Source organism: Rhinolophus sinicus, linkage group LG09 (genome assembly GCF_036562045.2).
Source record: "Rhinolophus sinicus isolate RSC01 linkage group LG09, ASM3656204v1, whole genome shotgun sequence".
Classification (NCBI taxonomy): Eukaryota; Metazoa; Chordata; class Mammalia; order Chiroptera; family Rhinolophidae; genus Rhinolophus; species Rhinolophus sinicus.
In genome coordinates, this window is record NC_133758.1 from 53,605,888 (window position 1) to 53,750,066 (window position 144,179).

The 144,179-nt window shown below is 42.1% G+C and overlaps 2 protein-coding genes and 1 non-coding gene across 5 annotated transcripts; 2 read left to right on the plus strand and 1 right to left on the minus strand.

Annotated features, from left to right (window-relative positions):
• The first annotated feature begins 19,355 nt into the window (after nucleotides 1–19,355).
• On the plus strand, nucleotides 19,356–80,384 carry IMPA2 (inositol monophosphatase 2). Of its 2 annotated transcripts, XM_019711363.2 has the most exons (8): nucleotides 19,356–19,670; nucleotides 37,852–37,985; nucleotides 45,176–45,280; nucleotides 47,573–47,618; nucleotides 49,638–49,746; nucleotides 77,500–77,608; nucleotides 78,331–78,482; nucleotides 79,829–80,384. In XM_019711363.2, exons 1-8 carry the CDS (start codon nucleotides 19,575–19,577, stop codon nucleotides 79,942–79,944), a joined length of 867 nt encoding a protein of 288 aa, XP_019566922.1. In that variant the 5' UTR covers nucleotides 19,356–19,574; the 3' UTR covers nucleotides 79,945–80,384. The 2 variants fall into 2 exon arrangements, with proteins under 2 accessions (XP_019566922.1, XP_019566923.1); XM_019711364.2 differs by lacking the exon at nucleotides 45,176–45,280 and having other exon boundaries at nucleotides 19,382–19,670.
• Nucleotides 80,385–85,510: 5,126 nt separating this feature from the next.
• Nucleotides 85,511–85,963, minus strand: LOC141567035 (18S ribosomal RNA). The gene has a single exon (XR_012489435.1). It is a non-coding gene; the product is annotated as an 18S ribosomal RNA (ribosomal RNA).
• A 35,228-nt stretch (nucleotides 85,964–121,191) lies between these two features.
• Nucleotides 121,192–138,411, plus strand: CIDEA (cell death inducing DFFA like effector a). Of its 2 annotated transcripts, none has more exons than XM_019711337.2 (5): nucleotides 121,192–121,326; nucleotides 128,621–128,765; nucleotides 129,570–129,716; nucleotides 135,606–135,787; nucleotides 137,962–138,411. In XM_019711337.2, exons 1-5 carry the CDS (start codon nucleotides 121,289–121,291, stop codon nucleotides 138,107–138,109), a joined length of 660 nt encoding a protein of 219 aa, XP_019566896.1. In that variant the 5' UTR covers nucleotides 121,192–121,288; the 3' UTR covers nucleotides 138,110–138,411. The 2 variants fall into 2 exon arrangements, with proteins under 2 accessions (XP_019566896.1, XP_019566897.1); XM_019711338.2 differs by lacking the exon at nucleotides 121,192–121,326 and adding an exon at nucleotides 127,083–127,103.
• The last annotated feature ends 5,768 nt before the right edge of the window (nucleotides 138,412–144,179 follow it).

A 144,179-nucleotide genomic window follows, 5' to 3' on the forward strand; every position in this document is an offset into this window, starting at 1 on the left:
CACCCATTTTGAGTTAATTTTGCTACACGGTAACAGATAGCAGTCTAGTTTCATTCTTTTGCACATGGTTGTCCAATTCTCCCAGCACCATTTATTGAAGGGGCTGTCTTTTCTCCATTGTATGTTTTTGACTTCTTTGTCAAAAATTATCTGTCCATATTTATGTGGGTTTATTTCTGGGTTCTCAATTCTATTCCACTGGTCTGTGTGTCTGTTTTTCTGCCAATACCATACTGTTTTGATTATTGTTGCTCTGTAATACAAGCTAAAGTCACATAGTGTGATACCTCCAGCATTGTTCTGTTTTCTTAGGATTGCTTTGGCTATTTGTGATCTTTTGTGGTTCCATACAAATCTCATGATTTTTTGTTTGATTTCTTTAAAAAATGCAATTGTGGGGGCAGCCAGATGGTTCAGTTGGTTATAGCACGAGCTCTGAACAACAGGGTTGCCAGTTCAATACCTGCATGGGATGGTGGGGTGCGCCCCCTGCAACTGAAGATTGAAAATGGCAACTGGACTTGGAGGTGAGCTGCACTCTTCACAACTAGATTGAAGGACAACGACTTGGAGCTGATGCACCCTCGAGAAACACTATCCCCCAATATTCCAAAAAAAGAAAAATTTAAAATTAAAAATAAATAAAAAATGCCATTGGGATTTTGATGCAGATTGCATTAAATTTATATATTGCTTTGGGTAATATGGCCATTTTAACTATGTTGATTCTTCCAATCCATGAGCATGAATGTCTTTTCATTTCTTTGTGTCTTCAATTCCTTTTAAAAATGTCTTATAGTTTTCAGTATATAAGTCTTTCACATCCTTGGTTAATATTATTCCTAGGTATTTTATTCCTTTTGTTGCAGCTGCAAAAGGAACTGTTTTGTTTTGTTTTTATTATTTTATTTCTTTTTCTGAGATTTCGTTGTTAGTATATAGGAATGCACTGGACTTTTGTATGTTGATTTTGTAGCTGGCAACTTTATTGCATTCATTTATTGTTTCGATAGCTTTTTGGTGGAGTCTTCAGGGTTTTCTATATATAGCATCATGTCATCTGCAAAAAGTGACAATTTAACTTCTTCAATCCCAATTTGGATACCTTTTATTTCTTTCTCTTGCCTGATTGCTCTGGTGAGGGCTTCCAACACTGTGTTGAAAAGCAGAGGTGATAAGGGACAGCCCTGTAGTGTTCCTGAATGTGTAGAGCAAAGGGTTTCAGTTTTTCACCGTTAATTATGAGATTAGCTGAGGGTTTGTCATATATGGCCTTTATTATGTGAAGGTATTTTCCTTCATTACCTATTTTATTTTAGTATATGTGCTGCCGAAGCAAGCACCTTCATTACCTATTTTACTAAGTGTTTTATTCATAAATGTGTGTTGTACCTTGTCAAACACTTTTTCTGCATCAATTGATATAATCATATGATTTTTGTCCTTTATTTTGTTTATATGATGTATCACATTGATCAATTTGTGTATGTTGAACCATCCTTTGTACCCCTGGGATGAACCCCACTTGGTCGTGATGAATAATCGTTCTAATGTATTGTTGCATTCCGTTTGCTAGAATTTTGTTTAGGATTTTTTGCACCTGTATTCATCAAAGATATTGGTCTGTAGTTTTCTTTTTTTGTGTTATCCTTACCAGGTTTTGGTATTAGAGTAATGTTGGCCTCATAAAATGAATTAAGGAGTAGTGTATCTTCTTCAATTTTTTGGAAGAGTTTGAATAGAACAGGTATTAGATCCTGTTTGAATGTTTGGTAGCATTCACTAGTGAAGCCATCTAGTCCTGGCTTTTTGCTTTGGGGAAGGTTTTGGATGACTGATTCAATTTCCTTACTGTTAATTGGTCTGCTCAGAGTTTCCAATTCTTCTTGATTCAGCCTAGGAAGGCTATATGTTTCTAAGAACTTTTCCATTTCTTCTAGGTTATAGAATTTGATAACATGTAATCTTTCGTAGTATTCTTGAATGATCCTTTGCATTTCTGTGGCTGCTGGGGTAACTTCCCCTCTTTCATTCCTGATTTTGTTTGTTTGTGTCTTTTCTCTTTTTATCTTAGTGAGTCTAGCCAAGGGTTTGTCAATTTTATTAATCTTTTCAAAAAACCAGCTCTTTGTTGCATTGATATTTTTCTATTGGCTTTTTGTTCTCTGTTTCATTTAGTTCTGATCAGCTTTTTATTATTTCCTTCTTTCTGGTGACTTTGGGTTTCATTTGTTCTTCTTTTTCTAGTTCTTTAAGGTGTAATGTGAGGATATTTATCTGGGATTTTTCTTGTTTCTTGAGATAGGCCTGTAATGATATGAATTTCCCTTTTAGAATTGCTTTCGCTGCACCCATAAAAAATTGGTAGGCGGTATTCTCATTCTCATTTGTTTCTATGTATCTTTTGATCTCTCCTCTTATTTCTTCTTTGACCCAGTCGTTCTTTATAAGTATGTGGTTTAATTTCCACATATTTGTGGTTTTTCCTGCTTTCTTTTGGCAGTTGATATCCAATTTCAAAACCTTGTGATCAGAAAATATGCTTGGTGTGATTTCTATCTTCTTAAATTTGCTGAGGCTAGTTTTATGTCCCAATATATGGTCTGTCCTTGAGAATGTTCCAGGTACACTAGAAAAGAATGTATAGTCTGATGTTTTAGGATGAAGTGCTCTATAAATGTCAATTATGTCCATTTCATCTAATGTGTCATTTAGGGCTGCTATTTCTTTATTTATTTTCTATCCATAGCTGTCAATGATGTATTTAGGTCCCCTGGTAGAATTGTGTTTTGGTCAATTTCTCCCTTTAATTCTGTTAGTAGTTGCTTGGTATGTTTCGGTGCTCCCAGCATAAATATTGATGACTGTATGTCTTCTTGTTGTATAGTCCCCTTTACCATTATGAAATGTCCATCTTCGTCTCTTGTTACCTTTTTTATCCTGAAGTCTGCTTCATCTGATATCATCGTGTCTACACCTGCTTTTCTCTGGATACCATTTGCTTGAAGTGTCAATTTCCACCCAGTCACCGTGAGTCTATATTTGTCCTTTTAGCTGAGATGTGTCTCTTGGAGGCAGCATATGGTTGGGTTGAGTTTTTTTTATCCAGTCTACTACTCTGTGCCTTTTTATTGGTAAGTTCAGTCCATTTATGTTTAGGGTGATTATTGATATGTGAGGATTCCTGTCATTCTATCTTCAGTTTTCTGGTAAGATTGTGTCTCCTTTGTTTCTTTGCCTTTTTCTTGTTGTCTATTATTTCTGTGTGGTGGTATTCTATGATGTTTCCCTTTGTTTCTTCTTTTATTACATTAGTATTTTAGTTCTTGATTTTTTTGTGTGTGTGGTTACCATTAAGCTTATGTAAAAGAAAGTTTCATATTTAGAGTATTCTATTTTCTTCAGCATGCTTACTTTCTCCATCCTTTACGCTGGTTCAGACCTTTACTTTCCTCCTGTTTATTTTTTTGTTGTCATAAATTATCCCTATTTATGCTGGTTGAATAGCCTCCTTCAGTATTTCTTGTAGTGCAGGTAGTGTGCTAGAAAATTCCCTCAGCTTCTGTAGGTCTGGAAAGGTCCTTATTCCTCCTTTATAGCTAAAGCTTTTTAAAGTATGCAATATGGTGATTTGATATACGTATACATTGTGAAAGGATTTCTCCCTCCCTCACTGAGTTAATTAACACATTCGTCACCTCACAGTTACCTTTTGGGTGCTTTGTTTTGTTTTGGTGAGAACATTTAAGTTCTACTCTCTTAGAACCTCAGAAATTATTCATCTTATATCTGAAAGTTTGTACCCTTTCACCAAACTCTCCCTATTTCTCCCACTCCCACAGTGCCTGGCAACCAGTTTTCTACTCTTTGTTTCTGAGTTTGACTCTTTTTTTTAACATTCCACAAATAAGTGGTACTATGATGTGTTGTCTGGTTTATTTCATTTAACTTAATGCCCTCCAGATTCATCTATGTTGTCCGAAATGACAAGATTTCCTGCTTTTTTCAGGCTGAGATATATATATTCATATATTATAGTATAATATATGAATATGTATATGACTCATATTTTCTTTATCTATTCATCAATCGACAGAAACTTTGCTTGTTTCCATACCTTTGCCATTGTGAATAATGCTGCATTGTTTTTTTAAATTTCTCTCTTGAATTATTTTTTATTTATTTTAAGCAAATTAGTTTCACTCTCTTTTTGGCAGCATCTTTTATAAATCTTTTAATTTTACAAATTAGTTGAGAATGAATGTTTCCAATCACCTGTTCACGCTTGCATAATTTTTTTGCACAGTGGGGAGAGAGGGTACTGCTTTTAGATATGTTTAAAGCAATTGTGGCACAAACTGAAATGGTCCAGCAGAGCCAAGCATAAGGAGATAAACTCCTTGACCCAGTTGGACTTTATGCCTAAGATTTCTGATAATCCTTCTGGGGGAATTTTAGAATCCTTTCAGGATACTTTCTATGTGCTCACATTGCAAAATAAGGAATGTGTTCTCTTCGGCCCTGCTTAAATCTGGAGTCTACTACAAACATTTATGCCCTTCCCTAGGGTAGCTGGAGAGTGGCCATACTGGCAGCCTGTGGAATTAGTGGGGGTTGGTGCTCTGCAGTTGCAGAGACTAGAGGCTCCAGGTTTGCTCTAACAATGCCCTTCCTGTGGGGCGTGCTGTACCTAGATAGTCATGCTCTGGCTTAACCTTAACAATATTGCCTCAGAATTCAGCTCCTTGTTTGTTCTCTTGAGATTTAGGGAGCAGTGGATAGTACCCATTTTCTCTCTTTGCACTATTTCCAGAAGTCTTTACCTTTAATCATAAAACTATTTGGAATCCTGGGGAAATACGCTCTCATCTTAAGTAAAACAGTTTTACAGGACGCCAAGTTATTAAAACTGTATATTGATGTGAAATTGAAAAGTTAGAACTTGAGCAATTTGAGGGTTGAAATATGTCATTTGTTAGAAATATTAGAAAATATTGCAAATAGCCAAGCAAAGGGCAAATTGCATTCTAGAATGCAGATGACATGAGAACAGTACTCATGATATAAACATGAAGTAGGATGGATTTTGTAGAATATAACTTTGTTAAAATTTTGATAGAGCTGTCTATATGGGAGTAAAAAGGACACCTCTATATACTTAGTCTTCTGTCTCAGATTTCAGTGATGCCCCTACCCCAACTGCCACCATCACCCCCAAGAGAAATATGCTTGGGAGGCAGACTGGTATGAGTCAATGCATTGTTCAGTATCTTCAAGTATGGTTTTTGCACAGAGCAAAGATTATTCAGAGCTGACTTTGGTCCTAAAATTTAATATTTAATTATTTAGTTTTTAATTCATATTCTGTTTAGCAAATTTTAACAATCATTATTAAATGTGATTTTTATTATTATTATTTGAAAATTTTGTTAATTAAGTGCATTTAATCATATTAGACTACACTTATATTTAATATATAAACGTTCACAGATAATTTCTTACCATGAAGATATTGGTAGTATGAGTTTGGTTTCTTTAACATTTCTTTACTTAATTCTACATCCTGCTATGGATGAAAATTGCTCATCCACCTAGGGAGCAATACTCAACACAATTCAACAAAGGTTTCTTCTCCAGGCCTTTGAACTTAATGAAATTCTGGATCATTTTATATTCTTCCTATTGCTGGGACCACAGCTCTTGACTGATGTGATGATGATAGCTGATTGTATTCTGCATTTCTCCCCTGGTTTTTGTCTGACTCTGCAAACCAATTTACAAGGACATTCTATTGACAATCTTTTGCTATACCTACCCACCAGTTAGCCACCTTGATTCTCTTGTACCCTACATAATGTTTTCTCCTGTCCAGTCACATTTCCAACTCAATCCAGGACCCTCGATCCTGCCTTCATTGTGCACTGCTACCAACTAAAATAACTAATAATATCCAACTCTACATCTCATTCTCTCTTTTTATTTCCCTAACCACCAAGATCCAATAAGCAATGAAGAAATATCTATTCAATAAAGTGAACGAATGAATGAAAAACAAATGATATACACGAGGATAAATCCACACCAAAATATGAAATTTATGTTTGTTTTGTTTTCCGCCTTAAATTGTGTCCCTCTCTTGGCAGAAGAGACTCATAATATTTCCTTTTTATGACACAGACAAGTAGAACACACACATCTCATTTAAACCCCATATTCATCCTTCAAGGTGAAAAATATGCTAGCTTAATAGTGGTGGCTGCCTTAGAAATGGAAATGCTTAGTAAGATTCTATATTTGCTGGCTTTCTTCTGTCAGCTATGTAGTCTTAAAAGGTATATGATGTACACGGTCTGACAATTAAGTTTGCGAACTTGTTGTAATGATGTTACTAACCTTTTTTTGATATCAGAGGGATTATTCGTTGTGAATTTGTACCACCTGGACAAACAGTTAACCAAGTTTACTATTTGGAAGTGCTGAAAAGGCTGCATGAAAAAGTTAGACAACCTGAACTTTTCGCCAACAATTCATGACGCTTGCATCACAACAATGCACCAGCTCACATGGCACTGTCTGTGAGGGAGTTTTTAGCCAGTAAACAACACCCTCCCTACTCACCTGATCTGGCCCCCAATGGCTTCATTCTTTACCCAAAGATAAAGGAAATATTGAAAGGAAGACATTTTGATGACATTCAGGACATCAAGGGTAATCTGATGACAGCTCTGATGGCCCTTCCATCAAAAGAGTTCCAAAATTGCTTTGAAGGATGGACTAGGCACTAGTGTCTGTGCATAGCTTCCCAAGGGGAATACTTCGAAGGTAACCATAGTGATATTCAGCAATGGGGTATACAGCACTTTTTCTAGGATGAGTTTGTGAATGCAATTGTCTGAACTTGTATGCATTTGTTTGCTCTCCTTCTTTCTTTCTCTTCCTGAGTGTGTGTATATAAATGAACGGCATGTGCACACACACACACACACTCCTATACTAAAAAAGTATTTTCTATTTTTTTTCAATTATAGTTGACATACAATATTATACTAGTTTCAGGTGTACAACACAGTGATCAGACATTGACATAACTTACAAAGTGATCACTCCCAAAAATCTAGTACCCATCTGACACCATACATAGTAATTACAATATTAGTGACTATATTCCTTATGCTATACTTTACATCCCCTGACTATTTTGTAACTACGCATTTGTACTCCTTAATCCAGGGGTGTCCAGACTGCGGCCCGCGGGCCAACTGCGACCCAAAATCCATTGTTAATTGACCCGCAGCAAATTCCAAAAATATATTGAGTTTACTTAAATAAACCAGGTGAGGCAATACGTACTTCACCTCGAGTGAGTGGCTTGGCTGTTTGTGTATTTTACCGCATAAGCCCTTGGTAAAAAACATTGAAAAAAGTTTGGACACCCCTGCCTTAATCCCTTCGCCTTCTTCACCCATCTCCCCAATCCCTGTTCCATCTGGTAACCCTCAAAATGTTGTCTGTATCTATGAGTTTGTTTTTAGTTTATTTGTTGATTAATTTTGTTCTTTAGATTCCACATATAAGTGAAATCATATGGCATTTGTCTTTCTCTGTCTGACTTACTCCACTCAACACAATACCCTCTAGGTCCATCCATATTGTTGTAGATGGCAAGATTTCATTCTTTTTTGTGGCTTAGTAATATTCCATTGTGTATATATACCACCTTTTCTTTATCCACTGATCCTTTGATGGACACCCAAGTTGCCTCCATATCTTGGCTATTGTAAATAATGCTGCAGTGAACATATGGATGCTCACATCCACTAGAAGTAGTGTTTGGGGTTTCTTTGGATAAATATCCAGAAGTAGGATTACTGGGTCCTTCTTTGTCTATTGTTACAGCCTTTGTTTTAAAGTCTGTTTTGTCTGATATAAATATTGCTACCACAGCTTTTGTTTGTTTGTTTCCATTTTCATGAAATATTTTTTCCCATCCTTTTACTTTCAGTCTGTGTGTGTCTTTCGATCCAAAGTGAGTCTCTTGTAGACAGCATATGTATGGGTCTTGTTTTCTTATCCATTTAGCCATGCTCTCTTTTGATTGGAGCATTTAATCCATTTACATTGAAAGTAATTGTTGATATATATATATATTTATTTATTTATTTATTTATTTATTTATTTATATATAGTTATTGCCATTTTGTTATTCATTTTTTAATTGAAGTTTATTGGTATGACAATTGTTAGTAAAATTACATAGATTTCAGATGTACAATTCTGTAACATCATCTGTATATCACATTATATGTTCACCACGCAGAGTCAGTTCTCTTTCCATAACCATATATTGGATCCTCTTTACCCTCATCTACCACCATTATCCCCTCACCCCCCACCTTACCCTCTGGTGACCACTAAACTATTGTCTGTGTCTATGAGTTTTTGTTTCTTCATTTGTTTGTCTTGTTTTCAGTTTTATATACCACATATCAGTGAAATCATATGGTTCTTGACCTTTTCTGTCTGACTTATTTTGCTCTGCATAATAATCTCAAGATCCATCTATGTTGTCGCAAATGGTACTATTTTATCTTTTCTTATGGCAGAATAGTACATTTTGGGTGATTATGGATATATGAGGATTTCCTATCATTCTATCTCTGGTTTTCAGGTAGGATGGTGTCTCCATTGTTTCTTTGCCTTTTTGTTGCTGTCTATTATTTCAGTGTGATGGTATTCTATGATTTCCCCTGTATTTCTTCATTTTTAATGTTATATATTTCAGTTCTGGAATTTTTTTTAGTGGTTACCACTAAGTTTATGTAAAAGAAAGTTTCATATTTAGAGTATTCCATTTTCTTTAGTATGCTTACTTTCTCCATTCCCTTGTGCCAGTTCAGACCATTACTCTCTTCCCTTTTGTTTTTGTTGTCACAAATTATCCCTATTTATGCTGTGAGTTGATTTCTGTGCTGCACTAGCAAGTTGTCTTTTTCCTCTTTTTTTAAGGGCTTTTTTTCCCTCCTTTACCCTGTATGTTTAAGTGTGTAGTGTTCTTTGGTGTAGGGATTGTCATTTCCTGCTTCTGTCTGTTCTTAATACTACTCATGGTTTTGTATCCTTTTGGTTTTTTGTTTCAGGTCGAATAGTCTCCTTCAGTATTTGTTGTAGTGCAGGTCATCTGTTAGAAAATTTTCTCAGCTTCTGTAAGTCTGGAAAGGTCTTTATTCCTCCTTCATATCTAAAGGATATCTTTGCTGGATATGTTATTCTTGGCTCATAATTTCTCTCTTTTAATAGTTTGAATATTGATTCTACTCCCTCCTGGCTTGTAGAGTTTCTGCTGAAAAACTGGATGACAATCTAATGGGCTTTCCTTTGTAGGTTACCATCTTCTTTTCCCTGGCCTTTGAGGATTCTTTCTTTGTGGTTAATTTTTGACAGCTTCAATAGACTGTGCCTTGCAGAAGGCCTGTTGGGATTGAGGTCATTAGGTGTTCTGTTTGCTTCTTGGATTCGACGATCCAGTTCTTTCCACAAGTTTGGGAAGTTCTCGTGGACTATTTGTTTGAATATACTCTCTGTTCCCTTCTCTCTTTCTTCTCCTTCTGGTATGCCCATTATTCTTATATTGCTCTTTCTGATGGAGGCAGAAACTTCTTGTAGATTTCTTTTAAGTCTCAAGTCTCTTTCTGCTTCCACCTGTGTCATTTCCATGTTTCTATCTTCAATGTCACTGATTCTTTCTTCCATCTGGTCAACTCTATTACCTAAGCTGGCTATTTCATTCTTCATTTCTTTTATTTTGTTCTTAATCCCCAGAAATTCTATTTTGTTCTGTTTTAAAATTTCAATCTCTTTGGTAAAATGTTCATTTTGTTCTTCGATTGTGTTTCTGAGTTCATTAAACTGCCTGTCTATGTTTTCTTGCATCTCACTGCATTTTTTAAGAACTGCAATCTTGAATTCTCTGTCATTTATGTCACATATTTCCATGTCTTTAAGTTCATTTTCTGGAGACTTTTCATTTTCTTTCTGAGCTGTCTTGTTACCTTGGTTATTCATGGCAATTAATGAATTATTATTTCTCTTCCTAGGCATCTACAGGAGTGGGTTCTGCAACAGGTTGATAGAAAGAGGTCTTTCTTTTGTTTTCCAGTAGGTGTTGGTAGAATGTTTTACTCTCTCTCTGACTGCAGTCTTTTATTCTTTCTCACGCTGTAGTGTTATATTTTCTCTGTACTGTTCTGGCTTTTCACATAATGAGGAGATTCCATGGAAGGTGAACTTCTCCTCTGTGAACAGGTCACTGCCTCTGTGGGGAGATGTGGAGAGCTTCCGAAGTTCCAAAGCTCTTCCTGCACCAGTTTCAAAGCCTGTGTGTTTCAGCAGCTCTGTGTACTCCTGCAGGGATCTGCCCAGATAGGTGGGGACAGAGGCAGGGTAGGTTGTGAGAGGTGGCCCAGAGCAATGGTAGCAACCACCAATGCACCCAGTTCTGTACCCAAGGCTCCCTTCCTTTCAGCCAAACTAGTTGGGCTGTGAGTCTGTGGTTGCGGTCCGCAGTTCTCAGGACTGCAAATATTCTGTTCTTTTGATCTGACACTGAAAGTGTTCTACTGCTAGCTCTGGGAGAGTGGGTTGGGGCAAGCTCTGGGAGGGTGGGAGGGGTCGGCTAGGCTCCGCACCTAGGCCTTCCATCCTCTGCTTGACAGTGAGGGCTTAAATCACTGTTTTCCCTCTTCTTCACTCAGTCTTTTCTCTGAGGTGTCTTCCATGAGTGTTGGGTTCAGCCGTGTTATAAGCTGATCCATCAGGTGCGACTGTGGGCCATAAGGGGAGCACTAGCAGTCAGAATTCTTCCCTTTCCCGCAACTGCAGTAGGTCTGAATGCAGGGAACTCGGATCTCTGAGCTCCAGTCTACTCCTGCACCTGCGGGGCTTGCATCTCCACACTTTCTTCTTCCCTCCTCCCCCACAGGCCCAATTTGCCCACCTTTAGATGATTTCGATTGCTTGCCTCTTAGTCTTGTCTGTCTGCTGAGCAGAGAGTCCTTTGTGGAATTACAGTTGTTCAATTTGTTGTAAATTCCAGGGGAGATTTCAAGAGGCTCACCTCACGCTGCCATTTTTATGACCCATATTTTTACATTTTTCCTTCTCTTTCTCCTTCTCATTTTCCTTCTCCTTCTCCACCTCCTTCTTCTCCTTCCCCTCCTCTTCTTCTTCTTCCACTTCCTCCTCCTCCTCCTCCTCCTCCTCCCCTTTCTTCTTCTTCTTCTTCTTCTTCTTCTTCTTCTTCTTCTTCTTCTTCTTCTTCTTCTTCTTCTTCAAGAAGTCCTTTTAATATTACTTGTAATACTGGTTTGTGATGATGAACTCTTTTAGCTTTTTCTTGTCTGGGAAGCTCTTTATCTGTCTTTCAATTCTAAATTATAGCCTTGCTGGTAGAGTAATCTTGGTGGTAGGTCCTTGCTTTTCATCATTTTGAATATTTCATGCCAATCCCTTCTGGCCTGCAAAGTTTGTTGAGAAATTAGCTGACAATTTTATGGGAGCTCCCTTGTAGGTAATGAACTGCTTTTCTCTTGCTGCTTTTAAGATTCTCTCTTGTATTTAACCTTTGGCATTTTAATTATGATGTGCCTTGGTGTGGGCCTCTTTGGGTTCATGTTGTTTGGGACTCTCTGAGCTTCCTCGGCTTGTATGTCTATTTCCTTCACCAGCGTAGGGTAGTTTTCAATCATTATTTCTTCAAATATGTTTTCAATACCTTGCTCTCTCTCTCTCTTCTCCTTCTGGTACAAATGTTGGTATACTTGATGTTGTCCAAGAGGCCCCTTAAACTCTCCTTAATGGTTTGTATTCTTTTTCTGTTTTGCTGTTCTGATTTGGTGTTTCTGCTATCTTATCTTTTATATCGCTGATTCAGTCCTCTGTTTCATCTAATCTACTGTTGATTCCCTGTAATGTATTCTTCATTTCCATTATTGTATTCTTTATTTTTGACTGGCTCTTTTTTATGTTTTCTATCTCCATTTTAGTGTTTCCTATTTCTTTGTTGAAGTTCTCCCTGAGATCACTGAGCATCCTTATAACCAGTATTTCGAACTCTGTATCTGGTAGATTGCTTGTCTCTATTTTGTTTAGCTCTTTTTCTGGAGCTTTGTTCTGTTCTTTTATTTGGGACATATTTCTCTGTCTCCTCATTTTGGCTGCCTCCCTGTGTTTGCTTCTATGTGTTAGGTAGGTCTGCTAAGTCTCCCAATCTTAGTAGGGTGTACTTATGTAGTAGGTGTGCTGTGGGGCTCAGTGGCACAGTCTCCCTGGTCATTTGAACTGGATGCTCCAGGTGTGTCCCTTGTGTGGGTTGTATATCCCTCCAGTTGTAGTTGAATCTTGGTTGTTGTTTGCCCATCAATGTGAGGGATTGATCCTCAGACTGATTTGTTGTGAGGACTGGCTGTGACTACAGTGGAGAGGCTGTTGTGCAGTCACTCACCATAAGGAGCAGGATTTGCTATTGCTGAGCTCTAGTTCCTGCTCAGGTGCCCTTGGGTGTGTCATCCTTGGAAACAGCCCGGTGATATTCCCACTCAGTCTGAAGCTGATCACTAGGTGTGCCAGCCCTGGGACAACCTGAGAGGGGCCCTGACACTGGCCAAGTTCAGCCACAGCCTATGCCCTGCCCAGGGCCACCTGATGTGAGCTACAAAGCAATCCACACAAGACCTCCAACCATGTTGGACTTGGAGGTGCCTAGAGAGGCAAGCCATGAAGCAATGCCAGCTGCCTTTAGTGCCAGTTTAGGGCTGCTCAGCAAGAGGTATGAGACATGCTGAAGCCAGATGCTGCTTTTTTGGATTTTGTAAACCTTTGAGAGATTTTAGGAAAGTCCGCAGCATGAGCCAAGACAGGCTTTTTGTATTGAAAAGCCACTGGAAGAGGCTTGGGTGTGCCGGAAATTTGGGTGGGGTAGGGTCTCAGGGAGTATTTTCTATTTTTAAGTTCAGATCAGCTTTTTTAAAGTTTAATATAAAACGTTGCCTTAAGGAAAGTATGACTAAATTTGATAATTGCCAGGAATTTCATTTAAATAAATTTAATCTGCCTTCAAAAGACATGTGAATTTTTTAAAGCACTTTGTACAATACAGCTGGTTTAGAAAGCCTACTTGTTGTTTGTTTAACTCTAAGAACTGGAGCTAGATGCAAACTATTACTACAGAGGGAGTATGGATATGTGAAACTATGGAGAAGGATATATGAAAAATGCAGACCTGTTGGGTGAAGAAAGAGGTCTGGCAGGACTGAGCATGTTCATGCATTTCCCCCTTTCTACGGTTACCAAAACAACCTATGAAAACAATCTGAAAAAAAAGTGTGTAACGAAGACATAAAGCTTTGAGATGAATTTCCTTGGCTCACTGTTGGTCATTATCCCATTCACTTCAAAATGTCAAGTGTTTTGAAAATTGAATCAAATATAGCAGAGTCTCATTGTGTTCTCCTCTCAAATATTATTAATAAATTTGTAGCATTTTTCTACCAACATAGAAACTTTCTCCAGGGTACTGTAACAATGCCTTTTTAGGTTAAAAACAAAAAAACAAACAAAAAAAGAACTTTGCAAATGGAGTGTAAGCTTTCAATAAAAAAGCAGAGAAACATTTCCTTGAAAACTATCCAGTTTTAAAACACACGTAGGCAGAAGAATTGTTAGTATGTTCCCATCTCCATTCATTTGCAACCCCAAAAACCTTCTCCATTAAAGTAGTGAGATGTGAGGGTGAATTACCTTAATGGGGCAGAGCCATCTGTCACATGAAAAACTCAAAATAAAGCATTGCTGCTTTGGTTAATGCTGACAAAGAAAGTACACATTTTGAAAAAGATATGATGAGGCAGAGCACGTGTCCCTCTTGGCCTCTTGCCCTGGTAGATGGCCGGGCGGCATGGGGGTGCAAGGTGGGGTAGGGGATGGGCAGAGAGGGAAAGCAGTGAAGGAAGAATTAAAGCCTAAGGCAAGGCACCCTGCCCCTCTTGCAGAAGGGCGGAGCTGGGAGCAGTGGGAGAAGATGATTTTTCCTGGAAAACTTTAGGAAGCCTGGTCCCTGTGGGACCTGGGAAGCATGCATGATCCTGGTTTCCTTTCACAGACACCAGCTTGGGGGAGGGTGCGCCAGCAAAGTAGAAAATGTCCAAAATGAGAGGACCAAGGTGGGAGATCCCATGGAGAACCTCTCAAAGCCACAGTGCAGCTGTAAGGGCTTGTTGGTGAATGGATGCCACCTGGGAGTTGAGGGAAGAAAGCTAGCATGCAGCTCAGTCTAGATATGGACAAGAATGGGCTAAGGCTACTCAGGAGAGGCAGCAGGGCTGGCCTGCAGGGGCCGGGATCCAACAGGGCTCAACTCAGCATCTGCCAGTCCAAGGAACAATGTTGCCTCCCAAGGTCCAGCCCCCTTTGTATGGACCCACCTAGAAAAAGGGGGGCAGATCAAAGCTGAACTGATTGAATTTTAAACTTCAAACGTCTGAAAAATCATTAACATGCCTGAGTTGTCCTGGAAGGAAGTGAAACAGGGCCTTTTTGGGACCCCCACAAAAGAGGCCTTGCCTCTGCCTGCCTGGAGCTTAACAATTGATGAAACCCCCTCCCTGCAGTTTGAGCTTGGAATGTCCCCTGTCCCAGTTCCTGAGTTTGGAATATCCCCTGTCCCAGTTCCCTGCTTTAGATAATTAAGCTGAAACTTATGTCCCTGTTCTTACTGATCACAATCTTTCTGGCCTAGCATTCTTTCGAGGTTACTGTCATCACTGCACCTGGGTTGATGAGCACATTGGAAAGCCACATCTCTGGAGGGAAGGCTCCATGCAGACCCCGGGAACCATCACATAGCCTCTGGAGGAATGCCCAGATTTCCCCTTAAATATCCCAGGCTGGTCTGAGAATGTTAAGGCAGTTTTTGGAGGTGGTAACCTGCTACCTTCTCAGACCACCAGTGCTCTGATAATAAACGCTTATTCTATGACCCAACTCCTATGTCGGTCTATTGGCTGAGTGGCGCAGGCAACACAAGCCCTGGACTCGTTTGGCCTCCGGTTTCAGAAGTAGATTCAGTTTTCTGCTATCAGGCAGGAGGGGAAGCTAGAAAGAGAATTCAGTAATGGGGCAATAAAGTGTTATAATACATGTTGTACTTCTGAGTCTCTAGATTATGAAATAGCACCTGCTCTGTATCATTAATTTCATAAACATCATCATGAAGAATTTCAGAATTGAAAATATTGGAAAATATTTTAAATAAATATTTTAGGAAACCTGGGCCCCTTCTCAGTTGGACCTATTTATTATAAATTTTTTTAAAAGTTCACTTTGCAGGTCTTATAGGTTAGAGTTTAGCAGAATGAAGGTGGTACCAATTATTGAAGTTCAGTTTCATTGTCTCCAGAACCCACGACTGTGGGATCCGCAGGCATAGAATCATGGTAGGGGTGAGTAGAGGGCATAGCAAAGAAGAATAAGAGTCCCAAAAAAGCTGTGCAATGTTCTGAAAGCCAGCACACCCTGTGAATTCTCAGGTAGTATCCGGTGTAAGTCACACTCAGCAGGGAGGATAATGACCACCACATTAACCCTTTCCTCAACGGAAAATAATGACTTGGGAGGTTTTTCCAGAGTAGGAAAAAGCATCTCCAGTTTTACAATGGACATAAATGAGAAGGAGAAATAACCATGCAGAGAATGTTTGTTTGTTTGTTTGTTTGTTTGTTTGTTTGTTTGTTTCAGATTCTGCAAGACCAGAATTTTTTACAAAGACTCCCAGAATTGTTCTTTGTTATGGGGCTGTGCAGTGTTGGGTGATATTTAAATACAGAGCACTTGTTGATAATCACCTGACTTAATTTAGTGAGAATTTGTGGTGCTGGCTAACACTACTGCATAAGTGACCCTAAAGTTGTGGGTGGAAGGATTTCCTCTGTTGTTTCCTCTTAGAGAGCTATGCTCCCTACTGCCTTCTACAAGGCCTCTTGGCTGAGAAGAGCTCCTGATAACCCTAAGTGTGGTGATGCATGAAGCAAACCTCTTTGACTCCCAACTGTGTCAGTTAGCGCTGCCATGACAAAGTACTATAGATGGGTATTTTCTCACAATTCTGAAGGCTAGCAGTCCGGAATCAAGGTGTCCTCAGGTTTGGTGTCTCCTGCAGCCCCTCTCCTTGTCTTGCAGATGATCTTCTCCCTCTTTCTGTGTCTGTGTCCAATTCCGTCTTCTCATAACGATACCAGTCATATAGGATTAGGGCTAACCCACATGACCTCATTTTAACTTAATTACCTCTTTAAGGCCTTATCTCCAAATAGGGGCACATTCTAAGGTACTGGAGTTAGGATTCAACATATTAATGTTGGGGAGACAATTTAGTCTATGACACCAATGAAGTTAAGAATGGCCAAATATTTTCATCCTGGGCCCATTTTAGGGATTTAGATGAAATGGAAAATAAAACAAAACAAAACAAACAAACCACACACACTCATAAAATGTCTAAATCAGCACATCTTGGCCCTGGAGAATAAGATCAGATTTGAAAGCAACTGGGTAGCTAGAGAAGTAGGTAAGAGAAAAGAAAAACTTCATTTGATGTCTTGTTTATTTAGATATTCCTTTCTTCCAGAAAGGACACAAGGGGAGGGGACTCCCAGATTACCAAGGACATAAAGGGCAAGATGCAGGAGACAAAGTCTGTCCTTAGTGCCCTCTCACCCTTTCACTGCCACCTGCTGGCCTCTACCCCCTGTGAAGGCACCTTGCATACCTCTTCCTGATGACCAGAGTGTCCACCAAGGCTGCACCCTTGGAGTGGGTGTGTCAAGGGGCAGTTAGGAAAGTCTTTCAAGGCACAGAATGGTACTCTAGGGGCTTTCCAACGTTAATGTAGTTCCCTACATTAAAGAGGCAATGTGCTGACTGGCATACAGGACCTAATAGTGAAAAACTATTTTATGTTGCCACGGAGAATTGACATTGAAGCATTAGAAACGTGTATAATCCATGAGAAAAAGCTGGTTTCAGTATTCAGTGATTAAATATCAAATTCAGATATTTATTAAGCACCTGTTATGTGTCAGGTACCATGCTGATCACTGGAGGCTACATTGGTGAGCAAGCTTTTAGTAATATCAGCAAACACAAGTGCCAAGCACATGTATCAACCCATATAACACCAAAGATTTTTTTTTACAGTCGAGGAAACTGAAACAAAGAGATTATTTGTAACTTGCTCAAATCCACACAGCAAGGAAGAATTGAAGCCAGTATTTTATTATATTATTATTATTATTATTATTATTATTAGGGAATATTGGAGAACAGTGTGTTTCTCCAGGGCCCATCAGCTCGTTGTCCTTCAATCTAGTTGTGGAGGGCGCAGCTCACTGGCCCATGTGGAACTTGGACCAGCAACTTTGGTGTTATGAACATGGTGCTCTAACCACTGAGCAAACCAGCTGCTCAGAAGCCAATATTGTAATTTAGGAAAATCTGGTTGGCTCCAAACTTCATACTGGTAAAAACCACATGATTCTCATTTAAGATATTTGGAAGTTAAGTAAGGAAGTTACGAAGTCTTTCTCTCTAGATGTTTAGATAGACTGAGATCCATAATAAGAGTTCATGTAAAGCTATAACTGAGCTCCCAGATTGGTCCAGATAGGAAGTAGAGAGGAGAGGTGTTCAGAAAGGGGAGCTGAGAAGAGGCCAAAGAGAAATTTCATCACTTCCTAATTTTGCTTGGTGACTTCTGATGGAAAGCTGCCATGAAAATCAACAACTAAATGCATTTAATTTTAAACTGCAGCTTTCAGTGCACAGTCTTAAGTATTTTTAGAAGTCCAGCTCCCTATTTTGAAAATCATGACAAACATGAACAAAAAAGATGGAGTAGAGCATGCCCTTAGCTGCCCCAAACTGACCAGTAGTGGGAACTGGGGCAATTCTAGGTCTACTTTTCTGAGCTATGGGCAGGGAATGGGCAAGGATAGATAGAGACTAAAGCCCTACCCAGATCTGGCTTCCTAATTCCTCCTTGTTCTTTGTAATTTTTATTTGTCTCTTATACCATACAGCTAGAGTTTCTCTACATTGAGTGTTGTGAAACTTTATTCAACATAAAGGGCTCAAAGACAAAAGCTAAAAACATTTAATCCCATCATTAGGTTAATTGTGTGAAAAAAAAGTCCCATCAAAGTTCTTGTACAAACTCCCATTGTTCTCCCAGGCTCTGAGAGATAGCACTCCAGAATAATTTCATGTGGGTCAGCATCTTTTATAAAGGGGTAGTACGCAGAGCAGCTTATGAAATTAACTCCTGGAAACCACGGGAGTCTCTCTCTTGGGAAATGCCTTGTATTTATTTATGTTTAGGGGGTGCCAGTGCTCAGCAGCGTTAAAGGATTTAAGGTCATTCCTCATTACAGAGAGAGGCTAGTCACAGTTAAGGCTCCACAATGGAGTTTTGAGTTCAGACAGTTGTAAAATCCAGTGACTGTCATCATAGTGTTTGATTTTTAGCTGGGGTCAAAGCTTCTTGTTTGCATCCAAACATTAGGGAACACAGGCGCTTTGTGCTCTGCCGCCAGGACGAGCGCCTGCGGCCAACCAAGCAGGCTGAGAACACCGAGCGTCCAGTGGCCTGCTCAAAGGACGACCCGTTACGAGTTAAAGAAAATTCCTTTAGGACCTGGCCGCCCCTAAACCACCAGACTGGGCGAGAGGGTCGGAAGCTCCCCCAACTGGAGCTTCATCACATCACTGGAGCTCCCATCACATCAGTGGGGAGCAAAGTCGTGGCCTTGGCCGCGCACGCCCACACCAGTAGCAGGCTGCCCCGGGACCCGGGTCCCGCCAGGTTCAAGGGCTTCCGTCCCACGCCCACCATACACACCACCCTCCCTTCTCTCGCCACGCCTGCTGCGGGCTGCGTTCCACTGGCTGGGCAGAGCACTGGGTGGGTAGGGGTCCGTGAGGGATTGCGGGGCGTGGCTTGACCGAGCGCGCGGTGGAGGGCGGGGCTTGACGGGGAGGGGCGGGGCCGGGAGGAGCAGAGGCTTGGAGGGGCGGGGCTCGGATGCAGAGTGACGCAGGACTCGGCGGGGAGGAGTGGGGATAAGGGCGGAGCTCGGGGTGTGAAGCGCTGAGCAAGGATGAGGGCCGGTAGGGGCGGGGCTGGGGCAGGGAGCCGGAAGCCCAGCGGGGTCGAACTCTACGTGGGGAAAGACTAGGGTTGGTGCTGGGAAGTGCGGGACGAGGCACAGCGCAGGACAGGCAGCGGAGAGGGTGGGGCTCAGCGGGGAGGGGCGGGGCTCTGGGCGGGGCTTGGGGCGAGCGGCGCGGCTTCCCCTGCCGCGGCCCGCTCCCTGCCCTTCCCGCGGGCACAGCTGTGGGGCAGGCTGAGGCCGTGGCTCGAGTGGCGGGAGTAAGAGGAGGGAGTGCGGAGCCTGATTTCAGGGCAGTGGAAACTAGTAGAGGAACTGCGTGGAGGACTGGAGGTGGCGGGGCCCCGCGAGGCCGCGATGAAGCCAAGTCGCGAGGACGAGGCGGCGCCCGCCGGGGGCCCCTGGGAGGAGTGCTTTGAAGTGGCGGTGCAGCTCGCACTGCGGGCGGGACAGGTGAGCGCTGCGGCCCTGCTCTCGCGTTCCGGCAGGGTCCGTGTTAGCGCAGCCCCGCCGGGCCGGGCGGGCACTCTGTCCGCGTCACACCCACTTGGGACCTATGAAAGTCCGAGCAGAAGTCAAGTCGGACCAAAGGGGCTCCTCTGGGCTCGGGATAGCAGGGCCCAGGACCGCGTGCAGCCGCGGGGCTGGCGGGCTGGGATCCTGCCGGGGTGGGGGTCCTCGAGTGCGGAGCCGGACCCGCGTTCCCCGGCCTTCTGCGGTGGCCGTCTGGTGACCGCGGACCCAGGCGTGATACAGTGAAAGAAGTCTTTGTGTTCGTTTACTGCACAGACCTTCCCTTTACCTTCTCCACCCCAGGAGCCGGAGAGGTGAACACCTCGTTCTCCCGTGGCGGTGGCAGCCACCCAGGAAACATGCCGAACATAGCCCCTCTCCTTTGGTATTTGAATGGCTAACTGTAGGGGATTTGACCTTTGCCTGGGAGAGAGCAGGTTAGAATAAATATATTGACTATGCAAATTAGTCCAGGGCTTTAAAATTTACTCCCTGGCCTGAATGCCACAGCTGTTTGTTTTTGAAGACCTTTGAATTGACCCAGTGGCCGGGACCTGGGTGTAGTTGCCCCTAGGTTTAGACCCCAACTGCTTGGAGACCTGGAAGGATTGCTGTTTATCTTTCCTCAAGCATCCTGAATGCAAACTTACTCTGCCCACAACCTTCAAGTGGTTCCACTGAGTGATTGCAGGAACTTAACACTGACCCGCAGGATGAATATCAAGCAGCTAAGCTTAAAACCTGTGACTAGAGTTTGAAAATGCAGCTCCTCTCTTCTCACTTTCATTTTTGTTTTGTTCCCCACATTTTCCTCAGTACTTTCAGCAGCGCCTGACACATAGTAGGGATGCAGTCCATATTGTGGGATGAGTGAGTGGGTATTGGTTCTCCCAGGACTGTCAGGGCAGGGTTAGATCTAGTGGGAAGATAGTTTACTCCTGCTTTGCTTGTTAAAGTCTATGATTGTGTTCTGGTGATCTGGAGAATGAAGATGGACAGAAGGAATTGTGAGATTGATTTTATATCCAAATAGCATTTTCTTTTTCAGGCGTAGCAGTCTCTTTTCAATCCTAAATTTGAAGTGAGTGGTCATGCACAGCGTGAATAGTGCTTTACCTTGGGATGAAACCTCTAATCCCCTCTAAAAGTTAACCTTCAAGACTGAGTTGACACATTTAGTATTGGAGGGTTCTCCCTCTGTGGTTTTAAAGACCAAAGACTCAGCCTGTAAGGAATGCATGACTTACAGGAGTGTTGTGGAAGTGTACTTTGGCTCCATCATCTTTCTGTCCTGTAGGGAAAGGAGACCCCAAACCTTATGAACTAGAATGCTGGAGCTTGCAGCTTGCAGGGAGAACATGCTTCCTGGAAAGCACATCCAGTGTGTGCAGGAGGGGAGGGAAGCGTTTGCTCTCCTGCCCCTCCCTTCCTTCCTCCCTCCTAGCCCCCTCACTTCCTTTCCAGAGTGACTTATCACCAGGATATTTAGTAATTTAGGTTCTACCATAAAACTTTTCTTCCATGAGGCTTTGAAGAGAAGCTATTTTAGGATTCGGACACTACGACTATGTAAATCCTGGAGAGTTGTTACGGGTTTCTGTGGTTTTTCAAATTTAAATCCTTGAAGATACAGAGGGTTTTAAAAACCTTTTAACAGATGCGTATATAGAGCTTGCAATATGGCAGGCACAATTTGAGTTTTATGCATTTTAACTTATTTAGGAGATAATGTGTTTGCAACTTGCCAACAACAAAAAAGCTTTTTTTAAGGGTGGGGGAAGGGTGAAATAAAGATTTTGCCATTAAGAGTCTGATCAGGGAGCCTAGGACTCCGGGCTCCCTCTTGGGCATTATTCTGATGCTTCCTGCCTGCCGGGTAGTGAGGGGGAGCTTGGCCTGAATGGTCTGTGGCTGGGACAAATAGAAGCCATACAAGGTCATTGCAACCTGTGTAAAGGGACAAATTGTCTTAATAATGTTCTCACAGTAATAGGGTGCTGATTGGAGGAAATCTGGCCTTTCGCCAGACAGCACAGAGTAGGATGAAAAGGTAGTTAGTCGTGATCCTTTTCTGAGTACTCTTTAGCTAAGGCAGTGTTTGGCACAGTTACCATGGCCTTGTGGCCCAGCATGCCCACCCCCTCATTGGTACCCAGTGTTCTGCTATTTTATTGAGTTTGCTACTCTCAGCTGCTCCTGAGACAGTTCTGTGTGCTGAATTCTTGAATCTGGATTCTGTTTGCTGAAAGGTGGAGAGAGTAGAGAGAGGGACCTCCCAAGAGATACATGTCCCTGCCCTTGATCTTTCAGACATTGGTTCCGGTCAGGGCAGCCCTAGACAATTTGCTTCCCAGTCCTGAGAAGTCTCCATAAAAGCAACCTGCATGGCCTCCCTGCCCCCCAAATGCTGCCCCTGCACAAAGGATGGCCTCCCTGTTTTCCCTTCCTCCTTGCCTCTCCGCCATGCATTCCTGCAGTGCCTCTTGGAATCATCCCTTCATTTCCAGGCCAAACCACCCACACCACTGCAGGAGATGCTCCCTGGCTGTTGGGCTTTGAGGGGGTGGGTGGAGTGACTTCAGCCCCACCTCATGACCACCACTAATACAGTAGCAGGATTCACTGAAATGATTGTCTGTCATCTTTTATGTGACCAGTGAACAAAAGTATCTTAGAAAACTATGCTTTTTAAATTGTTTTGCAGGAGTAGATCTAGGTTTTGTTGGGTCTGAAACTTAGACCTAAGTTAGGGGCCCTCTTTAAGAAACAAACACAAGATTTAAAATTTAAAAATAGATATAAAAATTATTTAGAATAAGAAAACGCAACAGTATAATTTTAAGATGCTATCAGTATAACAAAATACATAAAAATAGTGCTTCTCAATCTGTAATACATTTTTTCACATTTTTTGGCTTCATACCCTTTGCATCTTTGAATAACAATGATTTTGTAATATTTGGAGAGAATAGGAAGGTAAATTTAGGCTTTCCTATAGCATGGCTAGTTGAAATCGATTGCTGATAGTTTAGAAGTTTATTTAGGCTTCAAACTGGTATGGTCTTATAGATTTTTAGAATTGTCATCAAATTTGAAAATCCCATATCTTTTCTTTTATATATTAGTTGTAAGATGTGGGAGAATTTTCCACAGACTAGCATTTAGCTCTATACCATTGGAGCCTTGTTTCTTTCCATGATCCCTTGTGCTGGCTGCCACTACCCAGGCTCACACACTCCTCAGGTTCTGCCATTTATGTCACCATGCCAGGTGAGTTGGTGTGGTGGACAGTAGAAGCATTTTTGGAAGCTGTTCTGACACAGGATGGCTAACAATAACTTACAGACAGATGTGACTGCAAACCCCTCAGATATATTCCATCAAACCCAAAGTAAATGCATCTCCATTCAACTTCCCTTTAGCTGAAAATTCCAGCACCCACTCCAGTGCTACCTGACACGAAGTATGATGGCTGGGAGGTCATAGTGGAAAGAGCAGTTATAGCTACAACTAGAGGAGCTGACTTTTGCAAACTTAAAAAAAGGTGTTTATGTGTGACCATGTCAACACTGTGCGACGGTCCCTAGCAAATCCTCATGAGAATTAAAGGGCCTTAAAGCCTCAGTGTCAATAGCTTCACAGTAAATTCATCTCTGTTTACTGGTAACAGAATCTCAGTACAAAGCAGAAAAACAAAAACCCAGAACTCCACCTTCAGTACTTCAGACTTACTGCCTCTCTAGTTGGCCTTACATATCCTTGCAGGTTATGCTTCCCAAGGCCCAGTCGAGAAGTGAGGCCTATTGTCTGGACAGTGCCTGGGTAGACCAGACCTTTGTTCAGCCAGATCAAACTACTCTGCATTTTCACAACAGACATTGCATTTTCCTAGCCTTCTTCTTGCCTATGTTTATTGAAAACCATACTCTTACCAGGTTACCTTCCTCGTCTGTCCTGTGCTTCTCCCCCATCCTGCCGACAGCTTTGTTTGTCCCTGGTCTGATTGGTGTGCTTTCCCCATGGTGGGCTGTGAATGTGGAGCTCTTCTGTCCACCTCTGGCTCCCCAGAGCAGAAAGTCCACATTGGTGGGCCCTGACCCAATGTCACCTACTTGTCTTGCTTGCTTTGCCAATACGGTATTATTTTTGATTTTTGATGTTAATTTTTATCAGTTATTCACACAGGGAATTTAAGAAGTGCAGTGCTACTAAAAGGACTCATGAAAAACAGCAGTGTCCTGGCACATGTCATCCTCATCCTTTTTCCCAGAGGTCACTGTTTTCAGTTTTCCGAGTTACACCCATTTTCTAAATCACAGGGTTCTACTGCTTTTTCTTGAGTCATCGCTTTAGACACTGTGTTATGTTGTGTGGCTGTGTTACCTGTTTGGTTTCATTGATGTCACATTCTGATGACCATACAATTGTAATGCATGGCTGAGCCGAGCAGTATAGTTGTGTTACATGTTCTTTTCTTTCTTATACAACCTGTATTCTTCTTAAAGTAAAAAAAGAAGACCTTTGTTCAGCCAGATCAAACTATTCTGCATTGTCAAAACACATATTTGCTAGTTTTCTATGTACCTAGCAACAGTCATCTTCCGACTTGCCAACAGAATTTTTAATGATCTCAGTGTGCTCAAATGCATCAGGTTTGCTCCTGTAGTGAAGTGTCCGCATGCTTTCACCTGCATCAGAAGTCCCTGGAAGGCTTTTCAAGGGAAGCTGAGTCCCACCCCCAATTTCTTAATTCCCTAAGTCTGGACTGGATTAGTATTTCACCAAATTCCCAGCTGATTCTGACGCTGCTGGTCTAGAGACCAGCTCTTTGTCCAGCCAGATCAAACTACTTTATGTTTTCAAAACACTTTGAGAATCACTGCTGTATAGTATTTTGTTATGTGAATATATGACAGTTTTTTCATTTAACTCTTGAGGAAACTTTGGATAATGTCCAGTTTGGAGTTATGAATAATATTGCTATAGACATTCTTGCATGTCTTTTGATTATGTATGTCTTTCTGCTGGGGATATACTAATAATAGGAGTGAAATTGCTGTGTCATCAGATATGAAATTCTGCCAACTAGTTATTTAAAGTATATGTACCAGGTTAGACTTCTAGCAGGAAGTGAGGGTTCCTGTTGTTCCACATCTTGGACAACACTTGGTATTATCTGTCTTTTCCATTTTAGCCATTCTGATGGGTTTGAGGTGGTATTTTGTGATTTTAATTTGCACATCCTATATGACTAATGAACTTAAGTGCCTTTTTGCATGTTTATTGGCCTAGATATCCTGTTTTTAAAATGGTGGTTACTAAAATGCTGATTAGAAATTTATTAATTCACAAATATTTATAGAGTAACTGGAAAGAACGATAGCCTTTACTCTGAGTGTGATGTGAGGTTTTGAATAGAGTCCTGTATAGGGCCCTGCTGGGTAATAGGGAGACCATCCTGGGCTGCAAGGGGCCCTACAACACCATGGGGGGACCAGAATTGGATATCTGATAGGAAGCTGTTAAAATAGTCCACATGAGGAATGACGGTGGATTTGACAGAGGTAGTGAAGAAGGTAGTAAAAACAGATGTATTTCGAAGGCTGAGGTTCAAGCTTTGCTGTTGGATTGGATGGAATCAGGGTGTGAGAGAAAGAGGACCCAAGGATGCCTTCAAGGGTTCAGGCCTGAAAAACTGGTTGAATGGATTTGCTGTTTCCTGAGATGACGAAACTGCAGGAGGAACAGGTTTGGAGGTAGAAGTCCAGTGTCGTATTTCCAGCATGTTAAGCTTGAATTGGCAGTGGATTATTCTAAGTGGAGGTGTTGAGTTTGGATCCAGAGTTCAGGGGAGAGGTCGAGGGTAGAGACTCTGTTTTGGGAGCTGTTGGCCTGGGGTGATATTAAGGCAGATCCTGAACAGGCAGAGAGCAGGCTTGTCCACCCATGGACTCTGCCCTGACATGATCCCAAGTCAAAGCTCCTGGGTTTTCCTCTGCAAGATTCCCAAATGTCAGTATATGGCGGTCTTGGGTCACTTACTTCTTCCAAAAAGACTCCTCTGCTCTCTTGCCTCAGCTGAATGCGCCCACTGCTGGAGAAAGGGAGGCAGCGGATAGTGATTTCATTTCCCCGTCTTCAGTCCCCTTCCCTCCAGTGGTCCTACCATACACTGTGTTCCGCTTTCCACTTAGCTCCATAGGGTAGCTGTCAGCCTACATTAACAATTGTAAAACTTTCGCCAACATTTGAAACCTCAGCCAAGAAAGAACTCCTGTGAGACAACAACTGGCAGGTGCAGAGTAGCAGCTGCCGCTTTTTGGGTCCAAGTGTCCAGGGCCCCACTATTCACTGACCCTGTGTGAAAGGCCAGCTGTAATTTTCCTTATACATGATTGTAAGGAAAGTGGCATGTTTCTCTTTTTTTTCCTCTTCATTTGAAACTAATTCCACAGTACATCACGCCTTTTTTTAAAATTAGTTTCAGGTGTACAAAACAATGTACTAGTTAGATATTTACACCCTTCGCAAAGTGGTAATCCCCCTCTGCCCTCCCCTTCTGATATCGTGTACAGCAGTTACAATTACATTGACTCTATTCCCTATGCTGTGCTCCACATCCTGTGACCGTGTGTGTGTGTGTGTGTGTGTGTGTGTGTGTGTGTGTGTATTTATTACAGTTGACATTCGGTATTATACAGCTTCAGGTGTACACTGCAGTGGTCAGGCACCTACACTGTCCATGAAGTGGTCTCCCTAATAAGACAGGTGCCATCTGATACCCTACAAAATCTTTACAACATTACTGATTATGTTCCCCAAACTGTATTTCATATCCCCATGGCTATATTGTGACTACTAATTTGTACTTTCCAATCCCTTCACCTTCTCCCCCGTCCCCACCCCGCTCCCACCTAGCAACTGTCAGTTGTTGTTTTTTCCCCTATATCTCTGAGTCTATTTCTGTTTTGTTTGTTCGTTTATTCTGTTCTTTAGATTCCACATATAAGTGAGATCATATGATACTTGTCTAGGAAAATGGCACGTTTCTTATGCCCATTTTGCTCACAAAAGCTGAGTGTTTGCACTCCAAGTCCTTCCATCAGCCCAGCCCTTGGTGCAAGAGTGAGTCAGTGAAATCCCACCTTCATCTCATTAAAGGGATAGAAGGAAAAGCGGGTGTCACCTCCATGTTGAAGTGAATCTGCCTCTGTGGATATTGACTTCCTGGCCCAAATGAAGCGCTTGGTAGTCTTTGGGGCTGGTGGGAAGAGTAGGCTGAATTCTTACCACTTAGAGGATGGAAAAGTGGCTAGTGGGTTCCAAGGCCCACCCACCCCCAGCCCTAGTTGTGGCGGAGCTCAGGCCCAGGAACCTGAGGTTTGGAGGGAAAAAAGGGAATTTTGAGTTCAGGCTCCTCCCTATCTTGTGGCCTCATTGGGCCAGAACCTAAGGCTGGCCTGGCTCACATCTTTCTTCCATGAGAAGTGATGGAAGAATTTAGCCGAGGGGCGGTGTCACGTCTGTTTAGCTAACTAAGCCAGTCTCAGGATCCTGTGTCCACTATCCCAGCTCCCAACCCCAGGGGCCAGCGCAGTGCCTTGGCCACCTGGGTGGTATATTCAGCGTGGAGCAGGCATTGCAAGGGGCCCCACTACGAGCTGCCCCAGGACAGAGGCCTAAGTCGAGATGATTTTGGAGGGGGTGATCTCAGACCCTCGGAGACTAGGGACAGCTTCCTGGAAAAATATACCTGAATTGTTTCTTTAAAAGGAAAAGCAGGAGTCACCTGGAGAAGTTGGGTGCCGGGCTTGGGGAGGGTGGAAGGGAGGAGAAGGGGGTCAAGGCAAAGAAGATAGACACTGCAAGGGGAGAAAGTGAAGGCAGCACCCAGGCACTGCAAGAAATGCACCGTGGATGAAGCTTAAGATGGACAAGGAGAGTCAGGCCACTGGGTGTGAGAAGTTTTGGGGACACGAGGCCCTCAGTGAAGAGCAGAATTGTGGGTGGGTGTCATACTTAAGAATGACCAAGGTGACTGTTGATGATTAATTAACTGCATGTTGTGTGGACTTGGTGATGAATTGTAAGTTGAAGAAGACGTAGGAGTAAAGAACTGGGTGTCTGGCTTGAAAAACTGGGTAGATTTCATTGCTTTAGAGAAACCTCTGGACCAGAGAAGGATTTTGGAAATCATCAGTCATGATAACCACAGCTCGGGAGCGATGACTCCACTCAGTGATGGAAGATTTGGAGCACCTGTAGTTGTATGACTGTGGGCAACTTGCTTTGTGCCTCAGTTTCTTCATCTATAACATCTATAAGGAAATTATTATTACCTCAGTTATTGTGAGGATAAAATAAGTTGGTACTCATGAACTGCTTAAAATGGTGCCAGGGACAGAGTAAGCCCTCGGCAAGTGTGAGCACCAACACTGTTGCGGTGCCAGCCGTGGTGATGGAACAGGTGGGATCTCCAGGGAGCATGGCTCCTGAGAGCGGGGCACATCACTGAATTCTTGGACACACCTCTTATAAGGAATAATCTGAGGGAGAAGCACCCGAGGAGGACCGTGGTGTCAGAGTTCCTGACGGAGGCTTAGATGACACAGAATGCAGTTGAGATGTAACTGAAGAGTGTCCCTGGATTTTTCATGGGAGGTGGCCAGGTGCCCAGCAGGGCTGGTTCGGAGGAGTGCTAGGGCGGAAGGGAAGACAGTGGGCTGAGGGGTGATGGGAGTTTAGAAAGTAGAGGTGGCAAGTTTGAAGAAACTTAGCCATGAAGCTGAAGAGGGAGGTAATTACATTGGAAACCTTGAGACTTGCTGGTGTGTGAGTCTGGGAGAATCTGGTGTCCTTGGCCCTCCTCTGCTTTAACCAGCGACTCCTCTTTCCTGTGGTTAAAGTTCTGCAGTTATTTGTGATGTATTAACAGATGTGAACTGCTGACCACTGTGCCACGTGATAGCCATATTATTACCAGAGTATCTCATTTACTTTGTAGGTTTTATTAATTGTCATATATGTACAGGGTTCTCCAGAGAAACAGAACCGCTTGGAGGCCGACAAGTCCAATCTGCAGGGTGGGCCAGCAGGCTGGAGACACAGGGAGAGCCAGTGTCCCAGTTTAAAGGCTGTAGGCAGCAAGATTTGATGTTGCAGATGAAGTCCGAAGGCAGTCTGCTGAAGAATTCTCTTACTAAGAGAAGGGTCCATCTTTTTCTTTTATAGGACCTTCAACTGATTGGATGAGACCCACCCACATTATGGAGGGCGATCTGCTTTACTACTGATTAAAATGTTAAGCTCATCCAGAAACACCCCGAATAATGTTTAGTGAAATATCTGGGTACACCATGGCTCAGTCTAGTTGACACATAAAATTAGCCATCACATCACACTTATTTGTGTTCAGAAAAGTCTACAACCTGAAATGTGGCAGTATTATCAGGACCATACTTCTGGTAGTGACGTTTTCCTTATCTGAAAAGGAAAGACATGTTGCTTATTGGAAACCCCACTTCTGACAGTTCTTTGTGTATGCTGTTCCATGGGTTCTAGGGTGCACACAAGTTGCTCTGTAGTGATGGATGACAACTGTATAGCAGACCCAGGGACAGTAACAGAGAGCCAAGCTGGTATACAAATAAGAAAGAGTCATTTGCACATGTCTATAAATGACATCTCTGATGCTGGAGCTGATTGTGTCCTTTCTTGTAGATACGAAATCCAGGCTTCAATGACTGAAGGCCATATTTTATATATTAACCATTAACAGAACGTTATTTGTAGGGAGAAAACCCAGGTCAGGAGGTCTGTGAAGTGCATGCATAGTTAATGAATAGTTGAAAAACATCAATTAAAAAAACAGCATATACTAACTTATTACTGGCAGAATGAGAATGTTCAAAATCTCTAAGATGTTGAAAAATAGCTGTGGTAAAGGGCTTTTAGTAGGTAATTCACCTGGCAGCCCCAGGCCGTCCCCCCTGAGGACGTGACTATAGCTAAAGGGCAGGGCTGTTTGAGTCTAATACTGGTTTATTTGAAAAATACAACACTCGATCACCATTTTTCCTCTCTATGTAGGAAAATTTATGAATTAAACTTCTTAATGCAGTATTTTGGCATCCCATTTGAGATTTGTACATTGTGTATATGGTAGGGTTTATTTTATTTTATTTTGTCATCAGTCATTAAATTTTGTCAGATACGTGTTCTCACAAAAAACTATTTAGGTTGGTGAAGGTATATATATATATATATATATATATATATATATATATATATACACACACACATACACATACACATACACATACATATACATATACATATATGTATAGTACCAATACCATTATATACAATTCCTCATTTAATTCTTAACAACAGCTCAGTGTCTTAGATACTTCTGTTATTGCAGATGTGGAAACTAAGGCTCTGAGAAACTCAGTGATTCCCCCAAGGTCTCCCATGTGGAGTTTGAATTCAGATCTGTCTGATGCTACACTGTGGGTTTATCTTCTATACCCCTGTTCATGTTATGAAATGGGTGGAAACAATTACATTCTAGGCAGGGGAATTTTTCATATGCTCTTTCTTCATGAAGAACAGTTTCCAAGTTTTAAATTTTTATTATTGTTTAAACCCAGCAGTCCAGCTCTAGAACCTGAGACACTCTGCCATTTCATTTTTTAAAATTTTTATTCGGTTTATTTAAATAAATAAAAAACCCAGTTTGCTTATTCCCTCCACCCCTTACAACCATACTCTGTTCTCTGTATTTATGCACTTAGGGTTATATGTATCACAGTTTCTTTACCCATTCATCCATCTATGGACACTTAGGTTGCTTCTATATCTTGGCGATTGTAAATAATGCTGCAATGAACAGGGGGTACAGATATCTTTTTGAATTAGTGTTTTTGTTTTCTTCAGATAAATACGCAGGAGTAGAATTGCTGAGTCATAAGGTAGTTCTATTTTTAGTTTTTTTAGGAACCTCCATACTGTTTTCCATAGGGGCTGCACAATTTACGTTCCCACCAATAGTGCACAAGGGTTTCCTTTTCTCCACATCCTTGTCAACACTTGTCATTGCTTACCTTTTCGATGATAGCCATTCTAACAGGTGTGAGGTAGGTAATATCTCATTGTGGTTTTGATTTGCATTTCCCTGATGGTTAATGATGTTGAGCACCTTTTCATATACCCATTGGCAATCTGTATGTATTCTGTGGAAAAATGTCTATTCAGGTCCTCTGCCCATTTTTAAATTGGATTGTTTGTTTCTTTGCTGTTGAGTTGTATGAGTTCTTTATATATATTTATATATTTTTTATATATTTATATATAAATCCCTTATCAGATACATGATTTGCAGTTATTTTCTCCCATTTAGTAGGTTGCCTTTTCATTTTGTTGATGACTTCCTTTGCAGTGCAGAAGTCTTTTAGTTTGATGTAGTCCCACTTGTTGATTTTTTTTCTTTTGTTGCTTTTGCTTTTGGTGTCAGATTCAAAAAATCATTGCCAAGGCCTATGTCAAGAAGCTTACCACGCATATTTTTTTCTAGCAGTTTTATGGTTTCTGGTCTTACATTCAAGTCTTTCATCCATTTTGGGTTAATTTTTGTGTGGGGTGTAAGATAGCGATCCAGTTTCATTCTTTTGCATGTGGCTGTACAGTTTTCTGAACACCATTTATTGAAGAGACTGTCCTTTCCCCATATGTATTCTTTTTTTTTAATTATTTTATTGTGGAATGTTGGGGAGCAGTGTGTTTCTCCATGCCCATCAGCTCCAAGTCAAGTCGTTGTCCTTCAATCTATTTGTGGAGGGTGCAGCTCAGCCCCAAGTCTAGTTGCTGTTTTCAATCTTTAGTTGCAGGGGGCACAGCCCACCATCCCATTCAGGAATTGAACCGGCAGCCTTGTTCTTGAGAGCTCGCGCTCTAACCAACAGAGCCATCCGGCCACCCCTCCGGCAGCTCAGCAACAGCTCATCGTCTTCAATTTAGCTATGGATGGTGCAGCTCACTGGCCCATCGGGGAATCGAACTGGCAACCCTGTTGTTCAGAGCTTGCGTTCTAACCAACTGAGCCATCCTGCTGCCCCACCCCATATATATTCTTGGCTCTTTGTTGTACATTTATTGACCATGTATGCGTAGGTTTGTTTCTGGGCTTTATTCTGTTCCATTGATCTTTGTCTTTTTTAAAGCCAATACCATATTTTTTTATTACTATAGCTTTGTAATATGGTTTGAAATCGGGGACTGTGATGCCTCCAGCTTTGTTCTTCTTTCTCAAGATTGCTTTGGCTGTTCGGGGTCATTCATGGTCCCATATAAATTTTATGATTGTTTTCTATTTCTGTGAAAATGCCATTGGAATTTTGATAGGGTTTGCATAGAACCTGTATTATTGCTTTAGCTAGTTCTTGTTTTAGATTCGCTTACTGCCATTAACTCATTGGTGACTAAAAAGGAACTAATTTTTGTAGCTGTCCCATGTATGGACATCCACCAGATTAAGTTTGGTAAAGTCCCATTACAATGCACATTGCCCTCGTGGCCTGGGCCCAGGAGAGGGATGGTAGAGCCTACTTAGTGTTGTATAGAAGGATAGTCTGGAACCACGAAGATGAAAAACAGAGCTCCTGCCTTCAGGAAGCTTGTAGTCTAGTGGAAGAGAAAGGCCCGTGCTTGACAGTGCAGTAACTGAGATGTACATTCAGTGCGATGGAAACCACTGACCGAAGAGAAAGGGCCTCACCCAGGCTGGGTGAGTGGAGGGCTACACAGACAGCTTCCTGAGGAGATGGGCGTGAGCAGAGTCCTCAAGGACAGATGGGTAGGAGGTGGCCAGCATGGCCATTGCAGGCGCAAAGAACATCATGTCCAAAGACATAAAGGTGAAGGAGAAAGAACACTCGAGAGTGCTTGAGCACGGCAAGGGGTACGGGTCCCGGGACCCCATAATGCCAGGTGCTTTCAGGGCTGGTCATGGAGGACCTCACACTGGACACGGACCCACTGTCCTCTTGGTGAGCCCAACAAGCCACAGAAAGTGCCAGGAGATCTGCTTTCCAGAGAGGCCACTCTGCGCAGCGTGGATGGTGCTTCAGAGGAGTAAACCAAAGGATGTTTGGAAGCTGTTTTAGCAATGCAGGCAGGTGATGGTAGGCAGTGTGAGAAGGGCAGCGTAGTTTGGGAAAATAATTCAGAAATGCTATGTGAGTGTCTGGGTGTGTAACTGATGGGAGGGAGGAGTCAAGAATGATCTGCAGGCTCCTCCTCAGGTGTCCATGTGGATGTTGAGCCGCGGCCCGAAGGAGCAGCAGCAGGTGGGAGAGTCCTGGCCACCGCACTGCATGTTGCTAGTGAACACGCGTGCAGTGTGGCCTGCCCTGCCGCTGAAAGACACAGAAACATTCAAGCCTATGGCTTTCCTTGTGATGTGTGCCACAACAAAATGATCATAGCACAACAATAACACTAATAAAAACAGAAAAGAAATACTTTTAAAAAGAACATGATACAACACGCTCCTTCTGAATCCATAAATCTGCCCTCTGTGTAATGTATAGCTAGGGGCCTGGTTCCTATGGAAAGTGGGTCCAGTGACAACAGAAATTCCCCAAGCTGCCCACACAAGCCCCTGATTTTGCCTCTCTTCAACATAGTAGAGTTGTGTATATTTTGAATCTGGAAGACCAAGTGCATAAATACCAATGAGGTCAGATATGGCTTCACAAGAATACTTGCTGAAAAATCTTCCAGACTTTGGTGACCTTTTACTGAGCTCAGTATGCAGCAGCCAAGAAATCTTCATTCATTCAGCAGATGTTCACTGAGCCCTGACTATGTGGCAGCCCCCGTACAGGCTGCAGAATCCACCTGTGGGAGGTGAATACAGGGACAGGAAGTTAGGGTCCTTAACCGGAAGTGGACTGCCATGGAATCCCAAGGGGCCAGTTATGTGGTTTGCGTAAGTGCCCTAGGAATGCACATAAAGGATGCATTCCCCGCTTTGCCCACAGTAGGTGGAGACTCCTCATTGAGGTGACATTTGAACTGGGTGGCAAAGGAAGAGAGCACATGAGCTAGAGGAAGCCTGGAGATTCTGTCAAAAGGAGACTGTAGGGTGAATGACGTAATTTGGCTGGAGCCTAACAATCATGGAGCAAGGGGGATGGGAAGGGGATGAGAATACAAAGGTTAGGTGAAGCCTGTATTTGTTAGGTTGATGGTTTGGCTTCCCTCACAGAGACCAATGACAGAAGCAAGGCAGATTTCTTTTTCTTTCCCATAGAAGTCTAATTAGAGATCCAGTGGGAGTGGGGGCTGTGCTTCACCAAGTCACTCAGAGACCCAGGTTTCTTTTTGATTGTTGCTCTAAAGAGATGTTCTTTTTCATGTGACCAGAGCTGACCTCTCAGCACCACACCTACAGCACACCTTGTGGCAAACGGGAAAAGAACAAGAGGTGGAGTGCAAACAACGCCTTTTAAGGACGTGACTCAGAAGTTGCACGTATCATTTCCATTCACATCCTCTTGGGCAGAACTTGGTCACAAGGCCAAACCTACCTGCGCAAGAGGCAGAGCGGTGCAGACTGTTGAGCTGACGCTGCACCTTGCTAAACTTGGGGCTTCTGATCCTAAAAGGAAGAAGAGACTGGCTATTAGCGGTCAAATTGTCTCTGCTATAAGGCCAACTCTCAAAAGCTATTATTGCATGCCACCTTCAGAGGCTTTGACTTTATCCTGGTAGTAGGGAGCCAGTAAGTGTTTTATATTTGGGAGGTCTGTGGTTAAGACCAGAGTTTTAGCAAGCTCTTCTGGCTGTGGTGTGGAGAATGGACTTGAGTGCCATAAAGCAGATCTGGGCTGGCTCCAGGAGGTAGGACTAGTGGATGGAGGTTAGAGGATGATGGACTTCAAGCCCAATAGGACTTTTTAACAGGACAACCCCCCCCCCCGCCCCCGAAGAAAAAAACACAATACTACAATGAAACGAAACAGAAAGACCAACGTGGTCAGGATTCACACAGACTCTAGTCCTCTAGTTAGATAAAATGGTGCAGAATCTATTCAAGCAGTCTGATATGTATTTTATTAATGATTAAAAGAGTTTTGTGCCCCTACTCTGTGTCAGGTACAATTCTAGATGCTAGGGGTGTCACTGGGAACAAAAGAAAGCAAACTCTTCTGGGGCTCATGTGCCAGTAAAGACAAACATTCCAAACATTCCATCAACCATGAAACGAACAAGATCATTTCAGGTGGCGAGAAGTTCCAGACAGAAGGACCAGAAAATATAAAGTTGCTGGGACAGAAACAAATTTGGTTAGGATGGGCCAGAAAACCAGAGTGGCAGAAAGAGAGCAAGCGTGGGGGTGGCCTCGGAGACGTGAGATTGGCCTGCGGTGGGGGCCTGGTCATGGGGGATCTGGGGCTTTGTCCTAAGAGCGATAGGAGGGTAGTTTTAAGCATTAAAATGACACAAGCTTCTTTATGGCTGCATAATACTCCATTGTATAAATATACCACAGTTTCTTAATCCAGTCATCTACTGATGGGCATTTTGGTTGTTTCCAGGGGCGGGGGGGTGGGGATAAGGGGAAGGTGAGAGGTTTTGGGAACGTACAGAGGGATAGTGGAGGGGGGGAGGGGGGTTCACACAGTGGGAGGGATATAAATGATAAACGTCTAAGTTTTGCTTTGTCTTGTGCACCTGAAACTAATTAAAAAACAAATAAAAAAATAAAAAAAATGACACAAGCTGATTTATGTTTAAAAATCATTAATCCAGCTTCTGCATAGAGACTACAGGGTGGATGGTTGGAATCCTGACCTTGAATTACATGAATGCTTATCACACGTGGGAATAGGAGCAAGTGAAAATGAGGACCGTGTCCTCAGGATGGAGGCCCCAGGACTCATGTATGGTCCTAGAACATTCCCGCCTCCCGAACACCCTTTCCCACTCGGGTTTAAGAATCTGCTCCAGCCCTTGCTGCTCAAGTGTGACCCCCCCCAGCATCAACGTCACCACAAAACTTCTCAGAAATGCAAATCTCAGACCCCAAAACCCATACCTACTGAACCATAATCTTCAACAAGACCCCAGGTGACTCACACATTAAAATTTGAAAACCTCTGGTGACATATTCTTTGGTTAGAGTGTCTTTCTCTCTTCTCTCTAACTATATGCATACATACTCATACACATACATACCCCCACACACACAGCCTCACAAACACATATAAACCGTACACTCATACCGTGCACACACACCCCACAACATATACATACCACACATTTCCTCCCCACACCACATGAACCTCCACATATCACATATACACCATACATCCCACACACACACACGTAAACTACACACACACACCACACTGAATTGCCATATAAGATACAAACTCACTGCCAAATGACCTATGGACGGGAGCTCTATGGACTAGCTTAAGATTTAGGGATTCCCATAGGATAGGACAGGTGCTATATGAGCTAGATTTGAGGGGTTTGAAATTTATAATTTATAGAGATTATTTGGTGGGAGCTTGCTATGTGCAAATTGGTGTTTTAAGGAGATTAGCCTGACAGTGACAAGCAGGGTGTTGCCAATACATAAAAAGGGCAGGAACACACCAGGTGGCAGGCAGTCTGAGGCAGGCGGTCAGAAATGCGAATGGGGCTGTCTTTAGTTAATGCGGTATATATGACTGCTATATGCTCTGTCTTTTGTGTTACTTACAAAATACATTACACTTCAAATGTTCTATAATTTGTATCTGTTATCTTTGCAACAAGATGAAAAAGGCATGCGAAACCTGTCTAGGCTCAGTGTTGTTTTGGCCAGCACTATGAAGGGGGGACCTCTTCAAGAAACATAAAAGGGGGGTACTGTTTGATGTCTAGGGGGTTCTCCTGCTTCTTCTTTAAAATTCCATGTGAGTATCTCCACCTCTCTGCAGACTTCTGGGTGAATCTCTTCCTGCCCTCCTCTTCAGCTTCATTAGCGCAGGCTGGACATAAAAAAGGTACTCAGGAAATGCTTATCTTAAGCTGGAGAATAAGTGTCACTATGAACAAAGGATGTCAAGTCTGGGTAGTTGAGTGATTGACGTGCTTTGGAAAGAAATTGAGGATCTTAGCGTGGTATCTAATTTAGAGGAAAGGTATGACGTCGTTTTTAGGTGTCCCAACTTTGTCATCATGGTAAGAAATGATAGAAATTACAAGAAAAGCCCGAACTGACTTTCCCGAAGCATCCTGTGACTGATTAATCATTCCACATGCCTTCCTGTTTGGGTCTCCCAAGGGTCCCTGGAACTGGATTAGGCCAGACAGGAGGTATTGGAGGTTGGGTGCCCTCCATTCTGTGCCCCTATATTTAGCTGCATTGGGTTTAGATGGGAAGTGCTGGCAACCCACATGTCTGCAGAGCCTGCCTGTGAGCTTACCCCTGAGGGCTCAGTGAGGCCACTTGGCACCAAAGCCAGTTCATGGGCGTGTCCCCTTTGGACGGTCAGTAATGCCCTGACCCAAAGCAGCCGGGAGAGCACGTCTTTATGTTCTTGAAGTACAGGTTAGCTTTCCTAGGTTTCTCATTCTAAACATTTGTAACCTGGATGCAAGAGCGTATTCCATTTCATGGGGTTCGTAAAATGAATTGGGGAAAAGAAGTTCTTACACTGAAATTTCATAAATTCAAATTCATGGGACTCTGTGGGGCAAAGGTGTTACATCATCTTACATTGGATGAAGTTTCATGTTCTTCAAAAACTATTTTTTTCTTTTTCTTCAAAGAAAAATTGTTTCACAGGTAGAACAAAGTAACTTCAACAAGTAAGTCTGTCATTATTGTGAAAAGAATAGTAGATAATTAAGGCTCACTAGAAACCCAGCCAGAAAGTCTTGGGTGTCATATTAAGCCCTGAAGTCCTCTCAGTGATGGCAGAAGTAAGTGGTCCACAGGCCCACACCCGCTGCATCTCCCCAGTGCTCCCTGACGTCAGAGTTGGCCCCACAGGAGGAGAGACTGCATTTGTCGGGTGAAAGAGGATGCTTATCAGTTTACCGTCCTGGACTTTTATTTCAGATCATCAGAAAAGCCCTTTCTGAGGAAAAGCGTGTCTCAACAAAAACATCAGCTGCAGATCTTGTCACAGAAACAGATCACCTTGTGGAAGACTTAATTATTTCTGAGCTGCAGAAGAAGTTTCCTTCACACAGGTAGGTGTATTCCTCAGGGAAAACACCCCATGAACACAATGCCACGTTCATAAAGAAGGCCAGGGTCTAACTCAGGAGGCCTCGCCATTGGTCATGGGCGCAGACCTCAAGTAGGAAATCTCACTGTCTGCCCCCTGATATTTCGATTGCATGGCAAACAAACAGACCTGTCTTCATTCTTTGTACAACCCTCATGTCGATATTGCCTTAAATATACTGAAAAGGCTTCACTTTCTACAATGTACACTCAGGGGAAGAGACCTGCCCCCTCTGCTAAGCCACTTAGCGTATTTCTTGAGGGATCTGAAGCAGTAATGTTCCCTGGAAGCTTGTGTCTGCTTGGTGGTGCCACGCAGGTTTTCCACAAAGGATGTGACCCCCAATGGCGCTGCCAACTGTGTGGGCCCAGGTTCACCGCCTGCTGGTGTGCCTCTGCTGGTATTCAGTGACGTATTCTTCCCTCGCCAGGCCAAAGCATGCGACAGGCAAGGCTGCTGTCCTCCCCTGGATCTTCATGAGGACCCTAGCCTCTTCTCTAGAGCAGAAGTTCTTAACCTTTCTGGGGTCACCATGTGGAGAATCCAATGCAAGTTATAAATATTTTCCTCAGAAAAACTCAAATATTTACATAGCATTTTGCATCTAGTTCCAATGAAGCCACAGACCCCAGAGGAAGACTCTCCTTGAGCTCTGGGGAGGGGCTCCTCAGGCCCCTCCTTCACCCCTGGAGTTCTGCAGAACAGAGTTTGGAAACCACTGCTTTGGGTACAACGGGTCTCTTCCCTTTCTTGTGGAGAATCGCTAAAACTGAAATACCAGGTATTGGAGTTCTGGATATAAATCAGATTCTGTGTACTTATACAGCAGAAATACCTAAGGCTATCTCCCTCAGCATCCATCTAGCACAGGGTATGCATCATAGACTTTTTCCCCTGTGAATGATTAATTGAAGTAAAGGACAAGCCAGTGTTCAAATTTACCTCCCTTTTTTCCCTATTGTTTCCTTCTAACTGGTTAGGTTATCTCAGGGTCACCAACTCTCCCTTCAAAATTCTCTGCCAGTGGGTTGGGTTTGTTTTGTTGGACAACCTTTCTTTGTGTTTGCGTGTCTGTTACTTCATATTTCCTTATTCAGTTTGAAGTCAGGATTCCTCACATCTGTTTTAATTTTTATAAGTTCTAAAATGTTTATAATTTTTTAACTTTTTAAAATCTAAATGGTAATGGCAAAAGTATTATATAGTTTGCTTTTATTCTTTGAGAGGAAATAGCTACAGCAACCAGCCAGCTTTTTCTGGTTGAGGAGCTGTTTCAGTTCTGGAGGTTTCAGTGGTATTGATCCAGGTGGCTATGACAGAAATGAGGGTTGAGTCAGCTGTATGGGGTCCTGGTAAAGACCTTGAGGTCACTGCAGGCTAGGCATTATGGTGTTATCAGTGCTCTGACAGTTTTCAATCAGATTATAGTATTCTTGACAAATAATTCTGAAATTATATGCCCTATTATGTGTGTTGGCAGCAGTTGCTAGTGATGTGATCCACTATTGTGTCAGTATGGGATCTGTGTTCCATTTTTACAAGGTAAATTTAAATATTCATTGTTGTGTATCACAAGATAAAAGTCATTGTATTATATGGGTGAATGTGGCTTCTCCCACCTCCACCTGGCAGCTTCAGGGCCGCCAAGGGACCGTCAGGCTCCAAAGCCCCTTTGGAAAAACCATCTACCCATAGCAGTGGCCCTCACCTAGGATGTGTGTCAGGCTTACCTGGGAGCACCTCCAACTCACTAATGCCAGACCTCCATTTCGCAAAAAGCCCTGGGAGATACAGATGCACACACCTGACCAGAGCAGTGGTTCCCAAACTGCAGTCCACAAGCTCGTGCTGGCCAGGCCTGGGGGCAGAGATATGTCAGCGCCCTGGCTCTTTGTCACCACTTCCTTCTCGGCTCTGAGGGCAATGCTGGGACATGGGTGAAGGCTGGATGTTGCTGCTCCTATTCTCTGCTCAGTTTGCCTAGAAAATTCAAATTAGATGAAATCATTTTTCAACATACCTGTGGTCAAGTTTGGGTTTTTTGCCAGTGACTAATATTTAAAGAAAGCACCAGAATTTGGGGCATTGAATTATATTTTAGATCATAGAAAAATTGATAAATTTAAGATGAGGAAAAAAATTGCATTCATAGTGCAAAATAAAATAGTATATTGTAATTTTTCTGCACTCAGAGTATTTTCATATATCCCTGAAACATGTTAGCAGGAAGTTGCCTGTCATCCTTTCTTTGGAAGGACTTTCTTCATTCTGAGCTTATGTCCTTCCTCATTTTTAGTCTCTTATGAAAGAATATTAAATATAGATTGCAACTGTTTTGTTTTTAATTAAATAAGAAACCTAATGTAGGCTCCCTGGTTTATTATTTTACTCATTCATGAAATCCAAAGTCGGTCCCTGATCTGAAAGATAGGCATAGACTAAATCAAAGAATAGTAAGGCTTAAACTTGCCTCTGCTCCTCGCTTTAGCAATTACTCCACTTCCTCATAGTCTCAAACTCCTCACCTAGGAGTAAGGGACCCAACCAAGTTCCGCTCTGCGGTTCCTACACTAATGCTGTCATATGGTGGCACTGACAGAAAGCAAAGCAGCAGGTCAAGGTTGAGAGTTTCACATTTCACAGCCTCCATCCAGGCCTGCCTCTGTTGGATGCTTAATCCTGTCATCAGTTGATTTTGAGTGAGATCCAAGTTTTGCAACTCTGAAAACATTCAGTAGCATCACTGAACCATATGTATATATACCTGTCCTTTCCCTTTTGTCTGGGTTAACACAGGCGAAGGAAGGAGGACAGCAACTTGAGCTGCTCAGTATCTACAGCAGCCTGCCCTGACCCCCTTTATAGCAGGATGGGGCCTGTCCACTGTGGTGACCCTTGTGCCCTGCAGTGTGCCCAGCACAGTCCTGGACTTGAAAAAATATGTTCCCAGCCCTGCCAACTAGAACTTGGTGTTCTTCATGTTCCCACTGTGTTTTACGCTGGTTAAGCAGAGCTGTTGAGGTTCTAGAGGTGGGCAGGGCAGTGTCCTGAGTAGAAGAGGCTGAGGAACATGAATTGGCTCCCTGGTGACCTAAAGAGTGACCCTGACCTTGTCACAGAGTAAATAAACTAGCTAGGAAGAAAAGCCCCACATGCACTTGGCTGTCAAAATTATAAGTTGCAACTATTAGAAAAAAAGGCAAATAGTTAAATGATACAGCAGAATGTATCGTTCTAATTTGTCACCAAATTTTGAACCTTACCCCAGTTGCTATTTTCCTCTTGTACATTAGATAGAGTAATGAAATTGCCCTTGAGCTCCTCCAGTTTAGTCCTGTGCATAGTTTTTTTAGTAGATGTTCCAGTGCCCTCATTAAGGTCGTACTTTTTCTTTTCTCACTTCCATTTGTCCAAGTTGATGTCCCCTCTCCCTCTGTGGAGAGCTGGAAAATGTTCTCCCATTCTATAGGTATTAGCTTCCCACACAAGGACAATCAGGTTTAAATGAATAAAAACTCTACATCCCTCCCCACATACCGATGAGATATTTTTGGTGCCTCAAGAATGGACACGGTCCATGACCCTGCAGCTTCCAGGAGGCCCTGCCCCAGAGTGTCACCCACAGGCATGACATAGGTAGGGAGGTGACGGGTGTGCTTTCCATCTCCTTTCACTTAGGCAACTGGGTAAAGAGGCAGAGAACTCTTGGGTGTGAATAACCAACTGCTGATAAAGTTCAGGGCTCAGTATGAGTGCTTTGAGTTGCTCCCATCAGAAATGCTGTGCAGAACAAAAGCTGTATTAACAGGAGCATTATGGGTGCTGCTGCAAACAAGCTGCTTGGTGAACCCCAAAGACTGCGTCCCACATGTTTTGCTAATTAACAGACCGCTTGGCCCTGTGTGTCCGAAGAAGCCCTGTCAGTGTGCAGAATGAATGGCCTTTGTACTGCAGGCTGTGCTCTCTCACATGCGTATTAGATGTCAGTCCTGCAAGAGGCTCTCCCTTCCTCCTTCCAGGAGACCCCAGCATTTCCCCTCTACTTTGGTGGATACCAGCTTCCCACTTAAAATCAGGTTTAATTATAAAGGAAAAACATTCCACATTCCTCCTCAGTTTTCCTGGGAACTGATCTTTACATGTGAGTCATTTCCATTCCCATCTTGACCTTAGTAATGTCTCCTCACTGCTTTATCAAACTTGTGCCCAAGTTAAGCTTTGTACTTTGTCCCTAATATGTGTATTTTTAGGGTGTGGACCCTTTTCTTTAAGGATATAATCACAAGCCATTTCAGGGGAAAATCATGTAGCTACAAAAGAAGACATTGAAAACAGATTTAATTCCTTAAATCTCTGGCTAAGAAAACCAAGCAGAGCTAATGCCACGTTTAATCACCAGCTAAGTGGAGTGGTTCTTTGTGCACATCACCTGTTTCTGCACATCACCGGGCAGGCGTTCGGGCTTCACCGCCTTGCCGCACCCTGCTGGGCTTGGCTCCTCTGACTTCTCCATGTCTTTCACTGTGGCATTTGTTTCATATAGACTTGCCTGCCTGGATTATGTGATCCAAAGGATCTAATAGACAATGGAGGGAAGTGACAGTAGGGAGGCAGTTCCCAGCAGGAGGATGGGATACGGAACAGACAAAAGCAAGGAGCCAATGCTACATTCCATGTGGTCGCACTCTAGATTGTAAGCTTCGGGGGCCAGATGGTGCTCACCCAAGCTTTTCTGCACAGCTGTCATTTTTCAGGGTGTGAATTTCTCAAGTGTCTCAGTTAGTGCTCCCCAACCTCAATGCTTTGCCTGCTCCTGTGTGGGTTTCTTTATGGGACCACAGTGAGGAGAAGGTGGTAACACCAATCTGAAAATGATATATATACACTCATCATATATACTGATGCATGGCCAGATAATTTATAAGATGGAAGGGACTAGATGACTGTGTGTGCATATAGAGAATGAATTTCATAATCTATGAAATGGAAATAGGGATTCCAGAGTTGTCGGGACCAGATGAGTTCCAGTGCATGCAGAAGCACTGTAATTTACTGAAAATTGACATCAGGATGCAAGGCACTTGTTCTTATTTCACAGTGTTATAGACAGGGCAACACCAACCCACAGAACTCCCTGCAAAGACAGAAATGTTCTGTCTGCACTGTCCACTTTGATAGCCTCCGTCTAGCCCACGTGACTAGTAAGCATTTGAAATGTGAAATGAAGGAACTAATTTTTTAATTCTTAAAAATTGTATTTAAGTTATTTAAATTTAAACAGACAAAGGTAGCTAGGGGCTACTGTGTTGGACAGAGAAGTGACAGAGGTGTCCACTTCAGTCTTTTCATTTATGATAGGATGTCGATCTCATCAGCAGGTTCATTGATGCCAAATCTTAGGACACATGGTTCCTCTGGGGAAAGTGGTTTCTAGGAGTGCCTTGAGTCCGAGGGGAAGCAGCCTTCCCAGTGCTCTGACCTCTTAGCCTTTGACATCGGGGCTAAGCAGCTGCCTGATGACCACAACTGACAATACACCAAATGCCAGCAACAGGTCATGAAGCATTTCTCGTTTTTCACTTCTGTTTCCTTCTTAGTAAAAGTGTATTGCCTTCAGGTCTCCTTTTCTGTAGTACAGACATGGACGTGACATGAGAGGCTAATGGAAAACCTCTCAGCAGGGCCTTGTATTCACACATAAAACAAATATTTGCTCAGTGACTGCCACAGACCTGTTCTTGGTGAAAAGGCAGTGCAGGGGCAGAGGCCCCACCCTTGGTGAACCTGGCTCTGTGACAATTAGGGACGTGTACCAAGCACTTGTGTACCAAGCACTGTCCTATCTCCTTTAGATAGAATATTTTCTTTACTCCCAGGAGCAGCTCCAGGAGGCCAGCTTTGCAGGGACAGCAGCTTGTAGGGGGCAGCTGTGATGCCTGAATGAATGTCATCATGCTGTGCCGAGCCTGTGTGCAGGGTTAGAGGAGGGAAGAGGACAAGAGGGAAGAACTGAGGATAGCTTCCCTAGTTTTCAGCCTGAGTCCTTGGCAGGGCCATTTTGCTGAAGTAGATGTGAATAAAAACAATCAGGAGCTCCCTTTTGTGTAGGTTAATTTGGAGATGTTGGTTGTTTAGGTTCCTAATGGGAAATAGACGTCCCACTCAAGTGGGGATGGTTCCAGCAGGGCTTGGGCTACAGAGGACTAATTACAAAGGAGGAGGCCAGGGACAGGGGCCCACTACAGCTGATGCAGGGAGGTGCTGGGCGTGAGGCTGGGAGCAGACAGGCCATGCTCCTGTGGGAACTGCCAGGGATGGGGGAACGAGGCACCAGAGCCTGAAGAAGGGAGAAGTAGAGGCTTCCACTGGTGGATGGCGGGGCATTCAAAGGGAGGGAGCAGGCAAGTATCCTAACCTCACTCTCCTACCATTTTCACCTTTCCCTCAGGTTTCCCAGGAGGCATGAGTGCCCTGTGGGGCAGTCCCCCCACCCGCCAGGCTCCTGGGCCAGAGGCTAGAGTGGAGAGAGCCTCTGTCAATTGTCAGCTCCCATCGAGCCTGAGCCTGTATGGCAGGGACAGGTGGGCATGGATGCAATTGTCACCTTGTCTGCAGTTCAGGAGAGGCCAGGCTGAGTACAAACCTGGGAGGTGTCAGCTGTAGGTGACATTTAATGCCTCAGGTCCAGTGAGGCTGTCTGCCCCAGGCCACAGGACTACTAGCAGGAGAATCCGAGCTTGGACGCTGCCCCGTGGCCAGTGTTCCTCATGCTCTTCCTTCTTAGGTGTCCTTGGCCTTCTCACCTCCAGACTAAAGTTAAAACAGAGTTCAGTATTGCTTTTATAAGATCAACTTCCCAGGGTTCCTCATTCCTGTATTTCTTGTTTTGCCTGGCCAGCTCACACTTCCTGATACTTTTCCAAAACTCCATCAAGGTGTCACTTTGCGTTTTCTAAATTCTGCTATGTAGAATAGCAGACAAATAGAAACACAAATGGTCTGTTACAGACTCTGCCTCTGTTTGACCCAGAGTAACCATAATGAAATCTCTTTACTGTGTCTGCTTTGTCTTTGAGAGACCAGAAACAATTTGAAGTGCTTTGTCTTGAGTTCTTGGTGCATTTTCTCAGGCTGAGCTCCTGCCCACCACAGGTTCATTGCGGAAGAGGCTGCGGCCGCCGGGGCCAAGTGCGTGCTCACCCCAAGTCCCACATGGATCGTCGACCCCATTGATGGCACCTGCAACTTTGTGCACAGGTGAACATAAGTACAGGTCACTCCATTCTAATGCCTAAACTGTCCTCTAAGATTTTGTCTTTTCTGAAGCAGCATTTTTGGAGGCTAATAGGTTTATAGTTTCATAAAAAGGTGATCAAGTGTTGATATTTTTGAGATGTTTTCCATTTGTGAGAGACTCTCAGAGCATGTAGGAAATCTTCACTTGTTTAAAAACTATTGTGTTTGTTATTTTTAATATGTTAGGTTGAATTAAGAAGGACCCCTGGAGAAGCAAACAGGGTTAGAAAGCAAGTGTGTGCAGCCCAGCTGCTGCCAGAGCTTGAGGTGTCGATGGGCATATGAGGGGTGACGTTCCAGAGCCACCGTCAGAGGTGGGAGTAAACCTCATGTCACCATGAGAGACGATATGAGGAACCCACAGAAGCTGGCCGGTCCTAATCTGACTGGGCTAATGACAGCCAAAGAGCAGTAGGTTGTAGGGAGGTCAGAGGTGCTATTAGTGGGACAGAAGTGATCTGCAGAGCCCAGGGAGGTGACGGAGCATGGCCCCAGAAGCTTTGACCAAGGGGGCTATAGCAGCTGCACTCACTTGTCCAGGACTGAGGGCGCTGAAAGTGACATTTTTCCCAGAGGTGGTTCTCCGATAGGACATGCATGGAACCCCCAGATGGCGGGTTGGCATAAGTTCCTGGCCACTTCCTAGGTCCCCATTCAGGGGGTAGGGCAGCCTGTTTATCCGCATTTTTAGACCACACTTTGAGAGCCCCGGCCATAGGTGATGAGGAGATGCTTCGTTTCCTTACTTACAGTGAGAAGGTGTGAGCGCAGCCAGGTGATAGGGTCCTTGCTCTTGGTGCTGTCCTCCGAGTTACCTCAACAGTATGTTTACATGGAAGTATGTAAAGCAGTTCCGTTGTAGCATGTTAATCATCACTCTTTTCTAAATGTGGGTTATCTTAAGAATTCAGTTAGTCATGCCCACACAGGTGATCCTTTTGTGACAATTGCATAGTGCCATCTGGTGACAGCAACAGTGTCACCAGACTATAAGTTTAAAACTTGACACTCCCCTGGGGAGTTAATGTGGAATCACAGTTCTCCCCTCTTAGGTGTGTTTGCTGAGTGGAGCACCTGTTCCTTCTGTCTTGCTCACCATTCCTGCATGCTGGTAATAGGGACAGGGCGGGCTGAGCCAGGGTGTGGTGAAGGCCACATGTCCACCTGAGGGCTTTGCATGGGCCCCAGTGGCCCCAGGGCCAAGGGGAATGTGGGGCCAGAGAGAAAACTTGGAGAACATCAGTTGGAGAACGAACTGTGGTGCTGACCATTAAAGTTCCAGAACACTGTCAAGGCCACAGCCATAGCAGTTCTAATGACCTAAAGATACCTGGAAGCCTTTAGCCACTCTAGGTCAGATAAGACCTGTTCACCCTTACGTGCAGCAGTGGCAGTGTTGGGATTAAAGCAAGTGGGAGAAAGCTCTTCTGAGAGTTGGAACTCAAGCCAAGGCTGGCGCACAGTGACTTACTTAGTGAGCCAGCCACCAGGGACAACAGTGCCACACAGCTGCCACCTTGGCAGTCAGTGCTCAGATCCATGTATGACTGGTTTTGTGGTTTTCCTGTAGGATAGCAATACCCAGCCTTTCCTTTTCCTACTTGTTGTTAAACTCTGATGACCTTCCCTTAAAGGAGAGATTATTTTGAAGATGCAGAGCAGCAACAACAAAATCACAAAATAAAAACGCAGGCAAACTGCAGTGTCACAGCCGGCCTTTGACCGCTGTGGCCCACGCCTGCTGTTGGCTGCTTGGGTGCTCAGCAGGAGACTGGGTAAGGAGGGACGGTATTACCCAGACCCAGCCTCTGGGTGGAGGCTGTGGACTGGGGCCTGTGATGTTGCCTCCCAGGGGCCCCTCCACCCTGCCTGGGATATGGTTCTGGCCTTTTGAGAGGGCTCAGATGTCCCTTTCAGTCTCTGAGAACCAGAAAGCTGATTATTACAATCCCTCTCAATTGGGTACTTGGTCATTGTTGAATTACATCAATCTTGCATGACTTTTAGAATACTGCTTTCTTTCAAGATCAGCTATCTTACAACATGGTCAGCTAAGCCTGTTTGTCTTGGAAGCAGTTAGTGAAATTGTGGAGAGTAGTTTTTAAAAAAATAAACTCACCCACACTGTAGAAAGGTCCTTCTGTGCCTCGAGTGAGGCTGCACAGCCACATAGAGGCTCGTAAGAGTTTGTATGTTGATTTGTATGAGGCCATTTATGTTTTAGAGTGTAAACCATTCTGTTTTCTTTTGCAGATTTCCAACCGTGGCAGTAAGCATCGGATTTGCTGTAAACCAAGAGGTATATGGTGGGTGGGGCCCCTGGCTGGGTAGCACAGAGTCCTTCAGGTCTCCAGGCCTCTAGTTCAGGTTTCCTTTAGTCATCTTCCTTTTTGGATTCAACCTCTGCACTTCTATTTTTCTCTCTTTGTCATGTGTCTTAATCATGATTAGTAAATCCAAGTATGTGTTTTTCAAATCTGAGAAAGTAAACACATGCAAACCAGTTTTAGGGTGTGTAGGCTTCGGGCTCCATGGCCAGCCCTTATTTCTTCCGTGGTCTTTTTGTGACGCAACTGTGGAAGGGGAAGTTCTGAGGAAATTATCTAAGTTAATCTCCATCTGACCCCTGGGGTGTGTGATCTAGTCATACACAGAAAAAGCTCCCGTTTTTGGAGGACATTGTTAATCCCAGTATTCTGTTCTTCATCTTCTTCTAGCTGTTAGTGTGAGAACGTTGCTGTGGCAGGTTCCCATAGACCCTTGGAACTAAGCTACATCAGAGGGCCTGCAACAAAGGTGTGGGACTGAGGCTTAAGCTTTATTAGTCAATTTAAGCAACAACCCTTAGAAAAGCCTTAATTTCCTTGTAGTTACTACAGTTATATTTAAATAGCACTGGGGGCTCGGTGTTTATCCAAAGCAGCTCTCCTTTAGAACACCATTTTTTTCATCTTAATCCTCAGTGTTAGCGTAGATTCCCTAGCATGGAAACTGGGAGAAGTTTATACCCATATAAAAGTACTTAAGTTAAAAGTAAGCAAGGATTTTAATATTGAAATTTGAGTAAGGAGTTAATTACTCACTCATTTCTGTTAAATGTTGTCATTAAACAGAGTAAGGGGTTGAGCAGTTACCTTAGAGGGTGGCCGTCTTAATAACTGAGAGGTAGGGGGCAAAATGCTGCAGCCTTAGACGGGTCTGGTGTGTGTGACTGCACACAGGTGGCCTGGGCTTGTAGTGGAGGGTCCCTGGTCACAGGGAATGTCCCACTTCTCCTTACTGTTTCCTCATGTCAGCAAAGGCCTCTAGGCCACCTGCTTGCCCCAAGGGCACAGGCCACCCTTCGCAGGCTCCCCAATGTGTAGGGCTGACTTGGATTTGGGAGCCCTTTATAGCCAGGGCAGTGGAGCCAGGAGTATGGTGAAGTATTGCTGGAAGGCTATAGGCCCTTGCTAAGTGCTGGCTGAACCATCCTTCGCAGAAATAAACCCTATTCCTGTAGGTTGGAGAGTCCCTTCCACTGTGATCGAGCTCAGCTCTGGCTGGCCAAGACTTTCCCGAGGCATTTGGCCTGGGTCTCTCCTCATTTTCCAGAGAGATGAATACTTGGCTAACCCCCAGACCGAGCACACTGCTGTTGTTAACCCTGAATAGTGAGAAATCAGTAGAGGAACGACACACAAACATGTGCATGCGTGTCAGGTAGCATTTTTTTCACGCTCATCTCTTGTTTTTACTGTCCCTCATTGAGAAGCTGTGATCCAAGGCCTTGTCACTGATTTATGACAGTGTGGCTGCTGGTTAGCACTCGCCTTCTCAGGGATGAGCCCCTTTTGGTGAATCATGTCTGTTCCGCAGGCTGTCCTTGGGTTCTGTGCTTCTGTTGGCATTACAAATGCATTCTTCATTCTTCACATGTCAGCAATTTTGAGGGTTTGCTGTGGAGTTTGATTAGAGTCACAAGTAGCCTTTTTACCCACAGAAGAAAAAAAAACTTTTCTAAACTATTAAACTTTTTAAAGTAACTTTCAGTTACTAATGCTTGATTATGATGTTGATTTTTTAATATAGTTTTATTAGTTTTAGTATATTTTTAAATATAGTTATTGTAAAAAAAAAAAGTTTGCTTTCATGTCCAGGTCTAGTTTTGAGTCTAGATGCTGATTTTTTTAATTCCATTTTGAAAGGTATTTTCTATCATATCATCACTGCATTAGTCAGAACACCTAGAACACTTTCACCTTTGAATTACTGTGTTATTATCTATGTCCAATAAGTGAACAGCATTTGTTTTCTGTCCTGCCTCTGCCCCCCACAGCTTGAATTTGGAGTGATTTACCACTGCACAGAGGAGCGGCTGTACACTGGCCGGAGAGGCCGGGGTGCCTTCTGCAACGGCCAGCGGCTCCAGGTCTCCGGGGAGACAGGTGGGGCTTCATGCAGCTTGTTTCAGTTTACTTCAGATTGAGAAATGTGAATGGAAAATGCCAAAAATTACCCTTTTGTGAGACGATGGTGGAAATCTCCTGCTGAGAGTTCAATCCCTTTTTAGGGACACCATGTCCCTGACGAACTGGAAGTTGAGCCAGTTCTGTATCTTAATGTTTTTGTGAATGTGGCCAGGAGCTTTAAATAGGCTCATTCTATTTTCAACTCACGTCTTTCATCTTTAATGCTAAAAGAAATCCAGTCACTAGTTACGATTTGGTCTCTAGCAGTCCAAGGCCAAGGGCAGAGTCAGAAGCCTGCCCTGGCCCTCAGAGCATCCAGGTAAATGTCAGTTATCCTAATGTTACCGGGGTGATGTCATCCCCGAGCAGTCTGTGGCTCCCTGGATGTGGACTAACTGCAGCTGGCTTCAGTTTCTGTCAGAAGTCGTGTACATAAGCCATGTTTTCACACACCACAGATGTTCTATTGTCATTGTCATTCCTAAAGCAGAACCTTAAGGGCATCCATCCTGTAGCTGTTATAAAGGGACTACGATATTGTTAATCTGCATATATAACTACATATCAATAGCAATATGCTGGTTTAGGTGTTTCACTGACTCTTTTTGGCCTTTCTCTCATACTGATTAAACTGGTGATATTTTATTGCTTTGTGGGACACATACTGTAGGGGACAGAAAATTGCAAGGCAGAAATAAAGAGCCCGAGACTAAGAGCAGATGGATTAGGAGAACACTTTAAAACGTCCATGACATCTATATTTGGGTCGGAAAAGCTAGAAAGCGGTTCCGGCTAACTTCTCACTTGTGTGTTTCTGCAGTAGGACATCATGGGGTACCTCCCCACCCCCGTTATTTCATTTAACCACCATTGCTTCAGTCTGTGGTGTCATCACTTCCGCTCTGAGCTCCCTCTGCCTTCCTTACTACCTCCCCTCTCTACCCATTGCCAGCTTCTTTTTCAAAAATTTCTTTCCTAGTGCCCTCTCTCCATTGTCTCTGTTCTGCCTTTTCTTCCTCCCTCAGGTGACACCTGTGTACCTAGATGACCTCAGAGGCAAATGAGAAGACTAACATGTGCTTTGCTCCCCAGTTGCTCCTCATCTAGTGAGGACATCAGGCTCTCTGGCTGTGATCTGGTGAGAGCAGGGTCACACAGGAGCCCTGCGTTAATTATTAATTTCTTGTAGTTGAGTTTCTATGACACCAAAGATGTTGATCTGGGTATAGCAGGAGGTATTTGCTAGGGCACAGACTTCTCCTTGCAGTGGTGTGACCCCGGTCTGTTAGGGAGGTGACCTTCTGTTGGTGAAGGACAGGTTGGGGCAGGACCGCCTTGGGGAGACTGAGGAGGCTCCCTAGGAGGCCCGTGAGAGTCATGAGCATGGCCAGGGTGAGGGGCAGGGGAGACGGTCACCAGAGGCTTCAGACAGAGGTGGGAGCAGCAGGACCCACTAACCAGTGTGGGGACAGAGCCCCAGAAAGTAGTTTACAGGCTCTCGGCCTCACGTGGAGGAGTGCTGGCTCGGGTAGTAGATGGCCGTCAGCTGTGGCTGATTGGCCGTCAGCTGTAGCCAGTTAGCCAATTAGCCGCCAATATAACTGCTGTGGCTACGCTAGCAGAGAGGAGGAAAGAGAGAAAGAATGGGGGCTAGCAAGAAGATGGCGGCTGGGCTGGCAAGCGTGGATGGCAGTTTGCGGACAGTGTGGATCCAGCCTGCATTGAGAGTATAGTGCCGCCAGAGAGAATATAGTGGTATGACTCCCCTACCTACGGCTCCGTGGGTGTTCCTTTTTGGCCTCACCATATCCTGCGTTCTTGTATGGGGAGCGGGAGCAGAGACCCCCAAGGCCGCCCTGCATGACACCAGTTACCACTTCTGAGTCCCAGCCCTGCTCCATTTCTCTCTCTCCCAGAAATATTTTGTTTGGCTGTGTAAAAAGTAGCATTAATTACAGCTACACATGCTAGGAGGCAAACCACTCAAGCTGAATTGTGTAACTCGGTAGTGAGGAAGCATGTTATTAAACACGCTTATGTGAACTCTGCTCTATATTTCATTTAATTATAACACTCAGCAGTATTCATACACACTCAGCTTCCTGGTCAGCTGCTTGCATTGCTCAGTCATGCATTAGAACATCACGTCCTCAGTGGGGTTCTCAGATCACTTCCCCAGCACTGGCTCATCCCACTCACATGGGCAGGGACTTTGGTCATCATTATATTTGGCCCATGATCAAAGGCCCTCCTGTCCCAGAATGTTTGTTCTTCACTCAAACACTGTCATAACCCCCCCTTGGCAACACAGCTGTGGTTCTTACTTATCTTGAAATTGCTCATGTTCCAAAGCTCTTTTGTGATTTTTTTTTTAATTCTGACTTATAAAATCTAGTATGTTGATGTCAACCTGGTTGTTATCTATTTGATGAGTAACTAGGTTTCTATGGGAGGTGATGGAGCGTATCTTTAGCAGCACAATCTTTAGGTGTTTTACAGACCTGGTTTCAAATCCTGACCTTCTAATGCTGAGAGTTGTCAGTTAACCTCCAAACCTCAGTCCTCATATATAGAGTGGGATGATGATGACGATAACTTTGAGGATTAAATAAAATTATATAGAGAAAGCACTCAGCAAAGTCCCTGGCACATAGTACCCCAAAATGAGAGTCATTATTAAAGAAAAAACTTGAGTCTTTGCACAGGATCAATTACAGCCCCTTGTTAAAATGAAGATGCATTTCTGGAGGAAACAGCCATTAAAACAACCACCACTAATCTTTCTCTTTGTGCTTTCTTTGCCTCTGTTTTCTGATTCCTATTATACCTTTCTGGAAATGTCTTCAACTCACACACAAAAAATCAACAACAAAAAAACCTACACTGGATAGGGGTAAAGGATTAGATGAGGCCAGAATTTCATTAGTAGCTTTTTCTTCAAATTCCACCGGGCAAATTTTCAAACATGTACAAAGAGACAGAAAAAATGTAATAAACCTGCAGGACCCATCACACAGCTCCAGTATTGCCAACTCATGGCCAGTCCTGCTTCATCCACACCTCCACCTAACTCCCGGTACCCCAAAGAACTCCTTGATACAAATCCCAGGCATGATATCACTTTGTAACCAGTATTTCAGTATGAGTCTCTAAAACATAGATTATTCTTTGAAAAACATAGTCACAAATACCAATTCACACCACTCCAAAAATTAGTCATTGTTCTTAAAATCATTCAGTATACAGTCAGTGTTCAAATTTCCACTTGTCTCATCTTATGGAAAATGGCCTTTCAAGGCCATAATCTGGGTCCTAGGGGTCCTTGTGTCTCCTAGATCTTTATTACTAGGCCCTTTCAGTGGACAGAACTTAGGAAACAAGTTTTATAATAAGAAATTCATGAGTTCATACTGGTGTTCTCCATTCAAATTCATGACTACAAGTTTTCAACTCTTCTATGTGTGTCTCCCCTGCCCTGTGCTGAAAACCCTAGTGCACAGTGACACCAGGAATTATGAATTGAATGTCTCCAAATCCTTGTTTGCTTTGTCCAACAACACCCACATGACACTTGTCAAAGAAACAATACTAGCCCTACTATCAACAAGTGATTGCTGAAAGTAGCGTGAAGGATTCTTTGATGTTTTGTTTTGTCTTTCTGTAATTTTTTTGTCCTTCACAAATATCCTATAGGGTCTGGGTCAGATTGATGAGAGTCTGAAGTGGTTCTTCGTTTCCTTTGGTTATGCCACCAACTGAATCTAATCACTTAGCTACATTTGGTTTACTTTATTTTTAATTTGGAAGGATTATCTTTTTAAAATTGATTTTATTTTGTAATTTTGTAAAAAAAAGTATATGGTTCCAAAGTCATATCTATAAAACAAAGTATATTCAAAGAAGTTTAGCTTTCTCCTTGTCCTTTTTACCCTATAGGTAACCATTAAAAATTTTTAATAGTTTATTCCATTGTTTATTTAAAATAAGTAGCTGGTTTTTTTGCTTTTATTCTCAGTTTCAGTATAGCTTTTGGTATTAAGAAGTTTATATTTTTATTCTAATAATTCTCTTTATATTAAAATTTTTATATAATATCCCTAGTCCTGTTTTTTGGGTTATTGTCTATTGAGTCCCTGTTATCAGTAGTACTACACTTAGCTTGTAGCCTCTTTTCCCCCCTCTCCATATACTTCAGTATGTCAGTTAAAAACGATATGCTTTTACTCTGTAACTACAACACGATTGGTGAGCATGTTCTACTTGTCAGATTCTTTCCCCGTTATCTTTCCAATTTTGGACCGTCATGCTGCATTTGCATTTTGGACGGTCAAGATGCATTGGCAGAGCAACCAGCTATGCTCTTACCTTAAAACTATTATTTATATTTAGTCTTGGTTCCCACAGCTAAATGTAGATTTACCCAGCACTAATCCTTCATGTCGATGTTTCTCCAATCATTTTGTTTGTGTGTAGCTCATGTACTAGTACAGCATTTCTCCAACTTTTTGATCTTAGTATCAACCTGTTTATATTCCTGAAAAAATTATTGAAGATCCCACCCAAAGAGCTTTTGTTTAAGTTATATCTATATTTGTATGTTAGAAATTTGAACAGAAATTTTAAAAATACTTACTAATTTATCTTTATCTTTTAAAATAAAGAGCTCATTAATATGAATAATATATTTTTATGGAAAATAACTATATTTTCCCAAAAAAAATTTTATGAGAAGAGTGGCACTGTTTTACATTTTTTCCAAAGCTCTTCAATGTCTGGCTTAATAGAAGACAACTAGATTCACAGGTCTGCTTCTGTATTCAATCTGTTGTAATATATTGTTTTGATGTGTGAAAAAAAATCTGACTAATAAGGAAAAATAGTTGAAAAGAGGGGGAGTGAGGAATGTTTTAATAGACTTTTCAGATAATTGAGGATATTCTTCTTTGATGCTATACCAAAACTCAAGAAGTGGTGGTTTCTTAAAGTTAGTTGCATATGAAATCTAATGACATATCAATGAACTATTTTATACTCAGTTACATTGAAATCCATTGGGCTATTGTCCTTTTTGAATGGATCTTTTGCTCATGGGTGATTTTGTAACATCATTCTTTGGTCATGTGGAAAATAAGTGTTCACTGAGATTTTCAGCTTTTTCAAATGTTGATATATTTCATTTAAAAATACTTAAAATGTCATTCATAAATATCGCCGCTCTCCTTTTGAGAACTCTTTGGGTGTTGGGAAGGTGTCAAGCTTACAGTGGTGGACAGAAGTCTTCCCAAATTCTAATTTCCACTTGAAACTTGAATTCGATCAGTGACCACCCTGGCAATTGAAATGATGGGCTCACTTCTTTCATTTTCAAAAAAATACCTTCCAAATATCCAACTCTGAATAACTATAGTTTAAGCTCTCTATGTGTACTTCCCATCTCATCACACAGAATATTCAAATGACATGTATAGTAATTAGGGTTCAAGATTTAGTGCAATTAATAATTTTTACAGCTTCATCATTCTTAAGTAAAGCTCACATTTCCCCCCAGTATGTAAATGTAGCAGAGAAGACTGCCTTGCTTTGTCTATCCATTGTGCAAATGTTAACATGATGAAAAAAGGCAGATAGTGTCTTAGTATTTTTATGAAATTTGTTTTAACTTCACAGATTCCTGAAAGAAGCTCAGAGACCACACTTTGAGAACTACTCCAGTTGATTTCTCAGGAAGAGCTTATGGGAATAATAGTCCCTAAGTTCATATGTGTTTATAAGTTTATAAGTGGCCTTTATACTTGAAAATCCATTTTTATGGTAGTAAAACACATGGCTCTCATTTTCTGGTGTTGAATATCTTAAATTTTCTCCACGATTTTCTAGCGTAAGCACATTATTGAAAAGTCTGAAGACAATTTTTCTTTCTCTTATAAGGGACTTTGATGTTTTTGCCTGAATGCCCAAAATATTTTTTTCTTTTTCTTTAGAGTATAGTCATTTTAGAGTACAGTAATTTTAATCAAATGTTGTTTGTTCTGAGTCAGTTTTCCTAGGTATATGGTATGCCCTTTCAATATGTCATTTCAAGTCCTTTTAAAAAAAAAAAATTTGTGTTTCCTTGAATCATAGTTTTTTATTATTATTATTTTCAGATGTACAAAACAACATAATGATTAGACATTTACACCCCTCACAAAGTGATAACCTCCCCAAGTCTACTACGTCTCTGACATCGTACATACCATTGACTATATTCCCTATGTTGTACTTTGTATACCATGACTATATATATATAATATATAGGTAATTATATATTAATAAATAATAATACATAATAAATAATAATTAAATATATTTAATTATAGTTGACATTCAGTTTTATTCTACATCACCTTCAGGTGTACAGCACAGTGGTCGGGCATCTACACAATCTATGATGTGATCCCCCCATAAGTCCAGTACCCATCTGACACCTGACATAATCTTTACAACATTTTTTATTATATTTCCCATACTGTATTTCACATCCCCGTGGCTATTTTGTGACTACCAATTTGTACTTTCTAATCCCTTCACCTTCTCCTCCATCCCCCAACACCCCTCGATCTAGCAACCATCTGTTTTTTCTCTGTGTCTCTGAGTCGATTTCTGTTTTGTTTGCTCATTTATTCTGTTCTTTAGATTCCACATATAAGTGAGATCATATGGTATTTCTCTTTCTCAGTCTGACTTATTTCACTTAGCATAATATCCTCTAGGTCCATCCATGTTGCTGCAAATGGTAAGATTTCATTCTTTTATGGCCAAGTAATACTCATTCTATAAATGTACCACAATTTGTTTATCCAATTGTCTATTGATGGGCATTTCAGTTGTTCCTATATCTTGGATATTATGAATAGCGCTGCAGTAAACATAGGGGTGTATATATTTTTTCGAATTAGTGTTTTGGATTTCTTTGGATAAATACCCAGTAGTGGAATTGCTGGGTCATACGTAGTTCTATTTTTAATTCTTTGAGGAACCTCCATACTGTTTTCCATAGTGCCTGCACCAATTTGCAATCCCACCAACAGTGCACAAGGGTTCCCTTTTCTCCACATCCTCGCCAGCACTTGTTCTTTGTTGATTTATTTATGATAGCCATTCTGACTGGTATGAGGTAGTATCTCACTATGGTTTTTATTTGCATTTCTGTAATGATTAGTGATGTTGCACATCTTTTCATATGTCTATTGGCCATCTGTATGTCCTCTTTGGAGAAATGTCTCTGCATGTCCTCTGCCCATTTTTTAATTCGATTGTTGTTTTTTTGGTGTTGAATTGTATGAGTTTTTTATAAATTTTGGATATTAACCCCCTTATCAGAGCTATCATTGGTAAATATCTTCTCACATTCAGTAAGATGTCTTTTTGTTTTGTTGATAGTTTCCTTTGCTGTGAAAAAACTTTTTAATTTGATCTAGTCCCATTTGTTTATTTTTTATTTTGTTTCCTTTGCCTGAGGGGATATATCAGTAAAAATGTTACTAAGGATAATGTCTAAGAGTTTAGTTCCTATATTTTCTTCTAGGAGTTTTATGGTTTCGGGTCTTAATATTTAAGTCTTTAATCCATTTTGAGTTTATTCTTGTATATGGCATAAAAAGGTGGTCCAGTTTCATTGTTTTGCATGTATTTGTCCAGTTTTCCCAGCCCCATCTATTAAATAGACTGTCTTTACGCCAATGTAAATTCTTGTTTCCTTTGTCATAGATTAAATGATCATATAGGCATGGATTTATTTCTGGGCTCTGTATTCTGTTCCATTGATCTGTGTGTCTGTTTTTATGCCAATACCGTGCTGTTTTGATTTTAGCCTTGTAGTATAATTTGGTATCAGATACGGTGATGCCTCCTGCTTTATGGCCTTGTTCTCATTTCTCAGGATTGTCATGGCTATTCAGGGTCTTTTATGGTTCTATGTAAATTTTAGGGTTATTTATACTAGTTCTGTGAAAAATGTCATTGGCATTTTGATAGGGATTGCATTGAATCTATATATTACTTTGGGAAGTATGGACATTTTAACTATATTAATTCTTCCTATTCACGAACATGGTGTATGTTTCCATTTATTGTATCTTCTTTAATTTCTCTCTTCAATGTCTTACAATTTTCTGAGTAGAGGTCTCTTGCTTCCTCGGTTAAATTTATTCCTTTTTTTTTTTTTTTCTGCAATTGTAAATGGGGTTGTTTTTCTTTCTGATAGCTCATTATTGGTGTATAAAAGTGCAACTGATTTGTGAATATTAATTTTGTATCCTGCTACTTTACTAAATTCATTTATCAGTTCTAATAGTTTTTTTGGTGGAATCTTTGGGGTTCTCTATATATAGTATCATGTCATCTGCAAATAATGACAATTTTACTTCCTCCTTTCCAATTTGCATTTCTTTTATTTCTTTTTCTTGTCTGATTGCTGTGGCTAGAACTTCCAGTACTATGTTGAATAAAAGTGGTGAAAGTCTTTCTTGTTCTTGATCTTAAGAGGAAAGCTTTTAACTTTTCCCCATTGAGAGTGATGTTAGCTGTGGATTTGTCATATATAACTTTTAATTATGTTGAGATATAGTTCCTCTATTCCCACTTTGCCGAGAGTTTTATCATAAGTGGATGCTGAATTTTTGTCACATGCTTTTTCTGCATCTATTGATATGATCATATGATTTTTATTTTTCATTTTGTTTATGTGGTGTTTCACATTAGTTGATTTGCAGATATTGAACCAACCCTGCATACTGGGAATGAATCCCACTTGATCGTGGTGTATGATCTTTTTATGTATTGCTGAATTCGGTTTGCTTATATTTTGTTGAGGATTTTTGCATGTATTCGTTAGGGATATCAACCTATAGTTTTCTTTTTTTTGTAATGTCTATGTTTGGTTTGGGGATCAGGGTAATGGTGGCCTTGTATAATGAGCTTATGAGCCTTCCCTCCTCCTAGATTTTTTGGAATAGTTTGTGGAGAATAGGTGTTAATTCTTTTTTGAATGTTGGGTTCACCCATGAAGCCATCTGGTCCAGAGCTTTTGTTTGTTGGGAGCTTGTTGATTATTGATTCAATTTTGTTGGTAGTAATCAGGCTGTTCAGGTTTTTGGTTCTTTTTGACTTGGAGGATTTTACCTTCCAGAAATTTATCCACTTCCTTCAGATTGTCTAAGTGGAGTATAGTTACTTATAGTATTTTCTTATAATTTTTTGTGTTTCTGTAGTGTCTATTGTCACTTCTCTTCCTTCATTTCTCATTTACTTGGGTCTTCTCTTTTTCTTGATGAGTTTGGTGAAAGGTTTGTCATTTTTCAAAAAAAAACAAAAACAGTTCTTGGTTTCATTGATCTTTTGGGGGTTTTTTGTTTGTTTTTTGGTCTCTATTTCATTTAGTTCCACTCTGATCTTTATTATTTCCTTCCTTGTACTCACTTTATACTTATTTTGCTATTCTTTTTCCAGTTCCATTAAGGGTAAAGATAGACTGCTGATTTGAGATCTTTCTTGTTTCTTTAGGTAAGCCTGTATTGCTATGAATTTCCCTCTTAGGACTGCTTTTGCTGTGTCCCATCGATTTTTGGGGTATTGTGTTTCATTTTCATTTGTCTCAAGATATCTTTTTATTTCTTCCTTGATCTCATTGTTAAGCCATTCATTACTTAGTAGCATGTTATTTAGTCTCCATGTGTTTGTGTATTTTTCAGTATTTTTCTTGTACATGATTTCTAGTTTTATACCACTGTGGTCAGAGAAGATACTGATATGATTTCAGTCTTCTTAAATTTATTGAAATTGGTTTTGTGGCCTAACATGTGGTCTGTCTTGGAAAAGGTTCCATGTGCACTTGAAAAGATTGTATATTTTGCTGCTTTGGGATGAAATGCTCTAAAAATATCAATTAAATCTATCTGGTCTAGTGTGTCATTTAAGGCCGCAGTTTCCTGTTGATTTTCTGTCTAGATTATTTGTCCATTGGTGTCAGTGGGGTATTAAAGTCCCCTGCTGTGATTGTGTTACTGTTGCTCTTTGCCTTTATGTCAATCAATATTTGTTTTATATATTTAGGTGCTTCTATGTTGAGTGCATAGATGTTTACTCGGGTTATGTCCTCTTATTGGATTGATCCCTTTATTATTATGTAATATCCTTCTTTGTCACTTATTGTAGTCTTCATGTTAAAGTCTATTTTGTCCAATATAAGTATTGGTACACCAGATTTTTTTCTCATTTCCATTTGTGTGAAATATTTTTTTCCATCCCTTTACTTTCAATCTGTGTGGGTCTCTTGTAGACAGAATTTGCATAGGCATTGTTTTCTTAACCACTCAGCTTATGTCTTTTGATTGGGGCAGTTTATCCATTTCCATTTAAAGTGATTGATAGGCACATAGTTATTGCCATTTTATTATTCATATTTTTTATCTTTGTTTGTTTGTTTCTCCTTTCTTCAGCTTAAAGAAGTCCTTTTAACATTTCCTGTAACACTGGCTTGGTGTTACTGAATCCCTTTAGGTTTTTCTTGTCTGGGAATCTCTTTATCTCTCCTTGAATTTTAAATGATAGCTTTGCTAGGTAGAGTAGTCTTGGTTGTAGGTCCTTGTTTTTCATCGCTTTGAATATTTCCTGCCATTCCCTTCTGGCCTGCAAAGTTTCTGTTGAGAAATCAGCTGACAGTCTTATGGGAGCACCCTTGTGAGTAACTAGTTGTCTCTCTTGCTGCTTTTAGGATTCTCTCTTTATTTTTAACCTTTGCCATTTTAACACTGATGTTTCTTGGTGTGGGCACCAACGCTGTTTGGGTTCATCTTCTTTGGGATTTCTGCCTTTTCTGGGCATGTATATCTGTTTCACTAGGTTGGGGAAGTTTTTGGTCATTATCTCTTCAACTACGTTCTCAGTCCTTTGTTTCATTTCGTCTCCTTATTCTACTCCTATGATGTGAATGTTGTACACTTGATGTTGTACCCCAGGTCCCTTAAACTATATTCATTGATTTTTATTCTTTTTTCTTTTTGTTGTTCCGATTGGGTGTATTCTGCTGCCTTGTCTTCTAAATCACTGATTTGATCCTCTGCTATATCTCATCTGTTGATTCCTTCTAGTGTATTCGTCATTTTAGTTATTGTATTCTTTATTTCTGACTGGTTCTTTTTCATGGTTTCTCTGTCCTTCTTTATGCTTGCTATTTCTTTGTTGAAATTCTCACTAAGTTCCTTCAAGCATTCTTTTTTTTATTAGTTTCAGGTGTACAAAACAATGTAATAGTTAGACATTTATCATTTATATCCCTCACACATTGATAACCGCCCTCCCCCATCTACTACCCTACTGACATCGCATACAACCATTACATTTCCACTGCCTCTATTTCTAATGCTGTACTTCACTTCTTGTGACTATATACATATAAAATTGTAGTTGACATTCATTATTGTTCAGCTTCAGCTTCAGGTGTAGAGTGCAGTTATCAGGCATCTACATCATCCCTGAGGTGGTCTCCCTAATGAGACAAGTGTCCATCAGATACTCTACAAAATCTTTACAACATTATTGATTGCATTCTCCAAATTGACTTTTGTATCCCCGTGGCAATCTTGTGGTTACCGATTGTTCTTTCTAACCCACTTACCTTTCCCCTTATCCCTACCCCCCATCTAGCCACCCTCAGTTTTTCCTCTTTGTCTCTGAGACTGTTTCTTATAAGTTCATTCATTTATTCTTCTCTTTAGTTTCCACATATAAGTAAGATCATATGGTATTTATCTTTCTCTGTCTGACTTATTTCATGTAGCATAATGGTCTCTAGATCTATCCATATTGTTGCAAATGGTAAGATTTCATTCTTCTTTATGGCTGCATAATACTCCATTGTATAAATGTACCACAGTTTCTTAATCCAGTCATCTACCGATGGGCATTTTGGTTGTTTCCATGTATTGCCTATTGTGTATAGTGCTGCAATAAACATAGGGGTGCATAAATTTTTTTGAATTAGAGTTTTGGATTTCTTCAGATAGATACCTAGGAGTGGAATTGCTGGATCATAAGGTAGTTCCATTTTCAGTTTTTTGAGATACCTCCATAATGTTTTCCATAGTGGCTGCACCATTCTGGAATCTCCCCAACAAGGCACAAGGGTTCCCTTTGCTCCACATCCTCCCCAGCACTTGTTGTTTGTTGATTTATTGATGATAGCCATTTTGACTGGGGTGAGGTGGTACCTCATTGTGGCTTTTATTTTCATTTCTCTAATGATTAGTGAGGATGAGCATTTTTTCATGTCTGTTTGCTATCCGTATGTCCTCTTCAGAAAAATTTCTCTTCATGTCCTCAACCCATGTTTTAATTGGATTGTTTGTTTTTTGGAGTTGATTTGAGTGAGCTTTTTATAAATTTTGGATATTAAGCCCTTATCAGATATATCATTGGCAAATATCTTCTCCCATTCAGTAGGATGTCTTTTTGTTTTATTGATGGTTTCCTTTGCTGTGAAAATACTTTTTAGTTTGATGTAATCCCACATGGTTATTTTTCCTCTTCCCTTTCCCGAGGGGATACATCAGTAAAAATCGTACTCCAGGTAATGTCTGTAAACTCTCTTCCCATATTTTCTTCTAGGAGTTTTATGGTTTCAGATCTTACATTTAAGTCTTTAATCTGTTTTGAATATATTCTTGTATATGGTGTAAGTAGGTGGTCCAGCTTCATTTTTTTGCATATGTCTGTCCAGGTTTCCCAGCACCATTTATTGAATAGACTGTCTTTACCCCACTGTAAATTATTGCTTCCGTTGTCATAGATTAAATGACCATATAGGCATGGATTTATTTCTGGGCTCTCTATTCTGTTTAATTGATCTATGTGATTTTTATGCCAGTACCATGCTGTTTTGATTACTGTAGTCTTGTAGTATAATTTGATGTCCGGTTATCGTGATACCTCCCACTTTGTTCTTATTTCTCAAGATTGCCAAGGCTATCCGGGGTTTTTTATGGTTCCATATAAATTTTAGGATTATATGTTCTTCCTGTGAAAAATGTCCTTGGTAGTTTGATAGGAATTATGTTGAATCTGTATATTGCCTTAGGCTGTATGGACATTTTAATGATATTAATTCTTCCTATCCATGAGCCTGGTATGTGCTTCCATTTATTTGTATCTTCTTTAATTTCTCTCTTCAGTGTCTTACAATTTTCTGAGTACAGATCTTTTACTTCTTTGGTTAAATTTACTCCCAGGTATTTTATAGTGTTTGAAGTAATTGTAAATGGGGTTGTTTTCTTAATTTCTCCTTCTGGTATTTTATTATTGGTATATACAAATGCAACTGATTTCTGAATATTAATTTTGTATCCTGCTACTTTACTAATTCGTTTATCAGTTCTAATCGTTTTTTGGTGGAGTCTTTAGGGTTCTCTATATATAGTATTATGTCATCTGCATATAATGACAGTTTTACTTCCTCCTTACCGATTTGGATGCCTTTTATTTCTTTTTCTTGTCTGATTGCTTTGGTTAGTACTTTCAGCACTATGCTGAATAGAAGTGGAGAAAGTGGGCAACCTTGCGTTATTCCTGATCTTAAGGGGAATGGTTTTAGCTCTTCCCCATTGAGTATGATGTTAGCTGTGGGTTTCTCATATATGGGCTTTATTATGTTGAGATATGGTCCCTCTGCTCCCACTTTCTGAAGAGTTTTTATCATAAATGGCTGCTGGATTTTGTTAAATGCTTTTTCTGTATCTATTGATATGATCATATGATTTTTATTTTTCATTTTGTTAATGTGGTGTATCACATTAATTGATTTGCAGATGTTGAACCACCCTTGCATACCAGGAATGAATCCCACTTGATCATGGTGTGTGATCTTTTTAATGTATTGCTGAATTTTGTTCGCTAATATTTTCTTGAGAATTTTTGCCTCAATGTTCATTAGGGATATCGGCCTGTAGTTTTCTTTTTTGTAATGTCTTTGTCTGATTTGGGGATCAGGGTGATAGTGGCCTCATAAAAAGTGTTTGGGACCCTTCCCTCCTTCTGGATGTTTTGGAATTGTTTGAGGAGAATGGATGATAATTCTTTTTTGAATGTTTTGTAAAATTCACCTGTAAAGCCATCTGGTCCAGGGCTTTTGTTTGTTGGGAGCCTGATTACTGATTCAATTTCCCTGAAGGTAATCAGTCTTTTCCCTTTCTTCTTCTTTTTTTTTTTTTTTTTTTGGGGGGGGGGGGAAGGGGAACAGGACTTTATTGGGGAACAGTGTGTATTTCCAGGCCTTTTTTCCAAGTCAAGTTGTTGTCCTTTCGATCTTAGTTGTGGAGGGTGCCGTTCAGCTTCAAGTTGTTGTCCTTTCAGTCTTAGTTGCAGAGGGCATAGCTCAGCTCCAGGTCCATTTGCCGTTTTCTAGGTGCAGGGGGCACAACCGACCATCCCTTGCGGGAGTTGAACCGGCAACATTGTGGTTGAGAGCCCGCGCTCCAACCATCTGAGCCATCCGGGAGGCAGCTCAGCTCAAGGTGCCGTGTTCAATCTTAGTTGCAGGGGGTGGAGCCCACCATCCCTTGCGGGACTCAAGGAGTTGAACTGGCAACCTTGTGGTTGAGAGCCCACTGGCCCATGTGGGAATCGAACCGGCAGCCTTCGGAGTTAGGAGCATGGAGCTCTAACCGCTTGAACCACTGGGCCGGCCCCTTTTCCCTTTCTTCTTGAGTTAGCCTTGGAAGGTTGTATGCTTCTAGAAAATTGTCCATTTCTTCCAGATTGTCTAGTTTGTTGGCATATAGTTACTCATAGTTATTTCTTAAAATTTTTTTGTTTCTGTGGTGTCTGTTGTCACTTCTCCTCTTTCATTTCTGATCTTATTAATTTGGGTCCTCTCTTTTTTTTGATGAGTCTGGCTAAAGGTTTGTCGATTTTGTTTATCTTCTCCAAAAATCAGCTCTTGGATTCGTTGATCTTTTGTATTGTATTTTTGGTCTCTATTTCATTTATTTTCGCTCTGATCTTTATTATCTCCTTCCTTGTACTCCCTTTGGGCTTATTATGCTGTTCTTTTTCCAGATCCCTTAAGTGTGAAGATAACTGGTGATTACTGATTTTTCTTGTTTCTTTAGGTAGGCCTGCAATGCTATGAATTTCCCTGTTAGGACTGCTTTCACTGCATCCCATAGATTTTTGGGTCGTCGTGTATTCATTTTCGTTTGTCTCGAAATATCTTTTGATTTCTTCCTTTATCTCATTGTTGATCCGATCATTATTTAGTAACATGTTATTTAGCTTCCATGAATTTGTGTGTCTTCCAGTTTTTTTCCTCTGGTTGATTTCTAATTTCATAGCACTGTGGTCAGAGAAGACAATTGGTATGATTTCAGTTTTCTTAAATTTATGAAGACTTGTTTTGTGGCCTAACATGTGGTCTGTCTTGGAAAATGTTACATGTGCACTTGACAAGAATGTGTATTCTGCAGCTTTGGGGTGAAATGCTCTGAAAATATCGATTAAATCCAGCTGGTCCAATGTGTCATTTAAGGCCGTTGTTTCCATATTGATTTTCTGTCTGGAAGACCTGTCCTTGTTGTCAGAGATGTGTTGAAGTCCCCTACTATGATAGTGTTACTGTTGATCTCTGTCTTTATGTCCGCCAATATCTATTTTACATATTTAGGTGCTCCTATGTTGGGTGCATAGATGTTTCTAGGGTTATGTCCTCTTGTTGGATCATTCCCTTTATTATTATGTAGTGCCCATCTTTGTCTTTTAATATATTCTTCATTTTAAAGTCTATTTTGTCTGATATAAGTATTGCAACTCCAGCTTTTTTCTCATTTCCACTTGTATGGAACATCTTACTCCAACCCTTCACTTTGAGCCTGTGTGTGTCTTTCATCTGAGGAGAGTCTCTTGTATATAGCACATATAAGGGTCTTGCTTTCTTGTCCACACAGCCATCCTATGTCTTTTGATTGGAGCATTTAATCCATTTACATTTAAAGTGATTATTGATAGATACCTAGTTATTGCCATTTTTTAATTTGTAGTTAGATTATTTTCATCTTTTTTCTGCTTACAGAAGCCTTTTAATATTTCCTGCAATGCTGGCTTGGTGGTAATAAATTCCTTTAGCTTATTCTTCTCTGGGAAGCTCTTTATCTCTCCTTCAATTTTAAATGATAGCCTTGCTGCTGGATAAAGCAATCTAGGTTGTAGGCCTTTGTTTTTCATCACTTTGAGTACCTCCTGCCTCTCTCTACAGGCCTGAAATGTTTCTTTAGAAAAGTCATTTGATAGTCTTATGGGAGTTCCCTTGTATGTAACCCTGTGTCTTTTTCTTGCTGCTTTTAGGATTCTCTCTTTGTCTTTAACCTTTGTCTTTAACTTCCCTCTTTGTTTTTAAAATGTTAACTATAATGTATCTTGGTGTGGACCTGTTTGGGTTTATGCTGGCTAGAACTCTCCTCACTTCCTGGGCTTGTATGTCAGTTTCCTTCACCAGATTAGGGAAGCTTTTGGACATTATTACTTCAAATATGTTCTCGATCCCTTGCTTCCTCTCTTCACCTTCTGGTATTCCTATGATGCACATGTTGTTGCGCTTGGTGCTATCCCAGAGGTCTCTTTTAAACCATTTTCATTGTTTTTTATTCTTTTTTCTTTTTGTTGTTCCATTTGGGTGATCTCTGCTAACTTGTCTTCTAAGTCGCTTATTCAATCCTCTGCCTCATCTAACCTGCTGGTAATTCCTTCAAGTGAGTTCTTTATTTCAGTTATTGTATTCTCTAGTCATAACTGGTTGTTCATTATGATTTCTCTGTCCTTCTTTATGTCATCACTGAGCTCCTTAAACATTCTTATTATCAGTGTTCTGAACTCTGTCTCTGATAGGTTGGTTACCTGTATTTCACTTTGTTCCAATTCTGGAGGTTTCTTCTGTTCTTTTATTTGGGGCATGTTTCATTGTTTCCCCATTCTGGCTGACTCTTTGTGTTTGTTTGATGTATTAGATAGATCCCTTAGGGTCCTTAGTTTTTGCTGGGTTATCTTATGTAGTATGTGTCCTTTATATTTGACTTGCACCACTTCCCTATTCTCTGTGCATGTGCTCCAAAGGTGACTCTTGTGTTGTGTATATTGTCCTGTTAAAGTTGAGCTTTCATTGTTTTTGGCTTGTCACTAGGTGGGATTGACTCCTAGGCTCACTAGTTGTGAGACTTGGCTCTGCCCACAGCAGGATGTTCTGCTGCGTGAGGATTGACCGCTCAAATGAGGTTTGGCCTCTGTGGGCTTTTGTGCCTGTAGAGAATTCCCTCTGGGTGTGTCACTTGTAGGTCAAACCTGGTAGTACTCTGGTTTGGTCTGGAGTTTTCCTCTGGGTGTGTTGAATCTTGTGCCTCTTGGGCTGGGCCCTGGTGTAGGGCAATTTCAGAACAAAGCAAATCACCAAGCACAACAACAACAGTAACAACAAAGAACAAAACAGAAACATTCAGGTGTAAAAAACAACTGATAACCCACACTCAACACAGGCAAAAATATAAAAAATACAAAAACAAAACAAGACAAAAAAAGCAGCACCAGTCTTGGCTTAAGCCCACCAAGTAATCTCCAGGTAGTCTACCAAAGAGTCCCCTGCGTATTGTGTAGGCAAAGCTGCCCCCTTGGTGCCCAGATTGACCCTGGGACTGCAGTTCTAGATGAGAGGGGCTATGGGGTCTGGATGGTAAATTTTACAAAGTCAGTGCAGTTTCTGCTCTTGCCTGCACATATGCGCACTGAGAGTAACATAACCAGCCCTGTGCCCAGGTCTCCTTAGTCTTGGAGTACTTCTTCTGTGTGTGTGTGTGTGTGTGTGTCTGTAGGGCCAGAGATTTCTGAGCTGCTGAAAGCTCAGAGCTGCCTCTTCAACCAGCTGCTGACCCCTGAGTGTGTCTCCACAGTTGTAATTGCCCTGCCCTAGGCAGGCCAGAAAAGGTGGGGGCTGGGGATGGAGGAGTCTTTCTGTCTCCCAGCCCTACAGTGGCATATTCTTCCCAGCCTCTTCCCTGGGTCACAGCAGCGGCAAACCGGGTCTTGCCAGATCCTGAGCGCTACTGCTCCTCTGTAATCTGACACTACTCCTGTTCAGGGGCTGCTTGAATCTCTGGAAGGGCAGGGGTAGGATTGGGAGAGTGGGGGGAGGGGCCCAGGTATGCTGTTTTTGTCCTTTGTCTGACCTAGGGCCCAGCCGGAGGCCTCAGCTGAGGTTACTGCCTCAAAGACTGGATATGCTGCTCTCTCGGAAGAGGAAATCAGCTGTGGGACACAGGGAAAGAGCCCACCTCCTGGCTCTTGTGGTCTCTGTTATGTCCTGGGGCCCCCTGCATCTCCGCAGTCCTGGATGCAGGCTGTATCTCCACTCCGCTCCCTTCCCTCTTCCCCTGTTCGCCCAGCTCGCTCACCTTCGTAGGAGTCTCTTAGCTATTCTGTGTGATGAGCAGAGAGTCCTTTGATGGGTTACAGATGTTCAATTTGTGGTAAGTTCTGGAGGAGAACTCAAGAGGACCACCTCTCTGCTGCCATTCCTATGACGTCACTCCTCCTTAAGCATTCTTATAATCAGTGTTTTAAACTGTCTCTCGTATGTTGGTTGCCCCCATTTCATTCAGTTCCTATTCTGGAGGTTTTTCGTGTTCTTTTATTTGGGACATGTTTTTTTGTTTTCTCATTATGGCTGCTGCTCTGTATTTGCTTCTATGTATTAGGTCGATCTCTTATGTCTCTCAGTCTTTACTAGGTCGCCTTATGTAGTATGTGTCCTGTGTAGTCCAGTTGCACAGTCTCCATAGTTTCCTGTATGTGTGTTTCAGGAGTGTCCCTTGTGTGTAGTGTGTGTTCTCCTGTTGTAGTTGAGCCTTGATTACTTTTGGCATGTCAGTGGGTGGGATTGACTCCCAGGCTGACTAACTGTGAGGATTGGCTACGCCCACAGTGTATGAGCTGCTCTGTGGGGGTTGACCCCTCAGAGGAGGCTTCACCCCTACAGGCTCTTGTGCCTATTGAGACCCACCCCCTTTGGGTATGCTGCTTGTGGGGCTAACCAGGTAGTGCTCTGGTGTGGTCTGAGGCTGGCCTCTGGGTGTGTTGTTTCCGGTGTCTCTTGGGTGGGGCTCCTGTGCAGGGCAATTTCAACCTTGCCTGTTACCAGCCCACCGCTACTTGTTGATAGGAACCTCAAAGCTATATGTGGTTTGCTGCTGCCTGTACTGGACCTGGAAGTATGTGTGGGTGGCTTCACTGTGAACTGAGGCTGACTGCTACCAATAGTGGGCCTGAGGCAGCTTAGCAAAAGGTTCAGGTATCCTAGGCCTATTGCCACCCTCCAGCTGCCTGTAATGCCCAGCTGTTGAAAAAGCATCCTTAGGGGCGCATGCTTGGCTGGTTGACCTGGTGTTGAAGGTGCCCTCAGTAATTCAGCACTAGCTGGGCGGGGTGGACTTCAAGGGTGTCACGAGACATGACCAGTGGTTTTTACAAAGTTAGTGCTGATTCAGTTCTTATGCCAGTGCCCGGCCTGTGACTACCTTGCACAGTGCCCTCGAGAACACTACAGCCAGCCTCAAGCTTGCAAATTCCTGAGAGCTGCTCCCAAGTGGCTGTGGCACAGATTTGAGATCACTGTCCACCATCACAATCCCCCATGGGCCATTGCAGATTGTCCACTGCAGTAAAAAACCTCCTCCACAGTTTGTGGGGGCAGGGATGGCCACATAGGCGCAACAGAGTATCCCCAGTGCACAGAGCATCCCTGGTGATACAGCTCTAGGTGGGCGGGGTGGGGATCCAGGGAGCTAAGGGGTGTCAGTGGTTTTTACAAAGTCAGTTAAATCTCAGGCCTGCTACCAGCTCTCTACGCTGCAGCCCCAGTCTTGGGTTACTGCCCACCAGCAAACGTTTCCTGGGCTACCACAGGCCCTCCACCTGCTTTAAACAGGCTTCTGCAGCCTGTGTGGCAGGGCCAGCAGCCTAGCAGTCAAGAGTTTCCCAGGTAATATAGTACCAGCTGTGTGGAGGGTGGGGACCCAGGGCATCATTAAGGCAGTGCACACCCGCAGATTCCACAAGACCAATGCAGTCCCAGACTTGGCCCTTTGGGGGAGGGCTTAAACCTGCAGAGATCCAACCCCCCCCCCCCCCGATCCATAAGCCACACGTGTATCAGGCGCCACGAAGGGACAACAATGGCTGCCATCCCTCCAGCTCCCACACCGAAACCACTCAATTCAGTCCTTCCCTGCACATCCCTGGGCCTCCCAAGCTGCCACCCCTTCCGCCAGAGAGCAGGTGAGTGCCTGCGAGCAAGCAAGTCCCTGTGCCAGCTCTACAAGAGACCGTCTGGGTTTCCAGCTGCCTTCTGCCCCACTGGGAAGGGCAGACAGAGTCCTCGCTGATTTTCACTATCAGATGCTGTGGGAACTCCTCTTCCTGGAACTCCTCCCCTGTGCTGGGGAGCCCAGCATGGGGCTGGGGGGCACCTCTCTCTTCAGGGAGGACCTCTGCCACCAAAGTGTCCCTTCCGGCTTTCATGCTCTATCTGTGGATTTGGAGTCAGCCTGTTTCTCATCTCTGCTCCTCCTGCCAGACTTGATGTGGCCTCTTCTTTATATCCTTAGTTATAGGGGTTCTCTTTAGTGTTCAGATGATTCTGGAGGTTGATTGTTCTATGATTTTTGGTGTGATCCTGAGGTGTAGTAGGAATAGCATGTACCTAATCTGCCACCTTGGACCTAATTTTGTATCATTTTAAGTCACTAAGTTTCGTGGGGTTTTTTTTCAATTTTTAGAAATCTCTTTTTCAGGAGCATTTTCTCAAACTGTCGGAATTTTGCTTCCTGGCAATTGTCATCAGTTTGGCTCAAACTCTTATAAGCATTCTCTTAAAAAAAAAATCTCTTTTTCATCTCTATTTCTTGTAAAGCGTGGTGTATTGTGTTTATTCATTCTGTATTCATTTAGTTTAATCATCTGGACTGAAACGTTTTCTGATTCTTTCCTATGTTCTATCCTCTTGTTGACATAAGAAACGTCCAAACCTGTAGGGAAGTTTAATGAGTTTATTTGAGCCAAACTGATGACAATTACCAGGAAGCAAAATCTCAATGGATTTTAAAAATGCTCTGGAGAATGGCAGTTTTGCAGCTTATTTTATAATTAGAATTAAAGGAGGAGACATAAGGACGGTTACATGAAATCCATTGGTGGTAGATTAAGGGGGTGGGAGAAAGCAAAGCAGGGAAATCTCTGGGATTGGATAAAAAGTAAAATGGAGAGACATGTACTTCTTTTACATTGGTGGGTACAGGATAGTTAATAATTAATATTTACAACACGTAGAGATGGTATTCGGGGAACAAGATAACAATGAGAGGTTCTGTGGTCTCATGCTCTTGTGCAGTGGGCTGTACCCTGAGGGGCCTGGGAAAAAGTATTACTTTGACATTCCAAGGTTATGTTATCTTAGATGCAAGGAGACAATAAATAGGCTCACTTAAGGTAAAGATTGACCTTTGTCAAGGAAGCTACAGGCCAAGGATGTGACTACCGGACATGACCCGCTTTTAGTTAGGAATTTTTATGTTCAGACCATCCTACGTGGTTAAATTTGGTCTCTGACTTTGTAGGGCCCACCATGTGGGCCTCCACATACTAAACCTGTGGTTGTCAGGTTTATCATGTGGCCCCTTTTTCATCCACACCCTCTACTTTTGAGTTACACTGTTCTTTCATATATTTTTTATTTCTTTTACATAAAGCTACATCTGTTTTGTGGACCAATCTTTCTGACATTCTTTGATTAGAGAGATATTATTCTGCTCCTGATTTTTTTTTATGATAATTGTGTATGGAATTCAACCATGATTCTTTTTCTTTTACTTATTTCTACTAGAAATCTATATTCCTGAACTTTGGAGTTGGGAGTGCTGGGTTAGTCAAGACAGTTTTTGTAGTTTCACAGCTCTAGAGCTCCCTCTTCTGTGTTTCTGAAAAGTGTCCAAAAAAATTGGCCTTGTCCTTAGATTTTATTTATTTTATTTATTTTTTTGGCCCTGTTCCCCTCTTTCACTGTAATCTGGATCAATTCTCTTTCCATTGCCCCTGTTATTCCATCTAGTGAACTTGGAATTCACTCCCATACATTTCTACTCAGAACTGGGACCTGCCCTAAGAGGCCCTGGTAAGTCACTTAAAAGAGATCATAGGGCTGGTCAGGTTTCTACCTTCAGACCTTACTTCGCACCCCATATCAGGGACCCATGAATTGATGTGTGCACAGCTCTTCTCACATTGGCCCAAACTGGTTTCCAGTGAGTGGCTGTTAGTGATTGTGAGGTTCTCCTGTTCTCAGGTCCAATAGATGTTCGACGCTTCTCTCTTTTTTCCTGATACCACGATGCCACACTGTCTAGTAGCTGTTGGAAGTTTGCTCCACCCATTGTGTTTTGGGGTTTGGATACACCTTGTCAATATAGTTTTTTTGTAGATGACATCTATAATTTTGTTTGTTGCTCTCCTAGTTGTTCTGTCTGTTTTTATCGGAGGGGGTTGGGAGAGGTTCTCTCTACATGGTTACTACATAGGTTTCCAATTCTGTCTTTCCTAGGACTCTAAACAATACTCTTTTTTTCCAAATTACTTATTTTGTTTTTAAAAAATAATTTATTGAGGTGAAAGTCAAAGAATGTGAAATTAACCATTCGGTTTTTTTGTGTTTTCTTTTTAATTTTTATTGGGGAATATTGGGGAACAGTGTGTTTCTCCAGGGCCCATCAGCTCCAAGTCGTTGTCCTTCAATCTAGCTGTGGAGGGTGCAGCTCAGCTCCAAGTCCACTTGCCATTTTCAAACTTCGTTGCAGGAGTCACAGCCCACCATTTCATGTGGGAATTGAACAGATAACCTCGTTGTTGAGAGCTCACACTCCAACCAACTGAGCCATCCAGCCACCCCTCCGGCAGCTCAGCACCAGCTCATTGTCTTCAATCTAGTTGTGGAGGGCGCAGCTCACTGGCCCATGTGGAAATTGAACCAGCAACCCTGTTGTTCAGAGCTCGCGCTCTAACCAACTGAGCCATCCAACCGCCCTGAAATTAACCATTCTAAAGTGAACAGTTCAGTGGCAATACATTCACAATGCTGAGCATTTTTGCACTCTCCAAGGTAAAACCCTGTAGCCATGAAGCACTCTTCCCACTCCCTCTCTGCCTACTTCTACCCCCAACCACCAGTCTTGTTCTTAGTACTTATATTTCTAAGTTAAATAAAATTAAATTTTATTTCATATGAATAGCTCTTAACGAATATTCATATGAAAAAAGCTTAACGGTCTATGAGATGTCTGAAAGAATTAGGACACGTGCATAAAAATATATGCTGGCATAAGCGTTGTCACAGGAGCTTTACATTTAGCAAAACCAGCTGATGTGCAGAGGGGATATTGTCCAGATTTTAAAGCAGTCGCCTTTTTCTCCATTAGTATATATTTCAATGTGTACATGAAACTTGCTTCTCTTGCTGTTAAGTTGTAAAATTTCTCTTAAGACAACAGTGTTCTTTGATATTGAGTATTCTAACTTTGCTCAAAAAGAGTTTTCAAACTGTTGGAAGTCACAGACTGTTTTTTTACCCTAAAATCTATTTATTGATACAGATGCCCTACTTCAAAATCTACTATTAGATTTTTCTTTAATTGTGGAAAATATATATAACAAAATTTGCCATTTTAACCATTTTAACTGTATAATTTAGTGGCAGTAATTACATTTGCAATGTTGTGCAACCATCACTACTATCTATTTCCAAAACTTTTATCTCTGTACCCATTAAGCAATAGCTGTCCATTTCCCACAGACATACCCATAAAGACACAGATTATTTTAAATTTTAAAAATATTAGCATTTGTCTAAGAACTAAAATATTCTAAATATAGGATAAATGGTAATAAAATGCAAAAACCATAATAATTGTGGATAACTAGAAATAATCATAATATAAGAAGCTGTTAAGTAAAAGAGATTGTAATTTTTACATTTTTTTATCTGAGGCAAAATAAAACAAAGCATTTTGCCTGTAGGTGGCAGCACTCAGACTTCTTTTACTCTGTTCTAAATTTCATTTGGGGAAAAATATGTTAGCAAGAGTGAGAAAGAATAGGTACATTGCAGCTAGAAGAAGAGGAAGGAAATGGGTACAGAGATATCTATTCAGAAATTGAAAATTATGGGAAGAAACTCTTTCTTCACATAATCCCCACTCGTGCTTGAGTTTAAGTCTGGGCCTCACCATTTAAGGGCTGTATGACCTCATGCAGGTCACTTCTCTAAGCTTGGTCTCCCCAGATGTGAAACAAGGGCAGTGAGATAGCGAATGTGGTAGAGGAATGAAAGCATACATGGACGTGTCTGGAAGAGAGTAAGGGCTTGGTAAATGTGAGCAATTACTGTTTCTAACACTTTGCTAATTTCTCTTATGAAATAGCCCAGTGGCACTTAGTTTGAAAATTCCTGCTCTTCCTGTATCAGCCCTGTATGTGGGGGTATCTGCTTGCCTAGGCTGGCACTCTTGGGACTTTTCCCTCTAGTTACTCTACAGCCAGCCCCTCCCTCTAATGAGAACAGAAGGCGTAGTCATGTCTTATGAACCTGATTAAAAGTAGATGTTTATCTACCGATAGAAATCGAATGACCAGCTTTCTAGTTTCTGGGAGGAAATCTTCAATGTCTTCTTTAATTATCAAATTCTAAAGTTTGCACACTCTTTCATTCAGAAATCCCACTTCTATTAATCTTACCTGAAAATATATCAACGTGACTGCACAAACGTATATAGAAAGAGATAGCATTGTTTATAATAACAAGAATTGAGAATGATCCTGTGTGGAGAAAGGTTAAACCAATTCTTCCATTGCGTGAAATAGCGTTCAGTCGTTACAAATATGGAACCATGGTAAAAGGTATACTCGATACATTGTTATATCAAAAGAGCAAACAAACAGAATAACCTATAAAACTGTTTTTAAAAATATGATCTTAATGTACACGTGTGGATGCATGTAAGATTTGAAGTTAGGTAAGGAAATTAGAAGTAAGATTAGGCAAGATGCCATTGTTGCTTTACTCCCTTTTCCTCCGTGGCCTCCTCTGAAACAACTCATCCTGCCTCCTTGTTTTCCCTGGCGAAAATCACATGCACACAATCTAATTTCTTTTTTAAGTTAATGGGCATTCCCCAAATTATAATGTGTTATTATTCAAAAGAGTGTTTTAAACTAAATATTTATAATTCAGAATTCATTCCACCCAAAATAGTGTTGTACATAGTGATTAGATTCTTAGGCTAGCCAACAAAATTCTACTTCATTCAAAAACTCCTCCCCTAAATTTTAAACCACTAGTAATTTAACAAACAAACCCAAATAACAAAACTCTTATCAATGTTTCCTTAATGCCAATTGTCGTGCGGGGCGGCCTGCGGGGTCTCTGCTCCCGCTCCCCACATAAGAACGCAGGATATTGCTAGGCCAAAAAGGAACACCCACGGAGCCATAGGTAGGGGAGTCATACCACTATAGTCTCACTGGAGGCTGGGTTCACACAATGTGCGACCTGCTGCCCGCTTTGCTGCCAACCGACCGACTCTCCTCGACTCTCCTCCGTAGCCACGGCAGTTATATTAGTGGCCAATGGCTCACTGGTTACAGTTGACGGCCAACTAGCCACAGCTGATGGCCATCTACTACCCGAGCCAGCACCTTTCCACGAGGCCAAGAGCCTGGAAACTGCTCTTTGGGGGTCTGTCCCCACACTCCACCCCTACAGGGTCTGGCCTCACAATCTACGCAACAAGCATCTTCCGCGAGGGGCCCTGTGCGAGGAGCCTGGAGGTGAATGCAATATCCTGGGCACAGCCAGGCTCTCTGGACACAGCCAGGGTTTCTCAGGGCACCACCAGTCCTTCTGGGCACAGCCAGACTTCCTGGGCTTCTTAGGGTACCAAAAAGGAACACCCACGGAGCCATAGGTAGGGGAGTCATACCACTATGGTCTCACTGGAGGCTGGGTTCACACGACGTGTGACCTGCTGTCTGCTTTGCTGCCAACCAACCCAGTCTCCTCGACTCTCCTCCACTCTCCTCCGTAGCCGCAGCAGTTTCATTAGTGGCCAATGGCTCAATGGTTACAGCTGCCAGCCAACTAGCCACAGCTGACGGCCACTACTACCCCAGCCAGCACCTTTCCACATGAGGCCTAGAGCCTGCAAACTGCTCTCTGGGGCTCTGTCCCCACACCAGTGTTTGAGGGAAATCATTCATTCCTTCAATAACTGTATTGAGTACCTACTGTGTTTGGCCCTGTTAATGTATTTTTCTTCAAAAGAAGTCCATTTTCCCCAGAGAAAATGACATCTCAATTTGCAGCCCAGGGAGGGTGGGGTTAGGAGTTAAAGTTTGGCAGGGTTACTGTCCATGGAGACGCTGGAGCTGCCCAGCTCCCTCATCCCTTGTTGTGGGCACTGCCCAGTGCACCCACACAGACACATGGGAGGCGCATTAGCTCAGCATTGGTGCTGGGGGTACCTGGAGGAATGATTCAGACCTCCCAAAGGCAGGTAGTTTTGGTGTGGAGCCAAGTGGTTTTCGGAAAGTGTTTAAAGTATAAAATGAGCGCCTCTGATTTAAGAAAAGGGGAAAATGGGTATAGATTCTCTCTGAGAAGAGAGTGCCTTCTCGCTGATCATCTGGTCCATCAGTGAGAGATGACTTTGCAGATGTCGACATGGGATTGGGCCACTAAGTGAAATAGTTTGTGTGGTGTGTGTCCCCCCCACTTCATGGAGTGTTCTGTTCTCTGAGCACACCTGCTATGGCTGATAATGCCTGATCAACGGGCCTGACAAGACATGACAGACTACACTTGGTTGTTTTTGGGTGTGTGGCACAGCAAGGACAAGCTGCTTGTCCCCCACCAGGGAGTCAGGCACAGGAAGGGAGCCTGGTCACGTCCCCCCACGCCCATGGGCTGGCTTCCTGGCACAGGCAGCCCGCCACTCCCATCACAGGAATTGTGGGGTTGGTGTAAGCATCTCGCTGCTCTCTGCTGAGGCCACACAGCGACAGTGTCAACCTTTATGCTGAGAGGGTTACTCTTCAGGACTCCCTTTCCAAAGATACTACTTAAAAGTTGCTTTTTCCACAGGGATGATATTTCCATCTCTGTGGTCACAGCAGTTAGAGAAAGGTTTTTAAAGATACTTTTATTTGATGAGACATTTTTTTTCTTCAGACATTGGGCAGTCCCACTTTGGAGTCATTTTGTTTTTATCTGTGATTGAATGATGGTGATTTTCATAACGCACCAAACTCTTCCAGGTTCTTCATGCTAACTATTCCTGAAAAGAGAGAGAACTGAAAAATCTGCTCCCTCTGAAATCTGAATCAGAAAGTGCCTTTGAAGGAATGATGATGGGATAGTGTGTGGATTTTGTTTCTCTCTCTTACTACGTCCTTATTTTTCAACATAGCTATCAGAAAAACTTTATAGCATAAACCAGTCAAAAGATTCTAAAAGGAATAAGAGGCTGATATTTGAAGTTTGCTTCAGGGAAAACCCGGACTATTCAGTTAGAACCAAGACTTCGTTTTTCTGATTATGGGACATTCTTTCTATTACAGATCTTTCAAAGGCCTTGGTTCTAACAGAAATTGGTCCCAAACGTGACCCTGCTACTCTGAAACTGTTCCTGAGCAACATGGAGAGGTTACTCCACGCCAAAGCTCATGGGTATGACTCTTCAGTTCCTGGAACACCCTGGGGCCAAGGGGGAAAGTGACAAACACAGTCTTGCTACAGACTCCCCAGGGACTGAAAGAGGAAAAGATCCCTGTGACAGGAGCAAGAATACACACAGCGTGTGCTGTGGCCCAAGGGGTCACGTGGTTCTGCATTGTCCAGTATGTGAGTTCATGCAGCCAGCTGTTAGAAAACAGACAGAGGACCTTGTGCCTTTCTGAGCAGCTTTGAGAAACCAAGGAACTGATCTCAAGCCACCCACCCAGCGAATCCTGTATGTCCTTAGAGCCCTCCTAAATGAACTTCCTCTAGTAAACATTTAGAAAAATAAATCCAGGTCAATCCTCCTTATCTCCTGTCCTCCCTCTAGGTCTGTGCTGTAGCTACTGGCCACATGAGGTGATTTAAATTTAAGTTAGAGTTCAGTAGAGTTAAAAAATATATTTCAAGTGCCCAGGAGACACAGGTGGCTAGTGGCTACCACAGTGCAGAATGTTTCCATCATCGCAGAAAGTTCTACTGGACAGTGCTGCATTGGGTGCTAGATGTTGAATCTAGAGTTTGTTGGTAGAAGCCCTGTGGCTCATTTCTAATGACTGGAAATGCCCAACAGAGGGGATGATTTTGGATAAAGTAAGCATGCACACTATTTAAGAACAATCCAACTTGCACACGGTGCTACTCACACGTGCATTGCTCTCTTCCCTCTCCAGGGTCCGAGTAATCGGGAGCTCCACCTTGGCTCTCTGCCACTTAGCCTCGGGGGCCGCAGATGCCTATTACCAGTTTGGCCTGCACTGCTGGGACCTGGCCGCCGCCACCGTCATCATCAGAGAAGCGGGGGGAATTGTGATGGACACCTCAGGTGAGCCCCTTTGACCCTTGGCCCACCCTCGGTCCCCAGGGATACAACAGCGGAGACTAGACTGAGTAACGCTTCCAGACTGAATATCCCCCACCTCCTCAGAGTCTACTGGTGAGAGACCAGGCGAGGGCCTTGGAAAAGCAGTAGGCCAACACCTTCCCACACTTCTTGCCTTCCTGTTCTATGCATCTAGGCATGAAAATAGACCCTAGGGTCAGGATATATGGCTGGATCAGAACAGACCACCGCTTTACATTTATATAGCATTTGACAGTTTTCGAAGCACATACATTCCAACCCCACAAGATCCGATGAGACTGACAGAGCAAGTATCATGCTCCCCAGTCAATGAAGAGGAGGCTCTGTAGCTCAGTGTTGGGTCAGCACCGTGTATAGTGTGGGTGCCCTGTGAAGTTTTAGAATAGATCCAAAAGGTGACCTGTTCCTTCTGCTTCAAGGTCATGAAGTCCCAGTGACTGACCCCACGGGGTGAATCCCTTAGCATCTCTGCCCCTGTTACGTCCACTTAGCTTCGAGCAGATCACTCATCTAATGTTTAGGAATAACCAGTCAGAGGCTGGGTGAGTCCTTTTATACCCTATTCCCTCCTAGCTTTTTAGTTTGTTAGCGAAAATACTGGGGCTCCCTTTTAACTATTGGGTATGTGTAAGGGGTATTTTGTCATTTGATTTCTACTTTTTTCCTTTCTCCTCTGAAAGGCCTTAATTGAGCTACCAGAAAGGTATAAAACTGAAGAGTTACCAGCCGTAGGTGGCAAGGCCAAGCAGGCTACTTTCAGATTAATAACAAGTCTGACACTGAATTTAATCGCGTGAGCATCCAAGTGTGCGCAGAGGGCACCAGCAAGGCCATTAGTCCTATCCCTTCTCCCCAGGAGGATAGGATGCAGGACTTCATTGTCCACCACCAGCTGCCTGGTCCCCAGAGCAGCCACATCAGGTTGCCAGTCAGAAAGGCCAACTCATGAGGTCCCTGGTGCCACCCATGCAGCGCAGAGGGTGAGACCTACTCTCCACTGTCCTGGTCTAACCAGTCATTTGAATCTCAGTCTTGAATGTTAGATCTCAGACTACATTCTCCCAGCATGGCCTCCTGGATGGCATTGGTCTGTGATACTTCCATTGCACTCATACTGGGGCAGAGCAGATGCTGAAAGATGTATCCCTTGTGTCTGACCAAGCTCACATGTAGACCACACTGGTTCCGTCTTGAGTATGGCCCTAGAGCTTTGTTTTCCTTGGAATGTGTGCATGCTGAGTTGTTATCTGGGACTGTTCTGCCCTCTCCAGTAACCCAGGCGCCCTCTCCTCCCTCTCTGTCTTCAGGCGGACCTCTCGACCTCATGTCTTGCAGAGTGGTTGCTGCAGGCACCCGAGAAATGGCGACACTCATAGCTCAGGCCTTACAAACGATTAACTATGGGCGGGATGATGAGAAGTGAAGGGGAACAGAGGACAAAGAGAAATGCCACCCAAGGACTGGTTCTTCCTGGGAATGCTGAAGCTGACAGCCGATCCCCTGGGGAAGAAGTTGCCTTGAGCAGGCTGCACTCATGTCAAGTGGCTCCTGCATTCCTAACCATCCCAAAGGGAGGTGTTCTGCTAAAGCGTGTGACTCTGGTTAAATCCACGTCTTTCACTGGGATTTGGTGTTTAGTTGGTTTCTCTTTTTAATCTCACATAGCCTTTTCCAGGTTAGCACAGGTTCTTCAATCAGGGCCAAAACCCAAATCTCATGACAATTGATAATTCAGTCTCAATTTTTTTTCCAGAATGCAAATCTCAGGTAATAAGGCTTTAGAACTGCTGATAAAGCAGACTTGTTCTCAGGCCCTCCCCCATGGTACTTCAGAATGTAATAAATCAAAATAATGGCGCTCTACTGAACTGTTTCCCTCCATAAGTATGTCACCTGTTTCCCCAAACAACACCCAAAACCCACAGCTGTAGATGCATTTAAGACTCTAATGATGACTATTAGGAGGATAATACCTAGAGACAGAGGATTTTCCTTAGCCAGGGTTAAGGAAACCAGTTAGTATCAAATAAATCAAAGCATGCACCTGATGAGGTATCAGTCTGCTTTGGCCAAGTAGCTTGTTCATTGATTTCTTATATTTGAGTTTCCACAAGACAAGAGCTGATCCAGGTAGACTCCTCCTTATTTAGCCAACAAGTAATCTAAAGCAATTCTATGATATAAAACCACCTTAGCAACAGAGCCTAGGGACTTTTGTTGTACAGCTGTGGCCTTAGCAATACACTCAGCAGTGGTTGCCAGAGTTAAGGATAAGATTCTGATCACATAGTCATTTGTACTAACTCAAAGCCAAGGAAGAAGGGACTGTCCAGATAACACCCATCCAGAGGGGTTGGCATTCTGCTGATAAATTTCTCTTTGGTTGATAGTATAAATTCAAAGGAGTAGGCCCATGCTGAGTTTCTGAGGTATTATGAAGAGACAACGAATGGAATAGTAAATGCAGCAAGAACACATTGTCCTTTCATCTTGCAGCTGTCAAGACAATGAGTTGCTGAAGCATAGAGACCATTGCCAAAACCTCCATATATAAAGGAGTAGCCAGGGGGTGTATATATGGCTCCCTCATAAGTATTAGCATTTATGGACCCATTGGTTGGTATAAAGGTTTTAGCATCATTTAACGAAGACTCAAATACTGTATTAGCACGTATTGAAAGACCACCTAAATATACGGACCTGACAGCAAGCCTACAAATGGTTTGTCTGGTTTACACTGGCTGCTCTGTAGTGCCTTTTATTTATATATTCAGTAAATCTCATTTTCCCAGGGTTGTGTTAAATTGAGACAAGGAATAGAGGGTATTTGGATTTAGTATTATAACTTTATGAAAGGGACCTGTATAACAATTGAAGCATACAGTGGCATTTGGGATTCCAGTGAAATTACTTATAGGGTTAATAAAAGGTCTCTGTTCATATACTGATTTTGGTTTAGCGTGACAAATATAACTGTTAAGTTTCCTGCACTAGCTATTGTTTGGGAAATCCTAATTATAGTGTCATCTTCCCAGGCATTATTAGAGAGAAAAAGCAGATAGCAAATAGAAGGGATAAAGAGTTTATATTGGAGATGAAGATCTTCGTCCATCATCATGGAAGAACTGTCCAAGATATCTTCTGCTTCTGGGGAGGAACCTCCGGGGTCAGTTTTAACTTTAGGTCTCTGGCTGGTTTGCAGTTCAAGAGTCTGGAGGAGCCCTTTTCAATTGGGAGCTGTGGACCGAAGGTTCAAGTCTCTGAAGTTTGGCTGCCATCTGGGTAGTGAGGATAACGTGGTATTGTTCATTCCAGTGAGATTCAAGGGCAATGTTTCTTAGGCGTTGTTTCTAGAAGACCCGCTCTCCAGGTTCTAAGTTGTGGAAAGTTCAATCTTCTGTAGGAGGATCATGGAAAATTTCCTTTACCTGAATACTCTTTGCATAATGCATTAAAGCTTTACAATACTGAGTCATCAGAATTTATAAATACAGGAGACACATATGGTCCTATCATCAAAGGCATAGTTCTTCCTGTTACTATTTCATAAGGTGTTAATTTATGCTTTCCCATGGGTGTTGATCCGATTGCCATCAAAACCAATGGTAGAATTTTTGGCAAGGGCAGGCCAGTTGATTCTGTTAATCTAGCCAGCTTTAGTTTTAAGTTACCATTTGTCTGTTTGACTTTACCAGATGACTGAGAACAGTAAGACAAATGATAATGCCATTGTGTCAGCAGCACCTTATTTAATTGTTTAATTATTTGTCTGGAAATGAGTTCCCCCTCTCACTGGCGATTTCTCCAGGGATACCCCATGAAGTAAATATATTTTCTACAAGTTTCTTAGCCATGATTTTGGCATCAGCCTTTCTGCATGGGAAAGCTTCAGTTCATCCTGAGAACAATTACAAGAACTTATTGACAACCCATTACAGAGGCAATTGAATGAAATCCACTTGTAAGTGTTCGAATGGGCTAGTAGGTTGTGGGGAGGCTCTATCTAATACCTTAATAGTCTTTCCAGGGTTATGGGTTTGATGAGTCAGATGTTGGTTATAAACCAATTTTTTAAGCCTGGAGTAGTCACCCCACCAATACTTTTTCATAATTTTGATCATTTTATCTGTACCATGATGAGTTACAGAATGTAGAGCTTTTGGTAATAATGGCGCTTTTAAGGACTTAGGAAGAACCAGGAGAACATTTGGGCCTTCAATGAGTCGTCATTTAATATTAAATTTGTACTCTCGTTGGCCCCAACATTGTTGTTTCAGCTCAGGTGCCTCATTTTGTCTTATATATACATTAGAAATAATTTGGCTAGAAACAATCTTAAGGAATTCATTCAAGTTGCATATTGGGACAATTTTAGTGCTGGCTGATTTACCATGGAAGTCTGTTAGAACATGTCCTTGATACGCAGGTTCTGTTTTTCTAGTTAAAATTAAATGCACTTTAATTTTAATAATTGCAATTCAGTTAGGCAATAGAATGGCAGAGAGCAATTAATTTACTTGGAGTCCATTTTTTATTGGGTTTCCACTAGAAGTGAGGAACTCTCTGTTTCCATAATATACCAAAGTCATGGACCACCCCAAAGGCTTATCTGCTGTTTGTATAAATGCTTGCTGATTTTCCTTTGGATAGCTGACAAGCCTGAGTGAGTGTGTGCAGTTCTGCTGGTTAAGCAGATTTAAATTGGGAAAGGGATCCCCTTTCCAATAGCTCAGTTGTTACAACATATCCTGCTTGATATTTTCCTTTTGCTCATAGCATTGGACCCGTCAACGAAGCTTATCAAGTCTGGTTGTCTAATGGTGTGTCCTGGAAGTCCATGTGAGGGCTCAATAACTGATACCATATCTACACAGTTATGGTGATTTGTGCCATTGTCAGGTAAGAGTAGTAAGGTAGCAGGGTTAAGCAAGTTGCAGCACTTAAGACAGAAGTTAAAGGTGAAAGGAGAAGGATCTCATAAAATGTTAGTCTACTTGCTGAAAAATGTTGAGTCTGATCAGTTTAATAGGCTCTCAACAGTATGAAGTACTTGTTAGTACAAGTCATATCCTAATACCATCAATTTAGCTGCTATGGCTACTGCTTTCAAACAGTGTGGATATGCTCTGGCTACTAAGTCTGATTATGAGCTACAGTAATAGGTCTGTGTTTTCCCCCATGTTCTTGTGTTAGAACTCCTAGAGCCTGGTAATCCTGCTTGTGCACAAGTAAGGTGAAAGGTTTAGTATAATTTCAGAGCCTTAGGGCTGGAGTCTATTGCAGGACTAATTTTAATCAGCTAAAAGCTTGCTTATGATTATCTTCCCAGGGTCAGGACTCTGAAATTGAGTTCCCTATAAGCTCATACAGGGAAGAGGCGGTCAAAGAAAAATTTGAAGCCCAAGATTTACAAAATCCTGCAAATCCAAGCAAACTCCTTTATTGTTTAGTTGTAGGTTCAGGCAAGTTTTAGATGGTCTTTATTCTTCAGGTGAGAGGGAAATGCCTTCTGCAGTCAAATCCTGTAGTGGATCTTCTCTTCTGAGAATTACAGTTTTTCCTTGGAGGCCTTATGGCCTTTACAAGCTAATTACTGTAATAGATAAGTCTATTTCTGAGTCGTCCCTTGTAGGAGAACATAAGCATTAAGTCATTTACATAGTGAAAGAGTACAGAGTTCTTAGGGAACTGTAAGATTGCCAAGTCTTAATATAAAACCTCTGAAAAAGAGGATGGGGCTTTAGTGAAGCCTTGTGACATTAGAGTCCAGGTATATTATTGATTTTTCCAAGTGAAAGCAAATAAATATCGATTCTCCTTGTCAATTGTGAAACTAAAGAAAGCAGAGGCGAAGATCCACAACTGTGATCCATTTTGAGTCTGTAGGTACATTAGGAAACAAGGTATTGGGATTTGGAACTATAGGGAACCTTAGTATCACAGTTTTATCAATTGCATGTAGATCCTGCATAAATCTCCAACTTTGTCCATTTGGTTTTTTAATGGGTAGGTTCAGAGTGTTACAGGGAGTAGTGCATGGAATTATAAGTACCTGCTTAATTAAGTCTTCTACAGTTGGTGAGAGCCCTAGAGTAGTTCCGGTTTTAGTGGATATTGACACAATTTAGGCAGGGGTTTGGAATGATCTATTTGGATTTTTATGGGTTCAGCACTCTTAATTTTTCTTATGTCAGTTGAGGAGGGAGCCCATAGGCATTCAGGCGCTTCTGAGAGATAGGGGCTTTCATACTTTACAGTCTCAGTTTCATCAATTCCTGGTTGCAGAGAGCAGAGCAGCTCAGGGTCAGGAGAGTCAAGAAATTCTAAGACCATTTCTCCTCCTGAGTTAAATTTTATGACTCCTCAATTTAGAAAGCAAATCTCATCCTAACATGTTTACTGTGGCAGTGTCACACAGAAGGAAAATGGCCCCAGTATCATCTGGACTAGTTTAGACACAGCTATCCTTTAAATTTGCTATCTAAAGGAAGGAGTTTCCTGTTCTGATCTGAATAGGGTGACCAAACAGCACATAGTTCAAGGGTCCAGACATGTAAGGACTGGGGTCTCCTTTGGGACTAAGGAGTCTAATGCCCACTGTGCATGAGGGCCCCCACTTTTGATACCTATAGGAAGATGGTACACTGTGCAGAGCCACAGGACTTTAGTGTTGGGGGGCCTTAGTGGCTACTTGATGCTCCTATCACCCCTTCAAACAGTTTCCAGCCCCTCAACCCCCAGTAGAGGCACACCATTCCTGTAGAGACCACCCACCCACACCAGAATCTTTCTGATCATTAAAATGTTCTTCTACCTATGTTGAGCCAACTTCCATCTCCACTCGAATTTTCACCTGTTGGTCTGTGAATAACCAAGTGAGGCTTCTTCCATGTGATGGTGTTTGAACATAAATACACGTTTCATCCTTTCCTTTTTTCTGGGTGATTGTACGTGAAGTCTCCTGGGTGTAAACAACACTTTGATATATCCAAGTGCACTTTCCAGTACGCTTACCTTGTTATGACTTACCTCCTCTCATATTATGGGTACGTGGTAATAGGTTTGGGTCGTACCTCTATATTTGAGGAGGGTGACGGGCGATGTGTGCGTGCTTCATGGCCTAATTCAATCAAGCTCTTTGTTCTTGGTTTACTTCTAAATCCACCTTCTGCTCTTTATTTCATGGGAGCTTTTGTATATGATTTTAAGTATTCTTTGAGAAGAAAATGTAGCCGATCTCTTCCCATCTCATAGGCTACATGTTTTTATGTCTTATGATTATGCTTACTACAGTTCCTTTTTAGGGTTTGCTGAGGATGGCGGTATATAAGCTGAATTGGCAAGAGCTGGTGAGGTTTGTCGGGGTTTATCGATTATAGGACAGGCTCCTCTAGAGGGGTATAAAGCACCGCCAAGTCCTTTGAGTTTTTTGTTTGTTTTTTTTAAGATTTTTTTTTTTAATTGGGGAAGGGGTGCAGGACTTTATTGGGGAACAGTGTGTACTTCCAGGCCTTTTTTCCAAGTCAAGTTGTTGTCCTTTCAGTCTTAGTTGTGGAGGGCGCAGCTCAGCTCCAGGTCCAGTTGCCGTTTTCTAGTTGCAGGGGGCGCAGCCCACCATCCCTTGTGGAAGTCAAACTGGCAACCTTGTGGTTGAGAGGATGCGCTCCAACCAACTGAGCCATCCGGGAGCTCAGCGGCAGCTCAGCTCAAGGTGCCATGTTCAATCTTAGTTGCAGGGGGTACTGCCCACCATCCCTTGCGGGACTCGAGGAATTGAACTGGCAACCTTGTGGTTGAGAGCCATTGGGCGGGCAGGCAGCTCAAGGGCTGTAGAGTAAAACAGCCCTTATTCTCCTCTGATCAACCAGTCCAAGTTCCCATTTGCTTTTTGGTCATGCACACCACCCTGTGGATGCACCGTGAGTTATCAGATCCCCAATGTACATAGCTCAGACACCTTCCAGCATGCTGTACTAGCACCATTAAATTGTACAAGCATATGTGGGACAGGATTTTGGTCATGCTGCATTTCAGCCTAATACCTTAAGCCCATAACTGCTTCATAACTGCAGTCTGTCAGAATTTAGGGGATTTTAATTCTGTTCCAGTGTGGTGGCCTTCTCTGGAAGCTTTTTATCTACATGTTTGCTTAGCCTGTCATCAAGAGCTCTTATTCAAATCATGGGGAAAATATTAATTGGGATCAAGATAAGGTGGAATCCTTCAGCACCTCACTCAAGACCTCACTCAGGTTCTCATGAATTCGTTAATCACCACTCTGAGAATGGCCATTCAAACCAGTACTTCTAACTGTAGTGTCAGCCAGCCCACCTTTCTCTCCACTGTCCCACAGGATAGCAAATGTCTGGCTGAAATCTAGATTAATAGAGCTGTGCTATCTATACATTAACCACTAGCACATGTGGCTATTTGAAGTTATATTAATTAAAATTAGATTAAATTAAATTTAAAGCTCAGTTCTTTAGTCATATTAGCCGCATTTCAAGTACTCAGTACCCACATGGGGTTAGTGGCTACCATATTGGAGTATGCAGATAAAGTCCAGTTATTTCCATCATTTCAGAAAGTTCTATCGGATAGCATTGCATAGAATGACACTGTAATAATCTATCTGAACCTGGATTTATTTTATATACAGCACTCCAACCTCTGTTTCATAGAATTTACATTCTTTCCTGATTTTGGAAATAAGATCAATACTTGTCAGTCTCAGTCTTCAGGATTCCCTGTAGCAGTCTTGCCTGCAGGGTGGCTACCAGGTCACCTCTGTGTGATATGCTTGGGCCCTGTGAAACAGGAGGTTAACCCAAGGGCAGAGTAGGACCAGAGCAAGCTAAGTTATAAGCCATGTTATTACAAAAGTGGAACCAGATTAGAATCCTAGAATTGCAGGTAATTATGTGGTAAAGGCAGCCTTAAATGGAGAACTTCACAAAAAAGGAGAGGCGGGAATAATTATGCCTTGGTTCTGGTGCGGGGAGGTGAAGAAGAGCAGTTGTGAGTTGGATGCATGGTAGCCTCAGATCTTTTTTAGAACTGGCTGGAAGATCTGTCTCTTCTCCCACGGGCAGCTTCTTTGTCCATGCCCCTCACCACCACCTGAAGGCTGGCAACTGCTGCAGAAGAAAGAGCTCTGGCTTTGGGGTCAACAAACCTGATTCTAATGCAAGCTTCCATCTCCATGGTCTCAGATGCCACCCTGAAAACTGCAGATGCTACCTCCCTCCCACAACTGTTGAGGGGACTGCTGAGGTGTATGCAAAGAGCCAACTGCCGGTGACACTGTGCATACTAGCTTATCACCAGCATCCAGAACCTTCAGTCTCAGAGCTTCCTTTGGATGACTTTGGGAGCCAGGCTCACTCGTGTGCCCAGCAGCAAGTCCTGGCTCCAAGTTCTGTGCATATTCAGGACACTTTTAAAAATGGGTGCTCAACAACTACTTAATGAGTAGAACCAATTTGATCAGCCAGAGATTAGCAAATAATTATTTTTTTGAATTCTATTTATGTGAAAATATGACAACATTAAGAGAATGTCTTATTTTCCCATTAATCCCAGTGGACTAGCACCTACTCCTTCCAATCTTTATCCTGCTTATCTATCACATAGAAAATACATAGCTTTGGCAGTCCTGCATCTGAGAGCTTTGAATTTTGCCACATTCTGCCTGGTGAGAAATAACGTGCTGTGGGAACCACTGGAACCATTGGTGCCTTTGACTTTTCAAGGAGCCTGAGGAGATTCTTCCAAGTAACTGCCCTATTCCAGGAGCAGTTTCATGTGTTACTATTGTGAGAGCCTCTGGAGTCACAGACAAAGAAAACATCTGTATCCTTGGGAGTCTCAGAGTTTTTCTAAGTGTGAAAACCACCTGATATTTTCTTCATTCTCCCAACAAAAGTGTGTGTGTGTGTGTGTGTGTGTGTGTGTGTGTGTGTGTGTGTGTGTGTGTGAAATACGTGCATATGTTGTAAGCCATCTTAATTTGGGGCAACTGAAATATGTAAGCACTTAGCGAAGGTTTTCTGAATGAGGTTAGTTTTAACAAATTTTGAAGATCAGTGATATAAATGAAAAAAAGGTATTCCAGCTGAGGGGAGTGAGCCATGTAGCCTCTTGGGGGAACAAGCAAGACAGGGCTCAGGGAGATTTCAGGGCTCAGACTGATAGAATAACTGACCAAGAGGACACCTTCACATTCATATTAAAAATAGTTGTGTAAGCAAATGAGACACTTTGTAAATGTAATTCTGTACATTGTGTAGTTCTATAACTTAATTTAGTAAGTTTTCTATAAGAGAAGGTTACAGTCAGTTTTTTGTTTTTTTTAATTGGGGAAGGGGAACAGGACTTTATTGGGGAACAGTGTGTACTTCCAGGCCTTTTCTTTTTTCCAAGTCAAGTTGTTGTCCTTTCAGTCTTAGTTGTGGAGGGTGCCGTTCAGCTTCAAGTTGTTGTCCTTTCAGTCCTAGTTGTGGAGGGCGCAGCTCAGCTCCAGGTCCAGTTGCCATTTTCTAGTTGCAGGGGGCACAGCCCACCATCCCTTGAGAGAGTTGAACCGGCAACCTTGTGGTTGAGAGGACAAATTTCAACCATCTGAGCCATCCAGGAGCTCAGCGGCAGCTCAAGGTGCCGTGTTCAATCGTAGTTGCAGGGGGCGCTGCCCACCATCCCTTGCGGGACTCAAGGAGTTGAACTGGCAACCTTGTGGTTGAGAGCCCGCTGGCCCATGTGGGAATCGAACGGCAGCCTTCAGAGTTAGGAGCGTGGAGCTCTAACCGCCTGAGCCACCAGGCAGGCCCTACAGTCACTTTTTAAAATTGCTTTATTGAGTCCCCTTCCTAGAATGTACTTCACCCTATTGAACATTGCCTACCAACTTCACAGTGACAGGCTTTTCTCTTTAGGTGTTGGATGTAGTTAAGTAGATGCTTAATAACTTGGGTGTGAAACACCAAAGATGGGAGCTTTGGGGGTTGTCAAAGAATAGGATGGTTTTACACTGCCTTGATAAGGAACCTGGAGAAAGGCTTGTACCCCAATAGACTTTAGATATGCATGTGACATCATTGCTTTATACAAAAATGCTAGAGGTAAAAATAAATGACATTAATATGTTAGGAATCATGCTCATGATGTCCCACTCACTGTCCTTGCAGTGAGTGTGTTCATACTAAATATACATAAAGGCAGTGGTTAATAAAAGCCAGCAGAACACATCTGGCCCCTGGATTCTCCAAGCTTCTGAAACACTGCTGTGCGGTTAGAACAGCCCTGGTATTCATACCACTAGTTTATCATCTGGGATCAGTGTAGATGACACTGGAAGAGACTGTCTGGTACCCTGGCAATGCTAATTTTAAAAAAAAGTTTCCCCTAAATATCATAATCTGTAGGCTATATTTACTTGAACACATAGACACTCGAGCCATTTTATATACTGCCTTCAGGAAACGTACTTCTCATATGAAGATACCATTAAAATGAAGTGTAAAGGAGCCTTCTGTGAAAGCCATATGTATTGGAAGGAAAAAAAGAAACTTAAAAGTAATACCAGCGTGACATCAGAAACATGGCAGCATGAGGGGTTCCCCTTAATCTCTCCCCCTGAAGTTACAACAAGTTGAACAGCTATAATCCAACGAAGTATTCCCATCACAACAAACATGTCTCAGAGATCGTTCATTGAAACAGCTGAAGGTGGGCGAATCAGGGTGAACAGGGAAGGAGGGCAGGGGAGAAGAGCAGAGATGGGTGCCACAGATGCATCCTGGAGCTCACTGTGGTCCTGAGAGAGGGGAGGATTCAGACTGCAGTGCACTCTCTGTGGCCCTGAGCATTCCTGCCTGAGTGGTCATATAATATGGCTGAACCCGGTGATTGGGGCAGAGACCTCAGGGCAAAGACCGAATACAGAAGTGCAACAGCTGTGGTCTAACAACACTCCTTGCCAGGCAGAAAAAGCAAAGCCACAGAGCCTGGCTGCCTCTCCCCACCCTCCCAGAGCTAGTTGTGGGCCCCAGAAGAATTTGTAGCAGTGTTGGGTTAAAGAGCAGGATATCTACAGCCCTACGAAATGAACAGACAGTTCCTGATTGGCAGGCACACACTGCAGCTAATTCTAGTGACAAGGGAGGAGATAGAGGGGCGAGGCAGCTGTGGTCTGGCAATCACTGTTACTTGGAGGAGAACAAAGACACAAACACACCAGCAGCCTTTCCCTCCCCATCCCACCCCACCCCCACCTTTCACAACTGATCCCAGCAGGGGCACCCAGGGCTGCCTAGGAGCACACCTCTTCATCTGACTACAGGGGCAGTACTGGGATTTCAAGGGCTCAGAACCCCATCATCCACCACATCATCTCATGGGCACAGTGCCCTGAGACCAAGGCAACCTGGCTACACTCACCCCCCCCCCCCCCAGGGAATCTTCCACCACAAGAAGCCAGAACAGGGCAAGAGAAAAATAAAACACTCCAGCACTACTTACTGAAAAACGAAAAACATCTTCATATCAACCTGCTGCAGAATTCATTCCTTTAGATGCCTAGGAAGAGATATAATCCATTAATTATCATAAATAACCAAAGTAACAAGGCAGTTCAGTAAGGAAATGAAAAATCTCCAGAAAATAAAGACATGGAAATATGTGACTTAAATGAGAATTCAAGATTGCAGTTCTGAAAAAAACTCAACGAGATCCAAGAAAACTCAGGCAAATTAATGAACTCTGAAATGAAATCAATGAACAAAATGAATACCAAAGAGATTGAAATTTTAAAAAAAGAACCAAATAGAAATTCTGGAGATGAAGAACTCAATAAAAGAGGTGAAGAATGAAATAGCAAGCTTAGGAAATGAGCTGACCAAAAGGAGGAAAGCATTAGTGTTATCAAAAAGAAATCTGGAAATGATGCAGATGGAAGAAAAGAGAGACTTGAGACTTAAAAGAAATGAAAGAAATCTACAAGAACTTTCTGACTCCATCAGAAAGAACAATATAAGAATAATGGGCATACCAGAAGGAGAAGAAAGAGAGAAGGGCACAGAGAGTATATTCAATTAAACAGTTGACAAGAACTTCCCAAACCTATGGAAAGAACTGGATCCTTGAATCTAAGAAGCAAACAGAACACCTAATTACCTCAATCCTAAAAGGCCTTCTCCAAGGCACATTATATTGAAACTCTCAAAAATTAATGACAAAGAATTATCAAGGCAGCCAGGGAAAAGAAGACAGTAATCTACAAAGGAAAGCCCATTAGATTGTCATCAGATTTTTCAGCAGAAACTCTACAAGATAGGAGGGAGTGGAATCAAATGTTCATACTATTGAGAGAGAAATTACAAGCCAAGAATAATATATCCAGTAAAGTTACCCTTTAGATATAAAGAAGTAATACAGACCTTTGCAGATATATAGAAGTTGAGGGAATTTTCTACTATAAGGCCTGCATTACAGGAAATACTGAAGAAGATTATTCTACTTGAAACAAAAAGACAAAAGGATAGAACATTATGAATAAGATTACTAACAGAAGCAGAAATGGCAACCCCTACACAGAATAGGGCACTATACACTTAAACATAACATAAAGGGTAAAGTAGATAAAAACATAAAAAAGAAAGAGAAGATAATTAGCTACTGCAACTCAGAAATGAACTCACAACATAAATAGGGATGATTTGTGACAACAAAAACAAAGGGGAGTAAGTAAAGGTCTGAATTGGCAAAGGGGAATGGAGATAAGATACATTCAGAAGAAAAAGGCCTACTGCATATATGAAACTTTCTTTTACATAATCTTAATGGTAACGGCTCAAAAAAAAAAATCCAGAACTTAGACAAATAACATAAAAAAAGAGGAAACAGAGGGGAAAATTATAGAATACGACCAAACTTAAATAATAGACAGAAACACAAGGCAAAGAAACAATGGAGACACTGAGCTACCAGAAAACAAAAGATAAAATGGATATAGGAAATCCGCATATATCAATAATCACCCTAAATGTAAATGGACTGAAATCACTAATAAAAAGGCACAGAGTAGCACAATTGATCAAAAAACAAAACCTAAACATGCCTTCAGGAGACACATATCAGGTACAAGGACAAATACAGACTCAAAGTAAAAGGGTGGAAAATGATACTCCCAGTAAATAGTATCCCGAGAAAATCAGGTGTAGCCATACTGATATAAGGTGAAACAGACTTCAGGATTAAAAAAGGTAATAAGAGACAAAGATGGACATTTCATAATGATAAAAGGGATGACAATACAACAAGAAGACATAACACTTATCAATATATATGCTCCCAGTAAGGGAGTACCAAAATATATAAAGCAACTACTAACAGAACTAAAGGGAGAAACTGACAAAAACACAATTATATTAGGGGACCTAAATATGCCACTGACACATATGGATAGATCATCCAAACAGAAAATCAAGATGAAAATATCAGCCTTAAATAACACGTTAGTCCAAATGGACATAATTGACATTTACAAAACCTTTCATCCTAGAAGACCAAACTATACATTCCTTTCTAGTGCACATGGAACATTCGGAAGGATAGACCATATGTTGGGCCACAAAACTTGCATCAGCAAATTTAAAAAGATTAAAACCATACCAAGCATATTCTCTGACCACAATGCTTTGAAATTGGATATCAACTGCAAAGAGAAAGTGGGAATAACCACAAATACATGGAGATTAAACAACGTGCTACTAAAGAATGACTGGCTCAAAGAAGAAATAAAAGGAGAGATAGAAAGATACATAAAAACAAATGAGAATGAAAATACAATTTATCAAAATTATTAGGATGCTGCAAAAGCATTAAGAGGGAAATTTATATCATTACAGGTCTATCTCAAGAAACAAGAAAAATCCCAAATAACCTAACATTACATCTTAAAAAACTAGAAAAACAAGAACAAATAAAACCCAAATTCAGCAGAAGAAAGAAAATCATACAAATTAGAGCAGAATTCAATGTAATAGAGAACAAAGACTAGAAAAAAATGCAACAAAGAGCTAGATCTTTGAAAAGATTAATAAAAATGACAACCCTCTGGCTACACTGACTAAGGAAAAAAGAGAAAAGACACAAACAAAATCAGAAATGAAAGAGGAGAAGTTAACGACAGATACCACAGAAATACAAAGGATCATACAAAAATACTATGAAGGACTATATGCCACTAAATTAAATAACCTAGAAGAAATGGACAAGTTCTTAGAGCTATATAACCTTCCTAGACTGAATCACAAAGAACTGGAAAATCTAAATAGACTGATCAATGGTAAGGAAATTTTCTTTCCTTACCATTTTACATTTTACAGTGTCTTTAGTTGTGCTATCTTGGCTGCTTCAATGTCCTGAATCGATTCAACACATTTACCTTTCATGGTCATTTTCACTTTGGGAAGAGCCAGAAGTCGGTGCCAGACCCAGTGAATAAGGTGGATGAAGACATGCCATAATGCTTTTATTTGACAGAAACTGCCATACCGGAAGCGATGTATGACACAGAGCATTGTAATGATGGATGGTGAAGTAAAGACACTCACGAAACAGGACTTCCAGAAATGCTTCAGAAAGTGGCAAAAACACTGGGATAAGTGTGTTCGAAGTGAGGGGGACTATTTTGAGGGGGATGAATGGCATTGTGTCTTTTACTGTAATTTTTTAATTTAAACATTCACTGTATCTTTTGATCACACCTTTTACAAAAATTGATCAATGTGATACACCACATAAACAACATAAAGGATAAAAATTATATCAATAGATGTAGAAAATGCATTTGACAATGTACAACATCCGTTTATGATTAAAACATTTAATAAAATGCATATAGAAAGAAAGTACCTCAACATAATAAAGGCCAAATATGACAAACCCTCAGCTAATATCATAATGGTGAAAAACTGAAAGCTTTTCCTGTGTGATCAGGAAAAAGATAAGCATGCTCATGCTCACCACTGTTATTCAACAGAGTATTGGGTGTCCTTGCCAGAGCAATCAGGCAAGAGAAATAAAAGGCATCCAAACTGGGAATGAAGAAATTAAATTGTCACTTTTGCAGATAACATGATTCTTTATATGGAAAACCCTAAAGACTCCACAAAAAAATATTGGAAACAATAAACAAATACAGTGAAGCTGCAAGACACAAAATCAATGTACAAAAATCCATTGCACTCCTATATACTAACAATGAAATTTCCAAAAAAGAAATGACAAAAACAATTCCTTTTGCAATTGCAATAAAAAGAATAAAATACCTAGGAATAAACAACAAAGGATGTGAAGGACCTATACACTGAAAACTGGAAGACATTATTAAAAGAAATTGAAGAAGACACAAAGAGATGGAAAGATATTCCATGTTAATGGATTGGAAGAATCACCATGGTTAAAATGGCCATATTACCCACAGCAATATACAGATTTAATGCAACCCACCAAAATCCCAATGACATTTTTTTTAAAGAAATAGAACAAAAAATCATCAGATTTGTATAGAATCACAGAAGACCCCAAATAGCCAATGCAATCCTGAGAGAAAAAAACAAGTCTGGATATATCACACTCCCTGACTTCAAATTATACTACAAAGCCATAATAATCAAAACAGCATGGTATTGGCAGAAAAACAGACATACAGACCAAATGGAATAGAATTGAGAACCCAGAAATAAATCCATATATATATGTATATATGGGCAGATAATTTTCAACAAAGGAGCCCAAAACATACAATGGAGAAAAGAAGGCCTCTTCAATAAATGGTGCTGGGAATTTGGAAAGCCACGTACAAAAGAATGAAACTAGATGGTTATATGTCACCATACACAAAATGGATCAAAGACCTAAATATAAGGCCTGAACCAGTAAAATGCATAGAAGAAAACATAGGTACTAAACTTATGGACCTTGGGTTCAAAGAGGATTTTATGAATTTGACCTCCAAAGGCAAGGGAAGTAAAAGCTAAAATGAATGGTACTATATCAAACTATAAAGCTTCTGCACAGCAAAAGAAACCATCAACAAATGGTAGAAGCAAATGGGAGAAGCGGTTTGCAAACAACACCTCCAACAAGGGGCCAATATCCAAAATATATAAGGAACTCATACAACTCAACAACAAAAAGACAATCCAATTAAAAAATGGGCAGAGGACCTCAATAGACATTTCATCAAAGAGGACATACAGATGACCAATAGACATATGAAAAGATTCTCAACATCACTAATCATCAGAGAAATGAAAATAAAAACCACAATGAGATATCACCTCACCCCAGTTAGAATGGCTACCATCAACAAGACAAATAGTAACGTGTTGGAGAGGTTATGGAGAAAAAGGAACCCTCGTACACTGTTGGTGGGAATGCAGATTGGTGCAGACGCTATGGAAGGCAGTGTGGAGGCTCCTCAAAAAATTAAAATAGAATTGCCATATGACCCAGCAATTCCTCCTGGGTATGTACCAAAAAAATCTGAAAACATTTATCTGTAAAGATATATGTGCTCCGGTGTTCATTCAGCTTTATTTATGGTGGCCAAGACATGGAAACAACCAACGTGTCCTTCAGTAGATGATTGGATAAAGAAGATATACACAATGGAATACTACTCTGCCATAAGAAAAGATAAAATAATGCCATTTGTGACATTATGGATGGGTCTTGAGATTATAATGCTAAGCGAAATAACTCAGACAGAAAAAGTAAAGAACCGTATGATTTCACTAATATGTGGTATGTAAAACTGAAAACAACAAAAGAACAAGAAAAACAAATGAAGAAACAAAGCTCACAGACACAGACAATAGTTTAGTGGTTACCAGAGGTAGATGAGTGTAAAGGGGATCAAATATATGGTGATGGAAAGAGAACTGACTCTGGGTGGTGAACACACAATGTGATATATAGATGATGTATTACAGAATTGTACACCTGAAATCTATAACTGCTAACAATTGTCACCCCAATAAACTTTAAAAAAAACTGGACAGAGGACCTGAACAGACACTTCTCCCAAGAAGACATACAAATGGCCAACAGATATATAAAAAGATGCTCAATTTCATTAGCTATTAGGGAAATGCAAATCAAAATCACAGTAAGATACAACCTCACACATGTTAGACTGGCTACTATCAACAAAACAAGAAATAGCACGTGTGGGAGAGGTTGTGCAGAAAAAGGAACCTTCATACATTGCTGGTGGGACAGTAAATTGGTGTAGCCACTGTGGAAAACATTATGGAGGTTCCTTGAAAAATTAAGAATAGAATTACCATATGACCCACCAATCCCTCTGTTGGATATCTACCTCCAAAATTTGAGAACATTTATTTGTAAAGATAATATGTAGCTCTGTGTTCATTGCAACACTATTCATGGTAGTCAAGAAGACATGGAAACAACCAAAGTGTCTTCCATTAGATGATTGGATAAAGAAGACATAGTACATATATACAACGGAAAAGATGAAGTACTGCCATTTGTGACAATATGGATGGATCTTGAAATTATTATGCTAAGCTAAATAAGTCAAACAGAAAAAGTCGAGAACCATATGATTTCACTCATGTGGGATATAAAACTGAAAGCAACAAATGAACAAGAAAAACAAATAAACAAAAACTCATAGACACAGACAACAGTTTAGTGGCCACCAGAGGGTAAGGGGAGTGGGGGGAGGTAGAAATTTGTAAAGGGGGTCAAATATATGGAGCTGGAAGGAGAACTGACTCTGGGTCGTGAACATACAATGCAATATATAGATGATGTATTATAGATTTACACACTGGAAACCTGTATAATTTTACTAAACAGTGTCATCCCAGTAAATTTAATAAAAATTTTTAAAAATGTATCAACACAAAAAAATACTAATAGAAAAGATTTGTTTGGAATTCAAATAAAGGTAAAAGAATAAGCTCAAAAAAAGAAAAAAGGAATACCAAAATATTATAAAGGTGTATCATTTCAAATATAAATTAATCTTTTAGGCATACATTTGCTGTCTTGGTGTAGAATTAAACACCTGGTCGTTTACAGAATGTAAAAAGAATTTACAAGACTCTACAAGAGTAAGCAAAGATTCATTGAAAGTCAAAGAGAGACAGTTCTGGCAAAGGGAAGTTTTGCCAAGACAGAGGCCAATAGTGACAGCTGCAGAGACAGAGGGGTAAGAGATACTGGCAATGGAGTTGTGCCAGGGCAGAGTCCGATGGGAGACAGCTGCACTGATGAGAAGGAGTGCTGGGGTTTTATATTTTCCTAAGCAAGGTGTAGAGTGCTTGTCAGCTTGCAGGGGAGCTGCCGTTACAATTATCTTCTCCTGGGAACTGTCCTGTTTTCATCTGTCATGGATGTCAGCTTGCAGGGGGTTGCCGTTGTGATTGGGAACCATTCTGTTCTCACCTATGATGGAGGTGTAGGTGCTTGTCAGCTTATAGGTGTTGTGCTAGCCAGAGGAGTTAGAGCCAAGTGGTTAATGTTTAAAGTCATTCCTGTTAGCCCACAAGCTTGCTCCTATTAACTGTTTGCCTGTCCCATCCTGCCAACTCACAAGCCCACTCCCATTAACTCTTTACTTTTCTTATCATTTGCAACTTTGAAAACATTGATATGGATTATTGGACATAAATTTTTAATGCTTAAAGATTGAGTGGAAATGTACAGAAATGTGGGTAGCACACTGGGCAAGCATCAGAATTCTGGTTCTCTATTCAAGTTCTAAGTCTATACTAATTAGTCATGTGACCTTGGGCAAATCATTTAAGGAAATGGAGCTCTCTAGGGTTCTTTCCAGATTCTGTTCTCTCAGCCTGTGAAATTAGTTAAGTACCATGACTCACCAAAGTTCCTGACAGGAGGAAAGAGGAGGTGTGTGCTTTTCAGCTGTGATAGTAAATACATTTTATTTTTAATTAACTCTAGGGGTTTTGGGTTGTGGGTGTTTTTTTGCATACTTCCATAGGTTCACTCTACAGTGGGCTCTGTGTCTTACCACATTTTGTACAGATTTTTGTCTTTCAAGAAATAGAGCTTGCCTCGTGTCTGGCTGACAACCCTGAGAAAACCCAAAACTGCTACAGTATTCTGTCCTCATAGGCCCAAGTACCCTGGTCTTTCCAAACTGCTGACGAGTTCCAAAGGCAAGTTACAGTCATCTTTGAGAAGACTGGGGTTTCTTTCATCTCTAGAAATAGCTTTACTTGTCATTCTATTGCTTTGTCTGGATTAATTTTGTTTAATGGAACTGTTTCATAAATGGTATGGATGTCTTAAAATGAGAGTTTAAAATTTTATGCTCAGCCTTCACCAAATTGATGATTATTCTTTTATGCTTAGATTTGCAAGTTTTTATTTTCTCAGAATATACTCAAACATATATAGTCTTCTGAGTTGCACAAGAAATTCCTTACATTCTTTAACATGCATTTTGAGGTATAATGCTCATTAACCATGTGATGTCTTTTAGTTCTTAAATTTTTTTTGGAGGTTTTCTTCAAAGAAATAACTCCCCCCAGGAAAAACCTTTTAGATGGTCCTAAGAGCAGTAAGAGACCTTGGAGTACACAGCTGAAATAAATGGCTACAGGAGTCAAGGGTTCTCTAACCTCCACGTGTATCTGTGTTTCTCACATTTGCTCAGTCACTGGTAGTCTAGAGCTGACTTTGGTAAGTTTTTGGCCTGAGCATTACCACTACCCCTTGTGCTGTCCTTTCCCTTGTGGAGAAGCAGAGAGACCCTCTGGAGAATGGCAATGTCCAAATCCCTGAGGTGGGAGGCCATGGCCCAGGGCACAGCCCACTATGGAAACTTGAAGCCCAGGAGTCCTGGCCCGAGATGAGCCTCCCAGGAAGCAAATGGGCTTTTCACCTCTGTGATCTTCAAAGTCAGCAAGCTGCTCACCATATCACTTTGACTTCCTTGCAAAATAATGTTCAGCTGTTCAATGATTACATTCACTCAGAATTCTTCTTGTAGACTTCCAAATGCTTTGGTTTTGCCCTAATTTTCCCCCCTTATTTCAACAGCTTTATTCAAAGCATCTTCTGGACCAGAGTTGTCAAATGTTTTTATTCCTTTATAATCTAACCTCAAATAAAAGGTAAAACATTTGCCCTAGTACATCACTAAATGTCACTATCTAAACAGACCAGGAGTCAGGAAACAAAGATTCTGGTCCCAAGTTAAAGTAGCTGTACGATTTTGAGGAAGTCACTTACTTCACCTTTGTCAGTCTTTGAAATGTGAAACATGGAACCTGTCCAACCCCATCCCAGGATTATTATGAAGATGTCATAGGACAATATGTGAAAGTATCAAGAGATGTGAAATGTTGGGTGTTTTTGTTGTTGTTGTTTTGTTTTTGTGTTGTTTTTTAACAATTCAATATTCTTCAAGAGTGAAAAGAGCATGGTATCTTTCATAGCCAAATGGGACAGTTTGGCTATTGGAGGTAACTAGAAATATTTAGGCAGATCATGCCACATCTTAGACAGTCTTTGCCTGATGTATTAAACCATTTAAAATCAGTTCTATAATTATTCTGCCCCCAAGACTTCAGGCAATCTCAGAAAATATCTCCCATAGCTTTCCTTAATAGCAATCACATTCAAGTGTGCAGCACACTTTAATTGTCATGCTTTTTCCAGGGAGGTGAGGTTTAAACAGAACAGATTTTTAAAAGTATAAGCAGAGAACCAAATCAAATCTTGGATGATTTCCAGAAGCACTAGTTCCTTTAAACCAATGTTTTGGGTTCCCAGCAAATGGTGGAAAGTGCAGGGGCTGTGCATTTGGGTGCCACTTACCAGCTGGGTGAACCTGAACTACTTGAACTTCTCTGGGCCTCTGTAAAATGAGTTAAACTATGCTCCCCCCAGCGTCAGGCAGAGTAAATGAAATAGTGCGTGCACACATGCTTGCATCAAACAGACATGCCAGTATAGTAGAAAGCCTGCAGGAGCCAGGACAGAGGAGCCGAGGGCAAAGGTTTTTCACCTAGCTGCTCCAGACTTCTCTCCACCCTGGGCTGCATTAGGCTTCCTTCCTACTGGTGAAGACCTCAGGGTGGAGTGCAGCTCAGTCACCTTGCAAAGGCTCCTGTAGAGCACACAGGAATACAAAAATCTGGATAGCCACATACATAGGTATGTATAGCTTTAGCCGAGTGCCCAGACCAGATTCACCAAAAACACTGGTGAGTCACATGGCTTCCTGGTGTTAACATGGACCTGTCCCCTCAGGTGCCACTCAGTCCCCACACACATCAGCAGCAGCCCCACAACTGATCCAAAACAAACAGTGAAAGAAGGACGAATGACAGAAACTGAAAGATGAGGACCTGGTTTACAAAAGGGGGTTTTGCAAGAGATCCCAGTGGCAGTTTCAAAAATGGACGGGCATGTTCTAGACATCCACAGCACCCATGGAAGCAGGTGAGGGGCAGGACCACCATCACTAAATGGCTGGAGAGGCCAAAAGAACCTAAACTTGCAGTTCCGAGGATTAGGGAATCAGAAGTGTGGGGAGGAAGACCAAGTGTGGGCAGCAGATGGGACTTCATTCTGGCCTCAGGGAATGGGGAGATATTTAGATGCAACTCAGGATATACAAATTCATGTGCAAGAAGCAATATGGCTCCCTGGCCTGTGGCATTCTACTCAGGCTCTGGTAGGGCAGAGGTTCCTGTTTGTGACTGTTGATATATCCCATCTTAACATACACGGCCATAATCAGAAAACCCCTGCCCTCCAAGCGCGTAGCACCCCATCCAGGACCTGGCACAGGGGAGAGCGACAAGAAAGGGCTGGAGCAGGGGTTGTCACGGGACACCAAGAGTATCTGGAGGCCAGTCCCAGGCAGGTATAAAAGGATATAAAATAGACATCCTAGTAATGGCATAGTCCAAATGACGGTATCTAGGAGGAATGAGTAAGCACAACATTCAAGACACATGACCGGTATTAGAATCAATGAAAACTGTGAGAACAAGTAGGGAAACAGTTTCTCTCTATCAAGGACCCATGCTCCACAAAGCTTGAACTGTTAAGTCTTGGAATCGTCCACCCCTCAGACAGACAGAGGACACACACGATAATGCAAGTCACACAGCGAGGTTTATTTCCAGCTAGCTGGGGTCCCCGTCTCTGCCCGACGCAGCGGGTTTTAACAAGGACCCCCAGCCCTTAAAGCTAAGGGTTTTTATATTGTTTCTAAGGCACTCAGTAATTTTCCCTAGTTTTAGGCAGTACAAGTTAAACTACAATTCTCACATAGCTAAGGCATTTAGTAATTTTTTATAGTCTTAGGGAGTACAAGTTGAGCTATGTTTCAAAGGGTTTACAGATAAGCTACTAGACATCTGGTCTCTATGCCCACATCCTGGAATTAACAATTAGGCCATTAGGTTATTTTAAGCTCAGGGTTGTTAACCCTATCTTAACCTTAAAGTAGCAGTTCTTATGCTAACAGTCTCTTACAGAACATAACCAGTACAGAGCATCTCAGTGGAGGATCTTAGCCTGAGGCAGTGGGAAGGAGAAGATTAACCCCTCGGCTAAGACAGAAAGGGGTCATCCTGGGCTAGAGGGATGTGCTTTCCCCACTCCTGTCTAAGGATATGGGGGAAATCATATATTTCCAGTGGAAGCCAAATTTCTAGTTTCCCAACCTAACTCTTTGTGAGTGTACCTGGAGCAAGGTTTTGCGCTCTCCCATGGACTCGTAAGGTATTGTTCAGGGACACACAAAGCTGTACTTTAATTGGGCATGTGCAGGGCGTGCAAAAATGATATCATCGCTACTACACGCTCTGAAAAGCCCGAGGGGATTGAACTACAATCCACCATAATTTTGTCTTCTCCAGAGCTTTATAGAATGTACAAGCTTGCAAAACAACAGATGTGTGTATAAGCCTCAGTACTTCTCCAGCAGTGTCACCAATTCACCTATTGACAGCTATGGCTGGAGAATCTTTATGCAAAGTATAGAATGTGAGACGATGGACCAGTGGAGGGAAGACAAAGGACAGCAGGACAGGGAAAAAACAGCCAGTCGTCTAGGTGTCTCATCTCTCAGTTGGACGGACACTCAGTACCCAGAGGAGTGTCCTATTTACTGCCACCTGCTGGCTGGTAATAGATATACACCTCCCCCCTCCCTGCAGTCTCCTGCTGCAATTCCTGATGGGGGTGGAGGGCCATGTGAGGAGCCAAATGGGGCCAGGAGTCAGTGTGTTGTGTAAGAAAATAGAGCCACTACTCCTGACGATCCAGAGGGGCTTGTCCCTGGGTGCATACAAAAGATGACTTTTGCTGTCTTTTGGCTTGGAATAACCTCCAACTGTATTTCTACATTGCCTCCAAAGATACATTTTAGCGTTTGAGAAAAACATGAGTTTTGCTCACCCAGGGTCACTGCTGTTATTCAAATCTTGGCATGGGTGTCATACTCTGTTACTGCACTGGCCTCTGACAAACTTCTGGTATCAGCAAGGTCAATGCCGAAGGAAGGAAAAAGTGATAATAAAACAGTATGTGATACCCTGGTTTCATATTTTTAAAAAACATGATGCCATATTTGTATACCCATGTTCATAGCAGCATTATTCACAATAACCAAGAGGTAGAAGCAACCCAAATGTCCATTGAAGGATGAAGGGATAAACGAAATATGGTATATCCATAGAGTGGAATGTTATTCAGCCTTGAAAAGGAAGGAAATTTTGCAATGTACTGCAACATGGATAAACCCTGAGGACATTATGCTAAGTAAAATAAGCCAATCACAAAAACAAATACTGTTTGCTCCCATTTATATGGGGTACCTTGAGTCGTCACAGTCACAGACACAGAAGGTAGAATGAGGATTGCCAGGGCCTGGGGGGTGGGGAGGGAAATAGGGGAAATTGTTTAAAGGGTATGGAGTCAGCTTTGCAAGATGAAAAAGTTCTGGAGATCTGCACAATAGTGTGAATTTATTCAACACTACTGGACTGTACACTTAAAATTGTTAAGATGGTAAATTTTATGTTATGTGTTTTTTTACAATTAAAAATATTTAAAATTATTTCTAAAAATATGATACCTATTAGTCTTACTTTTCTCTCTTTTATGCAGCATTATTTAGTTTATCTTTTTACATTATTTTGTATTGAGGTATAGTTTACATAGAACAAATTACATCATTCTTATGTGTTCAGTTGGATGAGTTTTGACTACTCCAAACACTTCTATTATCCCAGAAAGCTCCCTTGTGCCCCTTTTCTGTCAGCACCCCCTCCAGGCAATCACTTTCTGACTTCCAGCACTATACTTCTTTTCATTGACGTTATAATTACATACAGTAAAATACACAGTTCATAGGATACTATTTGTGAGTTTTGACAAATGTCTATACCATGTAGCCTACACCCTAGTCAAGATCTAGAGCTCCATAACTCTAGAAAGTTCCTTATGTCACTTTCTAGTCTGTGACCTCCCCTACTCGAGGCAGCCACTATTCTCCTTTCTGTCCCCACAGATCATTTCATCTCTTGAACTTGACAGAAGTGGAACGCTGCAATAGGTGCTCTTTAATGTCTGGCTTCATTCACTCAGCAGAATGTTTTGAGATTCATCTATGTTGCTGTGTGGATCAATACTTTATTTCCTTTTATTGAAGAGTAACGTTCTATTGTATAATTGTACCAAAATTTTGTTTATCCATTCTGTTAATGGAGATTAGGGCTGTTTCCAGTCTTTGGCTATTATGAATAAGGATGCTATGAACATTCTTGTATTCTTGTGGACGAATATTTCATTTCTTTTGTGTAAAGTACCTAGAAGTGGTGGAATCCCCGGCTAATAGGATAAATGCATGTTTAAGTCTATTCAAATACTGCCAAAGAGAATTCCAAAGCCATACCATTTTGCACTCCTACCAGTCTCTTTTTCAATTAAGTATGATTTACATATGGTAAAGCTGATCCTTTTTAATGTATATTTCTGCAAATTTTGACAAATGTATACAATTGTGTAACTATCACCACAATCAAGAGTTCAACAAGCCGGTTCCCCCCAAACTCCCCTGTGCTTACGTTGTAGTTACCTTCTCCCCAATCCCAGCCCCTTTACCAAAGGTCTGTTCCTTTATTGTTGCTTTTTCCAAAATGTCACATAAATGGCATTATAGTTTACAGTCTTTTGAATCTGGTTTCTTTTACTTAGTATAATGCATTTCGTTTTCATCATGTTTTGCATTTATCAGTAGTTTGTGCCTTTTTACTGTTGAGTTACAGTAGTCCACTGTATGGATGTACCAGTTTATTTATCAATTCCCACACATTTGGGTTGTTTCCAGTTTCAGGCCATTATAAACTTTCATATACAGGTTTTTGCATGAATATACGTCACTTTCTGTTTCACTTGGGTAAATACCTAGAAGTGGGATTGCTGGGTTGCATGGTTGAGTGTTTAACTTTATAAGAAACTGCCAAGCTGTTGTCCAGTTTGCATCCCCACCAGCAATGCATGAGTGTTCCAGTTGCTCTGCATCCTTATCAGCACTTGGTATTGTCAGACCTTTTAAAATAATTTTGACATATCCTAATAGGTAGTATCTCATTATAGTTTTAATTTGTGTTTCTCTAATAATCAATAATGTTGCCCATCTTTTTTCTCTCTCCGTTTATTTGTGTTCTTTTCTTTTGTTCATCATGATTATATAGTCTTGGCGGGGTGTTGTTTTTTTTCCTTACCATCTTTTAATGGGCTTATGTGCACATGAATTATTTTTTTAGTGAAGTATCTGTTCAAATCTTCTGCCCATTTTATATTGTATTGTTTTCTCATCAATGAGCTTGAGAGTTCTTTATTTACTCTGGATACAAGTCCTTTATCAGATATGAGATTTGCAAATATTTTCTCCACATCTATAGCTTGTCTTTTCATTCTCCAAACAACGTCTTTTAAAGAGCAAATGTTCTTAATTTTGATGAAGTTCAGTTTTTTTAACTTTGGTGTTGTAGCTAAGAAATCTCTACCTAACCCATGATCAAAATATGTTTCTGCTATTTTGTCTTCTAGGAGTCTCAAAGTTTTAACCTGTACATTTAGATCTATGATTCGTTTTGAGTAAATTTTGTGTATGATACAAGAATGAATCAAAGCTCATTTTTCATATGGATATACAATGTTCCAGCACCATTTGTTGAAATACTGTCTTTTTTCATTAATTTATCTTTACACTTTGTTGAAAATCAATTGACCATACCTATGGATCTATTTCTGATCCATATGTATGTGTCTATCCTTTCACCAACACCACACTGTCTCTATTATGTAGCTTTATAGTAAATCTTGAAGTCAGGTAGAGTGAGTCCTTCAACTTTGTTCTTCTTTTTCAAACTTGTTTTAGGTCTTTTGACTTTCTTATAAAGTTTAGAGTCATCTTGTTAATTTATAAAGGAAAAGATTCTAACTAGGATTTTGATTGTGATTACATTCAATCTATAGATCAGTTTGGTAACTTAACAATATTGAACTGTACGTCATCCACAAATAAGGTGGATGTCTCCATTTATTTATATCTTTCTTGATTTATTTCATCAATATTTCGTGGTTTTCAGAATACAGATCTTGTAAATATTTTGTTAAGTTTCTACCCAAGTATTTTTTGTTGTTGTTTTCTAATTTTTATTGTGGTAAAATATACATACTGTAAGATTTTACCATTTTAACCATTGTTAAGTGTACAGTTCCATGGCATTAATTCATTCACAGTGTTTGCAATCATTACCACTATCCATTTCCAGAATTTTTTCATCATCCCAAACAGAAACTCCATATCCATTAAACGGCAATTCCCCATTCCTCCCTTTCCTCAGCCCTTGGTAACCTCTATTCTACTACTTGTCTCTATGAATTTGAAAGCTCTAGGTCCCTCATATAAGTAGAATCATACAATATTTGTCCTTTTGTGACTGGTTTATTTCACATAGCATAATGTCTTCAAGGTTCATCCATGTTGTAGTATATTGCAGAATTTCCTTTCTTTTTAAGGCCGAATAATATTCCATTTTATGTATATGAGTTCTGACAATTAGGGTCATAAACTCATCCTAGAAGAAGTGCTACATACTTCATTGCTGAATATCACTATGGTCACCTTTGAAGTACTCCCCCGACACCAGCACCTAGTCCACCCTTCAAAGCAATTTTGGAACTCTTTTTTTGGAATGGCCATCAGAGCTGTCGTCGTATTACCCTTGATGTCGTGAATGTCATCCAAATGTCTTCCTTTCAGTATTTCCTTTATCTTCAGGTAAAGAAGGAAGTTATTGGGGGCCTGATCAGTTGAGTAGGGAGGCTGTTCCAATACAGTTATTTGTTTACTGGCTAAAAGCTGCCTCACAGACAGTGCTGTGTGAGCTGGTGCATTGTCATGAGCCATGAATTATTGGTGAAAAGTTCAGGTCATCTAACTTTTTCACACAGCCTTTTCAGCACTTCTACATAGTAAAGTTGGTTAACTATTTGTCCAGTTGGTACAAATTCATAATGAATAATCCCTATGATATCAAAAAGATTGGCAACATCATTTTTACTCTTGATTTGGACTGACAGAACTTTTTTGGTTGTGGAGAATTGGCTGATTTCCATTGTGCACTTTGACGCTTTGTTTCAGGGTCGTACTGGTACACTCATGTTTCGTCACCAGTGATAACATGGCCCAACCATCAACTTGCCTCTCCAAAAGGTCTTGGCAAATTTTGACTCTCCTTTGCTTTTGTTCATCGGTGAGCTCCTTCGGGACCATTTTTGCACACACTTTTCTCATGCCAAGATTTTCAGTTAAGATTTTCCTGTTTTTCTACCAATGTTTCCTTGGTCTGTTCTGCTTCTCACAGTCAGCCAATGATTTTGACGCACAATTCAAGGAATTTTTGCACTGTTTTCATCAGTTCTGCTTGTTACTGGTGGCCCTGACCTCTCTTCATCAGTGATGTGTTCTCTCCCCTCATAAAAACGTTGAAGCCATTTGTATACTGCCATTTTCTTCATGGCATTATCCCCATAAACTTGGACTAACATAGCCAAGTTTAACAAGAAATGTAATGTTTATTCGTTGCTCTAATTCAAGCTCAGATATTATCATGATGGCACACAAAAACACACAACAATAATGAACGCCACTCAGCAAGACACTGCCACACGTCGACACGAACACAGCTGTGAGACACTGATATACCAAGGTTGTGAAACCTCACCGAGCTGTTCATACAGTGCTGCCAGTGTAAGCGCATGAACTTAACTTGGCATAGTTTGTTTATTCATTCATTCATCCATTGATGAATATTGGGTTGTTTCTATCTGTGGCTATTGTAAATCATGATACCACGAGCATGGGTGTACAATCTATTCCAAACCCTACATTCAATCCTTTTGGATATATACCCAGAAGTGGAATTACTGGATCATATGATAATTCTGTTCAACTTTTTGAAGAAGCATGAAACTGTTTTCCACAGCAACTGTACTATTTTGTATTCCCAGCAACAGTGCACAAAGGTTCCAATTTCTCCACATACTAACCAACATTTATTATGTTTTTTTGAAAATTTCCATCCCAATAGGTATGAAGTGGTATCTTATTGTGGTTTTGATTTAATCATCAGGCATTTCCCTGATGATTAGTGATGCTGAGTACTTTTTCGTGTGCTTATTGGCCATTTGTATATTTTCTTTGGAAAAATATCCCCCAGAACTTTGCTCATTTTTGAATTGGGTTATTTTGTTGTTGCTGATGCTGGTGCTGCTGCTGCTGTTGAGTTACAGGAGTACTTATAGAGTCTGGGTAGTAATTCCTTGTCATATGAGTATATATGACTTTCAAATATTTTCTTCCAATCTGTGAGTTGCCTTTTCACTCTCTTGGCAGTATTTTATATACCTTGGTGCTATTATAAAAGATGCTTTTTAAATTTTATTTTCTACAGTTGTCCCCTTAGGGAGACCACCTCAGGGATGATGTAGATGCCTGATCACTGCACTGTACACCTGAAGCTGAAGCTGAACAATAATGAATGCCCACTATAATTTTATATACATATATAGTTACAGGAAGCAGAGTACAGCATTAGGAATAGAGACAGTGGAAATGTAATGGCTCTGTGCGATGTCAGGGGGATAGTGGATGGGGGACAGGGGTTATCACTGTGTGAGGAATATAAATGATAAACATCTAACTATTAGATTGTTTTGTGCACCTGAAACTAATAAAAAATGTTTAAAAATTTTTACTTTCTAATTATTTATTGTTGTATATAGAAATATCATTCATATCTGTTTGTTGACCTTGTGACCTTGCTGAACTCAGTTCTTAGTTCTAGTAGCTCCTTTTGTAGATTCATTGAGTTTTCTATGTAGATAATCATGTTGTGGCAAATAGAGAAAGTTTTATTTCTTCCCTTTCAATTTGTGTGCCTCTTATTTTATTTTTCTTGCTTCATGTCATGGATAGAAACTCTAGTCTGATGCAGAATAGGAGCGATGAGAGTGAGCATCCCTTCCTTGTTCTCAATCTTAGGGGGGAAGCATTTCATCTTTTACTATAAGTATAATGTTAGCTGTAAGGTTTTTAAAATTGAGATATAATTCACATACCATAAAAGTTACAGTTTAAAAATTCATAATTCAGTGGTTTTTAGTATATTCATAAGGTTATGCAACCATCACCACTGTCTCATCCAGAACATTTTCATCACCCCACAAAGAAATCCCATAACCATTAACAGTAACTTCATACCTTCCCTCCACCCAGCCCTGGCAACCACTAATCTATTTTCTTTCTCTATGGATGTGCCTGTTCTGGACAGTTCTGGCTTCTTTCACTTAGCATGATGTGTTTAATGTTAAGTCATCTTGTAACATGTATCAGTATTTCATTCCTTTTTATGGCTGGATAATATTCCATTGTATGGATATATCACATTGTGTGTATCCATTCCTCAGTTGATGAATATTTGGGTTAGTTCCACTTTTTGTATAATGAATAAAGTTGCAATGAACATTCACACACAGATTTCTGTATGAACATATGTGTTCAATTCTTTTGAGTGTATACCTAGGAGTGGAATTGCTAGGGCTGTGATAACTCTATATTTAGCTTTTTGAGGAACTACCAAACTGTCTTTCATAGCAATGACACCATTTTACATTGCCACCAGCAATGTATGAGGGTTTCAATTTCTCCACCTTCTCATTAACACCAGTTATGTTTCATTATTGTTGTTTTTTGTTTTTCATATTATAGCTATCCTATTTGGTGTAAGGGGCACCTCATTGTGGTTTGGTTTGCATTTCCCTAATGTCTAATTATATTGATCATATCTTGTGCTTATTGGTCATTTGGACATCTTTTTTTGGGAAAATGTCTGTTCGTATCCTTTGCCCATTTTTAAATCAAGTTATTTTTATTATTGAGCTGTCAGAGTTCTTTATATATTGTGAATACAAGACCCTTATCAGATAAATGATTTACAAATATGTTCTCCTAGTTTGTGAATTATGTTTTCACTTTCCTCATTAGTATTCTTTGATGCATGAAAATTTTTAATTAAGAAGTCCAGTATAGTTTTTTTGAGGAAGTTCCCTTCTATTTCTCATTTGCTGAAGGGTTTTATCATGAATAGATGTTAAATTTTGTCAAATGCTTTCTCTGCATCTGCTGAGATGATCATATGGTTTTTCTTCTTTAGTCTGTTGATACAGAGAATTATCTTGATTGACTTTCAAATGTTGAACTGCGTTCACTATTAATGACCAGTAATGTTGAGCATCTTTCATGTGTTTACTGACCATGTATATATCTTCTTTTGTGAAGTGACTTTTCAGGTCTCTTGTCCATTTTTATTTGGGTTTTTCATCTTTTTATTGTTAATTTGCGAGAGTTCTGTAAACATTCTGGCTAAGAGTCCTTTGCAGATAAATTTTTTCCAAATATTTCCCCAGTTTGTAGCTTGACTATAAATTTCTTAAGATTATTGTTTGATAACCAGAACACTTTAAAATTTAATGAAATCCAATTGATCAAATTTTTGTTTTGTAGTTAGTGTTTTTTTTGTGCCAAGAAATCTTTGGCTACCCTATGGTTGCAAAGATTGTTTTCTATTATTTTTTTCTAGAAGCTTTATGGTTCAGGCTCTGATGTTGAGATCTATGATCCATCTTGAATTAATTTTTGTAGATGGAGTGAGATAGGGGTCTAGGTTTATTTTTTTCTACATAAATATCTAGCTGTTCCTACTCCATTTGTTAAAAAAGGCTTTCCTTTCCCCCAATGAATTGACTTGGCCCTTCAGTCAGTGTTATTTTTCTTTTAAGAATTCTCCATAATTATGTCTGTATATTTACAGAAGCAACTAAGAGCATTATGAACTTTTTTTTTTTTTAATTACTGATCAATTAATATTTTGGATTGATAAAACATGCCTGTGGTTTAAGTTAAAAGGCACAACATTCAGAAGGTACAAAAGACCACAAAATAAAACTTCCTTTCCATCTCTGTCTCTCATATCCCCAGTGCCATCCCTTAAGGCAAACGCTGTTAGTAGTTTTCTGAGCAACTTAACAAGACATGCTTCATGTAGCCGAACATGGAGATTCTGATTGAGGCCTGAGAGTTTGTGTGTTTGAGTGTGTGCGTGTGTGTGTCACAGATACAAAGTATCATCTGAGTATTACAAATAATTCCTTGCTCATTCTAAGGCTTCACCTAAGACATTAGAAACAGCACTTAAGAATTTTTTTACAGGACTTATTTAATTCTCTCCTTCCCACTTATGTAGGTAAAGAGAAGCATTAAATGACTGAGTTTTAAATTCATGCAAAAGAAATGGTAAGCTTTTTTTTTCTGTTTTATTTTTCTTTCTATTTTTTGGCAATATTTACTGACCAATTCATTGGATCCATATACCAGATGAGTGTCAGAAACTGCAAATTTAATAGGAAAAAAAGTGGAGGGGCTCAGAAGACAGTAACAATTAGTGTACACTTGTGGGGAGAGTGTTTGTTTGTTTGTTTGTTTGTTTTAAGGAGGATGCAGCTCTATGCGGGGATGGAACCGGCAACCTTGGTGCTATTAGCACCACTCTCTAACCAACTGAGCTAACCGGCCGCCCGCGGTACGCACTTCTTAAAAAGAAAAAAAATGCATGTAGTATGTCAATAGTGAATGCTATCTGTAGACAACTTTTATTGATGGGCTCTTGAGTTTTTATCTCTCTCCTTTAAATAATTATCATCTATTCACTTGTCAATTCAATTGTCACTATTCAGCTGTCATCTATGATCCTTGGGATTCCACCATTATAAATTGACTTTAATTACAAAATGGAAAGGTAGAACTGCCTGTCTCTAGGCCAATCCTGGGTGTTATAAAATCATGAAGTAGTAATAAAAATGGGTATAATAAAATATTTCAGGCTGCATTAACACAATTCCTTTATTATGAAAGCTACACTCTTTCTGAATTCTTGGCCATTGAATCCAGACACACGATTTAACAAATGGGCTTACTAATTCATAAAGTGAGACAGTTTGAAACACATGCTCCATTATTGCTCTACTATGAGTCCTCCTGAAATATCAAAACTTTGCCCTTTTCACACAAGTTCTGTTTTTTTCTGTCCCCAGTGCAGCAGTCAGAGCTTGGCTTGCCCCACCTAAAAAGGAAGAGTCCATCCTAAGAACATTACCCATCCCATAAATGTGCTGGAGACTTGAGCCCTCACAGTGACAGTGCATTCCCCCCAGTAGGGGACAACCCGAGTCCCACAGGGTGTTTGGGCAGAAGCTGAGCCGCATGCTGCCTCCCACCCCAGCCGCGAGGTCACCATGCTCTGTCCACCGTGTAAGACATTGAACCATGCCAAAGACTAGCAGAGGGCAAGCTTCCAATCAGGGTCACCCCAACCCAACAGGATCAAAGGAAGAACATTCCTGCAGAGTAGAAGTGGAGGTGCCGGGGAGAGTAGAGTCCTGAGATCCAGGCTGGGTAGGTACTTACAAACCTGCATATCTGTTAGGAATAAGAATCAAAGTGGTATCTATTAAAAATTTGAAATGTGCATACCCTAACAGCCAACAAGTATTATACTCCTTAGTATTATAGTTTATACCCCAGAGAAACATGAATACACATACGATGCATTTATGGGAGTGCCTAGTACAGCATTCTTTATACTCATGAATAATTGGAAACAGCCCGATATTCAGCAGGAGGGAAAAGCTAAATATAATATGGTATACACATGCTGTTAAATATTATGTAGCAGTTAATAGTCTGAGGTAGATTAGTATGTACTAAGATGGAAAGAGCTATATGTCATTGAGTGAAAAAGCAAGTTTCAGAGCCTGACATATACCATTTATGTAAACACCCAAAATAATACTCATATTATGTATTATGTGTGTATATAATCGTATAGAAAAAGGCACGTAAGGATTCAGATAGAGCAGAAGAACTGGAAAGGAAAGGGGCCAGAACTGGTGACAGTGGTCTGAGAAAATTTTGCCTTATTCTGCAAAGTTTTAATAAAAATGTTTCATAATGACAAAGTATTTGTGTATTACTTATAGAGTTAAAATTTCATTGAAACCTTTTTAAAATATGGGCACACTTTGTAGAAAGAGTCTGGTGCTGGTGTCTCTAGTCATGTTGTTGGTGTTGGCACAGCTGGTTGCATAAAACAGAATTCTGCTTCGCCCTTCTGCCCAGTTGGGAAAGACCAAGGACTGTCTACCCTGGGATTAGCCCCAAAACACAGGCTCCTTTGGGCACTTTCTTTGAAGAGAAAGATTCAAATTGAAGTCAGCAAAAAAGAACATCACCTTTGTTCCTACATTTGGAAGGAAAAGAAACATCCAACAACCAAAATGAGAGCTGGGCAGGGACTAGGGGCCAATGACCCTAGACTGCTCACAGCCCAGCATAGCCTACTCACCGAGGGTTGAGCAGGTACCCAGCCTGCAGCACATGGACCCCTCAACGTGGGGTGATTATATGAGCTTTTCTGGAGAAAAGGTCACAGCTTTCATCAGATATTTAGCGGTTCTTGAACCCCAAAATGTTGAGAACCGCTGCATTGAGGGCCTCACTGAGTAACACAGGCACGTAAGAGCTCAACATTGAGTCTGTAATGCAGACTACACAAGAAATTGTGAAAATCTTAATGTCCATTCCAGAATTCAAGGCGCTTTTGCTTTTAATCTAGTTGGAGAAATGGTTGTCTAGACTGAGGGCTCCTTGCACAAGTTTTCTGCCCACCCTAGCCTGTCGCAGCCTTGCTTGCAACACTCAAACCCATGGTCCTGCCTTTAGATCGGGCAACATCACTCATTCTGTTCTGAGTGTTTCCCAGCTAAGCCTCAGGCAGACTGGGTGACTTGTCCAGGGTCTCACCCCCAGCAAGTGGCAGGGCTGGCTTAAATCCAGCTCTGCCACACACACCACAGTGCGCCCTACACTCTTCCCCAATTCCGGTTATTCTGTGTGTGAATGTGAGACCACTGGAATACTAATGAAAGAGTGTGCACTGACTTTCTGAACATCCCTTGTAACCCACAGAGGCTCATCAGTCCCTGGGACTGTACAGTGTGACTTGGCTAATGCCCCCATCCATGACCCCGCCCCTCCTGACTATAAACACATCCACTAGGTCCCCCAATTCCTCTTTCCTCATTGTGATCCCCAATCTCATTAGTCAAATCATGAAAAAACACACCTAGTCCACCACAAGCAATGCTCCCCAATTTTATGAAAATTCACCTCAAATTGTGATACCCAGCTCACAACCAAGGCATAGTTCTATGTGTTTGTGACTTGGTTTCAAAGGCACTAGAACCCAAACCTGTATTGGTGGAAATGCACATGCCCAAGCCAGACTTCATTTATTCACCCTAAATCATACCTTCCACACCTGCTCCTGAGAAATGAAGTCTCTTCATCAGAACCGCACTCTTGAGATTTGCAGTTTCCCGCTATTCAAATGTGTCCCCTCCCCACACGTCCCTCTGTCCTTCTGATCACTCCATTCAAATGTGTCCCTGTCCCACATGTCCCTCTGACTGTTCCACCCTCCAGCCAACTGAACAGTGTCATTTTATGTCGAGTGTTTTATCCACCTCATGCTTCTATGTCTCTATATGTGCTTTATGTTCCCTGACTGGCTCTTCACTTTTTCCCAAAATAAAACTCCATACTGTCAAGACTTAACTCCTCTCTGAAATCTTCCTTGCTCTCCCAGAGGGGAAAAATGGAAGTTTTCCTCCTTTCTGCCATAGTATCTGTTCTGTAATTGCTTGTGGACATGTCTGTGCTCCCTCAGAGTGAGCTCCTAAAGGGAAGGGAGTGCCTCTCACTCATCTTTCTAGCCCAGTTCCAATGATAGAGCCCAAAACATGGCAGGTGTGAGGAAACCAGGTGGTGTACAGTGAAACTGAAAGGATTTAACTGGAAAGAATTTAAAGAACAAACTATTGACAGCAATGGGCAGAGTGAATGGGCCCACAGGGATGATGTGGCCCCAGAAGCATGAGCAACAGAAGGAAGCCACTACTGCCCTGGGATTGAGGGGCTGGGGACCGGGGGTATTGTTACCAGAGCTGGATCCAGAACCAAAGAAAGGCAGGGTAGGTGGGCAATGCCCCAAACCTGCTGCCTGACGATTTCCCTATCCAATTTCCTGTCAATAATATGTACAAAACTAAACCTATACCCACTCCATGAACCAGCAATTCCATGCCTGGGTTTCAACCAAGAGAAAGCAGCACAAGCATACACCAAAAGATATGTAGAAAAATGCTCATAGCAGCCTTGTCTTTTTCTTAATAGCCAAATATCTATAAACAGTAGAACTACTAATTTATGCAATGATGTGGATGAATTTCACAGACACATTGCCAACCAAATAAAGCCAGGCAGAAAAGAGAACATCCTATATGGTTCAATTTATCTGAAATTTAAGAGCATGCAAAACTAATCTGTGCAGAATTCAAAATAGTGTTATCGCTGGTGTAGAGTGGAAAGTACTGCCTAGAAGGGGCAAGAGGGATCCTACTTATGTCTTGCAAAGATTCTTTACCTTGATCTGAGCTGCTTATAAACATAAAAATTCCATGAGTTGTACACTAAAGAGCTGTTCACTGTACCATAAGCATGTTATTTAGCAACATAATTGTTTTTAATTTTAGAAAAAGTCCACTAGTGCCTGTCTTTAATGAAACCAACTGGAAGCCAATGGGCAAAGCACCTCTAGTGCAATGCCAAGGGCTGGGCAGAGAATGGATGTGGGGGGCAGAATAATTAGCATGGTGTTCAGTAAATGTTTGCTGAGTGGGATAGCAATCGTTTACACTTTAGTATGGATAAATACATGGAATTTTTTTTTATCAGTAAGCTTTGCTGTAAAGCAGTATGGAAAGAGAAGGACACTGGGAACCTTGGCTATGGGTAACAGTGGAGCAAACTGAAAGAAAGTCTTTGCCTTATTGACAATTCTACAGAAGATGCCCTGGTTATGAAGTCAACAGTAGTTGAGTTAGTCCCTTTCCAGGGCTCTACTTCCTTATCAATGTTATAATAAGACCTAACATTTATTAGTGCTTGACAGTTAACAATGTATTTCAAAAGCATTATCTCATTTGACCCTCATTGCAACCCACTGAGAGTTGGTAAGGAATGCTGATCATCAGAGATTATTAGAAATAAAGAAATTGAAGCTCAAAACAAAACAGAAATGAAAACTTACCCACAGTCACAGAATCTGAAAGTAACAAGGGCAGGGTTCAGACCCAGTGTTTATTTTTTCACCCACTTTGTTCATAAAATATAGAAATCAGGTTAGATAGCCGCTAATGTTTCTTTAAGCTTAAGCATCTATGTTCTATATAATGGAGCCCCCGTCCACGAGAAGCACTTTCTGTATCAGGCACTCCCTCCTGGCTATGAACTGGAGTCCGGCTGTCCATCATCTGCTTCATCGTGGTCTTCACTCTGGGCTGGGCACGGCGCCAGACCAGCCCACCCCTCACAGGATTCGATTCTTCCTCTACCCTATGAGACAGACAGCCCTGCTGCTTTTTACAGATGAAGATCTGAGGCTTGGGCGAGGTCACCCCCCTGGAATGAGGTAAAGCCAGGCTAGGAACCCAGGTCTCTGTGCTCCAGAGTATGTGCTCTGTCAATCACCTGCCAGTACTCTGAGAGGATGGGAAAGCCCCACCTTGGAGAAGGAGCCGTGCCAACTGTAGCATCAACCCCATAGACAACTGCAGGGAGCTGGAAAGGTCAGCGTTCTGGAAGTCCTCCTTGAGGCGCAATGTTGGGGACACACACAGACTATAGGGACTGTGTCGAATGTGGCTAAATTAGGCACAAAACACTAGATTTCTAGTCTTGGCTGCACTAGAACATAGTAGTTGCTGAATAAAGATGAACTAAATGATGTTGAATGAGAAAGGAGTTTATCTGTGTGAGAGACGGAAGATGGAAATGTGCTGGACAGGCACCCTCCCGGAACAGCTGGGCATACTCTGCCTCTTAACCCATTTTCTTCTTGGCCTTCTGTTGGGCTTTAAAGCCAAGCCCTTTGAAGCACAACATGCCCGGCCCTCTTCTCCCTCTCCAGACACCCTCCTGGGGGTGTTGGGGGGAGTGAGCCACCCACTTGTATGACACATATCCCACTTAGGAGCAGGCAGGTAGCTGACTAGCACTGACTTCCAACTAGGCCTCTCCCTGAGTGTCAGCCTACACATCTGAGTGTGGCCCACAGGCCTATGGGTCTGCTCCACATCTCTGCCCAGTGTGCTACACAGGCCCGTGGGTTTCAACATAATTTCAACTTCAGTACTGTCGTGCGCGGAGGACTTCTCGCCGCGCCATCTTTCAGGCGGGGCGGCCTGCGGGGTCTCTGCTCCTGCTCCCCACACAAGAACGCAGGATATGGTGAGGCCGAAAAGGAACACCCACGGAGCCATAGGTAGGGGAGTCATACCACTATGGTCTCACTGGAGGCTGGGCCCACCGGACGCGTGACCTGCCGTCCGCCTTTCCGCCAACCGACCGACCCACGACTCTCCTCCACTCTCTCGACTCTGTTCCTCTCTCTTGGCTCTCCTCTTCCGCTCTCTTCGGCTCTGCTCGGCTCTGCTCAGCTCCTCGGCAGTCCTCGGCAGTCCTCCGTAGTCGCAGCAGTTATACCAGCGGCCAATCGGCTAACCGGCCACAGCCGATGGCCAATCAGCCACAGCCGATGGCCATCCACCACCCGAGCCAGTACCCCTTCACGTGAGGCCGAGAGCCTGTAAACTACTCTCTGGGGCTCTGTCCCCACAAGTACAAACGTGATTCCCCTCTTGTATTTCTCATCTCAATTAAGGGCATGTCACCTCTACAGTTTCCCAAACTAAAAATATTGGAGTCATCTTCAGCTGTTCCCTTGCGTGTTCATTACCACATCCTACGAAATCTTCCTTAGCTCCTCCCTCCTCTTTATGCCCACTCTCAATGCCCAGGTCTGACCCTTGACTCTTTTACTTGGATCCTCTATAGGCTTCTCTGGCCCAGTCTGGCCTCTGTGTCATCCCCAGAATGTTCTTCTCAAATCTGTCTGAACAGACCACCCTGCAACTCTGGTTGGCTCCCTACTAAGAGTAATGCCCACATTCAGAGCTATGCAGACTTGCTCTGACCTGAATGCACAACTGGTTCCTATCATTCTCCTCTAGAACTCCCCCCCCCCACACACACACACACACGGGACTGCCAGATATGCCATTACTGTCCCTCTGTGCCTCTGGTATTCCTAAAAGCAGTGCAGAATAGTCACAACCACCCCCATGCACTATTTACCTCACTCATGCTTGTCTCTTCCTGGACACCCTTTGGGCAGAATTCATTACTTTGTTCCCTTTGCAATTTGCATTCATATATTACTGCTAACACAGCACCTCATTCATTCAGTCAGTCATGAATAAGCCTATACTAAATGGCTTCTGACCAAAGTTGGCTCTCCAGACCCTCAGAATATGTAAATGAATAGCACCTGTTGCCCTGATTGGTTATTGGTGTGTGAGAATCACCTGTGATCTTGACCTTCACTCCTCCAGAATGGGCTTAATACATTGTATCTCAGACATGGGTACAGTGCCTTATGCATAAAGGTGTCAATAAATCAGAATGGTTGGGGAACTTGACTATTAACTATTAGGTGTGTGGGGACAGAGTGCCAGAGAGCAGTTTCCAGGCTCTCAGCCTCATCTGGAAAGGTGCTCACTTGGGTACTAAATGGCCATCAACTGTAATTGGATGGCCATCAGCTGTGAATAGTTGGCCATCAGCTGTTACTGGTTAGCCATTAGCCATTAATATAACTGCCGTGGCTAAACTAAGGGGTTGGTTGGTTGTCAGAGAAGTGGACGGCGGATTGCAGCTAGCAAGTGGGGTTGGTTGGCAGTGAAGTGGTTGGCAGGTTGCAGATCGTGTGGCTCCTGCTTCCTGTGTCTCCAACCCAGCCGCCAGCGAGAATATAGTGGTATGACTCCCCTGTCTGTGGCTCATTGGTGTTCCTTTTTGGCCTTGCTGTATCCTGCGTTCTTGTGCTACTGGATCGTTTTAATTTGTTAGGTATAATACCGTCAGTGTAGTATACATGAGAATGTTCTTGTTTCTCCAGAGATGCAAGTTGAAAGATTTTATGTGAAAGGATTCAAATAAAAATACACATAAATAACAAACAAATATGTCAAAATGTTAACAGTGGTTGAATTCAGGCACTGGGGTGCCCATGTAATGTCTTTATATTTGAAAATTTTCACAATAAAAAGTTTTTAAAAGGTGAGTTGGCTTCAATTGACTGGACCCATTTTCTCATCTATCAAATTTGGGGTGTGTCCTAGTCTGATCTGGCTGCTCTAACAGAATACTATAGACTGGGTGGCTTATAAACAGACATGCATTGCTCACAGTTCTGGAAGCTGAAAGTCCAAGACCAGGGTGCCAGTCTGGTCTGGTGAGGGTGAGGGTGCTGCTCCTGGTTCATAGCTAGCTGTCCTCTCACTGTCTCGTTACATGGCAGAAGGGACTAGGGGTCTCTCTGGAGCCTCTTTTATAAAGTGCTACTCCCATGCCTGAGGGCCCCACCCTCATGACTTAAGCACCTCCCAAAGGCCCCACCTTCTAATACTATTAAATTGGGCATTAAGATTTCAATATATGAATTGAGCAGGGGGACACAAACATTCAGGCCATAGCAGGGTGTCAGTGGAGGAGCAGCTAATGATCTCTTAAGGCCTGATCTAGTGGCTCTGGGCAGGAAACACCCCCACGCTCCCAACCCCTCTTCTGCGAGCTCTGGGGCTGGGGAGTTCCCAGCAGGCTCCGTGGGGTCCAGGAGTCTGGAAGGAAATTGCTTTTGGCTTCAATATTCCTGCAAGTCAAGAGGCGTGTTGGCACCAGTAACTCTGAAGGGGAAGAAGTGTGTGTTTGTTTCTGTGAGTTCAATTGAGGAGGGCAGGCACAAGGGGGCATGATTTAAGCAATCAAGTCAATGTGCTGAAACCAAGTTGAATCAGGAAAAGCGAGTTTTAGGTCAAGCTACAGCTCTTTGGAAATATGGCTCACAATAGGGCAGTCAGCAGTTGCTAATAATTCGTAGAACCAATCACTTGATTATGTGCAGGAGAGCATGCACTAGCAAATCTCTATCCCTGAGAGTTTATAACGTTCGAAAGGCTAGAATTAAGGGACTGTTCCAATCCTTAACCTGCTCAAGAGACGTCTGCTTCAGTTCTAAGAGCTCTATTGAATCCCTGACAAGCGCTATTCCCACCGCCCTCCAGAGGTCTAAAATATGCCGAACCGCATCTTCTCATATGGATGTCTGTGTAAGCATGATGTGGATAGAATCGCCTTCAGCCTTGGCTCGGTTCCCTCTTTCCTTCCTTGCTCTGAGAAAGTCCCTTACCTATAGGTAAAAAAATTGTCGCCATTCCGTATACCCTTCTTACTGTCCCCAAATGCCCATGATACAGAGGGAAAGCGACAAGAAGGAAGCCAAGGCGCCTCGGAGAACCTGAAGAGCTGTGTGTACCGGTATCTGAGGCAACGTCCTCACTTCTGCAAGAAACCAGCTGGCTCGAGGAACTTGGAGCCTGGCGTAAGGGGTTCCAGCACCAGTGCTGACTGGGTGCGGTCTGGGGGTCACTAATGTACACATCCTGCGCCTCACTCTCCCCACCTGTGGTCTAGGTTTAAAACAACACATCGCCTTTCCACAGCCAAGGCCATGCTGTCGGAGTTGGTGATGTCACCATCTGATCCAACCTCCATAAAGTGAGAAGTAAATATGTTGGCACGCGACCATAAAGTGACCTGCGGAACATCTGGGGTTCCGGGGTCACCGGTACCGTTCTCTGCAGCAGTCTTGGACAGCCCCTCCTCTTGAGCGGGCCCGAAGGGGCGAGGACCCCTTGGAGCTCCCAGAACGCTAAACTGCGACCTTCAGCAGAGGCGAGCCCATTGCCAAGGTCCTTGCCCTGCGGGGGTCAGGCCGCGCCCGGAGCGTTGGCCAGGCGGGGCGGGGCGGGCAGAGGCGCTTTAAGAGGCGGCGCGCGGGAGGGTAGGCGGCTTCTGAGACCGGACCTGAGCGATGGAGACAGCCCGGGACTACGCCGGAGCCCTCATCAGGCAAGTACGGTGCTAGCGGGGCTCAGGACTACGCCTGCGGCCCCGCACGCTCAGCGCACCGCGCATCCCGGAGTGCCCCGCATCCCCCCTTCCCTGCTGCGCCCCGTCTCGCTCTGCACCCCACGCGCCCCGCATCCCCGCGTTCCCCGAGGCCCAGGTCAGGGCGCACTCACCGGTATCCCTGCCGCCCACGCCGCGGGCGATCACTGTAAGCAAAACCCGAGCCGCCGCGCGTCTCCTCCTCCTCCTCCTCTAGCTGGCCTCAAGTGTCAGGTGTGGCGCACCTGAGGTGTGCGGGCGTCCGCGAGACAGGTGACAGTGGTGAGTGCGGGAGGGGCTGCATCTCTTGCCTTGGCAGCAGCCAGGGGTGCAAATAAGGACTCCATCTCGGGAACTCAGAGCAACACTTCCATGGTGCGTAGGGACAGGGTTTCTCCGGGTCCTGCGTATAGTGAACGGGGCGGGGGCGTGGGGAGGGGCACTAGTGGGAACTCTCGGCGGCCTCGGGCTGCCCAGGTTTAGCCCGCGTAGTGAGCGCGGTCTCTGGGTTCCAAAGCGAGGGTTGGCTGACCCGGGGCGCGTCTCCCGCCCGGAACACTGCCTGACCCCTGCTCGCTGAGCCCACCTAGGTTGTAACGGGGTGTTTGGAGAGAAGCCCCCGCCCCTCTTCGCAGCGTCCGAAGGAGATGACTCTGCCCAGGGAGGAATCAGAGGCCCGAGGATCCCGCAGCTTCTTTGCCCCGCTCCACGCGTAGCGCTATGGAAGGCCGGCATCACTCCTTTCCCCCTTTTGGGCTCATTTCACATCCTGACTTACCAAACATCCTTGTTCGTAAGAGCCTAAAGATTCTGCGTGGCAGCAATTTTATAGGTTTAAGGAGGGATCGAGGGATCGTGTTTCTCTGAAGATTTTCAAAGTACTTCAAAGAGAAAGGAAAAGACTTGAGTACTTTAAAATGGGGGTTTTCAGAGGTGACTGATCCCATTGATATGAAGGGAAGACAGAATCACTTTACAAAACTAGTGTGATCTATAGGCTTCTGAACTTGGGCTGTTAAAGGGGGCTGTATGTGATACTCAAGGTTAGAAAAATAGCTGCCAAACGTAAGGGTGATCGGCGTGTCAGGCCTGGCTTTCTCTTCAAAACAAATAAAAACAGAAAATGGAAGTCACGCAGTGAAGCCTGGGGAGGGTGAGAAACAGACTTGATTCATGCGTCTTCACATGGTTTAAGCGTAAAGGTCAAGACCCTTGGTTTCTTTCCTGTTTTCTTCTTCTCCTCCAGTACCACCCACCTCCCACTCTCACTCCTAGAGGTAACAACTGTGAATAGTTTGGAGTTCAAGGGCATCCTCCAAACTTTTCTCCCATGAGCAAACACCCATTCTCCAAGGTCCTTTGGACTCTGAGGAGCTCCTGGGCTGAGTTTTAAAAATGGGTAGAAGGCACTGACTCCTCACTGGTATTGCCTGGAGCAGGAAGAGGAGGCAACACCTGCAGAATTAAGGATGACCCTGCCCTTGCATCTGACCCCTACAACAGTGCCCAAAATACAAAGGGTATCTGTGTGAGGTTTCCACAGGGTCAAGTGTGTGGTGGAAGCAACTTGCTTATGAAATGTTGGCAAATCAAAACATAAGGAAATATCTAATCTCCTGGAACACATTCCTTTTGAACTTGGCAAACTCTAGATGTGAGTGACTATTTGTTGGGACACACTGTTGTCATATTTCTTTTAAAATCTACTGCTTCCAAACTGAGCTGCTATAGTTCTTTGGAATCTACCCGCTTCCAAACTAAACTGGAAGAAGACAATCTGTAACACTTGTTGAAAGGAACACACTTTTCTTCCCCGCCCTTCTTTAAAACCATGTTCAGGATGAAGATCTATGTGAGCCACAACAAGGTGACTACCACAGTTGTAAATTATGGTCTTGCAGGACTTCTGTCTCAGTGCTCCTTAATTTAAACTAGCTGGTAAAGTATGTCCTAATTCTATTTGTTGTTATATATAACTGCATTTTTGCCAAGGAAGTAACTTAATCACTGTGCCCATCTTTTTTTAAGATCAGCTACATATAAGAAATTATTAAATCTTAAACCAGTCATTAGTTTGTTAATCGTCTGTAATCACTAGAGGCCTGCATCATAATGAAAGCAGCCTGATGTCTCTTAGCATACATTGGACTTCAAGGATGTCCACAGGTGTGTGCTGTCCCAGACAAAGCCTGCTCTGTCTTTGTGTCCCATCAGTGATAACATTCATGTGAACTCTGAAGTTGTTATAAAGCTGATGTGTTATATTTTGTGCAAAATAGCTGCTTTTGTAGATATTTAGTACATCTTTCCTTTTCTTGAACAAGAAACTCTAGGTTTTGTCTAGCTGCCGTTTCAGTACAAATTTTACCACAGTCGTCTTAGGGATATAACCAACGAATTGAATTTTCTACAAGTTAATCTCTACAGCTCATGGAGACCTAGCCAGAGCTGATGAATACTTTCCAAGCTGTCTTATTTCTCTGCGTTCCCATATTTGCCACCACCACTTCCCTTCTTAACATTCTCATTGTCACTCTTGGCTTTGGCAATAGTGCTCAGTTGACATACATCATCTATCCCTGTCTGTTCTTTATTACTTCATATGGGTTACTCCTTTTCCACCTAGCAATGAAATGTGGGGTTTCCTCAGTCATTGTTTCACTCTGAATAGTTCCTGGGTAGTATCTTACCTGGCTATATAAAGCCACCTCATCACTGCTGACACCAAAATGTTTCTCTGGCTCAGACAGACCTTGTTCCTAGGACTGCCTTTTCCTCCAGCACTTTCAGAATAAACATCCATCCGGAGGGGGCCGTATAAAGATGCTTTCTTATTACTGGTGGGAGTTAGCTTTGTTTTACTGGAGTTAAATTCACATCCACTGTCAGTCTGTGTTTGTCACTTTATTTCGCACACTTTTATAAGTTGAGGACTCCTCAGTTCCCTGTGTGTGTGTGTGTGTGGGGGGGGGATACAAAGACTCTCTGTTTCCCTCACTTCTGGGAGATATGTCCCTTCACAGTTTTCAAGATTAATTCTGCGAAGTCTAACTTATTGTCTTGATTTCCTCGAAACAATCTATTTCCTTGAACAGCCCTGTTTCCTTGTTGTTGTTGTTGTTGTTTTCCTTTTAGTGAGCTAGTTCCCTTCCTGCTTCATATGGCCATCTGTACTTTCCCAGGACTCTGACGTGACTGATGTATGTTGTGTCTAAAAGCAGAATTCTAAGGCTTCTCAGTGCTCCTATTTCAACATTGGTATATTAAGAAATTGAGGAAGAATAGCAACACACTTTAGCCATTGTGCTAATGGAAGAATAGCAACACACTTTAGGCATTGTGCTAATGGCCATAAATTATTCTGTTAAGAAGACCAAAAGTGAATTGGATTAATACGTTGCTTTGTTCATGTAGCTGGCTGATTAATCCTGCTGTGCTGGAGCAGTTGGAGCAGATTAAGCTCTCATATAGTATTTGTTAAATAGGTCTAGTATATGTAAAATTTCATTTAACCTCTTTTTATGTTGTATATAAGATAGTCTTGTTTTTACATAATTTGGCACATCAAATCACTCATCCTGTTCCTTGAAAAGAATGGCAGAATTTAATTTCCATGTCTTCAAATATTTTGTTATGTGTGCTCCATAAGCCTTTTCTCCAACAGTGACCCAGTTTTCCATTAGGAAACGTAGCAGGTAAGAAGAAGAATAGACTCAATGTCCTTTTTCATTAAGGATGACTATCTTAAGGGCACTGTGAAGAGACAGGACCAGAAATGACTGCCAGCACTTATCTTGTCAGAGTTAAAAGACAATAGAGAACTTTGTATAATCAGCTGTGCTAGGCCACTGGAGCATTGGTGCTTACTAAGGTGTGAGTGTTTGCCAAAGAGGAGATAGGGAACCACAACTAACTAGGTCAAAGCTGTTCATGCCCACAATGTGTGCCATTGACCACCAGGGCCTGGACCTAAGATTCTAAGACATGAACTTTGTTCTCCCATATCTCTGATTTTTGTCTTAGCCTATCTTTTACTCAGTGACTAGATCACATGCCAACAGGGGTTTAGGTGCTGTGGGGAAGTAAAAAGTTCACAGACAGACCCTGACCTTGGTAGGCATAGATTCTAAAAGGCCACATGGGCAATGGCAATGACTTCCTGCTGTGGGGGAGAAGAGGCTCTTGCCAGTGGAAGTCCAGGGTTCCCCTCTACTCTAGGAGGGTTTGCACCTGGTAGGGCAGGCAACATGGTGCGAAAGTAGGAGCTGCGTTCAAACCCCTGTGCTGCACTTGCTAACTCTGACCTTATTAATTGCCTAATGTTCTGAGCCTCAGTTTTCCTTGACTGTAAAACTTGTCCTGTAGAGTTATTAGGTAATGTGCTAATGTATACAGTGTTTAGCTCAGAGCAGAACTCATATCTTTCTCTCTCTCCTCCTCATAGGGACTTTGCCAGCAAGTTTAAGTTTCAGATGCTATGATTAGGTTGAGAACAAAGCCAGGTTCTAAATATACAGCATAATATGGACAATCCTCGCTGCCCTGTCTACCAGGTTACAGGGATGAGACTGAGCGAATTGTCTGTAGCATCAGCTCATCAGAATGTGGGCATCTTGTTCATCGTGTTGTGTAACCAAGGAACCTGGCGTAACTGCTTGGAATCAGGGCAAAAGTTCAGAGGCTGATGCCAATCCCACTGCTGCATTGGTTCAGGCTCTGACTTATTCAGTGACTCTCTTATTCTGATGGGGAGCCTGCATTGGAGGCCTCTGACCTGGCACAATCCCATTGCAGTTGTCTCCCTGGAAACAAAGTGTACAGTGACTCTGGTGACCTAAAGGGAAAGGAGCTGAGGATGTGAACAGAGAATGCTGTTGTCCTTTCAGCCATCAAGCAGCTCTTCCTCACGGTGTTCCTAACTGATGTTTACTGCTTGAGGTTTGAAGTTTGGAGAGATGATCTTCCACCTCTTTTCCTTATTAACTGAGTGTCCTTGAGAAACCACTCTAAGCCTAAGTTTTCTCTTCTGAGAAAATGGCTAACACTTTCCTTGTAAGTTTTGATAATAATTAGTTAACATGTGTAAAGAGTTAACACATCACTGGCTCCAGCAACTGCTCAGATATGAACACTTCTGAGGCCTAATGTGATGCTGGCTGAATATACTTGAAGCCAAATTCTTGCTAATGCCAATTTGTTGGTGAGGCGTAGGGGTGAGGCACAGACGTGCTATTATGGCGACCCTCCTGAAACATGGTAACACGAATCTGTTTGAGAGCTGGTACACTACAATACTATCAGGTTTTCACATAGCAAATTACTTGGTAAGTCATTGAATTTTCATTTATGTCCATTTATAGAGCTTCAAGTTAAGCAACATACTATGTAAAAGTTCTATGCCTAGTACTAAGCTAGGCATTATGGGAGATACAACAAAGAAGGCTTTGTCCATAAGGAAATTCCAATGGGAAATAGTTGGGAAAATAAAGTATAGATAAATGACTATGTATGTATAAAACTAAAGTGCTAAACTCTAGGTAATAGGCATTTGAAAACAGTATGGGTGTTCTCTAAAATTTTAGCCTTCATTGGGTTAATCTAGAGAAACTGTTGTGTCAGAAAACAGTGATGTCCTCACTTTGTATCTTCTACATGGTTGTCCTTTGTGTCATTTTCAGCAATCTCACTGTACAAGTACCAGTCCAAATTGTCAGCAACTATTTGAGCACCTGAAATAGGTGAGCTCTGTTCTGGTGTGCGAACAGTGCAGCTATAGATAATAGTTCCTCAGGGGTTGGGGGGATTAAATGAGGTCACATGTTGCTTTTCACAGCGTCCAACACGAAGCAAGATCTGCCTGATTCATTGCTAATTTCTGTTTATATTCTTTTGAATAATTTCTTTATGGATATATTCCTAAGTGTAAAAAAGCCCACAATCTTGGGTGGAAGCTCTTTATACATTGCTCGACTGGTCTCCAAAGAAACTGAACCACTTTCTAGTGCCACCAGCAAGGCACATCCGCTTCTCCTCATGGAGTTATTTTTAAAGAACTTCTTGCATGTTGGTCTAAAAGTATGCTGTGGTGTGTCAAAGCTGGTTTTTTATTTCTTTAATTGCTATCAAAACTTTATATGTTTACTAATATGCAAACTTTTCTCATTCTTTAGTTAGTAACTAGTAGCGTGTGGTATCTAGATGACCTTCATGAGGCAGAGAAATGGTGCCTGGGGCTGAATCCCAGCTCTGGCTCCTACTAGCTGTGGGAAGCTAGGTCACTAGCCTGGTTTCCTCATCTGCAAATTGAGAAAACCAGGACTATCACAGAGTTTCTGAGGATTAAGTGAGTTAATATTTATAAAGCAAAACATGTGTTTGTTTAATAACTTCTAAAGTAGTAAGCACCTTATCAGCATTTTATTGCTTTTTTATAGTTGCTAGGTAACTAAAATTTAATAACCAAGTGGTGAGGATTTTAACTCAGAAAATTAAGTCTTGATTTTGTTTTGCTACTGTTATTTTTTTCCTCCATGTTAGTTTTTTTAATAGAGAAATTTTGAATTAATTCTTTGATAAATGTAGAACACTTCAAACACTTCAAAGTGTCATGTGACATATGGCCCAAAGTTATTTTCCTTCTTTTTATTCCAACCACAGTTATTATAGTATTCTATTGTTCCTCATTTATCCTAAGTTAATTTTTTTTAATTTGTTTATTGCCATAGTGATTAATATCTAGTTTTTCAATTTCTGGCTTAGTCTTATTGTACAAATATGGAACATGTGTGTGTATGTGTGTGTGTGTCTAATTTTTAAATTCCACTTAGCTACTCCATGGTCTCTAGAAGTCATTTTAGATTTTTCAGCTTTAAAACCCATATTTGCAGAATATAATTCTTATTTCTTTTTTGGGTTTAATGTCTTTATCATTTCTTCTCAACAGGTCACTGCAAGGACTTTGAATGTTCTGATAAAATAGGTGTAATGATGGTTGTGATTTTAATTTTATGTATTTTTGTTTGTGCCTTGGATATTGGGAGATACAGGTAGGTAGGTAGGTAGGTAGGTAGGTAGGTAGGTAGGTAGGTAGATTGATAGATGGATGATAGAATTTTTAATCCCCAACCATTGAATTTCTTTCTTTTAGATGCAAATATTAAAATTGTTTTATTGCTTTGTACTTTAAAACTTTGTTTAAAGACCTTTTTAAAAAGTGATGTCAAATATAATTTTTACTTTTCTCCTCCATTTCCAGGCCTCTCACATTTATGGGATCACAGACTAAGAGAGTCCTGCTCACTCCCCTCATGCATTCAGCTCGCCCCTTCCGAGTTTCCAACCATGACAGAAGCAGCCGGCGGGGAGTGATGGCAAGCAGTCTGAAGGAGCTCCTGAGCAAGGTACCATGGGCGGCAGTGCCTCACACCAGTTCTCAGAAGGCCCAGGGTCTTGGGTACTAAGCCAATGCAGAGACAGAAAGGTCCATGTCTTGGCCTTGGAGAGTCGGGAGGGGGTAGGATGAGGGGTGAGGAGGGGCATTTCTAAGTGGCTAAAGGAGAATGAAAGAATTAAAGGAAACATTGCATCTCTGTACCATAAAAGATTTAGGTACAGAAACAAAAACCACAAAAACAGTTATCAGTTAATAATGTAACTTTATTTCTTTGACAAAGGAGAATATAGGGAAGCAACAGACTTTGGAAATCTGTTTTTTGTTATAAAGCCTAAGGAAGAATAGTCCTTAATCTAAAAGTGTCCTAGATCACCAAATAAGAATTGCATGGAGGCGTAACCTAGACATAGACACCCATAGAAATGAGAAACGAGTGTCCAACATGCAGGCTCTGAAGCAGGATAGACATTCAAATACGCCATGTGAGACTCAGGTTCCTTAAATATTATATGTGCTGGATTTTTATTTGTCGAAATAAGTAGGTAATTTTAGAAACTGTAAATATTAAATGTAATCATTTATCTCATGTCATTCAAATCTCTGAAGAAGATAGGTCTCTTAAAAATTGTAACTTCTCCTTTTCCAAGCAAAGACTGAATCATAGATCCCAATTAAGGTATATCTTGACCACTAAAATTCAATCAAAATCAGCCAGCTCTTCTGAAACTATAATGTAATCAATGGCTGTGAATGGTCAAAGTGGAATCTCCTGCTTCATTCATTCCATGTCTCTGATGTGTTGCCAACCTAGACTCTGGATGCCCTACTTATCACTAGCGGGTTGGTCACTTTGGTGCTGGAGGAAGATGGCACCATGGTAGACACAGAAGAGTTCTTTCAGACCTTGGGAGACAACACACATTTCATGATCTTGGAAAAAGGACAGAAGTGGACACCGGTAAGTAAACCTAGCTACTGGGTAGACTTTTACCTACAAAAGTGAATTCCCTACTTTGGTGTTGACTCGCCCACTTTCTAAATATGTCCTTTATATTCACCTAATAACTGGGTCTATTACCCTCAAAGCGATTCTTATACGTCTTTCTAGGAAATGTAGCATCTTTGTGAACTTGGGCTGTATGATTTAAAGCAAATAATTATGAGGGACAAACGTTGGCCAGTGAGTAGCTATAGATACTGGTAAAGCTTGTAGATATGACCTGTTGACCATTCACTGTCTCTGTCCTCAGGAGGCTGGCAAGCTAACATAGCCAATGAAATTAGGTGTGTGTGTGTGTGTGTGTGTGTGTGTGTGTGTGTGAACATAGTGATTTAGAAAAGTAAAGAGAGAAATAAAGGCTTCTATTTCTGGAAAACTATAGAATATATATATATATATATATATATATATATATATATATATATTCTAATATATATCTCTTGGAAAATCCTCCCACTAAAAATGTTAAGCAAAATATTAAAACATCTTTTTATATGCCTAACTCACCTTTAAGAAAGGGAAATCCCCAGAAGCCAAAAATTTTATGGGAGCCAGAATCCATAGAGGAAAGCAAACACTGAAGCTGGCATCTCATCCTGTGGGTATCCACTGACCTCAGTAACTAAGGGCTTCAGTTTTGATGGATGCTGGGAGGACAGGAGACAGTCTTGGGCTAACAGAAAGTGGGGTTCAGATTAGAGATGCCGACATAATGTAGAGAATCTTAAAGGTCTCTCCTGAGAATCTGTGGGACAGCTGCCCTCATGAAGTTTTAGGGACTGTTGATTCTAAAATCACCCAAGCTGGGAGTTTAGTTTATAGAGACTCAGGAAGGAAGCATCAGTGGAAGGAGTTTACTCATTGAATTCTCTTTATTCAAATAGTCTCTTCCTCCAGCCCCAGTGATCCAGGGTTGATGTTCCCCCACATGACTCGCAGGAGCAAATAGGCTTGGAATGAACATTGACCCAGGCAGAAATAACAAAGTCAGGCTTGCAAAGACCTCAGATTTGAATCATCAGATACACAGTATATAATAAGTATATTTTAAATGTTCAAAGAAATATAAAAAGTAATCTAAAGTAAGAAGAAATAAGAGGAAATAAAAAACGAGATAGACTTGGAAAAATCAAATAGAATTTGTAGAAATGAAAAACATAGCAATTAAAATAAATGAAGACTCAGACAGGACTAAAGATAATAATAAAAGACCTGGGAGACATATCTAAAGAAGGTTCCCATGCTGTAACAAAAAGAGAGAGGTGGAAAACAGGATGGAAGTTGGAGGCATGACTGAGAAGATCTAATGTATGTCTAAAAGGCATCCTCAGGGTGTTATTTTTTTAAACAAGACTCAACAAACAAACCATTTTTTAAATGGTAAATTCAACTCCATTATGAATTTTGTCATCAAAAGATACTATAAAGGAAGTAAAACAATAAGCCACAAATGGGGAGGAGGTATTTTCAACATAACCTGACAAAGGATAAGTATTCGGCCAATTTAAAGAACTCACACAAATCAATAAGGGAAACAGCAGATAATCCGATAGAATAATGGGCAAAAAACAGGGACAGCCATATGCAGAATGGACAATAAATCATAGGAAAAATGCTCAACCTCATTGGTGACTAGGAAAACAAGTTAGAACCACAATAAGATACTCTTTCACACCATTATTAGATTTGTTATTGTTAGGCTTTTAAGTTTTTTCTTTTTTTCCCCCTTCTCCGCCAACTCCAGTTCAAGCCATTGTTTAGTTGCCGCTCATGGTAGCCCAAGGCTGCTCATGGTAGCCCACAACTGTTCTAACCAGCGACCTCAGGAGCACAGTGCTCCAACCACCTGAGCCACTGAGCCGGCCATTTAAATTTTTTTCATTTTTTAAGATATGGAGCAAGGAACTCTCTTATGCTCCCACCAACAACTATTTAAAACAACATACCTTTATCCGATAAAGTTGAACTAAGCAAGTCCATTCCTAGACATATACCTAGCACACGATAACCAGCTATGTGCTTCTATGTAAATACACATAAATAAACACACTACTGTATATTCGTTGAATGGAATACTCTTCTGCTGTGAAAATGCATGAAGTACATCTATCTATATGGATAAATCTCATCAACTATGTTGAGTGAAAAAATGGCAGTATGATACATTAAGCAAATGGTCCTCAAACTTTTTGATCTCCCTTTACGCTCTTCAAAACTAATAACCCAAATAGCTTTTGTTTGTGTGGATTATATCAATAGAATCCATACTCATTGATCAGGGTTTTTTGACTGGGGATGATTTTGCACCTCAGGGGACTTTTGGCAATGCCTGAAGACCTTTTTGATTGTTACAACTGGGACAGGGGTATACTACTGGCATCTAGTGGGTAGGGACCACAGATGCTGCTAAATACTCTACAATGCACAGAACAGTCCCCACAGTGAAGAATTATCTGGCCCCAAATGTCATAGTGCCGAGGTTGAGAAACTAAGCTATAGATATTCCCCATATTCAAAATTAAAATTGAGAAAGTTTTAAACATTTATTACTTAATTAAAAATAACCCCATACAGGTTATAGAAATCACATATTTTTATGAAAAAAGAACTATTTTCAAAACAAAAATATTCAGTGCAGAGTGGCATTGTTTTGAATTTTTGCAAATCTCTCTAATGCCTCACCTAATGGAAGATGGCTAAATTTTCATATCTTCTTCTATATTCAATCTGTTGTAGTATATTGTTTTAATGAAAGTGTGTGAATAAAATATGACCTCACATATATAGGTAGTTGGAAAAGGAAGAGTATTTTAATGATCTTTACAGATGATTGAGGATATTCTTCTTTGAGACTACACCAAAACTCAACAAACGGTGGTTTCAAAAAGGCTGGCTGCAGTGTGGAATGTGAAGGCATACCTGTGACGTTTTCCTCCTCTGTTACATTGGAATCCATTGGTCTATCTTGTACTTTAATGGATCTTTTTGGCAGGGATGATTTTGTAACATCATGCATTAGTCATTAGAAAATATTGATTTTGAGTTATGCATGTTTCCCAGATGTACAGTGAAGAACACCTCTACTTGTGAGAAAATGAGAACAAAAAAGCAAATCGCAACTATAAAAATAGTTTTCACCTCTCTATCCCCTGAAAGGATCTCAGGATCCCCCAGATATCTCCAAACTACACTTTGGGAACCTCTGCATTTAACCATTTATAGATAATTCAATATATATATATATATATATATATATATATATATATATATATATAATTAGCTATATAATGTTTAAGATACACATATGCTATAAATAAATAAGGGAATGATGTACAACATAGATGGTTTCCTCTTGGGAGGTAGAGGAATATAATTGGGAGAAGCACATAGGGTGCTAATGTTTTGTTTTATATAGAGTGGGTACACCCATCATCTCATTGTTCCTTATTTTTACATATATGTACACTCCTATATGTGGCAAATACTTTATAACTTTTCTAACTAAAAGAAGGAAAGCTACAGACCAATTATAAAAAGCATAACCTTTAAAATAAAGTATCTTTAAAGCACATGATCATGCCAGTAGATTGGAAGACCATGGGGTCAATTAGATAAATCTTTGAAAAGACAGTCTTGGGCTGTACTGCTTCTTGTTTGGGGACGGTGTAGGCAGAATAATGGCCCCCAAAGATGTCCTCGTCCTAATCCTGGAACCTATGAATGTGTTGCTTTCTGTGACAAAAGGGATTTGGCGGGTATGATTAAGTGAAGCTCTGGAGACAGGGAGATGAGCCTGGAGAACCCAGTGGGCAGGTAATCACAGGGTCTTTGTAAGAGGGAGGCAGGAGGGCCAGAGTGAGGGCCAGAAGTAAAGAGAAGGAGTGATGTGAGGAAGGGCCATGAGCCAAGGCCTGTGGGCCACTTTGGGAGCCCGAAAAGGCAAGGGAACCAAGTCTCCCCTGCAGCTTTCAGAAGGAACCAGCCCTGCATGCAGGCTCATTTTGTACTCAGAACTTTCAGACCTGTAAGAGCATAAACATAAATTTGTGCTGTTTTAAGTCACTAAATTTGTGGTAATTTGTTACAGCAGCAATAGGAAACTAATTCAGATGGGAAGGATATTTTTTGTTTTTTTTTATGTACGAGAGACTCAGTAACTAGCGGGAATTGGTTAATATGTGGCATGTGTAAGCCCCCAGAGTGGCTGGGTGCTGGGATACTGAGCTGAAGTACAGGGCTGTTGATAGGGTACAAATGTCTGTGAGGTGACAGTTCAAGGAGGGGCCTAAAGCCATCTCAGTCTATTAGCGGCCTCGGTGACATGTGAGTTTGGGTTGAAGTCTTGTCTTCCACTTTTCAACCGTCTTCCTTCAGGATGGAAATGGACACCTCACAGCTGATTATAGATTCTACCCCACTTGGAGGTGTTTTTACCAGTGAGGCAAATTTTGAGTTGGATGAGAATGTCCAGCCAAGAAACAGCCAACAGGGGTCTCCCTTCTTCAGTCTAAATGCCTGAAAGCCTGTGAGGAAGTAGCTCCTTAAAGCACTTTCAGAAAGAGGACAGGGAGGCAATCATTGCCTTCTTCCTTAGCAGGTTATAAAACTCCATATGCCTTGTGTTAGGTCACAAGCAGAATAGCTGTGTGAGCGCATCTTGATTTTGATTTAACATCAAGACTCAAGGAAGACATTTCAAGAAAGTAAGATAAAACTTTCGTATGGCAGAAAGGAACAAGAGGCAACAAAAAAGAGTTGTAGTAGAATTATAGGTGAAAACCCCTTTTAATTCTGTGATCTTGATTTTTAAAAATAATGTTTCCTAAATGATGGCGAGTTTGTGCCCCTAAAGTGAAGAGGCTGCAGGACCTCTTGTGCATTAAACAATGGGCGATGACCAGAAGTTCTCGTGGCATTATGTTCTGTGGCTGAGGAAGAGAGGCTCCAGGGTTTGGTTACTTTTTGGAGAATTTATGTTTTAACTTCAATAGATAGTAGATTACTGTTGTTATGAATTTAACATTCATAGCTTCGGCTGCTCCCAACTCCAGAGGTTTGTGAGATTTTGTAACTATTGATTTATGTAAATTTGAATCTTGAATACTATAAGATCTGTGTTAAGCAAACCCTGTGTTAAGCTCCTGGGCCCAGCATTTGTACTCTGGGACAGCTCTTCTCTTTTCTTATTTCTTCAAAGCGTTAATGTGGAAAATTATATTACAGTGCTGTTTATAAAGGTCTCTGACTTTCTCCTCCCAGCTTGAAGCGTGTGTGATGTTACAGGTAGACTAAGAGTGGATATTGTAACCAAACAGCTTTCAGTGCCCCCAAGAAGTCAGCTTTCATCCAAAGTTCTGGGAAAATTCTCATACTGCCCCTTACTGTAGCCATGTGATTCTGAAGCTTTCTGCCCAGAAACCTCTTGTAAAAGGGAAACAACGCTGCCGGCTTCTCTTTAAGCAGACTGTGTCATAGTCATAAGACCGTCCATGTCAATCAAGTAACCATGGTTGCCTTCAGTGACCAGTGTGAGTGCCTCTTAATACCATGTGTCAATAGCACAATCATTTATTGATCCTTGGGTCCTGAAACCCAAGCTCTGAAGCCGAATCAGTCATCCCGAGTAACTAAACTCAGTGTAGATTTAAAAAGAATACTTTCTTATGGGTTTTGACATGATAGCAGCATAAGCATATTGTTCTGGTAAAAACATTCCTCAAATAATTAGCAGCTTAGTCACTAAGAGATTTTAAACCAACAGTCAAAACTAAATAAAACTGGAATTACAGGATTTGCATGTCATACAAGGGGTGATCCTCAAGTCTCTTCTTCCCTTCATTGTTCTAGAGTAGTACCTACATCCCCACTCGCCAGCAGCCAAAGAAATCAGGAATAGCAAGAGTCACCTTTGACTTGTACAAGCTGAGTCCCAAAGATGTCATCGGCTGCCTCAATGTGAAGGCCACCATGTATGAGATGTATTCGGTGTCCTATGACTTCCGGTGTACGGGGCTCAAGGCCCTGCTAAGGTAACAGTCTTTGGGGTCAACTTTGGGGTCTGGAAAATGCACGTGGCTCAGTCCAGGCAGCTGTCCCCAGCTTGCTCCTCTGCATTCCCGGGGCCCAGCCCCAAGAAGGCCCTGATGTGACCAGTAGCTGTTGAAGTTCACTTTAATTCATATTGTCATATGGAAGTTTAACTGTTATGCAAACCTTATTTCAGAAAACAGAAAGTCTTGAGCCAAAATACATTTTTTCCTCCAGAGACCATTAAATACAATGGAAACAAAAATTTAATAAATATAAAGAAGGACCAAATTTCTTTTATAAACTAGAGCTGTGCATTTTAAAACATTAATTCTAAGCAACGACACTAAACCCGGAGCCATGGAGATTCTGGCCTGGTTTGTACAGAGTAGCCACCCAAACCTGGATAAGTACTCTTTTGCGTATATTGCTGTATTATCGCTAACTTGAAGCTAATGGTAAGGTGGCATGGGAACATGGCTGGGGCCGGGCTGGCTACACAGCATCCCAGGGAAGCCCATAGAAGACAGATCCCCAATCCGTACCCCAACCTATTTGAACAAATCACCAGAATCACTCCATGTATATAGCCAGGATGAACACCTTGCCACTGAGCCCTGGACTGCGAGGGACACCTGCAGTCTGTCCCAGCCTTGCCTCTGAGCAACCAGGTGTGTGACCTTTAACAGGTTACTTAATATCTCTGAGCCTCAGTTTCATCATCTTTAAAATGAGAAGGTTACTTCCAAGTTCTTCATGATTGCAGAGGCTGTAAATACACTTGGTCTAGCCCTCCAGTGAATTTGTCATTAATCCTCTACAGCACTAATTCTCTGTGGAGGGATGGATGGAAGGAGAGACCGACAGTGGCAGAAAGTCTTTGAAGCTGATCTAAAAATATTGCAACTGCTGTACAGTCTCTCTGTACAGCCCCTCTGGGCAGGGCCCTATCTGCTTCTCTGAGGGCGCTGGCTCATTCCCTCAACTGTCCCAGAAGAACTGCTCTGATCTTCCCAGAGCATAGCCAGGTGGGGAAATGCTTTGCAAATGAGACTGCTCTCCTCTAACAGGTCTCCAGGCCCTGGCACAAGGTCAGCTTGGCAGTAGCTTCTGCGTGGCCTCCATGTCCCACTTAGAACCATCAGCAGCTGACTCTTCGACAACTGTTATTGTCCTAGTGTTGAAATCTTGACTCAGGAGCGCTTCCTCTTCTTGCTGAAATGAGAGAAAATAGTTGGATTGCTTGACTATTAAAGTAAAGCAAGAGAGTTACAATAACTTAGAAAAGTGTAATGAGGAAGTAAACATCACCCAAAATTCAGCCTTCTTGTCACTATTTCTTAGCATCTGATAGGTCTGATATACCACAAATGGCCACAAAGAGTCACAAAGACCCCCAAATCAAAGGCGTCACCTGCTGGAGCCCCATGGTGGGATGCCAGGAGCAGAGGGCTGACTCAAGCAGTGCAGTTGAGCCCTGGATGTGGCTGTCCTTATGAAGTGACAACCTTTAAAACTGGAATGAAACCCTTTAGCTTTGGACTAGGTAGAGAATAAGAATTTTAGTTAGAGCTACTTTTTTAGTCTGAAATAACATGAATGACAGACTCAGCCTTAGGTCTTAGATACCACAAAAAGGTCTAGTTGGGATGTCCCAGTCACCTTGAGCAAAGTGGGTCATAGGATCACGATTGCAGTTTTTGTAAGACTTTTCTTCAGCCTAATTTCTCTTTTCATGCCTGACTTGACAGATTTCAGTAACAAGCCACACACACCCCCAGGCCACCAGAATAAGCAAGTGGCCAAAGGATAGGACATAGTGTGGACTCTCAGAAGCATAGTCTGCCTACTCAGCACTTTCTAGTTACTGAACGATAGGCCATGTTTGGAAGTGACTAGTGGAAAGATAGCCCTGGTCAGTGGCATCGGTTTCACCTGGGAGCTCACCAGAAATGCAGAATACCAGCTCCTGCCCAGACCTCCCTAGTCAGCATCTGTATGTTAGTGAGCCCAGCAGGGATGGGGGATGTGAGCACGGCCTGCTCTGAGAGCATGTTTGGAGAGGGGGGTGGCTTGATAGAGAAGGCGTGCGTGTTGTGAAGAATTCCCACGCCCTCTGTTCCTCACTGGCCCAGAACTCCAAGCCTGACACTTGCCTTTGTCCTCTCTGTTGCAGGAGCCTGCTGCGATTCCTGTCTCATGCAGCCCAGGTGACCGGACATTTTCTTATCTACACGGGCAAGCACATGCTCCAAGTGCTGGGTGACACGGAAGAGCAGACTTCTCCCAGGCTACGCTCCAGGCAGAAATTCAGGGTTGGCTAGGGGCTCATCTGGCCTTGACCCATACATTCCCTTTCAAGTGACAAATTTTGAAGATGCTTATGTTCACTGATATACCATATACATGTGCACTTGTAGGCTGTCTGTCACTTCTGCTGTGGTACCCAGGTGAAAGAAAAGAGGCTTGATGGCACATGATACAGGATGCCCTGAAGGGCCCTATCTGGGGAGGGAGGGACACAGCAGCAGGAATGTCTTGGATGGCTAAGGAGCAACATGCACATGCATTAGGCCCTTTGTCTCCTCATCTCCTACAATAAACCAATCACAGGAATTACTTTTAATGTGTGTAATACTTTCTGGTGCGTCTTTCATCTTCCAGCAAAACTTTCATAGAGAAGCAAAACTCAGCCAGAAATCTTCTGCTAACAGATATAATAATCGCTTTAAAGTCTTTACTAGTACTTATGCAGCAGAAATAAGGAGCTGTCAAATGTTACTGTGGGTTTTTTTTGTTTTTTTTAAATGTGGGTCCTGAAATGAGCTCAAAGGGACCCAAAAGCTTATGGAAGGTCTTTAGACAGCACTTTTAGCCTTTTTCTTTAAAAAGAAAGAAAGAAAGAAAGATGTGCGATGTCAGAGGGATAGTGGATGGGGGAAGGGGGGTTGACACAGTGTGAGGGATATAAATGATAAATGTTTAACTATTACATTGTTCTGTGCACCTGAAACTAATAATAAATAAAAAAACCTCAAATACTCCCACCAAATTTGAGTTATTTTCAAATATATGGTGATGGAAGGAGAACTGACCCTGGGTGGTGAACACGCAATGCGATTTATAGATGATGTGATACAGAATTGTACATCTGAAATCTATGTAACTTTACTAACAATTGTCACCCCAATAAACTTTAATTAAAAAATAAATAAATAAAAAGAGGAAGGAAGGAAGGAAGGAAGGAAGGAAGGAAGGAAGGAAGGAAGGAAGGCAGGCAAGGAAAGCAAGAAAAGCAACAAAGCAAACAAGAAAGAAACAAAATGGCTTGAAACCTAGACCTGATACATCACTGGTAGACCATGTCTTCACTTCCTAATGTTGCTATGTTCTCAGTCAGGACCCTTGGTTGCAAGTGACAGAACTCTGACTCAGGCTACCATGAGCAGTAATGGTTCAGCACAGACACAATGAATATGGGCACTCAAACAGAATGGCCAGGAATCTGTCTCTCCAGTTCTTGGTCCTGTTTTCCTCTGAGTTGGCATCATCTTCAGGCAGGCCCTCTTCACATGGAAGCAAGAATGTTAGCCCCACAGCAGGAAGTCCTGGGCTGCCTCAATGGAATGTCCTGAACCAGGCCCCTCACCAAAGTCACTGCAACTGGTGTGACCTGCAGGGCTACACGACATGGAAGGCTAGCCCTAGCCACACGGTTCGGGTTGGGAGATGTGGCTCCCCAAAGGAAATGGGAGTGCTGCTACTAGAATAAGGGTAACAGATGCTGGGAGACAAATCTGTTCAGATTTGCGGGTTTCCTATTAAGAAATGTTGCTATGGGTACCTTTCTCCTTTGCTGGCTGACAGCTCAGGCACAATGAAAAGAGGCTATCTGGGAACCCTAGAAGCAAAGGTTCCCTGTACCCTACACCATTCCTGCGGATCCTGCCCACTGTCAAACCTTCCCTGGTGAGCCTAGATGTTTCCTCCCTTCATAAACACAGTTGAGAGTCCCCCTCTGCAGTCTCTGTGAGCAGCATCCACTCCATTGTACTTATACTGTCTGAGCTGCCTACTTGGAGAAGTGGGCTGGGAACCAGCCACTAGCAGGCAGGAGAAGCAATAGTAAAGGAACCGCTGCAGCATTCCTCAAAACTCAGCCTCTTCTGCTAACACTGAAAAAATGTGTCATAGTAAAAAATGCATCACTCCTTCCCCTTCTGTTTCTGCACTCCTAGAATAAGCCGCAGCTGTTGGTAGAGGAAGTTTCACAGACTGCTCAAATGCAATCCTGATGATGTCTGTAAGAGCCTCCTTTGTAAATTGTTTGCTATATAAGGAGATCTACTGAGAGCCCTTCCCACCACCCACCCACTGCTGAAGTCAGGGCGAAGGAACAGTGCCCTAGAAGCTACTCGAGTCTCAGGCGGGGACTCAGAGACACCTTCCCAGGAGCTCGCTCCTGCCTCTTGCTGACTGTGGCCTTGCGTCACTTCCCAAAGATTCAACAGTCCTGGAAAGTGACTGCCTGGCTTCCAAAAAAGGAATTTTCACTGAAGTGCCTGATCCTGTTGACTCAGCTGCTGCTCTCCTTGGCATGTCCTTTTCCTCATGGTATCCACAGGGTACCAGGGCCTGTTTTAAGGGGGAATAAAGCAAAAGGAGAATGTGGAATTGCCTTCTCATCATGGAAAGGGGAATTAATTCAAAAGAAGGACTATTTAGAGTTTGGGAGTTTCTGAATACGCTAAGACCGTCTCCCTATCCTGCAAATTACTGGGACAGCCGGGTATGAAGAAGCCTCTCCAGAACCCTCCCGAAGGCTCATGGGGGCTCTAGGTACAAACGCACAGGCCAGTGGAGAGGGGGCTGTGAAGACAGATTCTACTGACATCAAAGGCTTTGGAGAGCCCTTTGTGAGATTGTTGATGGGAAAAAAGAGACAGAATTAAAACCTGCTCCATTTATGGGAAGGGTCCCAACAGGTGCCACTCCCTCTCATCTCTGATTCAGATTAGGTGATGAGCGTTCCAAACATGACACTTTCCTGTTCTAATCTTAGTTTCTCTACAGCCCACATTTAGGCCACTAGCTCAGAGAAAGGCGTGGTCTGGGGGTTGGCAGGAGTGGGCGGGCTGGCCTCAACCACAGTCCCACTGGCTGCACAGCAAACTGTATCTGGTAAGAACTCTGCAGAGAAGGTGCTACAGGGCTTTGGATGTCACCAATAACTAAGTCATTCACTGAGTCCGCTCCAGTGGCATGTGTCCCTTTCAAGAGCTCAGGGTCCTTCTGAGTGCCCTCGATAGGGCCAAGTTCCAGAGCTCTAGCTCACTGACTTTTTGAATCATAATTCAGAAAAACGGGAAATCATTTCTATGAGCTCAGCGTTCACAACTCTTCTTCCATGTCTGTGTGCACCTTTGTGTTTATTAGTGTGAGGACCTTTTTGATGTGCACGTAAATGGCTAGCTCCACACCCCCACATGTCCTGGTGTGGGCTAGATTCAAGGTGCACTTTCTGCTTTGAGCAGGGGACAGAGTACAGGCCTGGCATGAAGTGAGGGTGTTAAAATGAAATATTTTAAAAGCCATTATCTCATGGCCAAAGACAGACTCTGGTTAAAATCATCCTGCTATGAGGAGACTTCCCTGCTCTAAGTCTCTTCCTTCATCTATAAAATTAGGATCAAAACAAAGTGGTTCAGGAATTCCACTCCCAGACAGGTTTTCTTGGCACAGGATTTAAAAATGTAAACAGTGTGTCTTTTGTCAGCTTGGTACTTTTCAGTTCACCACAATTCTACTTTTCTTCTCCCTGGCCCTGGAGAAGTCACCTGTTACCTAGTTGGCTTGTGGGCCCCAAGTCAATGACATTGCTGTAGGCTTTTTTAGACAAGGATCCTAAAACTGGGATCCATTTCCTCAAAGGGAAGTTTTTCTCCCCACATGGCACAGCGTCTATATGCTTTCCTTCCTATGCAGAGGTGTAAGGTGGGCATGTCACCCTTCCAAGCTGCCCCCCTCATAGAGAGGGCCACAGCCTGGCCCTGCCTACACACGACCCACCTGGGGACATGGTGTTGCTTTCCTTCAGTATCCTAGACCTGTGGGAATGTGGGCCTTTCTCCAGGAAGCTGGGCCTAGCCTGATCACAGCCCAGAGACAAGCCACAGGTGATCTGCCTCCAAATTTGAATGGGATCTCCTATCTCCTGCTCCCACTCCTCTGTAATAAATAAATCATATTAAAGAAGACTTTGAGCAGCATCCCCTCTCCTTTCTGTTACCTTTCTCTTTTAAGACTTCTGTTCCTTGCTAAAATTATCTTAGTTTCTATATAGTTTCTATATATAGGAGTTGGAACCACCTCACATAAACAATTGCAAATACCTGGCTCGTTTTGAAGACTTACCTTTGTCACTCTGAGAAAAGCACAGCCCCACAGGGGCTTTATCCACTGAAGCCTCAAAGAGGAGCCAGAGTTAAAACATGCCACAGATAGCTTCCAACTGCACACCTGCCCCGTGCTCTTAGAGCAGGTCTAAGTTGCAGTCCACAAACTCAAGTGGGCAAGAAGTGGAGCTTTTTCACCCCAACGTGTGTGTGTGTGTGTGTGTGTGTGTGTGTGTGTATGTGTGTGTGTGTGTGTGTGTGTCTGTGCGTGTGTGGGAAAATACGCACATTTAAGGAAGTGTGGCTTTCTACATCTGGTCGTCAGTGCAGTGCTTTATATTTCAGGCCTCCATTCCACTGGGTGACCTCCCCCTACCTCACAGGCATTCTGGGGGCTAACATGCCAAAGCACTGGGGGTCATAGCCTGACCTTCAGGGATAGTGTCCCACCCAGGCCTCCCCCAAGATGCCCACTGGCCGGACGTTTGGAGGTCAGTCTGTGAAGGTCATACTGCATCTTCCCTGCGCCTCCTGCCTGGGTCTTCTTCATGCCACAACTGCTCGGAACCAGGTCCTCCCTGGCCACAAAGACAAACATTCTGCACCCGCACAGCCACTGTAGCTGGGCTTCTGGTCTGTGCTGTCTGTGGACAACTCCAAGGCAGAAGACAGGGTAAGACAATTAAGGTAAGATTTCTCTCCTCCCACACACCAACACTTGCCTCATTGATCTATAGTTAGGTCTCAGACGCACAAACAAAAACCTAAAAGGATGCTGCTTTGACTTGTTCCAGTATGTAATTCACCAGGGTTCAGTCCAAATGGTATTTTGCTTTAGAAATGATCTCCTCTCTCCTCAAAAGATAAAATGTGCCCAGGTGAGGGCATTTGGGTGAGGAAGGTGGCTCCCAAGAGCCAAGCTGTCCTCTCAGCACAACTCACAGATGTCATGGGTGTGTGTAGAGACCTTCCCACTGGACCCTCATACTGTCTCTAAACCCTTGGTATGAACACTTTTTGATGACACCCCTCAAAAAAGCAGCTCGTTCCACTTGTAGACAGTTTTGTTAGTTTGGGTTTTTTGTGTGTTTTTTAAGCCAAATATCCAGATCCCTAAAACTTTCTCCTATAGGTTCTACTTCTGCACTCAAATTGTAAGAAATAAATCCTACCCATTGACCCAGGCAGTACCTTTAATCTTCCCCCCAAAGTACCCTGCCCCAGGCTCTCCCAACCTTTCACCAGTTACCTGGGCAGTGGCTTCCACCCTCTCCTCGGTGTAGCCAGTGTTGAGTTCCTCTTAAGAATTCCTCTTATGTCTGGGGTCTGGGCTCCAGGCGCTCCCCTGTTCAACCCTGTGGCCACCCCAAAACCTGAAGAAAGCTCGCTGTCAAATCAGGACTCCTTTCATTAACCTCTTGTGCTTCGCCTACAGTGTGGGTGGGACACGTTAAATAACAAAACAAGCTTTCTGTAGAAGCAAAACGAAGAGATCTGGTACAGCTGACTGTGGGGGTCCCCTCTCAGAATAGGTTGCTCCGGGGAGTCTCGGGGCGCTGGCCTGCGGGGCGCTGGTCGGGGGAGGCCAGGGCTGCACGTGCCGCCTGGGGAAGCTCCTGGGGGACAAAGCTGGCCCGGGCCGCCCTGGCTCTGAGCCATCAGCGGTGGGAAGGATCTCCCTGGGATACTTCCTAGAGCGACCCCTAAACCGACTGCCAGGATCCTCCTTCCGGGCAACCCGAGTGCCGTGCCGTCATCCGCAGGCTCGCCCCCCAGCCCCACACCCCAGCCCCGGCAGTGCTGGAAGCCTCAGGGAAGCCTTCGGGGTGTGTGCGTGTGTGTGTGCATGCCTTGTGCGTGTGTGGACGCATGCTGTGTGTGTGTGTATGCATATTCACGAGTGCCTGTATTGTTAGAAGAGACATGAAACTGCTAAAGAGTTCACGTGAGAGCTATGAGAGGAGGAAAGTCCCAAAGAAGCTAGGTTGGTGCAAAAGTA

Coding starts and splice junctions, on each gene's coding strand:
- IMPA2 (XM_019711363.2), top strand. CDS start 19,575: ATGAAGCCAAGTCGCGAGGACGAGGCGGCGCCCGCCGGGGGCCCCTGG. Junction 19,671..37,851: donor TCGCACTGCGGGCGGGACAG/GTGAGCGCTGCG, acceptor CTTTTATTTCAG/ATCATCAGAAAAGCCCTTTC. Junction 78,483..79,828: donor AATTGTGATGGACACCTCAG/GTGAGCCCCTTT, acceptor CTCTGTCTTCAG/GCGGACCTCTCGACCTCATG.
- CIDEA (XM_019711337.2), top strand. CDS start 121,289: ATGGAGACAGCCCGGGACTACGCCGGAGCCCTCATCAG. Junction 121,327..128,620: donor TACGCCGGAGCCCTCATCAG/GCAAGTACGGTG, acceptor CTCCATTTCCAG/GCCTCTCACATTTATGGGAT. Junction 128,766..129,569: donor TGAAGGAGCTCCTGAGCAAG/GTACCATGGGCG, acceptor TTGCCAACCTAG/ACTCTGGATGCCCTACTTAT.